Source organism: Eublepharis macularius, chromosome 19, assembly GCF_028583425.1.
Source record: "Eublepharis macularius isolate TG4126 chromosome 19, MPM_Emac_v1.0, whole genome shotgun sequence".
Lineage (NCBI taxonomy): Eukaryota > Metazoa > Chordata > Lepidosauria > Squamata > Eublepharidae > Eublepharis > Eublepharis macularius.
Genome location: NC_072808.1, coordinates 15,724,608 through 15,834,480, shown reverse-complemented (window position 1 = coordinate 15,834,480; position 109,873 = coordinate 15,724,608). Strand labels below are relative to the sequence as shown.

Sequence of the window (109,873 nt, the reverse complement as noted above, 5' to 3'; positions counted from 1 at the left end):
AGGTGTCAGAATTTGGGGTGCGTGCACGAATTTCTGCGGCAGAGTCCCACCCAAATGCATTTGTTCCTTTTGCCGACAACAGATGTGTGGAGATGCCCTCTGCATGTGATGTTGCACAGGTATGCATTAACTGTACAATGGTGTGTTTTGAACGCACCTAGCTTTGCTGTTGTTCTGCACAGTGGGTGTGTACCTGCTAGAGAGTTTTGTAGCTCTTTTGGATTGCTGTTTACATGTTGTGCTCTGAGGCATGCCAGCGGCTTTGCAAGTGCGATCCATCAGTGACTGCATTATGGTAACTCTCAAAAGGCCCTCTGTGGGTGGCAGCCCAGAGACCCTGTCTCCTGGGATAAGGTTCCCGTAATCATTGCTGCCTATTGTCAAGGCAAATCCCCTCCAAACTCAGGAACCAACCGGCCCATGCTGAATCCATAGACCTGATGGCAGTCCCACCAATTCTTTCAGCACACTTCGAATCCAGAGACGCCCCCCTCGCTATGTTATCCAAGCCCCTGAGGGTCATGCTTGGCCACTGGCTGTTTTCCTGGGGGTCCCTTATTGGAGCTACAATTGTGGAGCTTAAGAGTAAATCCAGAGGGACAAAAGAGAAAGTAGGCTGCAAACAGGTCTGGCAGGTGGAAGGGATTCTACAGCTAGCCTGGCATTGGTTATAGAATCATAGGGTTGGAAGGGACCTCTATGGTCATCTAGTCCAACCCCCGGCACAATGCAGGAAATTCACAAATACCGCCCCCCAACACCCAGTAATCCTTACTCCATGTGCCCAGAAGATGGCAAAACACCGCCAAGATCTCTACCCAAACTGGCCTGGAGAAAATTGCTACCTGACCTCAAGGCGGCAATTGGCCTTACCCTGGGCAAGTAAGAAGGGGCCATGAGAACTAAGCACTGCTGTAACCCTTATGGAGGGGGCATTCAAGATATTTTGTCATGGAAGCAGGGGCTCCATGCTGAAACTGGCCCGTTTTTGAGGCGCTGCAGAGCGCAGGAGCACTTCTGCGCGCCGCAGCTCCTCAAAATGGGCCCGTTCTGCCACGGATTGGACCCGTTTTGAGGCAGAGCACAGGAGCACGCTCCTGCGCTCCGAAATGCCTCAAAATGGGCCCAATCCACAGCATGGATCAGGCCTGTTTTTGAGGCGCTGCGGAGCGCAGGAGCACTCCTGCGCGCCGCAGTGCCCAAAAACGGGCCCGATTCATGCTGAAACAGGCCCGTTTGGGGGCTCTGCGGAGCACACGAGCTTTCCTGCGCTCTGCAGCACCTGAAAACAAGCCCATTTTGCCACTGATCAGGCCCGTTTTCAGGCGCTGTGGAGCGCAGGAGCACTTCCGTGATCCGCAGCAGCCCCGATCCGGGCCAAAACGGGCTCGTCCCCGGTGGCTGCTGCGCATGGGAGCGCACCACACCATGGGGGAGCGCACAGGGAAGGTGCACGCCCCCCTGCCGGTTAGGTAAGTGGGGCAGGGTGGGGAGCGTGGGGGCGGGGGATCCCCCGCCTGTCACTGGGGGGACTGGGATCTCTATATTGGAGCTGTTTCTGGCCGCTTCTTGCCGTCCTTTAAGAGTCACAGGTGCATTGTGGGTTCTTTTCCATTCCTGTGTGGAACTGCATGGAGAAGGGGCATCAGTTCCCCCACCCTGCACCATTTTCCTGACCCAAGACAGCCCTGGAGGCTCTTTGGCCTGTTGGGGAAACCCGCAAGGTATGGGTTCCCTCGTTGGGCCAACAGCACAGCCCCGGGACTATTGCAGGTCAGGAAAACAGTGTGAGGTAGCTGTAAGATGCAACCCCTTCTTTATGCATGCCACAGTCACACAACCCAAATTGGACGCTGTGCGCTTGGGAATTAAGGAAAAGCCACTGTTGCGAAATTGCAAACATTTTTACCCTCTCTTGGACCATGAGGATTTAAGGTCGCCAGTAGAATTGTGGAAGGACTTCCTCACAGAAAAAAAATACATCATAACAAACTAAGAGAAAGAAGTATTTCACAGCAAACTAACAGAATAGAATCCACTGGAACCAAATGTGACATTTGGTGTCACTTATACTGCAGTCCTGAGGTAGTAAAATGGATTATATCACATCAAGCAGGGGAAGGGGAGATTACATTTTCCTCAACTCCCCTAATTCTCAGTTAAATGTGAAACTTTCACAGCATGCAAAGCTAGAATCTCTGATGTGCTAAGTTTATTTTTTTCAGGGAGCTTTCCATGGGGGAATATTTAAAATGTGCCTGCCCTCACCTACATTCTGAAGTGGGACAACTCTTGCTACCATCTTGAGATCTGACTGCCTCATTTTGCTGCATGCATTGACCAGGACTTAAATCTTTCTACACGAGACATCTTACATGAGAACGCTCAAGTGTAGGGAGATGCAATGTTAGCTGGGAGGTGAAATTGGCAGAGCCTTCAGGGAGGCAAAGACGAAATTAACAAATCCTCTGAGGAGTGATCTCTGCCAGCTCTGTCTTTTTAAACTACGCTTCCCAGCTAACATTGCATCTGCCTACACTTGAGCGTTCTCATGTAATATGTCTCATATGGAGAGAATCAAGACAGCTTTAAAAAAAGGATTAGACGAATTCAGGGAGGACAGATCTGATCAATGGCTATTTGCCGTGATAGTTAAAGATAACCTACAAGTTCAGAGGCTGTATACCTGTGAAAATGGGATGCTGGGGACTGTTGGTAGTTTGTCTTGGGCAATACTTCCACTCACAGCCTGTGATGTCCCATCCCCCCCATATTTCAGCTGCTGAGAAACTAGTAGACGGGAGAGCAGAGGAACTCAAAATTGTCCATCGATTGGGCTGCTATGGTGATTGCCGTTCGATCGTTCTTAATGCGATTAAGGCCCCTGTGATTGCTAAGAATTCCTTGGGGTCCTGGCGGGCAGTCGTGCTCATTATTATTAATTGGGAATGGTATGGGCAGAGGGGAAGTTGTGCCTCCAGGACATGGCATTAGGTATTTGTGGGGGTAGCAGATGGCAGCCAAGGAAGTCCCTCTCGGCCTCCTTGGGCGGCACATGTCAATAAGCTTTTAAAAGCCATAGTTAAGCCTTGACCACCCTATCGATTCTGGATCTAAACTCAATGAATCCACCCGGTCAAAGGGCTCCAGTCCGTTTGTACAGCTCAGAGAAGAATCCAAGAGTTCTGACTGCAAACCTCCTTCTCTTTTAGTGAGGTGCTGGTTATGACCCTTAAAGCCCTTCATGGCCTACGAGCCGTGTATCTAAAGGAGTGTCTCTCCGCACATAGAATCATAGGGTTGGAAGGGACCTCCAAGGTCATCTAATCCAACCCCCTGCACAATGCAGGAAATTCACAACTACCTTCCCCCACCCCCCACACACCCAGTGACCCTTGCTCCATGCCCAGAAGATAGCAAAACACCAGGGCCGTCATCACACGAGCCCTTATTTCATCAGTTTTGCACTAGAAATTGTTTCTTCTGTTATCGTTATTAGAATGAATTCTCCCATCTTTTGACGACTGCTTGTGCTTCCAGTCAGTCACATTAAAAGGGAAAAGCACAATTCGACGGTCAAAGTGCCTCCGGAAACGGGGCCCTAAAAATCCCACCCCTTTAAAAAAATTTTTTCGCATATTTGCGCGATGTCATTCTTCTATTATACCAATGTTGTGCTGGGCCAACCCAAAAGCCAACCGTGATAGGTAGCAGAGGTTTCCCGCCCATGGTAGAATAGCGCTATAGCGCTATAAGGCTGACTTTTTAAAAAAAATTACTTTGAGGCTTAATTGCGGGTCGTGCTGGGGCTTGTGGGAGTGTAGGACAGGAGAATCAGTGTTAGGTGAGACAGATGATCAGGGAGAGTGAGCGTTTTGGTGTTGCAAAGCGTTCATAGTCAATCCAGGGCATTCACATGGAAGTGGATAAAGACGACATAAAGAGTCACAAAGCGTGAATTGGGGAGAATGGCGAAATCGCAAGAGAGCCAGAATAAGGTGAGCATTCAGTGGGAGATGGCGCTAGTTTGGCGCTAAATTTATGGCCATGTGACGACAGCCCAGCAGGATTCCTAGCCAAACTGACCTGGGGAAATTGCTACCTGGCCCCAAAGTGGCAATCGGCCTTACCCTGGGCATGTAAGAAGGGGCTACGAGAACTAAGCACTGATGTAACCCTTCCTGTCCTCCCTCTCATAATTTGCCTAGATTCACAGAATCAGTGTTACTGACATGCATTGTTGACATGCCCCGCTTGCCCCCATGTGCCAGCTACGATCTTCAGTTTGCCACCCTCTGGGTGTTGCCCCATTAAAGGGAGGCTGGCTGGCATTGGCAAGGGTCAGCTGCTCCCACTTTACAGAACGGGCTGTCTGAGGAGGTGCCGTCCTTGGAAACTTTCGAGAAGCTCTGTAAGGCTATTTTACTGGCCAGAGTTTTTAATAGAGTAAACGTTGCAGGCATTTTATTAAATTGGGGGTGAATTGGGGTTTTTTGTTACTCGGATACTCTTAATTATGCATCGTAAGCTGTCTTGAGCCATGGGAAAAGGTGGGGCATTAATGTTTTAATAAATAAATAAAGTACTAAGGGTGCTGTTGTGGGAGGAGCATTTCAGCTGTCCGTAAACATTTGTGTTTGGATTTCAGTGTGTGGAGGAGAAGGGAGATTCCCAGCATTAAAATGTAAAAAATCTGAAACTGTTTTGGTGGCTCCCTAGAAAGATTTTTAAGAGTGCATCTTGAGTCTTTGTTGCAGTTACCATTTTTTATGCTTCAGAATAAGCATAGCGTAGCATAAGCGTAGTAATGTTTGCCCTCTTAGTGGCATTCCCGTTTTCAGTCTCTGTAAAGTAGGAAAGCTGCCTATAGACTGTACTTGTTTGATTCCTTTGAGCAACATCTGAGTTAAATATTTTGTTCACAGCCCACTGTTGATTGTGTTTCCTAAGCCAGCTTCCTGTCGCCGATGCCATCTCCTTAGGAATTATTTATTTAGATATTATTCAGATTTATTTAGATACTAGATATTTGATACTTCATATAATTACGGCAGCAAGAATAGTATACACCAGGCATTGGAAGAACACAGATATACCAACATAGAAAATTTTTTTGGAGACTGCAGAATTGGATACACTAACTGAATTAATAAAAGAAAAAAAACAGACACGATTGGAAACAAAGATGGATCCCCTTTTATAGGTGGATTGAATTAAAATACAAAATAAGAATTTAATTATAGTCCAGGAAGATAGGACACAAAATAGCGAGAAAAGAAAATGATTATCAAAATTAAACAAAGTAGACTTACAGCCCAATCCTAAGAAGGGCACGGAAAGTGAACAGGAACCGAACTAAGGCTTGCGAGGGCGCATCTAGCCCGTACGCCCGCGTAAGTGGCCCTCCGCCCGCGCTGGGACGCGGCGCTGGCCCGCCGGCAGGCCAGCACTGGTGCAAGCCACAGGCGCCCGGGCGGCGGCGCAGGAGTGGCGTAGAGCCCTACGCCGACGCAGGGGGGGCGGGGAGCAAGGCGGGGTCGGAGTTAGTCCGCTCCCTAAGCTCCTCCAGAAGCGGGAATGCCCACAGCGGCGCAAAAAAGCTACGCCACGGAAAAAGAAGGCGTAGCCCATAGGCGTCCATGGAACGGCGAAAAATCAGCCCCCTCTCTGAGCGCCCCGCCCCGCCCCTATGGCCCGAAGGAGCATAGGATGAGAACTATCCCGGGGACCAATCAGCGTGCGCGCCCGGCGTGGACGAGCCCCCCTCTCTGCACCCAATCACCTGCGACCGCGCCCTACAAAACATCCGGCCAGCGCCGCCCAAACCCCCAGGTAAGTGAGCACTCGGCCGGAGGCTCTGCCCGTCTGCTGAGTGGCATTGCCCCTTTGAAAACCGAAACGGGCTGAGGGCATTCACATTGGCAGGCGCAGAATGCACTCGGGGGACTTTGCGAAAAACTGGGGGAACTTCGCATAAAGGGGAAGAGGTGCAAATGTCTGCCTAACTCTCTTTCTACCGTGATAGAAAGAATGACTCAACAGCTAACTGGACTCATGCATGCTAGTTGCTTCTAACTAAGCACAAACAAACTAACCCTTCCGTGGCAGAAGGGAATGACACTTTGCAAATTAACCGCATGCTCTCCCGTTTCCTTGCAGGTGCCCTGACTCTGGCGCTCCCACCTGGTGATGACCGACGGAGCGCTGACAGGTAAGGAGGAGGTGGGGGGGGGCATTCCGCAGATTAGTGCAAACCGCCCATTCACCTGAACCCACCCGCTCACTTGCCGCTTTGGGTGAGGCCCAGCAGGGGTGGGGGGCAACCATGGCCGCCCCTGGCTGCCTCAGAGGCAGGCGCCTCGAAAACCACATGTGGCCAGGTGTTTGTTGTGACCAGCTCATTCCCTCCCATAAAGGTAAAGGCTTCCCAAGGCTGAGTGCATCCTCGCCAGACCGTCAGGCATCAGCTGCTGCCCTCGACCATGTGCAACCCCCCCCCAGATGGCGGAGTGTGGGGCTTGCCTTGCCAGTGGAACGAGGCAAAGCCCACACGTGTCTTTTTCCCCCACAGGCACGTCCAGGGCATGGCTGCTCCCCCGCGCCCCGCCCTCCCCAAACATCTCTGACGGACGGTTGGCTGCAGCCCAGGAAGCACCGTCGCGCCGCGGCCTGCATCCCAGCCCCGCCCCTCCGAGCGGGAAGGAGGGCTGTGTGGAATGCTCCGGCTCCCTCGCCAGCCTAAACGCAAGCCCGCTCTTTCCAGTGCAATAAAACGAGATGTACAACTGTCTTCTGTGTCTGCGAGTCTGACTTCGTCCTCCGCCCCTCCCCCAACACTCCCGTCACATCTCCCCACCTGCACATTGCCACAAATGTATCCGACACACCCCGTCTTGCCTCCCCGCCCCCTCCCTCCCTCCTCCTCCCCCCCTCCTCCTCTGTATTTGACCAGTGTCTGTACCACCCATCTGCCGAAGAGAACTTGATTCTCAGAAGCCTATGCCACAATAAAACTGGATAGTTGTAAAGGTGCTACGGGACCCTTTTTGAATTCGCTACCACAGGCTAACACGGCTAACCCCCCTGCATCTATGGCCAGGTAGAGGGTTGGGGCGGGGCATGTGAGCGGGGAGGGGGATCAATCCCCGGTGGGGAGAGTAGCTGGCACCCGATAAGCCAGGGAGAGGGTGGTGCGAGCTGCCGCTGCAAGGGGGCGGGAGATGGCAGGGGAAACGGTCCGCTCGCTGGAACCCTAGCCCCCACCAATGGAGAATCCAGGGTGGTGGCAGGCGGATGCCATATCCCGGGCAGGAGGTCTCGCGCGCCTGGGGAGGGTCGCCCCCATCGCAGCCGCAGCCCCAGCAACACAGTCCCATGAGCGGCCGCCTCCTAGAGTGGGTCCAGCCCCTCGGGCGTCTGCAGCAGCCCCATTGGTCATTCCAACACCTTCCACCCCAGGGCGTCCTGCCTCGCATCCAATCCCGTGGAGCAGTTGCCAGCCTCCCACGCCAACAGGCCATGGTTGTTGGGAGGGGTGGGGTGTGTCCGAGGCTGCGCGTGGCTCCGCCCTGGCTCGGCGCCGTCTCCTGCGTTCAGCAATTGTGGCCACTCGCGTTGCCCTGCCGGGGGGGAACCACTCCGAGGCTGCCAGCCCCGCCAATCCTGCAGGGAAGGCCGCTGGCCCCGCCCACAGGGGCAGTGGAAGAGCGCATCAGCTGCGCAAAGTGGCTAAAATGCGGGAGCCCGAGGCCCCCCGGCTGGCTGCCACAGCGTGCCCCTTCCCCGGCCGGGCCATGCAGGCTGGGTGGCCACCCCAGGCCCGGGAGGGCCCCGCGATGGCAGGTTGCGTGACTGCCCCAGCTCAGGGCGGCATGCCAGGCAGGGCAGGTGCGTTAGGGCAATATGGAAGACATGCCAGAGCGGCCCCTGGCCAGTCCTTGTGCATCCTAAGCCCCCCCCCCTGGAAGGGAAGCGCTGTCACCGCGGGCCTTGTCATGCGCTCATGGTGCCAGGGCAGGATATAGCTGGCAGTTCACCAAAGTATCGCAGGCAGACACGGGTCCATGTGTAGATGAGCTTTATTCCCAGTCCCACGGCGCAACGTACAGCCAGGCCCAAGGGTTCACGTCCCGCAAGGATGCACTTGAGCAGCACAGCATCCCCGCAAGGGAAGAGGGCCCTGGGGCCATAGGAAGCCAACCACCACGGCCCCCTCCCCTCCAACCCACAGGTCTGAGACGGGGGGGGGGGCCTGTGCTGAACCTATCCATGAACTATGCAGCTGCCAGACAGAAGATAGGGAATTGTTACATCTCAGACCCTCCAAGGTCATGCCGGCGGGCGGTGTAGTTCGGTGGGCAGCACAGAAACACTATACCCACAGCGGTCCCAGCTGCATGGAGGGCGACGGGTGGTGGGAGCAGTGGGCGGCCAGGCTCGGGGCCCAGCTCATTGCCAAGGCAGCCGGGAATGACCTCCTGGCAGATGAGGGTGCGATGACTGCGCGGCCAGTTTACCTGGAGGAGCTCTTCCCTGGCCGTGCGGAGGAGGCCCACCTCATACGAGCGTGGCTAGACACGGCGCTGTGCGAGGTGGAGCATGACCTCCTGGAAGAGGAGGTGGCTGCGGGCCCCGCGCGCAGTAAGTCGGGGTCCTCGGCGCCATCCAGGGAGCCTCCTCCGCTGCCACAGAGGGCAGGCCGTAAGGGCCCGGAGGCATCCCAGCCACTTCCGTCGAGGCGCAGGTTGCAGGTGCTTGCAGCAGATGCCGGGCTGCCACCAACGGGTGCCCCCCTCCCTCTCTCCCCCCTCTGCAGGGACCATCAATGACAGGTGGATGGCTGCCATGGACCGGGTTCACGGGGCATTCCAGCAGACGCGGGCAGCGGCACCATGTGAGTCTCGCCAACAGGAGGGGCACGGGCATGTGGGGTGGGGCGGCCTGCGGCCGCGACAAAAACCCCAGAGCCCACAGGGGCCCTGACGCTCCCATCCCCCACCTCTTGCCCCCACAGCGGCGCCCGCCCGGAGCCCCTCGCCAGATGAGGAGGAACTTGGGAGGGGCTTCACCGCCTGGTCTCCACCCCGCTACCCGCCACCCGCTGAAGACCCAGAGGGTGACCCAGTGGAGGGGCCTGGCAGGAAGCGGCCGAAGCTGGAGCCCGTCCCCGCAGACGGCCGGGCAGCTGCCGATATGCCATCCCAGGCACAGGCATCTTGGACCCCAGCCGGGCCCCTGCTCTGTAACGGGGATGCCGTGGCGGGGCCGCTGGCCTCCCCCTGCTCCAACGCGCTACCTAGCCCTCACCCTCCTGGCTGCTGAGGCCAGGGTTCTGGGTTGGCAAGCTGCTCTCTGGGCGCCTGATGCGGCCCTGGAATCGATTGGGAATAAAGCCAAGTTCGTTAACCGCTTTTCCCGTGCAGCCCGTCCATGGGGGGCGGTGGCTGCTGGCCGGGGCGGCTTTCCCATGCTCTCTACATGCAGGGGTTGAGGGAGCGGGGACTCGGAGGGGCCGCCTGGGACACCATAGGGGCGTAAAGGGCGAGTGTTTGGCCGGCCGAGCCCCCCATGGCCAGGCATGGCCCTCAGCGCGCAGCATGCCACAGGTGCTCCGCGACCCTGTCTCGCACAGCTCGGTCATGCTCCTGGGGCTCTGCAGGGGCGTCAGGAGAAAGGCGACCGGCGGGCAGCAGCCAGGGGTCCTCGCCTGGGCCCTCTGTGGCTGGCAAGGGGAGCTGCTGGCGCACGGCAATATTGTGCAGCATGACACAGGCAGCCACGAGCTTGGCGACGGTGAACGGCTGCATGGCCAGGCGGCCGCCCGTGTGATGGAGGCATCTGAAGCGCATTTTCAGCTGACCGAAAGCACGTTCGATCACCATCCTCGTGCGCCGGTGGGCCTGGTTGTAGTTGGCTCTGTTGGCGGGCTCATCCGCAGGGTATGGCGTCAGGAGGTAAGGCAGCAATGGATAGCCACGGTCACCTGCAAGGGGAGGCGGAGTTAGGATCTCCCTTCCCATCCCCGTCCCCTCACAGCTCCCCCACCAACTCCTGACCTAGGAGCCAGCCTCTCCCCTCAGGCCATGATGACAGGAGCCTGTTCAGGCCGGAGGTGGTGAAGATCTGTGCGTCGTGGACGCTTCCCGGGAACTTGGCAACGAGGTCCGTGAAGATCCCCTGGTGGTCACAGGCTGCCTGGACGTTGATACTGTAGAACCGGTGCCGATTCCTGTAGACCTGCGGTTCCTCTCTGGGAGCGCATATGGCCACATGCGTGCAGTCGACTGCTCCAATCACATTGGGGAAGCCTGCAAAGGAGGAGAAGCCAGCCCGGATGGGTGCCAACTCTGCCTCCGAGGTGGGAAAGTGGATGTGCTCGCGGATCCGACCAACTAGGGCGTCCAGGAAGGCATGCAGGCAGCGGCTGGCGGATGACTGGGAGACCTCCAAGGCCTCAGCCATGACTCCCTGGAAGGAGCCGGTCGCAAGGTAGCGGAGGGACAGCAGGACCCTCTGGAGGACGGGGATGCCCCGGGGAGCCGCAGCTTGCCCCTGAAGGGCGGGCGCGAGCTCCTCGCACAGAGCCTGTATGGCTGCCCTGTCCAGGCGGAAGCGGTCCAGGCAAGTCATGTCGCCCAGGAGCAGGGATGGCACCCTGGCCTGGAACCGGCGGCGGCGTCTGAGGTGGCGCCGCCTGAGGGCCGCTCGGACAAACACGGCTGGCAGGAGGTGGCTGGTCCGGATGGCTGGGAGCCGCGGCGGCAGTGGCGGGCACCAGGCGGGGATGATCAAGGTCCTGCCTGGAAGGAACGCAGGTTGAGTTCCAGCACCCTGAACCCCCCCCCACGCACCTGGAAGCAGCAGGCCTACCGGTCTCAGCGGCCCGTTGCAAGTGGTGCTCAGGAGCAGGTCCTCTGTCCGCTGCATGGGCCGTCCCAGCCACCCTTCCCGGTCCTGCACCCCCTGTGCCCTCCTCCATCTTGCCGAGGGGATGGGTGAGCACATGACTAGGTGGCTGGTTCCCACCACTTATCTCGGGGACCGGACATTCCAGCGGGCACTACCCCCATGTCTGCTGAGAGCACTAGTGGCGGCAGAAGCCAGCGCCAGGCAAACTGGACAGAGGCCGAGAGAGTGCTGCTTTTTGGGCTCGTGGTGGAGAATGCGGAGGTCGCCCTGAGCACGCACAGGGGCGCCTCGTCCCGGTCTCGACGACGGGCATTCTGGCAGATGGCAGCTGACAGGGTCTCGGCTGTGGGCAACGCGCCCCGCACTGCTCACTCGGCAATGAAGCGCTGGAATGATTCTTTCGGGCCCGCGCGCAAACGAGTGCGCCTTCTCATGTCTCAGGGGGTTCCTTATGAGCGGGCCGTTGACGAGGGGCTCCCAGGCCCAGAGGCGGTCATGCGAGCGGTCATCCCGGAGGCGGTGGTGGGCGGCCTGGGCGTTGAGGTCCTGCCCGGTTAGTATTTGTGGATTCAGGGAGGCAAGGGGGGGGACGTATGGATCGTGGCACATGTGTGACAGGGCCTCTCCCGTGAGTAGGCACGGCCCCTGAGGGTCCAGACCCAAGCCAGGCGGAGGCAGAGGCAGCGGAGTCTGTGCCCCCCCTGGCAGAGAGCGGGGCCCAGGAACCGGCAGCCCTTCCACTGCCACAGCAAGCCCCTGCTGCCAGCGACGAGGAGCCTCAACCGGGCCCGTCGGGGGGCATGGATCCGGAGCATGGTATGTATCTGTGGCCCTGCTGCTGGTGGGGCCAGGGACCGGCTCGGCCGCCGGCCTCGGCCACACATCCAAGGCCACTCATGGCGCCGACCGGTCTCAAGACGAGGGGCTGCGGCCGCAGTTGGAATGGGTGTGCTTGGCCCGGCTCGGTGGCCTGTGGCAGCCCATGTTGGGCCGCTGCTCTTCCCTCCCTGGGGCCTCTTCCCACCCATGTCTCGCTCCAGCAGGGACCATGCGCCTGGAGATAGGCGGGGAGGTGATTGCCCAGCTGCGCGAGCTGCCACCCTCCCGGAGGACCTCTGCTGCCGGAGCGGCTCTCCTGCAGTCGCTCGGCTTCCCTGTGTCGGTGGAGGGTGAAGGTGGCCCTGGGACTCCGCCGGTTCAGGACACCTCATCGACAGAGCCGCTCGAGGAGCTGTCCCAGCCTGCAGCACCATCCCCTCCAGCCCCCCCGCCCCCGGGTGCCATGGGCCGTGTGCGGGAAGGACCTGGCTCCGCCTCTGAGGGGGAGGGGCCCATGGAGGGGATCCTTCCAGGCGCACGGGCTCGCGGCCCCCGCCCTGCCCAGCGGCTTCCCCCGACACTAGCCGCAATGTGGGCGGCGATCGAGAGGGAGCGGCTAGAGGTGCACGCTGCATGGGAGGAGGCGAACAACCGCGGCCGGGAGTTCATGGCTGCGGTACTGGAAGTGGGGGAAGGGGTCCGTGCCTCTCAAGTCCGTGCCGAAGCCCTGCTCGGGCGGCTCGTCGCCATCCTCGACCCTCCGGCCCCACCCGCTGCAGCAGCTCCACCCGCCCCAGAGGCACCCCTCCCTCGGGCCCAGTTGCGTGCGAGAGGCCGGGCCCGTGGACGGCCAAGGGGGTCCGGCCGCCGGCCTCGCCGGTGACCGCCGCTGCCGCCTTGGGGGTGGGGTGGGGTGTTTTGCTGCACAGACGGCTCTCCTACACGCCTCCCCTTCCTCACGTCTGCTGGGGGAGGTGGGATGATATAATAATAAAGGCTGATTTCTGTGCAATGGGTGTCTGTGTTCTTTGCCTTGGGATGGGGACGAGGGGGCAGGCCCGCTGTGTCTGCCTCTTGGTGGCGGCCTCAGGCCAGCCCTCCCCTTCGGCGCCACTTGGGGGCTGTCCCCTGCTGCCAGAGACTGGCTGCTGCCCTGGATTCCTCATGGCAGGGCGCCTGCCAGTCCCCTGCCAACCTCTCTGGACGCGGCCGCCACGGACTTGGTGCTACATTGGGCAAACGGGGGAAAGGCTTCTCAGACTACGCCCACCCCTCTCCTTCCCGACTGCGAGCCCCGCCCGACACACGAGCCGAGGCAGTCTGCCGGCATGGGCGCGGTTTGCCTGCTGCTCTGGGGCCTGGCCGGGATCGCGTGCTGCCCATAGGCTGCGCCTTTCCTGGCCCCTCCCCCTGACGCTTGTCAGGAACAGCGCCCTTTGGCTGCGCCTGGCGGCGGCCGTGCATCAGACCCGCCCACAACACTTTCTGGTTCTCCAAAATTGCATCTCTGCGCCGCTGCGGGCGCCGCTGCGGCCACACTTTGCTGGCACAGGATCCGGCCCGGCGGCACCGCCACACCACCAGTGCAGCCGCGTCGGCGTTGGGGCCGGCCATAGGATTGCGCTGTCAAAGAAATAATAGGCTAACAGTAATGAAAAGACTACACAAATACAATTGAACTGTAGAGATGGAGTGTAATATATTGTGTAAATATGTATTAATCCTGTAAGATTTGGTTTGATCTGTTTGTAGGTTGATTTCCCAAATTAAAACTAATAAAGCATGTTATTTTAAAAAGAATTATTTATTTATTTTGTTTATTTAAATATCTATACCCCGCTTCAGTTCCCGATGGGAACACAAAGCAGCTTATGACACCATTCTCCCATCCTCAGTTTTATCCTCACAACAACAACCCTGTGAGGTAGGTTAGGCTTGAGAGGGTGTGAGTGGCCCAAAGTCACCTAACAAGCTCTGGGCGGAGACGGGATTCAAACCTGGTTCTCCCAGATACTAGTCCAGCACTAAGATCTCTTCCTCTCCGCATTCACAGCTGTGCCATGTGGTGGGATTCCAGTCACGGTGTAAGTACATATAGTAGATTGAGACTGCTTGAGTGTCCACGGTGGGGCCAACGCTTTCCATCTGAAATGGGGAATCGACAATCCCTTTGCTTCAAAGTGAGATTGAATTAAGTGGCTGTCCTTGTACAATTCATTGAACAAAGAGCACCAAGTCAGACTGCCCATGTTCGTGAAGGCCTTCCATCAGCTTGGCCATCTCTGCAAGGTAATGGTAGCACAGATTGGACCTGAATCACTCACAGGCTGTGATGTCACAGGACGACCTCAGAGTTGAAGTTCTAGAATCCAGAAGAACTGTCACCGCTGGGTTTGTTTGATAGGTGTGGCTTGAGCTGATTAAGAACTTTCTGTGGCCCCTGGAGAAGTTCCAGCAGACCTGGGGGCAAAGGTAGGAGCCACGCGCTGTTAGTCCCTGCTACAAGTCTTTGTAGATGGCAACTCAGCACCATGAATGAAAAGACGAGTCCCAAGTCATGTCTACATTATGAGTTTACTATGCTGAATTGAAATTGGTTTGGGCTGCACCCACCCAAGGCAAACTGGTAGGCCAAGACAGCCAGTTCTAGCACTTTGTGCTGAGGGACACAGCTGTGCATTGAGAAATTAACTACCATGAGGCTCTGAATCTCTACACGTTACTAAGTCCTTAGGGACGCTCAAGTGAACCTCATTTCATGTGTCCCCCCTCCAACTTTCCATGCACTTGCTCACACAGTCACACTTCAATTTGCTCCACATCACATGTTTGATCAGTTCCTCCTGAACTGCTAAAAATATCCTAGTTTTCGCCACTTCCATTCATTGAAATGCAGATTCTCACATCTTAAAGAAATGCAAATTGGCTGTTCAAAGGAGCCTACAGTACTTGTTCTCACGGGGAAAACAGAATTGAATTGGCTCTTTGCCCTCCGGAATCAATTGCAGATGCAATCACACAAAGGGAGCTCCTGTGAAAGCGGCATTCACGTGCATTGAGCAAGAACAGCCTGCACGTGAATTGACAACGAGACATACAATCGTGCACTTGAGTGTCCCTTAGTACTTAGGGTCTCACCACACGAGACAAAACACACTTGAATTACTCAGGTAATTTGAGTGTATTTTGTAATTCAAGTGTATTTGAGTGTAATTCGAGTGTAATTCAAGTGTATTTTGTCTCGTACGGTTTAACCCTTAGTAACGTGCGGAGAAGTGCTAGCACCACTCGCCTTCGGAAGACCTCACACATTATGAATCTTGACTGAGGGCAAGATATCAATCTCCAAACACAGCAGAGGCAACTCAGGCCCTCTGGAATTGGGCCACCCAAAGAAATGTGATCCCCACATAGTCCCCAGGGAGCAGGCAGAAAACTCCATTAGTGCCACTCTGGGTGGAAATGCACATTATGAAGTGCCTAGGGACGCTCAATTGAACCTCATTTCACATGTTCCATTCCAACTTCCCATGCACTCGCTCTCACAGCCACACTTCAATTTACTCCGCATGAGTACATTCATGTGTTTGATATCAGTTCCTCTTCAACTGCTTAAAGTATCCCAGTTTTCCCCACCTCCACCTCCATTCACTGGAATGCAGACCTTGACACTTTCTCACACCTTAAAGAAATGCAAATTGGCAAGTCAAAGGAGCCTACAGTGCTTGTTCTCACAGTGAAGGACTCACTTGCAGATGCACTCATACAAAAGGAACTCCCATGAAAGCGGCACACATGTGCACTGAGCAAGAAAAGCCTGCACATGAATTGACGACCACACAAAAAATCCTGCACTTGAGCATCCCCAGGTAATTTGCAATGTGTATTTCCACTCTCTGTGAAGTATCATGCTAGAACAACATGTTCTTTCCTTGGGAGCTCTCCCAGGTCCTGAAGAGCTTGACGTGCACAACCATGCTCTTTTCCCATAAACTTCAGGATGTGGCAGATCTGTAGGCAGACCGCCAACACCAAATGAATGGCCAACAGAATGAGAGTGTGAGAAAGGGTGTAGGCTAGTCTTGTCTACTGCACCCTCTACCTCACCCAATTTTTTGTAGGCAGAGACTGTGAACTGACTCTGAAGGTCACTCACACAACTGACCACTGAGGTCCCAAGTGGGAAGCCCCCGATTGCCCTACTTTGTTTGTTTTTGTTCTACCTTATTGCAGGAAGCTTCCACACCCTGCTCTCCTTTGTGAGTTTGCAACCTTCATCTTTCTGGTGCTGCAGGGCTGGCAGTACATGCCAGAATGCTGAATGTTCCGTTTGGACAAGTCAGCTGAGCAGTGACCAAGGCATATTTTGCAATTTCTTGAGTGTGCCACAAAGCAGTGGGTGGTGCAGCTCTTGTCCTGCTGGTTAGCCACCTGGTGCTGTCTCGTGTTGCATAAACTGTACAGGCTCAACCGGCCTCTCGCAACTACAACTCCCTCTTGTCTGTGGCCTGCCCTCTGCTTGCTTATTTATTTATTTACTTTATTTGTACCCCACCTTTCTCCCCAATGGGGACTCAAACTGGCTCACATTGATCTCCTCTCCTCCATTTTATTCTCACAACAACCTTGTGAGGTAGGTTAGGATGAGTGTGTGTGACTGACTGATTGATAGGTTTATTGTTGTAGCCGTAGGCCGTAACATCCCCACATCTACACCAACATAAATCAGTGTACCACAGCAAAAGTTTAAAACATATTTACATAACGGAATAAAACGTAAAAGTTTAAAACTAAGATGATAAAAGAGATAAATACAAAAACCATGAAATGACATGGAATTACAATTTAGCTAACGTTCTTACAGGATTAACAGGTATTAACTTCTTCCTTATATTTATAGACAGGGCTCATTTTGAGGGGGAACGCACAGGAACGCAGTTCCGGCAGTTCCCCAAAGAGGTCACATGTCAGGTGGCCCCACCCACCTGACTCTCTGCCATTTTGGGCCCATTTTGACCTGGATTGGGGACGAAATGGCGCAGTTCAGGCCTCTGACAGGTGGTGGATCACTCTCCCACTCAGCAGTGGCCTGATCCTGACCATTTTGGGCCCCTTTTCAGCCATTTTCAGCCCCTTTTTTGTCATTTTGGGCCCAATTCTGGCACTGTATGGCCAGGATTGGGTCTAAAACAGCCAGGATAGGTGATGTCAGGGGGTGTGGCATATGCAAACCAGGCATGCTAATGACACACTTCTGGTGATGGCAAGGGGCATGGCATATGCTAATGAGTTATGCTAATGAGTTATGCTAATGAGTTCCTCTCGCTCTTTTTCTACGAGATGACCCCTGTTTATAGATGATAAAAAAACAGCCACTTTGAGAGTAACAGGAGGAAAAATATCAGCTAATAGAAATTGAATACTTTCCTCATCTGAGCCAGAAAAATGTGCACGAAATTGTTTCAGGAATTTATTATGAATGGACCCATAAAAAGGACAGTGTAAAACATAGTGTCCTATGTCTTCTACCTGATTAAGACCACAAGGACAGACATGCTGTTCAAGTGTGTGACTGGCTAAGATCACCCAGCGAGCTTCCATGGCAAAGTGGAGATTTGAATTTGGGCCTCCCAGGTCCTTAGTCCAGTACTCTGACCACCACACCGTGCCGGCTCTCTCACGAGTTGCTGGTCCAGAATGGCAGCTCTGCACTCTTCACCGCCCCCCCATCACATGCCCTTCCACTGGCCGTGGCACCTTTTGACTCCATGTTCTTCTAAAACAACTTTCTCACAACAAAATGTGCTTTTCAATCTCTGACTGGCCTCTGGATGCTCCCTCCCCAACCTTGCAGGACTAATCAACCTGAAAAGATCTTCTCTTCCCCTTCCTCTGCAACAGGGATTGCAAGATCGGGCCTAGGGGGCAGAGATGAAGGTGCTTCTTTTGCTGTCCACGATTGCCTGTCTTCTTGTTAAAGCTCAAGGCAAGACCTTTAGTCGCTGTGAGCTGCTCTTGATGCTGCAACATTCGGGATTGGAAGGGTTCGAGGGCTACAGCTTGGCTGACTGTGAGTGGCAGACATCTGGGCGGAGGGTGTCGATTTGTTTATTTGTGGGTAGGAAACCGTTCGGCTTCATTTCCAACTGGCCTGAGCAGCCTTTATGAGGCTTGCACAAAGCAAGAGGTGGTGAAAGCAGAAATGAATGATGCAAAAATAAGAAGATAAAACACAGGGAAATGATTAATTAAAAGAGTTGGTATTAGAGTATGTATGTAAGTTAAGTTTTGCTATTATACATTCCGATTGTTTCTTTCTAATCTAATTTTAAATGTAGTGATTGGAAAAGCTTTTATACACTTTCTATGGCTATATCTTTTCTTTTTAAATAACATTTCTATACTAAAAAAATAAATAAATGAGACTCCAGATGACAAGCGTTTCATGTATCCATGTTCTGTGTGGAAAACTGTGTTTCATGCATACATGCTGTACTTGAGAGGCTGTACAGCCTAGTGGCCAATGGCTATCACTACACATTATTTGATTTTTAATTTAATTTATTTTATTTATACCCCACCTGTCTCCCCAATGGGGACCCAAGGTGGCTTACATAATTCTCCTCTCCCATGATGATTTCTTCTGTGTATCTTTTAAATGACAATCAAGGCTTTTTTTCTGGGGAAAGAGGTGGTGGAACTCAGTGGGTTGCCCTCGGAGAAAATGGTCACATGGCCGGTGGCCCCACCCCCTGATCTCCAGACAGAGGGGAGTTTAGATCGCCCTCCGCGCTGCTGAGCAATCTAAACTCCCCTCTGTCTGGAGATCAGGGGGCGGGGCCACCGGCCATGAGACCATTTTCAAGAGGTTCCGGAACGCCGTTCCACCGTGTTCCAGCTGAAAAAAAGCCCTGATGACAATTATTTCTTCTGCAAATTTAGAAGTCAAGATTTCTTATCAAGGAGAATGTTTTCCTTCTTTGCCATTTTCCTGGTGGGAAAAACCTCTCCTGAACTGCTTTTACAAGAGACCCGTACATTTCCCCCTTGGAGCTCTGAATTTCGAAAGCTTACACTCTGAAAATCTTGTTGGTCTCTATGGTGACACTGGACTCAAATCCTGCTGTTCTACTGCAGACCAACACAGCTACCCACCTAAACTGCCCTCTGTATATTGGAGATTCTCTTCAGTCATCTTCAGGCACCATTAGTGAATCTCTCCTCCATGAATTGCCTAACCCCCTTTTCTATGCATGGGGCTATTGCTACCTGTACTGGCACTGTTTAGGGTTGTCTGGGTTGGGATACGTTTGGAGATTTAGCAGTGACACTTGGAAGGGTGGGTTTTGGGGAGGGGAGAGACCTTAGCAGGGCATAACCCACCTCCCAAACCAGCCATTTTCTCCAGTGGAATTGATCTTTATAGCCTGGAGGTCAGTTGCAACTCCGGGAGATCTCCAGGCTGCATCTGGAGGTTGGCTACCTGAACTGGCAGTAAATTCCTCCGCTTAATAACTGAGTAAAGAAGTACTTCCTTTGTCTGTCCTGAACCTATTTGCCGAACAAGTTCTAATATCGGAAAGGGAGAAAAAGCTCCCTTTATCTACTTTCTCCACCCTGTGAATATACGATCATGTCTGCCCTTAGCTGTCTTTTTTTCCGCTAGAGGTATCATTGCAAAATGTAATTTAAATTTATTTAAACAATAAACATAAAAGAAAGAAAAAAAGCAATAGTCTAAGAAAATATAGAAGAAGCTGAAGGTGGTGTTTGCATAACACAATGCTCAGTTCAAGCTCTAACAACATCAGTGCAACCTGTGGAGGGTTACTTACTACAGGAGGGTACTTTTTTGGAAGGAATTAGAGCGTCTTGCAGTAAAGACCCCCCCACAAACCAAAGGAAAGCTGGGAAGAGTTGCTGTTGGTTATGCAGGCTAGGAGTTGCGTGCTATTTCTTACTTTCTATATTTGCTGTTCAACAATACCATCCAAACTCCAGGCAGAGGAGTTTGGGAACAGCCAATGTTTTTATTTAATTTTATGATCATTTATTCCCCTAGGCAATGAATAGGGTGGAAGCTTGTTATCAGACAGAAATTAAGAATCGCAGGATTCCAGATCTTCCCTCCTCCTTTCTGCGTGAAAGATCCCCCCCCCATCGTGCTCCCCATTCTGCTTTAGAATGGTGAATCTGGAACAGAACTCCCTGATCTACCGGACAGAATCCAACCCCAAATTCCAATCCCGCTCTGTCGTTTGTACTATATACTTCAATCCTATTCTCCTGATTTTTTAAAAAGACTCAGCTGGCCAATTGCAAACCCTCAACAATCAGGGCTCATTTCAAGGGGAATGTGCAGGAACGCAGTTCCAGCAGTTCCCCAAAAAGGTCACATGTCAGGTGGCCCCGCCCACGTGACTCTTGGCCATTTTGGGCCCGTTTCAGCCTGGATTGGGGCTAAAACGGCCCAGATCAGGCCTCTGACGGCTGGTGGATCACTCTCTCACTCAGCAGCAGCCTGATCCTGACCATTTTGGGCTCCTTTTCGGCCATTTTCAGCCCCCTTTTGCCATTTTGGGCCCAATTTCAGCCCTGAATTTCCAGGATTGGGTCCAAAACAGCCAGGATAGGTGATGTCAGGGTGTGTGGCATATGCAAATCAGTTATGCCAATGACACACTTTTGGTGATGGCAAGGGGTGTGGCATATGCTAATGAGCTATGCTAATGAGTTCCTCCAGCTCTTTTTCTACGAAATGACTCCTGAAATCTGGCCTTGGGTGACTGGATGAATGGAAGATACATCAATCGAGTTTTATGCAAGAGACATCTCACAGTTGACACATTCTAAATTCCCTTATTAACTCGAGCACGTACAATTCATTAATCTGTGGGAATGCTCTCTCCCTTTAGGGGTCTGCCTGGCATACTTTGCGAGCGGCTTCAACACGGCCAAAGTGACTCAGAATTCAGACGGCAGTTCCGAATATGGCATTTTCCAGATCAACAGTCGTCTCTGGTGTTCTGACCAGCACAGTACCACAAAGGACCTATGCGATATAGCATGCAGCGGTACGAGTTTCTGCCAACAGACAACTGCAATGATGTGCAGCCTTCCACAGGGCACGGCAATCTTCTAGTCTAGCCTGGCAATCTAATAATAGACGATTGACTGGGCCAGCCTATTTGGGTGGGCCTTCATTCTCCATAAGATGACTCTAAGACTGACCAATCAAAGTCCAAGTGTCTTGTTCCCTCCATTCAGTGCAAATTGCAACCTCAAATTGCCCCGGGGCTGTGCAGAGAAGAGAAAGGAGGTTTAATTCTTCAACTTCCACTCGGTTTTACTATCTGAAACGTGGCTCTTTGCTTTGCTAGCAAACTCAAGGGGAAGAAAAGGACACGTCTTTTCTTCTTTAAAATGCTAATAACAAAGTTTTGCATAGTGGATGGAAGTGGAGAGTAAAGGGATAAGCGCCTTCTCCCATCCTTGCAAACTGAGGTAGACAGCAACTCTGTTTGAACACTCTCCTGGTAACTGGTTAGAATGACCCCACGGAAGGACATCGGGGTGAGAGTCTGCAGCAGGAAGGGGGAACTGGTGGAAATCACAAATTCATTCGTTCGTTCATTCATTCATTCATTCATTCATTCATTCATTCATTCATTCATTCATTCATTCATTCATTTGCTTTGTTTATTGCCCACCTTTCTCTTGACACTCAAGGTAGATTTGTGGTGGGAAGTGCTGTCAAGTTGCAGTTGACTTATTGTGACCCCTCAGGGGGTTTTCAAGGCAAGAGATATTCAGAGGTGGTTTGCCATGGCCTGCCTCTATGCAGTGACCTCGTACTTTCTTGGAGGGCTCCCAACTAAGTACTAACTAGGGCTGACCCTCCTTAGCTTCCAAGAGCTGCTGAGATTGGGCTAGCCCGGGCCATCCAGGTCAACGCTAAGGTGGATTATGAAATATTAAAAACAATACAATCGGACAGCCTAAGACATCCAATAAGCAATGCAATAGGACCAGGACTGCAGAGTTAGAAAGCAAAGGAAACAAACAAAAACTGTCTAGCAAATAACAAAGAAGAAAGGGGATTACAAAGGTGGAAACCAATGCAGTAATAGCGAGGTGATACAAGAAACACTGCAGTAGACTACAATAATTTATAGTGAAATGCTAAGCAGAGTTACTCCAGTCCAAGCCCATTGATTTCAGTGGACTTAGACTGGAGTAACTTTGCTTAGGATTTCACTGTTAGTCTGGATCTAACCCATTGTCAGCGCCGGATCCAGGGTTGCCCATGCCCGGGGCAACCCTTGGCTTACTGCCTCGCGTGCACTCCCTGCACTGCATGATGACGTCACTTTGGTGACATCATCACACAGAGCGGACGGAGGCAGCGTGTGGGGCTGAGAAGCCGCCCGCCCCATTCGCCTCCCGCAGGACAGGGGGCGGCCGGCTTGCCGGGCACCCCCTGCCCTCCAAGGCAGGCAAAAGGCAGCGCAGAGGTTGCGAGGCTGCCCGCATTGGCGCCTGCACACTCCGGCAGCTGGGAGCTGCTACCGGCGCCCCCTACCTGGCGGCACCGGGGGCAGACTACCCCCCTCCCCCCGTAGATCCTGCCCTGCCCATTGTAACATGTAACAAGCAACAGTGCAGCTACCGGCAGCCAGTAGCAGGAACACTCAGCCAATCACAAGCAGTCTGCCCTCTTGTGACATTAGGGCAGCTCAGCCAATCTTTGCCAGAGGATTCGTCATTACCGCCACCAAGTCATTTTAGTTCATGACCGTGCATTGTTTCAAAGAAGTAGCTATATTGTTTGGTAGCCAAGAAAACAAACAAGAAGAGTCTTGTGGCATGAAAGCAGACTCTATGTTTTTGCACCATTATATTCGGAGAAGCCTCTTCACAGTTTGGAAGAAACATAAAGATTACCTACAGGGAGGAACTCCCTCATGGGTGGTTCCATATGAAGCAATTGATCCAAGAACGGTTGATAATGAACAACAGTGTTTAACGTATAAGGAGATAACTCAAATAGAATTCTCTAAAATAAGAATAAGGACACAACAAGAGTTGTCCCCAAACTACAATTGGTTTCAATACAGACAAATTAGAGATCTTTATTATTCGGACTGTGCGAGGGGAGGAATAAGAATGGAGAATTCAGAATTAGAGAAAGTAATTTTACAAGAAGATAAAAAGGAAATCTCAAAGGTTTATAAAGTACTGTTAAAATGGTATACTGAAGATGAGGTAGTTAAAGTGCAAATGGTGAAGTGGGCTATAAACTTTAATAAAGAAATAACAATGGAGGCATGGGAATACTTGTGGAAAAATACCTTGAAGATTACGACATGTACTAATATTAAAGAGAATGTCTATAAAATGATCTATCGTTGGTATCTGACACCAAAGAAAATTGCGCTAGGGAATTTGAATATGTCTAATAAATGCTGGAAGTGTAGAAAGCATGAGGGATCTTTGTATCATATGTGGTGGACGTGTGAGGTAGCTGGGCAGTACTGGGGGGAAATAACAAAAGTAATGAGTGAGATTTTAAAATTTCAAGTTAATAAGAACCCAGAACTCCTGCTACTGAACTTGGGAATGGAGGATATCCCAGCACAATATAGGACATTGTTATTTTATATGACAGCAACAGCTAGACTTTTGTATGCGCAGAAGTGGAAAGTACAAGAAGTGCCAACTATCGAGGACTGGACCTACAAATTGCTGTACATGGCGGAGATGGATAAAATGACAAGAAAACAGAGAGACCTTGACCCAGGGCAGTTTAACAAGAACTGGGAGAAGCTGAAACAATATCTGGTGAAAAAATGGGAGGTGGGAGGAGAACTGTGGCAGTTTGAAAATTACTGAAATATAATATAAGAAGAGGGAAGTGACTATACCGGGGTGGAGAGTTAACAGAATAATTCTAAGCAAATATCATATTTAATTATTATATAGAGTATTAGTAGTGCTATTAATATAAGAATTATAAGGGTAACAGACTAGCATACGGAATGTGGATTTAATAGACTGACTTATGTTAAATGGATATATATTGACTATTTTTGTTAGATAGCTTTATAATGGTGAAATAAGATAATTAAGATAGCTAGGATATGTAAAAGGAAGTAAAGAGCAATATATAGAATATAAGTCAAATTGATTGATTTATCATGAATGTATGCAATGTTTATAGAAGTATTAGAAGATATGTATAACGAGGGGCAAATTGTTTGTCCCGTACTGAAGAGACTAGAAAGAAGAAGATAGAGCATAGATTATTAAAATGAATATTATTAGTATCATTGAAGAAGATAGGTTAAGAGAGTATTATTCATTTGTAAGGGAAGGAATTAGAAATAGCACAATTATGATAGATAAGCTTAGAAGAATTTGAAAGTATATTTTAACAAATGTATCAAAGTTGATATGAGTAAAGGGAAAATAGAATGAGGGGTTGGAAAACTGTTGGAAGTCAATAAAAAGGGGGGGGGAAGGGAGGGGGTTAGAATTGGAAAATTTTAGGGAATGTGATTGTAAATGATATGGACTGTTTCTAATCCAATAAAAAATTTTTACAAAAAAAAAAAAAGAAGAGTCTTGTGGCATCTGAAAGGCTACATACTCGAGCATAAACTTTCCCCCGGAATAATAATAAAATATATATATTAATCTTTAAGTTACCACGAGACCCTCATTTATTTATTATATTTTGCTGTATTGTGCAGTTCTCAACATTGCTTTTTTCTTCGTCCTGGCTAGATTTGCTCACTGATGAGATTGTGGATGACATTGATTGTATCAAGAAAGCTGTGGTGGACTCAGAAGGCTTGGATGCCTGGTAAGGGGGCATAATGCCGTACAGCCCACCTCCAAAGCAGCCATTTTCTCCAGGGAAATTGATCTCTATGGCCTGGACATCAGTTGTAATTCTGGGAGATCTCCAGCCACCACCTGGAGGCTAACAAAAATAAACCTACAACGGAATAGGTTGACAAGACCAACAATTCCTTAATGAGCACCAATTAGCAAACAGAGAGTTTATGAGCGATTTATATGAACAATACCGTTACTTTTAAAGTGCTAGGTGCTTTACAGTCAACACAAGTTTCCAAGATAACACAACCAAAGGCAAAAGTCCAACCGTTCGTGAACACAAAGTCTTTCAGTCGGTGTAGAATACTCTTTACTTCTTCTCCTGCAGAGGTCCTCGTCAGGTGCATACTGGAGAGACCACCTAGCACTTTAAACGTACGGTATTGTTCATACAAATCGCTCATAAACTCTCTGTTTGCTAATTGGTGCTCATTAAGGAATTGTTGGTCTTGTAGACCTATTCCGTTGTAGGGTTATTTTTGTTAACCTGATTACTACACGGGGTGCCCATTTATATTTGATTTTGTCTTTTTGGGACCACCTGGAGGCTGGCAACACACGTTGAATAATGCACTTTCAATGCACTTTAGCAATCCTTTGGAAGTGGATTTTTGTTCCACACATGGGCTGCTTCCACACACGTTGGATAATCCACTTTCAATACTCTTTAGTGAACATTTGGAACTGCTTTTCCATGTGTGGGACAAAAAATCCACTTCCAAAGGATTGCTAAAGTGCATTGAAAGTGGATTATCCAACGTGTGTGGAAGCAGCCACTATTTAGTACTGCCCTTTGCTTACGTTTTTATATGGCTCTCCAATGATAGTACAGTGTGTATTTCTTTTTCCTCTTCTCAGGATGGGCTGGAGAGATCATTGCCGAGGGAGAAATCTGAATTACTGGATAAATGCCTGTAACTGACCCCATGGAATCACCAATGAAATTTATCTCCTCATACCTGGCCCCAAACCTGGAACTGCCTGCTTCTTCTATACCAGACAGTAAAACCTGACGGAAGCCGCAAAATGATTTCAATAAATACATTTCTTAGAAAGACTCTTTTAAAAACATGCTTTGTTAGGCCTCTGATGGGGATTAGGAGACAGCGGGATTGTCCTGGAGGGGGAATTGGCCTGACTGACGTTTACGGCTGTTGGCAATGTGTGCTTCATTTTTCTGCGTTTCATACCACGTTGAAGCAAGTGACCCCACTGTGAAAGGATTGAAATAAAGGAGAATGTGTAAATACCATCTGTTTTAAGGCTTTTTCAGTAGCACCAGAGTCCAGTAGCACCTTTAAGACTAACCAACTTTATTGTAGCATAAGCTTTCGAGAACTACAGCTCTCTTCGTCGGAGAGCTGATAACTCCAGAGTCATCAAAACATGCAGAAAAAGAAGAACCCTTCGAGGGGCAGGAAAAGGAGCAGGGCAGGGCAGAGGTTACTGAATTGTGGTTTCTTCTTGGGACAAAACAACAGAACCGGACATGTTCCCCTGGATGAACTCTGGGTACTCATTGGGTTTAGGGCTGTGCTTCTGCTTGCTGACTTAGGCTCTGTCCTGGTCTCTGCTTCTGTGCATTAAATGATGTCACAGACCCTCATGTGCAGGTTCTAGAATCCTATGGAAGAGACGGGGCCAGAACCTCATAGAAGCAGCCTCCATCCACGTGGCACGGTGGCCTTAGAGTCTCCAGTGGTACTTTCCCTTTTAAACAAGTCCATCTTGCTGTGCTGACCGGCCTGGCAGGATCTCACCCTCTAGTTGCCAGACTGTGATCCACTTTTGTCTTCTGGAGGTCACCCTGGGCAACCTAGTCTAAAGGCAAGGGGCCGTTTGGGGTGGGCATTGTGTTGATGGCTTTGATGTAGACTCAAAGGGTATTTGAAAAGGTCAATGATCAGAAGAACGAGAGTTGCCAGCCTCCAGGGGGTGGCTGGAGATCTCCCAGAATTACAACTGATCTCCGGACCACAGAGATCAGTTCACCTGGAGAAAATGGCTGATTTGGTGTGGGGGGGTGTACTTTATGGAATTATACCATGCCGAGGTCCTTTCCCTCCCCGAACCCTGCTTTCTCTAGGCTTCACCCACCAGATCTCCAGGAATTTCCCAGGGGCTTAAGAAGAACAGACACCTTTAGATGCTCTGCTGGGGTGGGAGGGTTGCCAACTCTACTTTGGGAAATTCCCGGGGATTTGGGGGTGGAGCTTGGAAAGGGACTTGGGCGAGGTATAATGCCATAGATTCAGCTCTCCAAAGCAGCCGTCTTTTCCAGAACTGCTATCTGTCATCTGGGGATCAATTGTAAGGCCAGAAGATGTCCGGGCCTACAAACCTATGGGAAGGAACAAATTTTAATCTTGAGTATATAAAATGCTGGACTTTTTAAAACCTTGTGGTGGAGTGTGCCATTCCTTGAGCGTTCTTTCCCTCTGCTCCCATGAGCTAGCTGCAGAATTTGGGGGTTCCTTGGGCAAAGTGCTTCGTGCTTCCCCTTTAATTTGCAAGAGATGATTTTTTTTTATTTGTTAAGGACAATGTCAGAGCCAAGCTACAAGTGACGCCTTACCCAGGTTGGACACTTGTCAGCTTCCCTCAAGTTTTGATGGGAAATGTAGGCGTCCTGGTTTTACAGCTTGGCTCTCCATTACAGCTGCAAGACCAGGACACCTACATTTCCCATCAAAACTTGAGGGAAGCTGACAAGTGTCCAACCTGTGTCAGGCGTCACTTGTAGCTTGGCTCTCAGTTGCTTTCTGAACAGGAGCTGGGTAAGAAGGGGAGAGCTTCTTCAGATTTTCCCAAGTGCCTTCCCTGGATGCTCATCTTCAGCCCTTTTCCTTATGAGCTCGTACAATAACAATTGTATCACAACAATGTATAACAATTGTATAACAATTTTCAGCTAAATATTAAGAAGAACTTCTTGACAGATAGAGTGGTCCCTCAGTGGAACAGGCTTCCTTGGGAGGTGGTGGGCTCTCCTTCTTTGGAGGTTTTTAAGCAGAGGCTAGATGGCCACCTGACAGCAATGCTGATCCTGTGAACCTAGGCAGATCGTGAGAGGGAGGGCAGGAAGGGTTACATCAGTGCTTAGTTCTCGCAGCCCCTTCTTACATGCCCAGGGCAAGGCTGATCGTCTTAGTAATTTACCCCAGGACAGAGATCCTGGCAGCGTTTTGCCATCTTCTGAGCATGCAGTAAGGGTCACTGGGTGTGTGTGTTGGGTGGGGGAGGTAACTGTGAATTTCTTGCATTATGCAGAGGGTTGGACTAGATGACCCTAGAGGTCCCTTCCAACCCTATGATTCTATGAAATGTATAACAACAGTGAAGGCAACATTGCTTGGAACTTGAGTTGCCAGCACCGAGTTGGGAAGTCGCTGGAGAAGGTGGCGTTTAGGGAAGGTGGAGCTGGGGGAAGGGAAGGAGCTCAGCAGAGACGTGACACCATAGAATCCGTTCTCTGAAGCATCCATTTCCTTCAGATAAACTGATCTGTCACCTGGAGATTTGTTGTAAATGAATTCTAGAAGAACTCCAGGCCTCGCTTGGAGGTTAGTAAAGTGAGCTAGAACCTATTGGATAGCGTTCATCAGAGGCAAGGGTGTTGTTGGCTTGGAGAGGTGGCAGCCAAAGGTGTTTATACGGTTCTTCTGAGTCCATTTCTCCTGCAAACCTTTATCCCTCCTGCTGCCTCTTTTAATTCAGCTGGGGAAAGGAGAGATTCGCAGGGCAAAAACAGTGGGCGAAGGGAAAGGGTTGACGTCCTCTTTCCTCGTTATTGCTCATCATTTTTAAAATTATTATTTTATTAGCGCAAACAAAGAAAAAGAAAACAGCGCGGGCTACAAAGACACTATTGGCAAAACTATACATAAGTATCTTTAAAAGGTTTCAAAAGATCTCAAAATAAGTCCATATGCAGTTGCCACCGATATGCGATACGTTCAAATGTTGATAAATTTATAAGGTCCTCAGTTCAGTGAATTACAAGAGGTGGGCTTTTGTCTTTCCCATGTTGAAGCGTAAGTCTTGTAGCAACTGTAAGGGCATGGTTGATCATCAGTTAGATTCCAAGAGACAGTCAAGTAGTTTAACAGTGCATTAACATCCTTAAAAATAAATGAGTTTTCTAATACAAAATTAATACGAGTAATGATGACTTCCTCCCAAAAGTGCTGAGTGACTGAACATATCCAAAGCATACACTTAAGAGATGCATTTTGTGAATCACTTTGCTAACAATGAGAGAGTGTGCTTAAACTTTTATTAAAAAGGCACTGTGGTGTCCAATATGCCCTAAACACAGGGTTTTTTACTGAATAAGCCACTGCTTAAGATCCATAGCAACAACAGATATATGGCTTAAGGCCTTATCCCATTGCTTTAGCAAAATTGGGCACTTCCATTTATCTCTTAAGATTCTGTGTATCATGTTTATTAACCAACCTCAAATATTTATATACAAATATTGGAGATTTCGCTTTGTGTATTGATTCAATAAGATTCTGGAGCACTCAAAGCTGCCGGACCACGTTTGGACACCAACAAAAGTTGCAATTGTAAATAATGCCATTTGGCAATTGGCAAATAATAGACCTCAGCTGAAAAAATTACAAGAACTTGTCATCATTGTAATAATATAGGAGGGAGCTGATTAAGGCTGATTTCACATATATTGGATAATGCACTTTCAACGCCCTTTAATTCCAATGTGTGAAAGCAACCAAAAACGGACTCCAGCCAAAATCATCAAAAACTCTGTATTTACTGAATTCAAAACAGCAGTGAAATGCCCTTCTAAATAAAAGTGCAGTTTGGAGTTCTTTCCTGGAAAGTGCTAGAGGTGGTGACCTCCTCACCTCCTGAGGTAGGTCACGAAATTCATGAACCTGTGACCACATTTGAGAAGGTCCAAGTTTTGGCCAAAGAAGATTGTACCACATTGGGCAGCCTTATAACCAGCACATGCTAGCCAGATGGTTCTTTATGAGCGTGGGTCCCTGTCATGAATGGCTTGATAGGTAAGGGATAGCATCTTAGCTGGACTATCATGGATTGGTTCCAGCCACCTTTGTCACTCGGTCTCACCTAATTCCCTTCCTAACTACGGCCCCCATCCCACATAGCTTTTGTCCAGGCAGGGCCCAGCATAGCCTTTTTGGTGGTCAAAGAGCCCCCTCCTCCTTATTCTACCACTGGCTGGAATCAACCTGTGCAGGCAACCCAAGAAGTTGTTTTAAGACCTGTGGTCATATAGCCTTGTTCTACTCAATAAACTACAACAAAATAGAGCAACACGGTAATGTAATTGTCACAACAGAGAATCTCCCGTGTGGTATTATGTCTTCACAATTGTTTTAATAAAGGATATATTAATTGAGTACTGTTTCACAAATTTGTTTATACAGAGTAAGGGATGTAATAAACAATTTGTATATTCTTTTGTTTCTCTTGACACAACCATATACTACACCATATATTGCAACCTCCCTAGACCTCAATTATACAGGCATCTTATGCGTTCTAAAAACAATTCATTAAAGTGTCCCGTGCTCAAAGTGCTTCCATTTGTGGAAGTAATTGACAAATCAAAGAGGGATATGGAAGGTTAACTATGATGAATCTTTGACATCTGTGCTCTTTGAGAAAGAAGCTTGGAAACGGACCTTACAAGGATCTGGACCGTCCGTTAGAGAATGCAGTCACAGAACCAACTACGTGTACCTATGATTATAGGTCTTTTTGATCTGTGACATTCACAGTGTCTGGAATTACCCTTATACTGTACCTGTATTGTACCTGTATGCAAGGCAAATCGAGTTCTATATGAGAAATAGTGTCATAAGATGCCAAAAGCAATTGCACTTTAATAACATCCATGATAGCACTTTGAGCACGGGACACTTTAATGAATTGTTTTTAGAACGCATAAGATGCCTGTATAATTGAGGTCTAGGGAGGTTGCAATATATGGTGTAGTATATGGTTGTGTCAAGAGAAACAAAAGAATATACAAATTGTTTATTACATCCCTTACTCTGTATAAACAAATTTGTGAAACAGTACTCAATTAATATATCCTTTATTAAAACAATTGTGAAGACATAATACCACACGGGAGATTCTCTGTTGTGACAACTACTCAACAAACTGGCAGACATATTCATCGCTATCTGAAGTTCCCAAATTGTCTTCAAGGGCAGCCCCATGCAGAGTGTGCTACAGTAGTCCAACCTCAAGGTTACAGCAAGCACATCTGGCTTTTTTGTCAAAAGACCTTGTAGAACCAGGGCTTTTATAAACAGCTTGTTCCCGGGCAGAAAAATGTTATGCATTAGAAAAGCAATAAAAGTACTTTTAATCACTTCCATCCTTAAAGTGTTACATCCAACTTGATCGTTGGTGGAGCCATCCTACCTGTTTCTCTGCTTCTTTCTACATCAGGGAGGCCACCCGCTAGCTTTGGTCCAAACTTCCAACTCCTCGTCACATGCCCAGTTGCAGGGATGAAGGCTATCTTCTGCCAGCCCCTCCTCCTCCTCGTCTACTTTGTGTTTGCCATCCATGCCAAGATCTATGAGCGCTGTGAGTTGGCTAAGCAGCTGGATAACCATGGGATGGACGGCTACCAGGGTTACAGCCTGGCTAATTGTGAGTGTGGCTCCTTAATGAGGATTTTGTTTCCAAATGTGGTTTGATGCTGGGCTTTGGACAATAGCCTATACTTGAATAGCCTCTAGCTTGGCTACGTGATCCCCCAATGCTCTATTCCCTTCTCCTAGCATTCATGGTTGGTTCCAGGTAGGAGAGCAACTCCAGGTGAGTCTGGCCTATCTAGTTATTTGAATGTAAAAGCTGGGCCCAGCCTACCTGGGTATTATCATCTTAATTCTCATGATGGGCCTAAATACACCTTATATTTTCCCCGGGGACATCCCCAGTTTGGGTGGAGAGAAATGTTCTGAGCCTCCATGCTTCTCAACGGTGTGCGGGGCTGATTTGGATCGGAACCCTGACAAATGGAGAGAGAGGGCTTTAATCAGGTAGGAGGCAGAAGTATAGCACAAACTTTGGGAGGAAAGGAAGCCTCCAAGATGGGCTCTGCAGTTTCTAGCAGTGCCAGACAAATCTGTTGCTGGCTACCCATTTACCCCATCATCCATTTTTCCCATTTTTGTCTGTCTTCTCCAGTTCAGCTCCCTTCATGCCTGATTCCTTTCTTCTTTCCTTCCTTTCACCCATCCTTCTCATCAGGTATCTCAGTTTCTGATTATAGCCTGTATGTTTAAATAAAAAAACGCAGTGGTTAAACAGTCAGGACAGATAAAACGTTTAAAGAGAAGTTACTGGAAGGACTGTACATCTCTGCCCATTGGTTACCTATTCAAAGTTCCATTATGTTAACCCCATCCCCATACAGAGAAACGTTTCAAACAAAATTGCCAAACTGCTCCGGAGATTAGAGGAGGAAGGGTGTCCGTGACATTACAGGTATTTACCAATCGATGCTGACAACAGCTGGGTTTTTCTCTTGCAAACATGCAAAACCACTGGAGGATTAAAGTTAAACTTCAGCTGGTTGGGGGAGGGGAATTTCCAAACTGGCTCCACTGTTCTTATGGATATGACATCTATATTTTAAAAAGCCACGCTCACCTATAGCCTAGGTTACATTTATGGAAATGCACATGAGTTAGTGGATTTGACTTGTTGTGTGTGTCTTGGCTTCATCTCAAGTTTAGACTCTTTTGGCAAGGTTTTTTAGATGCAGTCAGAATCTGATAACTTCTGCCTTTTTAATCCTCAAGGAATTTTGCTTGGTTATTTGATTTTATCTCTGATTTTGAATGAGTGATTAATTTGCCTGCGCCACTAAAATATGTATTGCCTTTCTTTAGGGGGAGGTTCAGAAGATGAGCTTCTTGCAATAAATGTTAGTCTTTTAAGGTGCCTTTTGCTATGAGAAGAGTTTGGTCAGCTGCTTTTCTGTCTAAAATTACCTATTTTAAAAAGACTGGGGAAATGAATCAGCTGGCAATCTTTTAGAAAATGGATTCTTATTTATTAATTGAGTTACTAGATTTCAGGACAATTTTCAACTCTGTTGGTTGATGATGTCAAATGCACTATATTAGAAACAAACCAACTCAACATCATAGCAATCACAAGCATTATTTAAAAAAAAGATAGGGTGTAACATTGGTCAACATTTATTGATTTTTATCACCCTGTTTAGTTTGTATTTATAATAAGAAGCTCCATGGCGCAGAGTGGTAAGCTGCAGTACTGCAGTCCAAGCCCTGCTCATGACCTGAATTCGATCCTGGTGGAAGCCGGGTTCAGGTAGCCGGCTCAAGGTTGACTCAGCCTTCCAACGTTGGCAAAATGAGTACCCAGTTTCCTGGGGGTAAAGTGTAGATGACTGGGGAAGGCAATGGCAAACCACCCCGTAACAAAAGTCTGCCAAGAAAATGTCGTGATGCGACGTCCCCCCATGGGTCAGTAATGACTCGGTGCTTGCACAGGGGACTTTATAATTAAAAAGGAGGAGGAAAACTATATTAATTGATATCACTCTTCAAATACTTCGTTTTCTGGAAAACTCTGGATGTCAGAGGTGGCAAGGCCAGCCGACTAGAAAGATGGATTGAAATATTCTCACTATGTTCAAGGTCTCTTGAAATGTAGGACTGCTGTGTCCTAGTCCGTGGCTCTGCCCTCTAGGCTCGGAACACCAAATTTGGCAGTGACCACAGTCAGAGATCTTCCATTTCTCTCCCAATAGGGGTCTGTATGGCCTTTTTTGAGAGTGGCTTTGACACAGAAGCTGTGAGCCAGAACAAGGACGGAACCAGCGACTTTGGCATCTTTCAAATCAACAGCGGTTGGTGGTGTGCGGTGGAAGATTCTGTCTCTGAAAACTTGTGCAGAATAGATTGCAAAGGTCAGTACCTCTTCCCAAATCAGGACTAGGGGTGCTGTGCCCGAGGCAACAGGGGGAAAGAAAGGACCTGGTACAGGGCGTTTTATTTATTCATTTCATTCATACTCTACTTTTCTCCCCAACGGGCCCCAAAGCTGCTTATGTCATTCTCCTGTCCTGCATTTTATCCCTGCAGTAACCCTGTGAGGTAGGTTAGGCCGAGAGGGTGTGACTGGCCCAAGGTCACCCAGCATGTTTCTGTGGGCAGAGGTGGGATTCGAACCTGGGTCTTGCAGATCCTCATCTGACACCTTAATTACGACACATGTTGGCTCTAGGAACGAATCTGGGAGTGTTTGATCCACAGAAAGTTGATCATAACTAGGCCACTTGCTGGCTTCTAAAATCATAGCGGCTGTAAGAAGATTCCTTTCCTCCAACTTTCCTCCAACTGAGGGCCAAGCTACAAGTGACGCTTGACACAGGTTGGACACTTGTCAGCTTCCCTCAAGTTTTGATGGGAAATGTAGGCGTCCTGGTTTTACAGCTTGGCTCTCCATTATGGCTGCAAGACCAGGACACCTACATTTCCCATCAAAACTTGAGGGAAGCTGACAAGTGTCCAACCTGTGTCAAGCGTCACTTGTAGCTTGGCTCTGTGTTTACTCTGATGTTTACTTGGATGGGAGACCACCGGGGAAGTCCAAGGCCACTACAAAGAGGCAGGCAGTGGTAAGCCACCTCTGAATGTCTCTTGCCTTGAACATCTCTTATGGGGTTGCTGTAGGCTGACCGTGACTTGATGGCACTTTTCTCCATCAGCTGAAACGGCCTTTTGGTTCATACCCACACTTGACCCAATGGCTGCCTCTACCTTCTGTGCTCTCTCATGTGCTCTCTCCTAGATTTGCTCAATGCTGACATTGAAAATAATATCCTTTGCGCCAAGCGGATTGTCAGAGATCCCCAAGGCATGGCAGCCTGGTAAGGGAACATCCAACGTTTGCCAGTCCAAACCCGTCGATTCTCCCAGCGCCGTACTTCCAACACTTTCTACCTCACGGTGCTCTTTGTGCCTGTGTTTCTCTTCCCCCACTTCAGCAAAGTTGCTGATGTTTTCCCCGCACGGCCAGTTCAAACAAAGCACACCCACAGATCCCCCCTCTGCTGCTGCGTCTGAGCTGCCAAGAGAGAATGCAGCTTGGCAGGGCCGGATCTAGGGTTGCCGGCGCCCAGGACAACCCAAGTCCGCCCCCCCCATGCGCGTGCATGCTCTTGGCGCTGCGCGATGACATCATTTCTATGACATCATCATGCAGGGGCGGAGCGTGCCACCAGCGCGGCAAGCCAGCTGCCCTGGCGCATGGGGCGCCATGGAGCTGGCAGTGGCAGCGTGGGTGGCTGGGAGGCCGCCCATGCCATTCGTCTGCCCCACTGAGGGGGCAACCGGCTTGCCGCACGCTCCCTGTCCTGCAGGACAGGCGAATGGTGCAGGCAGCCTCCCCCTCTTCGCTCAGCTGTCCGCGCTGCCACCGGCGTGCTCCCAGCGGCTGGCAGCTGAGCCCAGCGCCCCCTCTTTGGAGGCGCCAGGGGCAGACTTCCCCTCGCCCCCCCCCCCCCGTTGATCCGGCCCTGCAGCTTGGTTCTGTACTACAATCTCTGTGCCCACATAGTGTGAAAAGTTTCTACATATGCAGATAAACTAAATAACATAGGCACATGTAGTGACCCATTTCCCTTCTTCTTTAGCTCTGTTCACATTACCATGAATTCATGTACCCAGGGCTCATTTCGAGGGGTAACACGCAGGAATGCAGTTCCAGTAGTTCTCCAAAGAGGTCACATGTCAGGTGGCCCCACCCACCTGGTTTTGGGCCATTTGGGGCCCATTTTGGCCTGGATTGGGCCCAAAATGGCCAGGATTGGTCCCAAAACAGCCAGGGTCGGGCCTCTTACGGGTGGTGGATCACTCTCCCACTCAGCAGCGGCCTGATCCTGACCATTTTGGGCCCCTATTCAGACATTTTCAGCCCCTTTTTGCCATTTTGGGCCCCTGAATGGCCAGGATTGGGTCCAAAACAGCCAGGATAGGTGAGGTCAGGGGGTGTGGCATATGCAAATCAGTTATGCTAACGACACAGTTCCGGTGATGACAAGAGGGCGTGGCATACGCTAATGAGTTATGCTAATGAGTTCCTCCAGCTCTTTTTCTACGAAATGACCCCTGCATGTACCTATTTGTTGTACGATAGAGCCTACACAACATTCACTTTACAAATGGAACAGGGGAGGGACCCATATCTGGATGAGCGCGGCTTTCAATCCCACATTGAGCTGTACAGATATTGGATGTGACCTGAGAATTGCTCAACACATATATAAAGAAAATTCAAGGGTACATCGTACAAGGACTGTAGGTGCGTTCACTGTCATGTGTGAACAGGGTTTACGGCTCTGATTTGCTTTCTGTAGGAATGAGTGGAAAACACACTGTGAAGGCAAAAACCTGTCGGAATGGGTGAAGGGGTGTTGACTTTGAAACGGTCGCGGGTCACCGTTTTGCCTGTCCTCTTCAATGAAATATAGAAGCTATAAAGATATTTTTAAAGATTAAATTTTAATTTAAAAAAAGGTATGGTATTTCTCCCTGTTTATTGGGGGCGGGGAATCCTACAGGTAAAATGAAGATGCAGCCTAATTCTTCCACCTAATTCTTCCTAATTCTTCCACAGTATACCCTTTCCACCTGCACAGGTTTCCATCTGTACACCGGGTGAGGGGACATGATGATCCACAAACAGGGCCGGTGTCAGGGTTTCTGGCGCCTGAGGCGAGATACCTACTTGCGCCCCTGCCCCCACTAACCGATTTTTAAAAACAGAAGAAATGTAGGAAAAATGAAAATCACAAAACTTGAATCACAAACGGATCTTCCCAATGTCCAATGCCCACCAAATTTGCAGGAGACCTAGTCTGCACTGTCCTCTAAAGACCCCCCAAGTTTCAGAGAGATTGAACCCCGGGAAAGGCATGAGCCATGGGTCCCTCTCTTTCCTGTCCTTTTCTCTTCACAGTGGCAAAAACGGGAGTGTCTGCTGGCAGCTACTTTGAGGGGCTGCAAACTGACTTTCCCAATGTCCAATACCCACCAAGCGCACAAAGCAATAGGCACAGCCTGATTGCTTCTGTACCGCGCGTCCCACGGCACTGGTGCCGCGGGGTTGAGCCGGGGGCGCAAGTGCACAAAGCAACAGGCACAGCCTGGTTGCCTCTGTGCTGCACAGCCCGTGGCACTGGTGCCGGATTGGGCCAGGGGGTCATTGGGGGCCAGCATGGCCACAGCACCTCCTTCAGAGAGCTGCACTCAAGGCAGCTGCCGGCTCCGCCTCAATGAACGCGCCAGCCCTGTCCATAAAGGAGTAGAAACTGTTAAGGTGCAGATTTCTTCCAGTGATTGCCAACTATCAAGAAAAAAAGCAGCTCTTGTGTGACTTTTACAACAACCTCAATATGCATATTTAGGTAGGGTGAAGCTTTTCTCTGCATGCTGAGAGATGTGCTCCATTGGCGATTACTGCTGATCTAGCCCCTATTTAAAAGTACAACAAGAGAGGCCGGCTCCAAAGCTAGCTAGTTCTTCTGCATGCTGCTGCGATTAGGTGCTCAACACGCCAGTCTTATAGGGCTGATGCCTGCAGCTGTTTTTACTATTTTACTATTTTGCAACTACAGTCTAACACGGCTAACTCCTCTGGATCTATGACCATGAAATATTAACGGTGTCCTGAAGCAGCAAATGCTGGCAGGGGAAGCATTTTTTACCCAGAAAGCAGAGATCACGGTTTTTACAAGCAGATGCAAGAGAGAACGCCACTGGCCGCGTTAGAGAGCAAAGCAGGTAAATAAGAGACTCCAGGAGAAAGAGGACCAATGTGACAGCCCACAGCTGCCACCTTGTGGTCATCTGCTGGAATTAATTGCCCAGGCTGGTAGAAAAAAGGGCTAGAAAGAGAGACACAGCCTGAACTTCTGGTTAAAAACCCTATAATTTTCTGTGAGCTCTGGGCAGTGTCACTCTATCCTTTGGGACCTCAGTGGTGAAAATCCTATATATCTGGCATTACATGAACTCAGCTTTAGTCTGGTAGTTTCAGTAAGGGCCAAGCTACACATGACGAATGACACTTGAACAGCAAGTGTATTTCTCCCTGTTCACTTGCCCTCCACTCAATCCACTTGCCGTTCAAGTGTCATTCATCATGTGTAGCTTGGCCCTCTGTTGGTTAGTCTTAAAGGTGCTACTGGACTCTTTACTATTTTGCAACTACAGACTAACACAGCTAACTCCTCTGGATCTATGGAAAGCATCACATTCAGCCGAATGGAGAGGACATCCATCAACCTCACGAAGAAATTAGCACAGATACGGTATAACTCTGGCCAGTTTCTTCATACCCTCCATGCATCTGACGAAGAGAGCTGTGGTTCTCGAAAGCTTGTGCTACAAATAAGTTGGTTAAAGGTGCTACTGGATTCTTTACTATTATTCAATAAGGACTATGACAGCAGACGTGCTCCTGGAACAAAAATTCCTTCTTCCCCACCCCAGCCACACCACTCAGACATGGTATGAAAAAAAAAATCACATGCGTTGTTTTTAGCGTGAATAGGCTAACCATTGTTCCCCCCCCATTCGATTCCTCATGTTTATATCTTATCTTGCCTCCAAGAAGTTAAGGGCAGTATTCCTGATTTCCCCCTCCGTCCTTTTATCCTTTCAACAACCTTGTGAGGTAGGTTAGACAGAAAGATTATGTGAGCATGTGCATGAGAGAGAGAGAGAAGAACTACTGTAAAGTTTCATTCCCTTTTCTCTCCAGCAGGCCTCTTGGTGACCAGACCCCCCAAAAACTTTGTCCTAGCCCCCTCTTCCCAGAAGTCCTGTGTAAACTATGTATCAACTCAAACCATTTGGCATCACAGGTTTTGAGAGTTATGTAGCAAGTAGTGGACTAGAGTTGGTTCTTCTGGATACCTACTCTCCAAACCATCATTTGTTCATTGCCCTGAAATGGTGGCGATTTTCCCTCTAGCTAGTGGCTATGGTGGTGCAGTAGAGCCTGATCCCATCAGATCTCGGAAGCTAAGCAGGGTCGGCTCTGGTTAGTTATTGGATGGGAGACCTCTAAGGAAGATCAGGGTTGCAGAGGCAGGCAATGGCAAACCACCTCTGTTCATCTCTTGCCATGAAAACCCTGCCAGGGGTCGCCATAAGTCAGCCATGATTTGAGGGCACTCGCCACCAGTGCAGGATAAAGGGACAACAATGTGTGCTTTCGCTTCTAGTGCCAATTGTGGGAATACGCAAGCTTCAGGGTGACACGGGGCTCTTCATTACATACTGCATTAGCACAATCAGGTCATCTACGATCAACGCTAAGTGATTTCAGGTTAGACGATGTGGCTTAGAGGCAGGATGGAACATCTGTGCTGTTCTGTTGAGGAACCCAAGATGCTAAATTAGATGGGATCGCCCATCTTCCTTAAATGTAACAACGTGACCTGGAGAGGCTTTGGGGTAGATTCAATAATGGTCAAACATTGCAGGGATATCAGTGCAGATTTATTGGGCTTCATGGAAGGAGCAGGGCTGTTTTCTGCATATGGAAGCAGCAAGCGGGAGACGCAAATCTGTAACCTCCGAGTGGCTCTAGCACGGCTGCTCCAGGCTCCTCTCTACCTTGGCGCCGGAAGAATAATGGTGCACCGAGCACTTGATAGAGGCGTTACTGCTAAGGAGGTTGCGGGGGACACACAGGATACTGGTGGTGCTATAGGAACCATTGTCGTTCAAGACCACCGCTCCAGGCGTCACCCCTTCCGAGACGGCATTCCCGGCTGCGCTCCATTTGATCTCCACAAAGCCTGGGTAGAATTGCTTGGCCAGGCACAAGGCATGGAGCATGGGGGAGTCGGGCATTGGGGCAGCGGCATCGGACAAGAGGGTGACCGAGGCTGGTGCTTTGGCTGATTTTCCTAGGAAGAAAGAGATTTCGTTAACTCTCATTGAAAACGTTTCTAGCCCTCTTGACTGCCTCGGATGCAAGGTGGCGGGTCATAGAATCCACAAGTCAAGAGGGACATAGCATCCACAAGTGGTGTTGACTTCAAATAAAATGGTGTCATCGTTGCTTAAAATGACAAGGGAGGACGGGGTTGAGGGAGAGAAAGGACCTCAGTGAGGTATAACGCCGTAGAGTCAACCCTCCCAAGCAGCCATTTTCTCTTGGTGAACTGATGTTAGTCTGGACAGCAATTGTAATTCTGAGAGAAACATCAGCCTCATCTGGGGGATGGGAACCTTAAGTCCCCTCTCCAGCCACCAACCAGTCTGAGTGCCAAGCTACAAGTGATGCCTTACACGGATTGGACACTTGTCAGCTTCCCTCAAGTTTTGATGGGAAATGTAGGCGTCCGGGTTTTACAGCTTGGCTCTCCATTACAGCTGCAAGACCAGGATGCCTACATTTCCCATCAAAACTTGAGGGAAGCTGACAAGTGTCCAACCCGTCTAAGGCGTCACTTGTAGCTTGGCTCTGAGTTAAGCATATCATTTTGGTCTAGTTCGTTTAAAGGAATATATTCTTGCAAATACAGTTACTCTGACTGCTTTTCCACAAGGGAGAACAGCAGGGGCAAAGGGGAACTGTAACCCTTTCTTCCTATATAATTTTCTTTCCAGAAAATGCTCTCCCTGAGCTTCACCCTCCCCTTTCACACACACATTGGAGACAAAGTACAGGTTCCTGCATGTTTTACCCAATGGGGAATAAAACCGTCTTGGGATGGCTTTTTCACCAAGAAAATGCCACTTTCCTCTTTGAAACAGCAGTCTAGCTAAGCAGCATTTGCAAGAGGAAAACAGCCATTTCAAATAAACACCCAAGAAACCATAATGTCTACTTGAGCCATTAGGTAAAAAGTAAAGGTAGTCCCCTGTGCAAGCACTGAGTCATTACTGACCCATGGGGGAACATCGCATCATGTTTTCTTGGCAGACTTTTTACGGGGTGGTTTGCCATTGCCTTCCCCAGTCATCTACACTTTAGCCCCAGGAAACTGGGTACTCCCTTTACCGACCTCAGATGGATGGAAGGCTGAGTCAACCTTGAGCCAGCTATCTGAACCCTTCTTCCGCCAGGATCGAACTCAGGTCATGAGCAGAGCTTGGGCTGCAGTACTGCTGCTTACCACTCTGTGCCACGGGGTTCTAGTGGCTCTACTTGAGCCATTAGGCAGCACTTCTTTAAAAGTCCAAAGCGCTTCACTGTCCATGACACTCCTTAGCAATCATGTTAACCGCTCTATAAAGAAAGCCTTTACTTTTATCCACATTTGATCCAGAGCCTAGAGCCCATAGGCTGAGGCAGAACGGCTTCCTCAATTTAACCCTCCTGCCCCTAATTAGTTCAGGACAGGGGCAAGATTGGAAACTTGATTTTCCTGGGACCCACTGAGCCATTGTCCCCTGGGCTGCACTGTTCTAACCTGTCAAATATTTCTCAGATGCATTTCATCCCCTTGTCCTAGTCATACAGCAGACCAAATTTATCCCCCTCTGTTGTGTGTTATTCTCACTCACCTCCTGTGACGCTGAGCTGTGTTCCAGCCCCTGAGGCGAAAGTGTTGAAGTGATTTATCTCTGCCACGCACCAATAAGTGGCGCTGTCCTCTGTGCGTACGGCCTGGATCTGCAGCGCATAGGCATTGGCTCCAGCATCCCGGACGGGCACAAATCTTTCATTGAATGCATTGGTTCGCTCTATTTGACCGTCTATATGATGCTTCAGAATATGGGCTGGCCGGTCGCCTGGCTTCTGCCGGAACCAGAAGGCATGATAGTCCTGGATCTCGCCCCTCTCCAGGGGGCATCTCAGGACAGCCGTGGTCCCCTCGGCAAACGAAACCTGTGGAGGCTGGACCGGAAGAGGTTGGAATGCTCCACCTGGAAGTAAAGATGTACACATGGAAATGCAAGAATCAAAAATAATTTTGTTTATGTCATTTATAGTCCACATTTCTCACCGAGACTTAAGGTGGATTACACAGTGTGAGATTCGTACCTTCAATATCAAGGACATTTCCATACATGATGCCATAGGGTAAACAGATACAAGTTCACAAAGACATAGCATTCGTAGGAATTAGGGTTGCCAGCCTCCAGGTGGTGGCTGGAGATCTCCCAAAATTCCACCTGATCTCCAGGTGACAGAGATCAGTTCCCCTGAAGAAAATGGCTGCTGTGGAGGGTGGACTCTATGGCATTATACCATTCTGAGACCCCTTCCCTTCCCAAACCCCGCCCTTTCCAGGCTCCACCCCCCAAATCTCCAGGAGTTTCCCTACCTGGATCTGGCAACCCTAGTAGGAATCCAATACAACATCGTCTATGGTGCCTCACTCATTAGCGGATTAGAGGATTCTTTTCTCAGTGTAACCCCCCCTCCTCCTTTTACTAAGATTAGAAGAAAAAGGCTTCACTATGGCGTGAAGGTACTTGATATAGCAACTTTGCCAAACCTAAGGAAGATGGCGCCTGGGAGAGAGGCCAACAACTCCATGTTGTAAGCCCCTAATGGAAGAAAGGTGGAATCAGAGGTTTGTGTGCCCATTACACAGACCTAGACAATTGCCTGGGGCATAGGGTGGGCGTAGGGATGCCAGTCACCAGCTGGGGCCTGGAAATCTCCTGGAATCCCAACTGATTTCCAGACTACAAAGTTCAGTTCCCCCGGAAAAATGGCAGCTTTGAAATCTGGACTCAGTGGTATCCAATCCCCTCTGAGCTCCTTCTCGTCCCCAAACTCTGCCCTCCTTAGATACCATCTCCACTCTCCAGGATTTTACCAAGATGGGGGAGACACAAAAGAGGGCCACATCAGTTGTAGCAATTGGTAGTGCCAACACCCAGATGCATTGGAAGCTCAGGTGTGCTGCTCACCTGGCATGCCTTCCTCTTCCTCTGGCCCTGTCCCCTCCAAAGCCCCTGGCCTCTGGCTTCATGATGCCCCTGATTCAACACCGTGGGAAGCCATATTAGAAAAAAAGTAGTAAATTTCAGGGCCCTCTGCTCATCAGAATATTCGGGGGTAATTTCTGGTCTCCATGGACTATCAGCATGCTCAGGTTATTATGATATGCAGACCTGGCACACCGGAGGTCTGAAAAAAATTATCCTATGCAAGCGTACCTTAAAGACTACATATGTTATATTTAGGACCTTCTCTCTATAAATGCTGCAACTTGTTGTCTGATAAAGAGTTCTGCATAACTTGAAAACCTGCACACTCTTCCGCCAAGAGAAACGGATCTGGCAAAAGCAATTATTTTACCTATTTAGTGTTGCTTATTCTGTAAATCCATCATTTCTCTCGAGTCAAAATTAAGCACAGACTCAGGCGGGAAAGGGAGGGAAGGGTAGGCAGATGGACAAATGAACAAACGTATAGGTAGACTTTTCCTCCCAACCCTTTGACAGCCCAATGTCCTTTGTGGTAATTTCCTAAAATCTATCCCCCTTTCCTTGTTCTCTTTGAACATAAATAATAAGATATTAGGGCAAGTTCATCAGCCCATCCCCCTTATTCTCTCTAAACACACGGCAGTTCTTCCCTTTTTCATGGCTCGTTGCAACTTCATAGACCGTGTAGGCTGGTTCCATAAACTCACCATGGAGGGAGAGAGCCAGTGAGAGGCACAGGTGCAGAACCCAAGAGCTCATCTTTCTCAGCTTGGAGAGGAATCTCTGATGAAACTGCTTCTTCATGCAATGCACACACACCATAGGCACATTCTTCTATGTGTACTGCGCTCATTTGCATGTATTTGCATACCAGTCGCTAGCTTTCCCAAGGTTAGACAATCTGCCTCCGTGATTGGTTGGAGGCAAACATCTGCTTAATTGTGGAAAATTCATACTACTAAGGGGGCTGGCTGAAGAGAGCAAGGGTACCTTGCTCCTCATGGGATCTTGCCCAAATGTTGTCACTTTTTCAGCTATTTCCAAAAGAAAGTCGGGCTCCGTCAGCTAGGATTACTCAGCATTGCCATAATAAGGTATTTTATTTCATTGCAAATTCAAAGAGAAAAAAGCTTAAGCTTTCTCGGTAGATTCCATTCGTTATCATGATCTTTATTGTATTTATAACCTGCTTTGCCTCTAAGGAAGTTGGGGCAGCACACACGGTACCCCAACCCAACTTTATCCAAATCTTCCACCCTACAGCCCTGCAAGGTAGGTTGAGTAAGACATAGTGACTGACCCAAGGTCAACCAATGACCTTGATAGCAAAGTGGAGAGTTTGAGGCAGGTCACCTTGTGTTCTGCTCCGGAGCTTCCCAGAAACATCTAAACGAAAAACAGAATTTTGGACTAGACGGACCTTTTGTGAAATCACACAAGGAGATGCTTCTCTCTGCTTATATATCATGAATTAGTTCTTATTTCATAATGTATTATATCCCTAATGAATTAGACCCTTTTTTGGCTTCACTCAACGTTTTAGCTTAATCTGCATTAAGAATTTGTAGGAGCTTTAGTGATTGCTCTCTGACTTGGGTGAATGACGGACGTTGGCTTCGTTCACCACAGATGGATTAACTCCCCGGGGTGTAAAGAGTTCCTTCCTCCCTTCACTTGGGTGCCTCAGCTGTTATCGACTCGTTTCATGGCTTAAGTATGGAAGTGAAGAGTGTCATAAGAACCGACAACAAGAGGGACTCGAGCACAGCCCTTAATGGGTACAGTCCTTGGCCCTTGAAGTTTGGATGGCTGAAATGTTGGGATTTTAGCAAATGTCTCACGTTCAGTCGTGAAAGGGTTAAAATTGTTATTCTGTTATTTAGTTAGTCAACTAGTTTGCATAGGGCCCCTTAGCTGTCGAGTTAAGTTTCCCGCCATAGAAACGGGAGTCTTTATGCTTAATGAAAAAGATCTGGGATTCGCTATTGGGCAACCAGGTGGGGGGTGTTTATGGCTCTTTGTTCAGACAGTGTGCATTGAAGTGTGACAGTATAATTCTCTCTGAATTTCTCTGAGGGCCAAGCTACACATGACGAATGACACTTGAACGGCAAGTGTATTTTTCCCTGTTCACTTGCCCTCCACTCAATCCACTTGCCGTTCAAGTGTCATTTGTCATGTGTAGCTTGGCCCTCAGTCTCTCTACACAAGACACCTTACACAGGGATGCTCAAGGGAAAGATCTTACTCTTGTTCTCCCAGTGTGGATATACATGCACTGCTAGGGAGACAGAGTACACTTGAATATAAGACCACACAGAAAGTAAGGGCCAAGCTAGAAGTGACGAATTACACTTGAATGGCAAGGGAACAGACTCAGGGCCAAGCTACAAGTGACGAATGACACTTGAACGGCAAGTGGATTGAGTGGAGGGCAAGTGAACAGGGAGAAATATACTTGCCGTTCAAGTGTCATTCGTCACTTGTAGCTTGGCCCTAGGTCTCACCATCAAGATGTAGTAGCCAGTTAGTTAGCTATTTTTTATTTTCTCACCAATGGAACCTTTCCCCCTAATATGTAGTAAAATATTTTTCTGGAGCTAAACACTGGCGTCTGTTCTTACTATATTCTAATGTGCAATAATCTACTCTGCTGATTAAAACCCTACATAAAGGAAAGCAAGCAGCCAGCCCAGGAGAAGCCATCTCATTGAGTCCAGGGCCAGCCCTCCTTTTATTAACGTTACCTTTTTGCCCATCTTAGGGCCCCCAACGTGGTGAACAAACAAAAACATCGAAATCAGCTTTCAACACGCACACGCAAACAAAGCAATTAAAACAAAAATAGTTTCATTGCCCCTACACAAAGCCATTGCAGGGACGGAACATCTTGCACTTGGGAGAGAATGAATGAAGCTTGCCACGTTCAGTGCAAGACAAATGGTAGCACCACGTGAGCAAGTGAATGGCAAGTGGACAGGGAGGAATACACGTGAGCAGGGCTTTTTTTCAGCGGGAATGCGGTGGAATGGAGTTCCGGCACCTCTTGAAAATACTCGGCAATAGTGCATGAAAATAATATGATTTCAAAGAATCCCGTGTGTTTCTTCTTCATTTCCCTCTTGAGAGTTCTGCCATCTCTTTTCCCAGAAAAAAACCCTCTATGGGCCAAGCTACAAGTGACGGATGACACTTGAATGGCAAGTGGATTGAGTGGAGGGCAAGTGAACAGGGAGAAATAAACTTGCCGTTCAAGTGTCATTCGTCACTTGTAGCTTGGCCCTATGTGAGTCTGTTCACTTGCCAGGAAAGTGTAATTCGTCACTTGTACGAATGACGAATGACACTTGACGAATGACACTTGAACAGCAAGTGTATTTCTCCATGTTCACTTGCCCTCCACTCAATCCACTTGCTGTTCAAGTGTCATTCGTCATGTGTAGCTTGGCCCTCAGGCTCTGGATTTATAGCCTTGTGCCGTGTATTAATATATTAAATATGAAAGGTCTTCTCCTGTGACCTCTTGACTTCAGTCTGACCTAAACTCTGACGTTTCTCATCTTGCTTGCTGGGAGACTTAACAGGATGCTGGTAGTTTCTGCCGAGCGCACAAGTTCTATTGTCTTCTTGAATCAAAGTTTGCTTTAAGTTGAGCGCACAAGTTCTATTGTCTTCTTGAATCAAAGTTTGCTTTAAGTTGGAGACAGGGGCTGTTCAAAGAGATGGCTTATCTTGACCGGAGATGGTGAAACTCCTGTTTGACAAACTTAGGTATTAACTGTCCTGAAGAAAAATGTCCTGACCCTTTAATAGAAGCTTAACATGTGGAAATGGGCAGTTGAAGTTTTCCACGGCTCGAAGGGAAGTAACACCACATTTGTTGCACATCAGATTTTATTTATTTACTTTATTTATAGTCCATCCAGCTCACTGAGAGACTCGAGGCAGATTACAAAATTTAGCTATGCAATGGGAACAACATAAAATGTATACTAAACATTATGGAAAACTGGTTTACAAGTTAGAAAACAATGCAAATGGAAACAGTATCTGACATGATATAAGAAACAGGAAAAAAAAGGTTTACAGAAATTAGAATACAATGCAAGAAAAACAAGAAATGCATACAACAAGTAGTGCCATAAACGACAGCCCTTATTTCTTTGTTAAAGCGTCCTCCTGACAGATTTTATTACACCCTTATTCTATTTATAAAAATGCCTCCTTGAACAATTTTGTTTTACTAATTCTGTGGAATGATAGAAGTGCAAGATCCTTTCTGACCTCCACAATATGGAAGCCATAACACACAATGTTGAAGGGGAACAGTTAGCTGACAATTCTACCTATTTGCAATGTGGGAACTTCTGTAGATTTTGCTCAAACTGATATTAAAGAGACAGCTAGAGGGGCCTGTTTAAAAGTTGGTAACCTTTGTAGTACCTGAGAAAACTACTGAACTTAGATGCTACTCCTCCTGATTAATTAGGAAAATACTTAACTTTTAAACCGTGTTTTAATTTAATAGGTATTTAGTCAACTCACACTGTGCAGTTCTGTTCACTAACTGCAGTTCACTCTTTCTTTCCTGGCTGTAAGATGCTTAATTGCAGTTGTGAGATATCATTAAAAAAGAAAAGAAAGCAGAAGAAAGTAAATTTGGTTAAACGTAGTCAAAAGATTCATCTCAGTGAACTTGAAAGAGAATCAATATTATTTTTAAAATGTGTTTTCAGGGATACTTTGTTCCATATAAACTGAACTGAATGTATAAAGTGTCACAAGAGCACAAACTATTTTTTATTAAAATTTGTTGGAAATATAGCAAGATAAAAAGATTAGGAAAGTTTCCGGTGGGTAGATGTGTTGGGCCGTTCCCACACGGCTTACCTGAACATGGAACGCTGTGCAGCATGCCGAAAAAAACCGCGGAAGATCGCGTTTTCTCATGCAAGAGAAAACGTGATCTTCCGCGTTTTTTTCGGCATGCTGCACAGCGTTCCGTGTTCAGGTAAGCCATGTGGGAACGGCCTCTGCCTGCTGTCGAAGAGCAAGATTTGGGTCCAGTAGCACCTTAAAGACCAACTAGATTACCAAGATATGAGCTTTCAAGAGTCAAAGCTTCCTTGAGTTGCAGGATTCCAACAGATCCCTTTGCAAGATTTTGTTTAACTGTTAACACAAACAGGTAATAGATAGTGATCTGGAAATGAATATAAACTTATTCCTTCTGCTATGATCTCAGAGTCACTACAGCACATTAATAGAACAACTTAATTGCCCGTCTCTGTTCATTTTTTTAGGGTTATGAGATCATGAAGGGTTACCAAATCCGGGTTGGGAAATTCCTGGAGATTTGGCAACTGTTTGTGGCTATCACGATTAAGATATTTGTTGGGAATTATGGATAACAAATTGGAAAAAGAGTATGGTATTTTAATTTTATATATGGTAACAGCCGCACGGCTCTTGTACGCTCAAAAATGGAAGTACAAGGATCTATCTACCTTCACTGGAAGATTGGACTGGAAAGATGATGGACTTAGCTGAGATGGCCAAACTTACAGCGTTAATTAGAGATAAAACACATTATATTCATGGCAAATTGGAAACCCTTTATGGACTATCTGTGAGAGATGAAGAAAATGAATTAATGATTTGTGGTTTTGATTTTTAAGAATAAGGATCTGGGATATCAAGAAGATGAGACACAGAAAAAAGATATTAATTAGACCACAAGCTGGTTGATAATAAAGGAGGAAGTGTTGTAGGTGAAAAACTGTAATGGATTAATAATAAGTTTATTATGCTTTTTATTGGTTTTTTTTTTTACTTTGGAGATTGATATGTAGGCCATTGTAGGCTCTTTGTAGTTGTGTTTTTCTTGTTTTACTTCCTTTCTTTTGCTCTGTCTTTTAACTTTTCCAGAATAAAAATAAATAATTTTTTAACAATGACTAAAATAATGTATGAAAGAAATCACACGAAACTATCCCTCATTAAAAATGGAAGGATACACTCAGAAATTGTTAACAAACTTGTTTTTTTCCTTTGTTTGTTTAAATTATAATTTTGTGTTTCTTTGTTAGCCACTTTGAATCTCCCGTGGGGAGAAAAGTAGGGTAGAAAGACTTTAATAGATACCTCAATTAATAGGAGGTGTCACAATATTAGCTTACTAATAGCAAACGTCTAGCCTTGTAGAATTATTCTCTCAATAGTTTCACTTTATTTTGAGATATATGTTTGTTCATTTGGAACCCCCTTTTTAAAATGTAACTAGTTGAAATATATGTTTAATGTCTGACTAGCTGGCTTGTTGCTTCTTCCTTTTTATTAAAATCAAAAAGAGTCCAGTAGCACCTTTAAGACTAACCAACTTTATTGTAGCATAAGCTTTCAAGAATCACAGTTCTCTTCGTCAGATGCATCTGGGAGAATCTGTGATTCTTGAAAGCTTATGCTACAATAAAGTTGGTTAGTCTTAAAGGTGCTACTGGACTCTTTTTGATTTTGCTACTACAGACTAACACAGCTAACCCCTCTGCATCTATTTCCTTTTTATTGTCTCCAAATTATGATTCTTTTTGTGCCTCCCATCATTTTTAAATTTTATAATGAAACAGAGTTTTCTTCTTACACAGTTTTTAAACAATATACAAATGAGGTTTGTATTTTCCTTCTTTTTTGATAATATAATTGGGTTCTAGCATTGCTCTTGACTGTAAAGTAAAACTAATTTTTGAAGATAGATATAATTGTTAAGTTTATTTGTTCAAACCATTGTCTGTCTTAATATTCTTGAAGAGAATCCTTTCAGATCGAGATGCACAGGGCTAGAATAAACTTGTTTTTGGTGCACACCCCTTGAGGGTTTTTTGTCCATTTTCTGGTTGCGTGTCTCATAGATCCTGTTTTTCTAGTGATGATCTATACTAGTTATTATTTGATCCATTCCAGAAAAGTAAGTGACCATATGCACTCTCCTTTTCCTTCCCAATTTGAACGTGTCTTTTCGCAATTGAAAAGTGACTTACAACTTCAGAGGGGCTATTTAAATTGTGGAAGAAACGTGAGAACAAAGGCTTAATTTCCACCTTAGATGGAAAATTAATTTGTTAAAAATGTCAGAAGGTCAAGGATCAAGGATCTTTTGTGCATTGTCTAGATCTGATTGGTACCTTCCTTCTATATAATTTTTCTTCTGATATGTTTATTATTTATGACAGTTTGGAATTATTGGAGTATCATTTTCTATACTATATGAAGGTAAATTTTTGCAAAGGTTTACAGTGCAATCCAAAGCAGAGTTCACTCCAGTCTCAGTCCATTGATTTTGATTGGTTTAGAATGGAGTAACTCTGCTTAGACTTCCATTGTTATTTTTTTTTAAAAATACGGGCTTGGATCTAGCCTGCTTTTTCATTTAAACTTGCCCAGTTCCCCTCCATATAAAACTCACCTTTTGTACATGAAGATCTCACGATCCCCAGCATAGTATTTTTGCTGATCAAAGATGACCCCTCTTTTTTCACTAGCAGAAGAAGTAGCTAGATCCAACCCAGAACTCCGCAATGTTCCATAGAGGTCATATTTCTAACATGGGACATAGAATGTGTGTTCTTGGCAGCTTCATCGTGGCCATTTTTCTCAGCCTTTTCTTCCAAATTGGAGTGCTTTATTTTTGAGAATCTATATGGAATTGTCCTTTAATAGTCCACTTCCCAATTTTTCTGGGCCCTCACAATTCTCTTTCCCAAACCTCGTTTACAATGATCTTTCTTGAAAGAATGCAGCTCGAGTGCATTTACATACTGGACAGGAAGGAGTGTATTTTTAATGATCCTGCCTACACCAGTTCCATATCGGCACCTTAAGGCTGCCATTTTCCCTGCTGTGACACTGGACAGCTTTTTAACAGCTCCAAGGCAGGGCGGGGGTACCCCAAACCATAACTGCTAGATTGCAATAATATTATAATAATCTCTTGCCATGATCTTCTGAATCTCCAGCTTTCATTTTGTAAAAGTAAGGCTGCAATCCTTTTTATTGTGTCTAAACAAGGGGAAAGGTGCAGGCAGGTTTTGTCCAGATTGCATGGAAAGGAACAGGGAAGGAAAGCTGTAATATGGCTGGAGTAGGCTTGCCAGCTCCAAGTTGGGAAACAAGAAACAAATTGAAAGACAGAGCGACTGAATTCCTATGTTTCCTCGGGCTTGCCAGGTTGCCCGCCCTGACCCCTGGGCTCCTGTTGCTGCTCAAGAGAGCAGTGGGAGCAGAACAAGATGAGGCTACATAGAAGTGATGGCTCAGTATCATGCTACGCTCTAGGAATTTCCCAGATCTCTATGGGAAAAGCCATAGAGATTTGATACATTCCTAGAGCATCAGGCAATGCCATGGAGTCTCTTCCATGTATGAACCTGGAAGTGAAATTGCAGCCCAGTATGATACTGATTTCTGCAGTTTCCACCCTCAATGCTTTGGGGCGGGGGGGGGGGTCAGGGCTTAGCAACTCTGTGCTTCCATCTTGTATACTTTACAAAGGAGACTTGAGGCCACATTGTGCAAAGTGTGACATTTTCAACCTCCAAGGGCAGCCCTATGCAGAGTATGTTACAGTAATCTAATCTGGATGTGCATTGAAAATAATTTACTCCAGGCATTGGCCTAGCTTCTCAGAAGCAATACCTCAGAAGTTATTGTTTTTGGCTGTGGGTTTTTTTCAGGTTCCATCAGCTTCAAATTTAAATGTAAACTGAAGACACTGTGGCTCACTAGTCAGGGCTGTCACTTCCCTCAGTTGTTACAGCGGAGATAAACAACCTCCTAATACTTTGGTACTTGCCGGGCATTGAAAGAGAGCAGGCTAATGCACAGGTCTGCAGCTGTTGCAATGACTGGCAATTTTCTCCTCATTCTCCTGAGCTTTGTCTCCTCCCTGAAATGTCAACATTTTACCACAAACTCACAACGATAACTTGAGGGAAAGGAAAGCAACCTCTTTGGTGACCATTTGAGCGTGACAGGATGAAATGTGAGTTTAAGGATTTTTCATACAAGCAGAATCTGAAGATTTTTCAGAGGTCAGGCCTCAAAAAAGAGGACTTTGAAAAGGAGGACATATGGCCACCACAACAGAGACAGCATACTTCGGGGCCATTTATGTCAGGGTGACATGATGCTCAATGTGCTTAGAGTGTTCGAAGCACTTCACAAATATTATCTTGTGATCATACTTATTAACAGGTGTTGAGGAGAGTAACAGTTTAAACTGTTTATCCGTGCAGCATTTCCTGAACACTACAGAAATAGGTCCTCTCAGACGACTATGAGCCTCGAGCTGAGAGGGGCGGAACACATTGGAAACCCAACTTTTTTCCTCTTGGGGAAAAGCCACAGGAGAGATTTCTTGCCAAAGCATGAAAAAGCTGAAGAAGCATGAAAAAGATGAAAGCATGAAAGCATGAAAAAGATGAAAGGGTTAATAGTCCTCTCTCATGGTTGCGGTCCCAGTTAAAATCCCTCCCCTTTTCAAAGTTAATTAAAGACATCAGAAGAATTGATCATAGATTTTTCTTGCATTTCCCTGAGGGAGACAGTAGTTTATGGCCAAGTAGAGATTTGAACTTTCTACTTCCTACTTAATTGAGGGCCAAGCTACAAGGGACGAAAGACACTTGAACAGCAAGTGAACAAACTCAGGGCCAAGCTACAAGTGACAAATGACACTTGAACAGCAAGTGGATTGATTGGAGGGCAAGTGAACAGGGAGAAATACACTTGCTGTTCAAGTGTCATTTGTTACTTGTAGCTTGGCCCTCACATGTATTCCTCCCTGTTCACTTGCGCTCCACTTGCCGTGGAGTGAGTTTGTTCACTTGCCGCTCAAGTGTCATTTGTCACTTGTAGCTTGGCCCTTAGGGTTGCGCTAACTCTGGGTTGGGAATTCCTGGAGATTTTGGGGGGTTGGTGGGGTTGCCAGCCTCCAGGTGGTGGCTGGAGATCTCCCGGAATTACAACTGATCTCCAGGCCACAGAGATCAGTTCCCCTGGAGAAAATGGCTGCTTTGGAGGGTGAACTCTATGGCATTATACCATTCTTAGGCCTCTCCCCTCCCCAAACCCTGCCCTTTCCAGGCTCCACCCCCCAAATCTCCAGGAATTTCCCAACCCGTAGCTGGCAACCATAGGTTGCAGCCTGAGAGAGGGAGGGGTTGGGTGAGGGGATGATCCTCAGCAGGGTATAATGCCATAGAGTCCACCCTCCAAAGCCACCATTTTCTCTAGGGGAACTGATCTCAGTAGTAATTGCCTGGAGGTTGGCAACCCTAACTCAGCCCAACTTAGTCACAAATCTTGCTGAGTTACCCTGGGCTAGCCATTGACTCTAAGTCCACCTCACAAGGTTGTTGTGAAGAATTAAGGAAGAACCAAGTACAACATTTGAGCTCTTTCAAGAAAGAGAGAGTTAAATGTATATTCTAGGATTTCCCCTCCCCCCATTATTAAATTCCATTTATACTAACAAGCATTTCTAGGGTCTTTCAATCTCATTATTTCCAGGACACCATAAATGAAAAGAACCTTTATCACAGAATAGTTACTTCTTAGAATCCTCCATCAGAGTTGTAAAGAATGATTGGTAGCTAGAGTGACGGATTAGGATCTGGGCGACCCATGTTCGGTTCCCCGCTCTGCCACAGAAGCTCGCTAGATGACCTTGGGCCTGTCACACTCTCTCAGTCTAACCTACCTCACAAGGTCTGTTGTGAGGGAAACATGGAGCAGAGGAGAATGGTGTAAGCTGCTTGGGGAGAAAGGTGGTGTATAAATGAAAATCGAAAACTCTTATCATATATTGTGAATATAACAGTTGTTCCAGAGATTAATTCCACAGAGTACAAGGTTGTAGAGTGATCTCTTGTGAGTTGGCTAATGGAATTGTGTGCTTCATCCCACAGAGATAACAACCCTGCAATTTTACATGTACACTTACTTCAGGGGAGGAATCGAGAGCCCTAATTTTTTGACTGGGGTTGAGGAATCAATTCCCACCAGCCTTTGAATTAGCCCTTGCATCTGGAAAGGGAGTTAGCCCCATAGACAATTACAAGGGGTTGTCTACTGAGCAGTGGGCCTCATATTGAAGGAAACATGGGAGATGATTAATTTAGGTGGCTGTTGTCGAGCTAAGAGAAGTCTGTCCCAAAGCTCGTGAGATGAAAGTAATGGGGCAAGAAGCAGATATTCCCAGGTGAATTAATTCCAGTTCTTCGGAAGAGGAATTTGCTCTCCAGTTTTGTCTGCCCAACATGTTTGGGATCCACTTGGGTTAGAGTTGCCGGATCAAACAGCGGGATGGAAGTACGTGGGGGTGTTGCGTGGGGGGACTTATCTTGCACGTATGCAACGTGTGTGCATGTGCCAAAGCTCCCTGTGGCATGCCAGGAATGACTCAGAAGTAGTGGGTCATGCCAGGGGGCCAACTGATTGAAATTGGGGGCTGATTTTCACTCAATCGGCACCCGGCGCAACCCATTATTTAGGAAGCATGACATAATTCCTAGCACAACATTGTCATGTGCGAGGGCGCTCCAGAGCATATGAGAGCATGCTTTGCCCCCCATCACTGCATTTCCGCACCTTTCTCTACCCTGCTGGCTAGGTAAGAGGTGTGTGTGTGTGTGGGGGGGGGGCTGGCAAGCCTAAACAGTTAATTAAAATTGTCTGCGTATGATCGGTTTCGCATTGCAGTCTAGTACATGCGCAGGATGGTATAAACGGTTCTCCCTTCCTCTGTTTTATCTTCACAATAAACCTGCGAAGTAGTTGAGGTTGGCTGTTTCTCTTTCAAAGTGCTCCTATCTTGGGAAAGAAAGCACAGTACCTCTAAGGGCTGAAACAAGATTGTAAAACTGAAGACTAAGGGCCAAGCTACAAGTGACAAATGACACTTGCCTGGCACTATGTGATCAAGTGGAGTGCAAGTGAATGGCAAGTGAACAGGGAGGAATACACGCGAGTCTGTTCACTTGCCAGGCAAGTGTCATTCGTCACTTGTAGCTTGGCCCTAAAATGGCTTACTATTTATTTCTGGGCATGAGCAGAGACACATCTTGCTTGGCAGCAGGAGAGAAGCGGGTCTGTTTCCTTGGATCTCCAACAGCTCCATGGGGTGTTTCTTTACAGGTAACAGCCTTCTAAATACTGAGACAGATCCCGACCTTGACAATATGCCCTCCATGCCACCCTGAGGGAGAAAGAAAACAGATAAGAACACAGAACTTTTCACCGTTACTGGTTTTTGTTTCTGCCTACTGCTAGGGTTGCCAACCTCCAGATGGAGCTTGGAGTTCTCCCAGAATTACAACTGATCTCCAGACTACAGAGATGAGCTGTCCTGGAGGAAATGCAGGATTAGAGTCCGGGGACACCCTAGAGGCCAACAAGATTTTCAGAGTGTAAACATTTGCGAGTTAGAGCTCCCTTCTACAGACTTTCAAAAGCTTACACTCTGGAAATCTTGTTGGTCTCTAGGGTGCCACTGGACTCTAATCCTGCTGTTCTACTGTGGACCAACAACCTAAAACTATCCTGGAGTTTTAGGGCCAAGCTACAAGTGATGAATGACACTGGTTGGACACTTGTTAGCTTCCCTCAAGTTTTCATGGGAAATGTAGGCAGCTTGGCTCTCCGACTGCTATCCAATGGACTTTTCAACTGTCACTTGTCCAACATTCTGCCAAGCTGCCTACATTTCCCATCAAAACTTGAGGGAAGCTGACACGTGTCCAACCTGTGTCATTTGTCACTTGTAGTTTGGCCCTCAGAGGACAGACTGTACCTGTTAGATATGTCTGCCAACATATCTGCCCTGAGTGTATTCTGTATTCTGTACTAATCCTCTGAGAATATGTGAAGAATACATTTAATGCTTGGCTAGTAGCTGATTATCTTGCAGGTGTCTACTTTTGGTTTTGCAGCCGGCTTGAGAAAGTTCTGCACTGATCTTTTGTCTATTACACACTGGTTAGAAGGTTAGATTAGGATCTGAGAGACCCAAGTTTGAATGCACACACTGCCATGAAGCTCAATGAGTGACCTTGGTCCAGTTACGCTCTCTAGGAGCCAAGTTACAAGAGATGCCGGACACAGGTTGGACACTTGTCAGCTTCCCTCAAGTTTTGATGGGAATTGTAGGCGTCCTGGTCTTGCAGCTGTAATGGAGAGCCAAGCTGTAAAACCAGGATGCCTACATTTCCCATCAAAACTTGAGGGAAGCTGACAAGTGTCCAACCTGCGTAAGGCGTCACCTGTAGCTTGGCTCTCAGTCTAGCCATACACCCCGTTCTCCCCAGGCTCCACCTCCCAAATCTCCAGAAATTTCCCAATCTGGAGTTGCAAACTTACTTTGGAGGTTGGCTTGGGGGTTGAACCTCCCACCCCTCCCTTTCCGGCTGATTCTTAGGCTAGCTGCCCAAAGACTCCGCTCTTTATCACACAATCTAGAAAAGGATGAAAAGATTCTCTAGTTCCAGGATATATGCTGGGCATAGATGGTGTTGCGCTTGCCCAAATTCCAATGGAAGTTCTTAACTCTGCTCATAAACACCTGAAACGGGTTGTTTTTAAAGTGCAGAACAGTCAGAATTAAGAGCCCAGCTCCCGTGTTTCTGTATGAATCACTGATCTGGATCAGTAGGCTTTCTGACTGGAAGGAGGCAAGCCCAGAGTGGTGACTCATAAAGAGACACGAAGAGGCCACCTCCTCTGAGGAGGGTAATGGGTCTGCCAGGCTGTCTAGTAGCGATGGTCCAACAAATGTAGAAATGTGGCAGAAGCACATGCTTCTTGGAAAGAGGTCAGGCCAAGGCAGTAAATCAAGCAGAGATGCAGCAGGTACCCTCTTCTATAAATTTGATAATTAAAGACACCTGTGAACCTCAATGCTTTCTCAAGGCATCCGAATGGCCCCTTTACGGCATGCCACTCTGCTCCATTACCCTGTGCTATGTTACTGTCTTAGTCTTGCCTTCTGTTGCTGACAGGGACTGTTTGGAGTGCCACCTAGCCCCCTTTCAGTGCCCCCTTACCAGGCTCCCATTCCATCTGCAGAGTCAGTGACCACAATCTTAGCGCAAGCCACATCTGCGGAGATGTCATTTGTCAGCAGTTCTGCAGGGAGAGAAAAAAGAAGGTGAGGGTCGCACTGGACTCAAACCCCAGGGTTCTGCACTGGAATCTGATGGGACTAGAACAGCTTCAGGAGTCTGGTAGGCACAATCCCTGGGCCTCTCCTGGTCGCTGCCATTTTTTTTTCCTGGAATGGCTCCTCTGCCTTTAAGACCTGTGTGGCAAGCACAAATACTAATAGGAGAAGTTCTGCACTGAACTTTTGGCTATTACACGCTGGTTAGAAGGTTAGATTAGGATCTGAGAGACCCAAGTTTGAATGCACACACTGCCATGAAGCTCAATGAGTGACCTTGGTCCAGTTACGCTCTCTAGGAGCCAAGCTACAAGTGATGCCGGACACAGGTTGGACACTTGTCAGCTTCCCTCAAGTTTTGATGGGAATTGTAGGCGTCCTGGTCTTGCAGCTGTAATGGAGAGCCAAGCCGTAAAACCAGGACGCCTACATTTCCCATCAAAACTTCCCAGGATCCACCTCCCAAATCTCCAGAAATTTCCCAACCTGGAGTTGCAACCTTACTTTGGAGGTTGGGTTAGGGGTTGAACCTCCCACCCCTCCCTTTCTGCCCAAAGACTCCACTGTTTATCACACAATCTAGAAAAGGATGAAAAGATTCTCTGGTTCTAGGATATATGCTGGGCATAGATGGTGCCCAAATTCCAATGGAAGTTCTTAACTCTGCTCATAAACAACGGACAACAATCTCTCGCTGTATATCTCCCCAGGACGGGAATCTTATTTTATGATGATAATATAATAATAACATTCGATTTATATACCGCCCTTCAGGACAATGCCCACTCAGAGCGGTTTACAAAGAATGTTATTATTATCCTCACGACAATCATAGAAAATGAGCTGGAGGAACTCATAACATAACTCATTTGCATATGCCATGCCCCTTGCCATCAACGGAAGTGTGTCATTAGCATAACTGATTTGCATATGCCACACCCCCTGACATCACCTATCTTGGCTGTTTTGGACCGAAATTGGGCTCAAAATGGCAAAAAGGGGCTGAAAATGGCCACAAAGGGGCTCAAAATGGTCAGGATTGGGCTGCTGCTGAGCGGGAGAGTGATCCACCACCCATCAGAGGCCCGATCTGGGCAGTTTCAGCCCCAATCGAGGCCGAAATTGGGAACTGCCGGAACTGCATTCCTGCATTTCCCCCCTTGAAATGAGCCCTGCTAACCGTGACTATCTAAATACTAAGCACAGAGCTCATCGTGTTTGCTCGTCCCAATTTTTTGGTATTCCACCTCCCATCTTATTTATTATTTATTATTTTATTGATTTATTAAGTGTAGATGACTGGGGAAGGCAATGGCAAACCATCCCGTAAAAAAGTCTGCCAAGAAAACGTCGTGATTTGACGTCCCCCCATGGGTCAGTAATGACTCGGTGCTTGCACAGGGGACTACCTTTGCCTTTTACTTTACCTTTTACCTATTTTATTTATTATTTTGATTTATAAACCACCCATCCTCAGGAGCTCTGGGTGGTGAACAACAGTTAAAATCAATAAAAACAAGAAAACAATAATTCTAAAATCAACATACAATAAGCAATAATAAAATAAATTAACCAAGTACATTAAAATAAATTAACCAAGTTCATCTTCCTTCTTATGCATATTGTTTGACTATCCCTCGATATGCAAGGGCTTTCTGCCTGGCTAGACTCAACATTAATCTTTCTCAAGTTTGCCAGGGCAGATTTATGAATATTCCATATTCTGATCATCTTCGTCTATGCCCGATTGACAAGATTGAAACCTCTTTTCATATTCTTTTTGAGTGCCCACTTTATGAGGATCTTAGAGCTCTTTTTATTCCTCCTATTTTAGCTTGTCTTTCTGAATTTTCAATGTTAGATGTACCAACCATCCAGATAGGAAAAAGGAAAGGAAATTACGAATTATTAACACTCCTATTCAATTTCTCTTCAAAGAGTAACATTGGGTGGATGTTTCATATAATGTCTGAACAAGAATGGACTGGCACATCTGCTAGCTAGAAGAATTCTAATCTCCTGTTTAGAACCTCCCTCATTCTTCACATTACTAAGGATTATATGTGTAGCCCTCAATTCACGTGCTGGCTGTCTCTTGCTTGGCGCACGTGAATGCTGCTTTCACAGGAGCTCCCTTTGTGTGACTGCATCTGCAAGTGATTCCGGAGGACAGAGCTCCAGTTCCCCTCTGTTTTTGCTACAAGAACAAGTACTGTAGGCTCCTTTGACAGGCAAATTTGCATTTCTTTAAGGTGTGAGAAAGTGTCAAGATCTACATTTTAATGAATAGATGTGGGGGAAACTGGGATACTTTTAGTAGTGGAGGAGAAATTGATATAGAACATGTGAAATATTAGGTCACCCTGATGCTATGATGTCACTTTTAGATTTGCACCAGAAATGACATCACACCATCACAGCACATGTGCTTATCCTGGCATTTCCTCGCCATCACCCTACTGAGTCATTGGGAGGTGCTGGAGGTTATCAGCGAGAGATCTCTCTCTACAGCAAGAGACCTGGCAGCCCACCAGAGACACAAGTTCAAATCCCTGCTCTGAAATGGAAGCTCATTAAGGCAGTCACTCTTTCTCAGCTTCACCTAATTCACGTCTGTTGTTATGAGGATAAAATAGAAGACAGGAGAATGATGCCACAAGCCACTCTGGGTCCCCATTGCAGAGAAAAGTGGAATAGAAATCCCCAAATAAATAAATTCTCACCAGTGCATTGAATCCCACAGATGTTGGAACTTCGTTCAGAGCCAAATTGGCACCAGTAACGGCTGTTGATCTGAAAGATGCCGAAGTCCGTGCTGCCGTCACTGTCGTAGTGTGTGGCATCAGTGTTGAAGCTGCTCTCATGGAAAGCCATGCACACCCCTGTGGCATGAAGCAACATGACAGATAAGCACTGACCTATGGGCGCACTGAAGAGAAGCACTGGCCTTTGGGTGCATATGTGTGAATGTTGGTTTAAAGCAGGCATTGTGAGCCATGTTGGAACATCAACATACTGTGAGAAAAGCCAAGCTGGAATTACGTTCTGGCAGATGTCCAACTCTGTGCAAAAACTGTACTTCATACAGAATCACTCAACTGTTCCATCTTTAAGAAATCGTCCCTTGCTTTCCCACCCTGACCCAAAGCTACAGCCTCATTATGAAACCATTCAGCTCTCTGTGGGCAGACACAGGAGCCCCTCTAACTGTGCGCGGCAGTGCCCTCGTACTACCAAGTCTTCAGCATACTCTGCCAATCATGGCTAGTACCACCCACCATACTGTGTCATGTTTTTTCTTTTGCTGGTGGGAGCAGGGTTTACCTCACAGGCATAGCAACGGAATTCCCACATCAGATGAGAAAACAATCGTATCTGTGTGTGTGTGTTACTCTAGTATTTCAGCCTTTATGCTCATTCTGCTTCCAAACCTCAAAGATAGCTCTTATGGATGGTAGCCAAGTTATTAGGCATAGAAACTGGCCCCACTTCTTCCAAAGCCATGACTCATGATGCAGTAGAAACCTTTTTGGGACAGCATCGACTTAAGACTTAAGTCCTACAGGACCACCTCTCCCCCTATGTTGCTTCATGGCAGCTTCGTTCACCTGAACAGGGTCTCCTGCAGGTGCCAATCTCCATATGGGTGAAGTCAACAGCTGCCTGTACATGGGCTTTCTCTGTGGTGGCCCCTACCTTGTGGAATGGCCTGCCTAAGGTGGTCAGGAGAACCCCCCACTGTCCTGGCTGTCTGCAAACGATGAAAAACTGAATTATTCAAAAGGGCTTTTTACTCAGATAGGGAGAGGTGGTCTCGGATGCTTCACTAGTGAGTTAGGGACCATAAGACTTCACCACTGTTGCTTTAAGTATTTGCTCCTATGTCCCACCTGTGCTTCAAGTATGATCCTACTGGGTAGTTCTAGTGTTGTCTAATCACACATATAGACTACTTGAGTCATTGGGCTCTTTGTCCCTATTTGTTAATTCATCAAAGCACACCTTCTGTCCCACTCCCTTACAGTCCCCATACATGTGCCGATATACATGTTTGCCCTGACATGCATAGCCCAAGTGAGCCTGATCTTGTCAGATCTCAGAAGCTAAGCAGGGTTGGCCTTGGTTAGTAATTGGATGGGAGACCTCCTATGAAGACCAGAGCTACAGAGGCAGCCAATGGCAAACCACCACTGACAGTCTCTTGCCATGAAAACCTCGCCAGGGGTTACCATAAGTGAGCTATGACTTGAAGGCACCACACACACATACAAGTGACAAAAACTGTGACATAAAAAGCTCTGGATAAATATAGAGGGGCAAGCCGAAGATCCGATCCCACCACCCTTGTTGTTGAGCACCATTTTGTCCCCTAGCTAAGACTGTCTACTCATCTCATAATAAGCTAACACAATTTCACTCCATGGACTCACAGTTGGCCAGGCCGTAGCCAGCGTAGCCGTCTAATCCCTTTTCCTGGAGCACTCGAGCCAGCTCACAGCGCTGATAAATCATGCCCTGTCCTGTGTGGAGGACGCAGGCAAGGAGGGGCAGCAGGAAAAAAGCCTTCATCTTTGCAGCCGAGGGTGATCCAAAGTGGAAGACAGAGGCATTGTATCCACTTTTATATGGGTCTGGATCACCTCTGGAAAGCAGCCGAGGTCAGCATATCTTTGAAAGTTTACCTTGCTCGGTTATCAGGGCCCCTGTCAACAGAAAGATTCTTACACGCCAGTTCCTATGCAGGGCTGTGTAAGCCCTAGCTTGACATTTACCATGTGTTATTATGTTACGATCCTAAAAGCAAGGATTGCCAACTTTTTCTTTAACGATAGGCATTTCTGAGCAATGGAAAATATCCTGAGTTACTCCTGCCGATCTTGCATGTTATCTTATCACACAGAAAAGTCCTATGGCATGGAAGTTTTTTTCTTTAAAAAGGAGGAATGAAGGTGTGATGTTGACGTAACACCACTTCTTGGTAACTGACAGAAGTGATGTTGATGTAGAGTTGTCAGCTCCTGGTATGGAAATTTCTGGAGTTTTTTGGGGGGGGGGGGGAGAACTTGAAGAGGGAAGAGTTTGCAGTGGGGTATAATGCCACAGAGCCCACCCTCCAAAGCAGCCATTTTCTCCAGGGGAACTGATCCCTGTGGCCTGAAGATCAGTTGTAACTCCAGGAGATCTCCAGTCAGCACCTGGAGGTTGGCAACCCAAGCATGATGCCACTTCTAGCACCCTTCCCATGCGAACATTGGCAGTTTGTGGGCCAAGCAAAAACCAAAAAACAAACAGAAGCTCCCTTAGTACTAAGCTTTACTGCTCGTTTAGTCCTTTAGGTGTGGTTTTCCACTGTTACTTTGGGCAGTTTGTGGGCCAGCAGGCAATAGAGAAGGAAGCCAGGAGGCCTCCCGCTGAAGTAGGAGATCTGATCTTCCCCTACTGAGGAGTGGAGTGGCCTGTAGACCTCCAAAGAGGTCCCTCTCAAGCTGAGGAGGATTGGACTGGGGGAAATCGAGGGGGAAACAGGCGCCAATCACTGTTAAGGAGGCAGAGTGCTGAGGTGTTAATTCATAGGTTGCCAACTCTGGCTTGGAACATTCCTGGAAATTTGGGGGTGGAACCTGGGGAAAGTGGATTTTGGGGAGGGAAGGGACCTGTCAGCAGCATATACTTCCATAGACTCCTCACCAAAACAGCCATTTTCTCTGGGGGATCTCATCTCTGTAGTCTAGAAATCAGTTGAAATTCTAGCTATAATAACATCCTTTGATATTACTCCATCTGTGACGACTCCCAGGGTGTCCCGGCTGCTGGCTTTAACATTCGGGAATGGGTGTTGCACTGTGACGCCATCATAGATAGGCAGGAGATCTCCTATTCCAAATTCTCCCAGAGGTTTAAGCTATTCAAAACGGATCATGTTAGAGCTCCCTATCCAGTTATCCTTCCTCACAACCTTAGAACAGCCTTTACTTCAATTCAGTTTCAAACTATGCCCAAAGCGCTGTTAGCTGGTCGCTAGTACACCAAAATACCTCAAGCTCTTCGCTACCGTATTTCTGGAGCCCAAGTTGTAGAGGATTTACCACACTACCTATTATCCTGTTCACTCTATGCAGAACCAAGGACTAAATTCCTAGCACAGTTTTTAATGGGTCTAAACCAATATTCCCTCTAAGCGGTGCAGTGTTGTGAGCCAGAAATCCAATTTGTGAGCAGCAACTTGCAAGTTGTGAGTGCGCCTTTTCGAAAACCAGAATCCATTTGATTAAAAGACTTTTGATTTAGGTTGTCTGAGGCATTGGTATTGGGTGCCATCAATATGTTGATGACACCCACTTAGGCATGTGGTTCTCAAAAGCTTACACCTCAATAAAGTTGGTTAGTCTTAAAGATGCTACTGGACTCTTTACTATTTTGCAACTACAGACTAACACGGCTAACTCCTCTGGATCTACGGAGAAGAAGAATTGTGCATCATCCAGCCCCGCAATGCACTCACTCTCTGGCTATTCCCTTCTATGTTTTATATAAAAAGGTGTTTTGAAGCATGCCTGCAAATGGCTGAGGGCCAAGCTACAAGTGACAAATGACACTTGAACAGCAAGTGGATTGAGTGGAGGGCAAGTGAACAGGGAGAAATACACTTGCCGTTCAAGTGTCATTTGTCACTTGTAGCTTGGCCTTCAGACACCATTTCTTTCCACAGGCATCAGTGTATTGCCAGAGTTTTCTTTGCATTTTGGGCAACATCAGGCAGATGAGCTTCAGTAAGGGTTCCTCTTTGCCCACAAGCAAATCCTAAACAGAATGTGATGTGCAGTCATCCCTCCCTCCACCTCTGCTCTGTCGATTGGCATTTCCTGTCTCTTCTGTGGCCAGGTTTGCAGAAAGAAGAAGGAAGCTGGCTGAAGTTGCAGGGGGAGCACCTATTTAGCTTCCAGCTGAGAGCTGCTCATTGGAACAGCCTAGAACGGGCCTTTAGTCACCGCAGAGGCTTCATGGCTTTAAAACTCTTTCCTTTTCTCTTTGTGAATTCTGGTCATGGAATCTTTGAAATGAAATCAAGTCATAAAGCGTAAAGTCAGCACTGAAGTCCTGCCTTCTCCTTGCTTGCCATTCTGTTTTATTACACTGTATTGCAATGATCTATTCTCCCCTGAAGATATAAGCAGAATGCCATTGATGTACAAAAGTACTGGTAAAACTGAGGCCGCAGCTCCCCACTCCCCATGGAGTAATTTAACTAGAGGACAGCCTGTCTTACCAGCAGAATTTACACACACACAAAAAGAGTATTTCCCTACCTGGAGCTGGCAACCCTAGGAGTGTGAGACACCACCGCCATCTCCTCCTCCTCCTCCTCCAGCACCTGCGCTGGGCCAGAGATGCTGCTCGGTGGGCTGGTGAGAAATAGCAAGGGTGCCTGCCGCTGTCACCTTTTCCTTCAGCACTGGGCCAGAGAGGATGCTTGGCGGGCTGGCGAAAGGCCTTGGGGATGCCCACCGTGGCTCCTCTTCCATACCCGGCAACGGGCCTAGGTAAGGTTGCGCAGATGCCTGTCGCAGCTCTTTCCTCCAAGGGGCCGGGGAAAAGCCATGTGGGCGGCTGCCGCAGCGCCTCCTCCAGAGCCCAACAAGGGGCCTGGGAAAGGCCGCGTGGGCGCCTGCCTTGGCTCTTCCCCTAGAGCCCAACAAGGGGCTGGGGAGAGGCCGCGCAGGTGCCTGCCGTGGCTCCTCTTCCAGAGCCCAGCGAGGGGCCAGGGAAAGGCCATGTGGGCACCTGCTGTGGCTCATTCCCCCAAGCCTGGCGAGGGGCTGGGGAAAGGCGCCTGCCACGGCTCTTTCCCCTGAGCCTGGCGAGGGTGGAAAGGCCATGCGGGTGCCTGCTGTGGCTCATTCCCCCAAGCCTGGCGAGGGGCTGGGGAAAGGCTGTGCGGGCGCCTGCTGCGGTGCCTCCTCCAGAGCCTGGGGGAAAGGCTGCCTGGGGGCCTGCTGCGGCTCTTCCACCCCCCCAGCCTGGCGGGGGGCCAGCGAAAGGCCATGCGGGCGGCTGCTGCGGTGCTTCCTCCAGAGCCCAGCGAGGGGCTGGGGAAAGGCTGTGCAGGCACCTGCCGCGGATCCTCTTCCAGAGCCCAGCGAGGGGCCAGGGAAAGGTCGTGCAGGCGCCTGCCATGGATCTTCCCGCCCCCCCCCCCGAGCCTGGCGAGGGGCTGGGGAAAGGCTGCCTGAGTGCCTGCTGCGGCTCTTCCCCCCCCCCCAAGCCTGGCGAGGGGCTGGAGAAAGGCTGTGCGGGCGGCTGCTGCGGTGCCTCCTCCAGAGCCCAGCGAGGGAAAGGCTACACCGGCGCCTGCCGCAGCTCTTCCCACAGAGCCGCAGCTCCTCCTCCAGCGCCTTCCGTGCGCTGGGGCTTCTCAGCTCTGCGCTGAGTTGTGACAATTCCTGCGCCGTCGCGCAGGAACTCACGTTCGCAGGAACCCTGGACTCCTCTTCAGACTCCAAGAAGCTGTTTTTTCTCCTGTCTGATACTGCTGCATTTGTTTCTTACAGAGTCTGTCTTTTCGCTTTAGCAGCCAAGAAAATTCAGGCTAGATCTTGTTATGCACAAACTTGTGCCTTAGGTGTCCCTCTCACTAATCACAATAAGAGACACACACACCACGGAGTCCTGTAGAATAAAGCAATATATGATTGTTTAAACAATGGAGGGGCCCTTTTACACAGGAGTAGGTGGTCTTCTTGTGTCTGGAGCTCATCAAAATTACAATAGAAGCACAGGCAATTAATACTTTCAGATAATCATAACAATATTACAATATTCTAATATTTGAAATCTTATTGGCTCGTAACATATCTAGGGTCAGTTCTGATTTGAAGATGCAATTCTGGGCTGGCCCCTCTATTTGGGGGAATTCCAGTCTTCACAGTTTTTTTTTCCTCTGCCCTCATTTTGGAAGGACACTGTCTAACCTTTTACCTACTTTCTTCTTGGCATAATACTTTCAAGGGCGCCAATGAGTCTCAATCTGGTGGATAGGAAGGGATGTTTTCCTATTCGTGCCCTTTTCCCCAGTTTCTTCTCAGCTTTAAGGAAGATAATACCACAGGTGGCCAAAACCAGCTTGCTGCGTCAAATCAGTTTTCTACAAAAGGCTCTCTGGTACTGATTTCTATTGGAATCTATAGAATAATATAACATATAATATAAGTGCAGCCCTAAAAGCAGTACATCAGTTCTTACAGAGTTTCACGTCTTCTTGTTTCAAGTGTCAAATTCTTACAGGTTGCATTACAAGTACTACTTTGGCTCTGAGTCCTGAGCATAGAAAAAGTGCAAAGCATGTAATACTGAAAAAGCATAGGTTTAGTATATAAAAACAAGTATATAAAAAACCTCCAAATCTATATCCATTAAGCTTGTTCCAGTGATAGTAATGCTTTTATTTGATTGGTATTTTCTGCCTAGATGATTTTAATTTGTCAGTACCTGTACATATGTTTAATCCAGGGGTCATTTTGTAGAAAAAGAGCTGGAGAAACTCATTAGCATATGCCACACCCCTTTCCATCACTGTAAGTGGGTCATTAGTATAACTGATTTGCATATGCCACACCCCCTGGCATCACCTATCCTGGCTGTTTTGGACCCAATCCTGGCCATTCAGGGCTGAAATTGGGCCCAAAATGGCAAAAAGGAGCTGAAAATGGCCAAAAAGGGGCCCAAAATGGTCAGGATTGGGCCGCTGCTGAGTGGGAGAGTGATCCATCACCCATCAGAGGCCCGATCTGGGCTGTTTCAGCCCCAATTCAGGCTGAAATGAGCCCAAAATGGCCGAGAGTCAGGTGGGCGGTGCCACCTGACATGTGACCTCTTTGGGGAACTGCCGGAACTGCGTTCCTGCGCATTCCCCCTCGAAATGAGCCCTGGTTTAATTGTTGATTTGTACATACAACTCTTTTATATATGTTGGATTGTTTTATGTGTCTGGACTGTAACGGTCTTTGGCCACAAACAATAAACTTTACTATTACTACTAGTTGTAATTCCAGGAGATCTCAAGGCCCCACCTGGAGGTTAGCAACCCTATTAACTGAGTAGCTGAGTAGCAGCGAGGCTGCTTTTGGGGAGAGCTGATCCTTCACGCCAAGATGGATCAGTTATTGATCAGGTATTGAAGCAAGGTTAGATAGAAGTTCATTAAAGTCAGTGGTGTTAGGGCAATTTGATTTCCCCCCCGCAGCTGCCTTCTGTACCCTGTATTAATTCTGCTTAATACTTCCAACTGTTCTGTTTGTTTATATTGTAGGGAGAGGCTCTCAGATGCTTCGCTAATGAGTTAAGGGCCATAGACTTCACCACTGTGTTGCCTCACGTACTACCTTTTGTCTTAAATATGTGCTCCTATGAGCTACCTGTGCTCATGTGGTCTAATGTCAGCCCTCAAATTGCTTATGTTCTGTTTCAGCATTTCTTCAATTCTGTATTGGATTCTTACTGATGTTACATCTTTGTGAACTTGTGTTTATTTACCCTATGGCAATGTTTATGGAAATATCTGTGTAATCCGCCTTGAGTCTCAGTGAGAAAGGGGGACTACAAATGACATACATACATACATACATACATACATAATTTTTTTCTGTTCATCCTGCCTGGGTCCTTTATGCCTAGGGTCTGATACAGTGGACCATGCCGTCTTGTTGAGGCAGTAGGAGGCAGAAGTGTGTTAAACTGTTTGTGTTAAACTAGTTTGAATCACTCCTTGAGGGTCAAACTCAAAGGGTTGCCATTTAAGACCAGTTATCATCGGTGTGGGACCTATCCTGTGGGGTGCCACAGGGGGCAATCACTTTTCAATCTCTATGTAAAGAATGAACAAATTGAAAAGACCGAGGTAATGCTGGCTGGGAAGGCGTATGGTTGAAGCCAGCCTGGTTTCCTTCTGACAAGCTTCCCTACTGGTCTCCTGTTAAGAGAGGATTGTACAGTTTCTTCACACACACACCCTCTCATGAGAAGAACTGATCAGAACAACTGAAACCCCCTCTTCTGCACATTTTTTGGCAGGGACTATTAGAATGTGCTGCAAATTTGGGAGTAGAGATGGGCACGAACCAGAAAAAAAATGAACCATGTGGTTTGTGGTTCATCAAATTTCATGAATCATGAACCACGAACTTTCACGAAACTGCCCCCGGTTCGCGAACTGGTTCATTTGGTTCGTGAAAACGTCACATCCAGGTCAGAAAACCGTCACTTCCAGGTCAGCAGAAGATCACTTCCGGGCCAGTAGAAGGTCGCTTCCAGTTCAGCAGAAGGTCTGCAGGAAGTCCATCCGCTGCTGCCTAGGAAACTGATTGATTGGCACTAGGCTGTCTGCAGTGACGAACCAAAAAATGAACCAGACGAACCAGCCTAAAGTTCGTGGCGGTTCGTCAGATATGGGATCTGACGAACCGCTGGTTCGTGAACCACAAACTGGCCTGGTTCGTCACAAATTTTGGTTCGTATTTTGTTTCATGCCCATCTCTATTTGGGAGTACTGTAGCTGTGATTTTATTGGTTTTATTGTTGAAAATATATTTATATTTGTATTTATTGTTTTATCCTCGTTGTTACCTGCCCTGAGCCCGCTTGCAGGGAAGGGTGGCTAAAAGTCGAATAAATAAATAAATAAAATAAAATAAATTCAGCAGATCCTTGCTGACTCTATTTAGAGCCTTGGAGTTATCCTGGATCCAAACACGAGAGGTATTCAGTACCAGAGGTCACAAAGAAAAAAGAAACAAAAGGCCTAAATTAAGTATAATTGCATGATATAGACTTCACCACTATGTTGTATTCAAAGTCAAAAGAGTTTATTGTCTATAGCCATAGGCCGTCACAATTCACCAAACATTGACTAATAAACAATTGTCCCTTATCACAGTTTATGTAGGTTACTAAAATTAATTAAAACAATACAGTATGCCAAACGATCCCAGGGGTCAGCCTCATTCAGTGCCACCTTAGATATTATCTTTTTGGCTGCGAGTGCAAACTGAGAGACTCTATAGGACACATGATTATCAGTGTCAGATAACAAAAACACAATCTTCTCGATTTCAGAGTATGTGTTTGTCACTGATAGGATTTTGGCCAAAATTTAGCTCTGGGTACACTATATAATGGACAATGAAGTAGGTAGTGGGAAAGGTTCTCCACTGTAGGTAATCCACAAATGCAGGTGCGATGTTCCATGGGGGTGCGAGAATAACGCCCTGCCGAAAGAGCTGTGTGCATCATCTGAAAGTGCAGAGCAGTGAAAGACACTCTGAGGTTGTAATGGCTAGATACTGGCTAGGTAGGGAGATGCTATGTTGTACTGGATTCCTCCTAATGCTATGTCTTTGTAAACTTGTATTTATTTACCCTATGACATTGTTTATGGAAATGTCCTTGATAGTGACTGTACTAATCTCATACTGTAATCTGCCTTGAGTCTCAGGGCCAAGCTACACATGACGAATGACACTTGAACAGCAAGTGTATTTCTCCCTGTTCACTTGCCCTCCACTCAATCCACTTGCCGTTCAAGTGTCATTCGTCATGTGTAGCTTGGCCCTCAGTGAGAAGGGCATACTATAAATGACGTAAATAAATAATAAAAATAAACGAATCCCAGGGAATGATTAAAAGTGTGGAACAGACAATACATTTACATTGGAAGTATATAAATATCATTCAATGTGCATAATGATTGCACTGAACAAAACAAATGGCTAATTATTTCCCATTTTGATATCTTCTTCAGAATTGCTTAATCATTTGCAGTCTGGCCTTGTGCTAGTGTTCTAGTAAGTCTGTGAAAAACAAAAGTCAGAACATCTATTTGCGCAATGGCGCCCCAGTGTACAAATCCCTTCATGGCCTCGGTCCCTCATATCTGCGGGACTGCCTCTGCCCCTATGCTCCACCACAACACCTTCACTCACCTGAGTGGGGCCTTCTGCAGGTGCCACCCTGCAGATGTGCAAAAGAATGTACATGAGCATCCTTTGTATTGGCTTCTAACATATGCCTGAAGAGGTTATTAAAGCTCTCATTCTCTTGGCTTTCTGCAAACTATGGGCCAAGCTACAAGTGACGAATGACACTTGAATGGCAAGTGTATTTCTCCTTGTTCACTTGCCCTCCACTCAATCCACTTGCCGTTCAAGTGTCATTCGTCACTTGTAGCTTGGCCCTATGAAAGAGGGCTTTTCTGCACAGATTATATGGTTTTATTGGACAGATTGGTTTTGAAAGGTTTACAGACTACAGTTTGTGCTATTACATATAGCTTGTGCTGCCTGTTGCCGTAAGTAGACTCTGCTATGCAATTTTTGCATTGTTTAAATGCATAATGTTAAGACTTGTGCTTTGCTTCAGTTATGTTTTCCGATTTCTGGCTGATTGCAGATTTCTACAATCCAGATCCTATTCCCTTGTTTATTGGATGTCCCATCCTGTTGATTGTATTAATTTACTCTGTGTAATCCACCATGAGTCTTAGGGCCAAGCTACACATGACGAATGGCACTTGAACGGCAAGTGTATTTCTCCCTGTTCACTTGCCCTCCACTCAATCCACTTGCCGTTCAAGTGTCATTCGTCATGTGTAGCTTGGCCCTTAGTGAGAAAAGTGGACTATAAATAATGTAAACAAAGAAACAGGCAAATAGATAGTCAAGGGCTGGCCACTACCAGGACCTTTTGGGCGTGGGACCAGCATCCCATGGAAAATGTCACTTCTGGTCATGTAACTGGAAGTGATATCATGGCATTTCTGTGAGAATATAGCAACCCTATATAACTCTATGGTTTTACCAAAGCGTTTTGGAGGGTTCCTAGAGCATCATGGCATCATGTGATATCACTTCCAATTTCTCTCTCTGCTGTATTCCCTGAACCAGCTGTCCTGGTTGCCACATAGCTAAGACTAGGGCTCCCAGGTCTCCCAGTGGGGGGTGGAGGACCTCACATGCCCACTCTCTGGCCCACTCCACCATTCACCTGGCCGGTGGGGGGAAAAGGCAAGGGAACAGGCTTCCTGGGTGTGCTTTAGGCGTGGCACGACAACATCACTCCCGGAAGTGATGTCATTGCACCGCATCGGGAGTGCACATGCACAAAGCGCATGCGTAAGGGGAGAAGAAAGGTGAGTACCAGGTCCTCCCCATCCTGCCGGAAGGCTAAGGAAACCTGTCAATCCTAAGACTGCCAGTGAAGACGGGAGGGAGATCTGTGGGAATGGGATGCCACACAGTCTGCCCTCCAAAGCTGCCATTTTCTCCAGGGGAACTGATTGCTGTAGTCTGGAGATCAGTTCCAATGCCAGGAGAACTCCAGGCCCCATCTAGAGGTTGGCAACTCTACTCCTGGAGGTAGGGTTGTCAAGAGGCCTGGAGAAAAACATCCTGTCCATTCAACAGGGAAATGGGCAGATAAATAACTTTATTTGGTAAATAACTCCCCATTGGTGGTGGAGAGTGCTGTTAAATTATAGTTGACTTATGGCACCCCTGGTGGAGTTTTCATGGCAAGAAACTAACAAAGGAGGTTTGCCATTGCCTGCCTCTGCAACTCTAGTCTTCATTGGAGGTCTCCCATCCAATTACTAACCAAGGTTGACCCTGCTTAGCTTCTGAGATCTGACGAGATAGGGCTTGCGGCGGCTACCACACTATTAAGCCTCTGTTAAGAGGATGTTTTTCTTCAGGCTGACTGGCAATCCTGTTAAGTGCTGAAAGAGAGCTTTGAGACTTCAGCCTGCAAAGTCCTAGCTAGGGCTTTGTCAAATTTGTAATTAGAGCAACCAACCTTATGTCGGGGCTTGGAGTTCCCCTGGAATTACAAGCGATCTTCTGATACAGAGATCAGTTTCCTTGGAGGAAATGGTAACTTTAGAGGGTGGATCTATGGTATTGCATTACCGCCGAGGTCCCTTCCTACCCCAAACTCTGCCCTTCCTAGGAGATGCCCCCAAATCTCCAGAAATTTCTCAAGCTAGAGTTGTTGGGCGAAGGGATGATCCTCAGCAGGGTATAATACCATAGAGTCCTCCCTCCAAAGCTGCCATTTTCTCCAGGAAAACTGATCTCAGTAGTAATTGCCTGGAGGTTGGCAACCTTCACTCAGTTAGCCCCAATGGGTCACAAAGCTTGCTAGGTGACCTTGGGCCAGCCATTGACTCCTAGTCTACCTCACAAGGTTGTTGTGAAGATAAAATTAAGGAAGAACCAAGTACAACATTCTGAGCTTTTTCAAGAAAGAGAGAGTTAAATGTGGACCAGCATATTCTAGGATTTCCCCTCCCCCCATTATTAAATTCCATTTATACTAACAAGCATTTCTAGGGTCTTTCAATCTCGTTATTTCCAGGACACCATGAATGAAAAGAACCTTTATCACAGAATAGTTACTTCTCCATCAGAGTTGTAAAGAATGATTAATAGCTAGAGTGACAGACTAGGATCTGAGTGACCCAGGTTCGATTCCCCGCTCTGCCATGGAAGCTCGCTAGATGACCTTGGGCCTGTCACACTCTCTCAGTCTAACCTACCTCACAAGGTCTGTTGTGAGGGAAACATGGAGCAGAGGAGAATGGTGTAAGCTGCTTGGGGAGAAAGGTGGGGTATAAATGAAAATGGAAAACTCTTATCATATATTGCGAATATAACAGTTGTTCCAGAGATTAATTCCACAGAGTACAAGGTTGTAGAGTGATCTCTTGTGAGTTGGCTAATGGAATTGTGTGCTTCATCCCACATAGTTAACAACCCAGCAATTTTACATGTACACTTACTTGAGGGGAGGAATCAAGAGCCCTAATTTTTTGACCGGGGTTGAGAAATCAATTCCCACCAGCCTTTGAATTAGCCCTTGCATCTGGAAAGGGAGTTAGCCCCATAGACAATTACAAGGGGTTGTCTACTGAGCAGTGGGCCTCATATTGAAGGAAACATGGGAGATGATTAATTTAGGTGGCTGTTGTTGAGCTAAGAGAAGTCTGTCCCAAAGCTTGTGAGATGAAAGTAATGGGGCAAGAAGCAGATATTCCCAGATTAATTAATTCCAGTTCTTCGGAAGGGGAATTTGCTCTCCAGTTTTGTCTGCCCAACATGTTTGGGATCCACTTGGGTTAGAGTTGCCGGATCAAACAGTGAGATGGGGGTATGTGGGGGGTGTTGCGTGGGGGGACTTATCTTGCACATGTGCAAAGTGTGTGCATGCACCAGAGCTCCCTGTGGCATGCCAGGAATGACTCAGAAGTGGAAGTGGGCGGGGACTGCATAACGGACCTAATTTCCCCACGAATGTACCTAGTTCGTCGTTCGCGAACATGCAGGCCGTGGGCGCGTGTTCTTTTCATGAAAGCGCCGAACTTTGGGGCGTTCTGTCTGTCTGTCCGTTGGCCCGTTATGCCAGGATTCCCGCCATCCCCACTCAAACAATTTCCTAGACAACGGTGTGAAGCCACCTTCCCTGTTTGGAACACACCAATCTCAGCCCAGGAAACCTTGATTGGCAGCTCTGTCAGCCAAACAGAGAGCGCCTAGCGTTTCTGCATAAAAGACAAAGTGCGTGAAGCCCCACTGCATTTTGCTTGCGCGGGGACGCGAGTTAGTTTAGCAACTGCTTGCTGCAGGGAAGTTTTTCTTTTTGCAAGAGCGCGGCTTGTGCCTTAGGAAGGGCTTTGGGGCTTCGGTTGCAAGAGAACTTACTCTGTTCTCCATTCCTGTTTAATTTTTTTCGCCTTTCAATTCCGGCTTTCTTGAGAGCACTTTTAAAAAAAATCCTTTTACCGTACTATCGGGTTACTCTGATTTCTTTCCGCTTTCAAATCCTTGGGTTCTGGGGCTCAATTCCCCTCCCCTAAACTCTTCCTTATTTCTGGGTTGCCGGTGGGTTCTATTGTGCTCTGACCCCACCCACTCGCAGACCCACAGTGGGTGCAAGGCAGCTTTGGGCCCTGTCTGCTTGAGTTCTTTCCTTCTTTCCCCCACTTTCTTTCCTGGCTGCTGATGAGGTGCGAGGGGAGACTGCTATTGAGATCTGTGAAACACCTGCTCTCTGGCGACCGGCAGCTCGCTTTGGGGGCTCTCTCTGCTTCACTTCTTTCAAAGCCTTTCTCTCCCTAAATAGTGGGTGACTTTGGGGGAGTTTTTCTGCCTGGCTTTTGAGGTGCAAGGGGGGCTCTCAGCTTGACTTCTTTCAATGCCTCTCTAGAGTGTCTTTTGTGGTGCATTCTTCCCTCTCTTCTGGGGTCCAGCTGGGTGCCACTTGGCTCTGCCCTACCCTGCTCCAAGCTTTTGGGGCTCTGTGCTTCATTTAAAATTCTTACTTGTTTATAGAGATCTTTTCTCATAGCACCATGAGGGTTGGAAAGAGAAATAAGAGTGGTTGTGGTGGGAAGAATTGCAAAGGTTGTCCTGGGTGCCCATTGGTGCCCAGTACCAGAGGTACCAGGGACAGGGAGACCTCAGAGGCAGCACCTCATTCTACAGATTTGCTTTTGGGGATCGAGGAGCAGGCAGGAGAGCTCTTAGCGTTGCCCGTGGAAGATCAGCTGCTAACACTCTCTGTGGAGCAATCTCAGGGGGCACCGGAGGGTCCGGCAGAAACATACAGCTCCTTCCCATCCCAATCTCCTGTGGCTTCCCCTGCCTACACTCCACCCGCCCGGCCCAGCCGCACACTTCAACCATTAAGGCTTTGTCCTCCTCCCAAGCCACAGATTCCTCGTGTCCGTTTTAACCCCACGCTTTGGCGGCTCTTCCAGACCATCCCAAACAACCCATGTTCGGTGCGTTGCCAGGTCTGCAATGCCATGGTGCGTAGGGGTGTGGACCCCAAACACCTGTCATCCAGTGTCCTCTGCAGGCATCTGCAGAGACATCACCCAAGCCTGCTGTCTCAAGAAAAACCATCAAGCAGTGGGGTGAAGAGGGCTGCTGAGCAGGGAGAAGGGCAAGTGGAACGGGAGTCCACCCCTAGTCAGAAGGCTCACACCCCTGAGAGAGCTGCGGGTGGGAGTGGAACTTCTAGGCAGGCTACCCTTCAGGAACTTGTTCCCTCGGGCTCGTCCCTGCCAAGCAAAAGATTCAGGGGGAAAGCTCAGGAGGTAGGAACTCGTGCACTGGCTGAGATGATAGCCTTGGATGGACTCCCTTTGTCTGTGTTGGAGGGTGTGGGCTTTCGACGGGCACTGCATCGTTTTGCACCCTGGTTCAAAATCTCCCTCCTTCCACCAAGGGCGGGTAAGGGTCAGTCAGAACAGGGGAGGGTAAGTTGTTGTTTGTCTAAGTCTTTGGAAAAGTGATAATTGAGGAGTGTTACCTGAGAACCTTTGGTGGGGAAAGTCTACTCAAGTGAAAATCTGTGGGGAAAACAAGGCGTTTCTGAACCGGGCCGGTCCGTTTAAAAAGTCCGTGGTCCGTGAAAGTCCACGGACCACAAGCCGGCGGTCCGTGGCCGCCTCCCGGTCCGTGCCCACCTCTACTCAGAAGTAATGGGTCATGCTGGGGGGCCAACTGATTGAAATTGGGGGCTGATTTTCACTCAATTGTCCCCTGGTGTGACCTATTATTTAGGCGGCATGCCAGGAATTACGTCATTCCTGGCGCAACATAAGCATGTGTGAGGGCGCTCCAGAGCATATGGGAGCATGCTTTGCCCCCCATCACTGCATTTCTGCACCTTTCTCTACCCTGCTGGCTAGGTAAGAGGTGTGTGTGTGTGGGGGGGGGGGGGCTGGCAAGCCTAAACAGTTAATTAAAATTGTCTGCGTATGATCGGTTTCGCATTGCAGTCTAGTACATGCGCAGGATGGTATAAACGGTTCTCCCTTCCTCTGTTTTATCTTCACAATAAACCTGCGAAGTAGTTGAGGTTGGCTGTTTCTCTTTCAAAGTGCTCCTATCTTGGGAAAGAAAGTACAGTACCTCTAAGGGCTGAAACAAGATTGTAAAACTGAAGACTAAGGGCCAAGCTACAAGTGAGGAATGACACTTGCCTGGCACTACATGATCAACTGGAGCGCAAGTGAATGGCAAGTGAACAGGGAGGAATACACGCGAGTCTGTTCACTTGCCAGGCAAGTGTCATTCGTCACTTGTAGCTTGGCCCTAAAATGGCTTACTATTAATTTCTGGGCATGAGCAGAGACACATCTTGCTTGGCAGCAGGAGAGAAGCGGGTCTGTTTCCTTGGATCTCCAACAGCTCCACGGGGTGTTTCTTTACAGGTTGCAGCCTTCTAAATACTGAGACAGGTCCCGACCTTGACAATATGCCCTCCATGCCACCCTGAGGGAGAAAGAAAACAAATAAGAACACAGAATATTTCACCATTACTGGTTTTTGTTTCTGCCTACTGCTAGGGTTGCCAACCTCCAGATGGAGCTTGGAGTTCTCCTAGAATTACAACTCATCTCCAGACTATAGAGATGAGCTGTCCTGGAGGAAATGCAGGATTAGAGTCCAGTGGCACCCCAGAGGCCAACAAGATTTCCAGAGTGTAAGCATTTGAGAGTTAGGGCCAAGCTACAAGTGACGACTGACACTTGAACGGCAAGTGAACAGACTCACATGTGTTCCTCCCTGTTCACTTACACTCCACTTGGACTCCACTCAATCGAGTGGAGTGCAAGTGGAGTGCAAGTGAACAGCGAGGAACACACGTGAGTCTGTTCACTTGTCATTCAAGTGCCATTCGTCACTTGTAGCTTGGCTCTTAGAGATCCCTTCTGCAGACTTTTTTTTTTTTTTTGAAAAATTTTTATTGGGTTAGAATCCATTATTTTTTACATTACATTCAATTATCCCCAATTTTTCATTTCTAACCCCCTCCCTTTCCCCCCCTTTATTGACTTCCAACAGCTTTCCAACCCCTTGTCCCTTTTCCCTTACTTCAATTTAATTTCTCTATCTAAAACAAATATATATTCTCCTTTATTCTAAGCAGTACATCCTTAACTATTTTTAATATTCTATGCCTAAACTTCTTCTGCAGACTTTTGAAAGCTTACACTCTGAAAATCTTGTTGGACTCAAGGATGCCACTGGACTCTAATCCTGTTGTACTACTGTGGACCAACAACCTAAAACTATCTTGGAGTTTTAGAGGACAGACTGTACCACATCATATCCCTCTCTGAGCTCTCTCTTCTTGCCAAATTCCACCTTCTCCAGGCACTGCTCCCAAACTAGATTTGGCGAACCTACTACCTACATCAAACGTCAATATTTAAACTGGACATTTTCAAAAATGTGTCTAAAGAGAGTCAACAGTTTATGGACAACATACACAAAATGAAACGTGAAACACTTTCACAGGCCAAAATGGAAAAACTGTATCTACCACATTCTTGTATATATTTAAACTAGACTCGATTAACCACTGTTAACATCCTTTCTTTTAACAATTCCAGTTAAATGACAGCACAAAATTTCCCAGGCACATTATGACATTAAAAATAACACCTCCTTACACAGGGTGGCATTTGATTTGGGGGGGAAAACCTCATACTAATCAAAAGCCTTCAAAATGAATTCTCTTTTTATCTTTGGGTGGAAATATACTTTATGTCAAACTTAAGTCTTTTTTACAGGTTCCAGCCATCTAATCAACCTAGGCATAGCTGACAGTAAGAGGCGTCCCTCAGTGGAACAGGCTTCCTTGGGAGGTGGTGGGCTCACCTTCTTTGGAGGTTTTTAAGCAGAGGCTAGATGGCCACCTGACAGCAATGCTGATTCTGTGAACCTAGGCAGATCATGAGAGGGAGGGCAGGAAGGGGTACATCAGTGCTTAGTTCTCGTGGCCCCTTCTTACATGCCCAGGGTAATGCTGATCACCACTTTGGGGTCAGGAAGCAATTTTCCCAGGCCAGTTTGGCTAGGGATCCTGATGGTCTTTTGCTATCTTCTGGGCATGGAGCAGGGGTCACTGAAGGTGTGTGTGGGGGGGAGGTAGTTGTGAATTTCCTGCATTGCGCAGGGGGTTGGACTAGATGACCCTGGAGATCCCTTCCAACTCTATGATTCTATGTGTTGCCTTACCGAAGTTAAAATGTGTGCTGTCAGTTATGGCTAGACCTATCCACCATATTGCCCCCACCCCGTCAGAAGAGGCAGAGATCAGTGAATATCCAAATTCCAACTGAAATCCAAAGGGCTCTCTAGGATTTGGGTTTCTATGTTTGTCTCCCCCACTCTGTGTTCAAACAGTGCTCTGGACCCTGAAGCCTCTATGATTGGTGATGGCCAAGTCAGCAGGTGTACACACCACCCCTTCTGCCTAAGAAACCACACATCCCATATTGACTTGTTTTTGAGCCACAATGGCATTATCAAAACATTTCTGGCACACCAACAACTTCAAGAGTCACCCTGTGCCGATGGGGAGCCCTTTGCTTTTAGGAAAAAATTGTAAAATTGGGGATGTGTCCTGGAATCAAAAGCCACATTGAGATTAGAGAGCTTGACAGTTCTGTCCAGAATGAATGACATATCCCAACAGAGAACCGGTCCACCCGTCAGATGGTCTGTCTTGATTGGGCAACAATTCTGTGCCCTCCACAGCACCTTTGAACTGTACACTATATCGGACTTCCTATGGACTCAGCACTTTGGTACATTATTTTTGAATGGTAACAACTGGCAATTTGCCCTGGTGAAATGATAATTATTTGCTGTGAATGATGCATGTTTATTGCACCTTAGTTGGGTTACTGTAATGCTGAAAGTTGGAACTTTCCAAATCGTTTATTGAACTAATGCACTAACACATTTGTGCAGTCTTGGGTGTTATTTTTTGTTTGTTTAGGTTTCAGAGGCAGTTGATGTATATGAATATATATTTCTTTAAATGACAAAATTACATGCTTAAAACAATTTCTAATAAGTAAATATATGAATGTATGAGTTTATTATTTTTTTCTCAGAATGAATGACGGGCTGATTGCAGGTCATGATAAGGGTGAGAAAGTAGGGCAAAGCAACCAGGTCAGGTTACGAGACAGGATGCTTGTAGGGAATCAGCTGAGGCTGGTTAACAACAGCTACCAGCTCTTGTCCCAGGAGCAAATTTAACTTGCAGCCAGTCAGAGAGAGTTTGAAGGCAGGCATAAAGACTTATTGGCTTATAATGATTTTATAGAGCCAGCAATCTGGGTCCAACTTCTGCCTGGGAAATCTTGGCTCAAGGCTCCCTACAGACACGATTCCTTCAACGCCTTGAGTTATTCTCTTCTGTCATGTTAGTAGTTCCCAAACTTCTGACTGCCAAGCCAGGCATGCTGCTTTAAAAATTAAAGATGGAGACACACTTCAACATTAAACAACTGAACTGGTTTTTTTTTAAGTGCAGAAGAGTAAGAATTAAGAGCTCAGCTCCTGTGTTTCTGTATGACTCACTGATCTGGATCAAAATAGAAAAGAGTCCAGTAGCACCTTTAAGACTAACCAAGCATAAGCTTTCGATGAAGAGAACTGTGGTTCTCGAAAGCTTATGCTACAGTAAAGTTGGTTAGTCTTAAAGGTGCTACTGGACTCTTTTCTATTTTGCTACTATAGACTAACACGGCTAACTCCTCTGGATGTATGATCTGGATCAGTAGGCTTTCTGATTGGAAGGAGGCAAGTCCAGAACAGGGACTCATAAAGAGACACAGAGAGGCCACCTCCTCTGAGGAGGGTAATCAGTCTGCTGAATCTGTATAGATGATCCAACAAATGTAGAAATGTGGCAGAAGCACACACAACTTGGAAAGACATCAGGCCGAGGCAGTAAACCAAGCAGAGATGCAGCAGGTGCCCTCTTCTATAAGTTTGATAATTAAAGACACCTGTGAACTTCATTTCTTTCTCAAGGCACCGATGCGGCCCCTTCACGGCGCACTTAGTCTTGCCTTCTATTGCTGACGGGGACTGTTTGGTCAAGATGGGTTAGCTGTGTTCGTCTGTCTGTAGCTGTGGAAAAGAGCAAGAGTCCAGTAGCACCTATAAGTAGCACCCAGATACTTCAGTATCTGAAGAAGTGAGCTGTGGCTCACGAAAGCTCATACTCTACCACTAATTTTGTTGGTCTTATAGGTGCTACTGGACTCTTGCTCTTTTCCACAGGGACCCTTTGGACTTCCATGAGCTTAAATTGTTGATGGGGATATCAGGAAGAGCACCTAGCCCCTTTTTTCTTCTTTCCCCCCACAACCAGTGTCCCTTACCAGGCTCCCATTCCATCTGCAGATTCAGTGACGACAATTTTAGCGCAAGCCACATCTGGGCAGATGTCATCTGTCAGTAGTTCTGCAGGGAGAAAAAAAAATCCAGTGCGATTATTGCCTATGAAAAAAAAGAGGACGAAGGTCCCACTGGACTCAGATCCCAAGATTTTGCACTTGGAACCTGATGGGACTGGAACAACTTCAGGAGTCTGGTAGGCACAACCTCTGGGCCTCTCCTGGTTGCTGCCAATTTTTTTTCCTGGAATGGCTCCTCTGCCTTTAAGACCTGCATGGCAAACACAAATACTAATAGGAGACGTTCTGCACTGAACTTTTGGCTATTACACACTGGTTAGAGGGTTAGATTCGGATCTGAGAAACCCAGGCTTGCATGCACACACTGCCGTGAAGCTCAGAGCCAAGCTACAAGTGACGCCTGACACAGGTTGGACACTTGTCAGCTTCCCTCAAGTTTTGATGGGAAACGTAGGCGTCCTGGTCTTGCAGCTGTAATGGAGAGCCAAGCTGTAAAACCAGGACGCCTACGTTTCCCATCAAAACTTGAGGTAAGCTGACAAGTGTCCAACCTGTGTTGGACTTGTAGCTTGGCTCTGACTGTGACCCTGGGCCGGTTACACTCTCTCAGCCTAGCCGTAAACCCCGCTCTCCCCAGGATCCACCTCTCAAATCTCCAGAAATTTCCCAGCCTGGAGTTGCAACTTTACTTTGGAGATTGGGTTAGGGGTTGAACCTCCCACCCCTCCCTTTCTGCCCAAAGACTCCGCTCTTTATCACACAATCTAGAAAACGATGAAAAGATTCTCTGGTTCCAGGATATATGCTGGGAATAGCTGCTGTTGCGCTTGCCCAAATTCCAATGGAATTTGGTTCTTAACTCTGCTCATAAACAACGGACAACAATCTCTCGCTGTATATCTCCCCAGGTATGAGAGCCCACAGGAGACAAAAGTTCAAATCCCCGCTCTGAAATGGAAGCTTACTAGTCCAGTCACTCTGTCTCAACCTTGCCTACCTCACACGTCTGTTGTTATGAGGATAAAATGGAAGACAGGAGACTGATTCCACAAGCCACTCTGGGTCCCCATTGCAGAGAAAAGTGGGATAGAAATACCCAAATAAATAAATTCTCACCAGTGCATTGAATCCCGCAGATGTTGGAACTTTGTTCAGAGCCGTACTGGCACCAGTAACGGCTGTTGATCTGAAAGATGCCGAAGTCCGTGCTGCCGTCGTAGTCGTTGTAGTGTGTGGCGGCCGTGTTGTAGCTGCTCTCGTGGAAAGCCATGCACACCCCTGTGGCATGAAGCAACATGACAGATAAGCACTGTCCTTTGGGTGCATATGTGTGAGTGTTGGTTTAAAGCACGCATTGTGAGCCATGTTGGAGCATCAACATACTGTGAGGAAAGCCAAGTTTGGATTATGTTCTGTCAGATTTCCAAGCCTGTATTTCATACAGAATCACTCAACTGTCCCATCTTTAAGAAACCGCCCCTCGCTTTCCCACTCCGACCCAAAGCTACAGCCCCATTACTAAACCCTTCGGCTCTCTGTGGGCGGACACAGGAGCCCCTCTAACTGTGCCACCATATTGCGTCACGTTTTTTCTTTTGCCGGTGGGAGCAGGGTTTACCCCAGAGGCATAGCAATGGAATTCCCACATCAAATGGGAAAGCAATGGTATCTCTGCGTGTGTTACTCTAGTATTTTATCCTTTATGCTCACTCTGCTTCCATTCCTCAAAGATGGCTCTCATAGATGGTAGCCAAGTTGTTAGGCATGGAAACTGGCCCCTATTCTTCCAAACTTATGATGCAGTAGAAACCTTTCTGGGGCAGCAGTGACTTAAGTATGCCCTATGCCCATTTATTCACACAAAGAAGTCAGGGATCAACCGAACGATTGGCATGACATGAGTTTGTTCGGGGGTCCTCTGTCACATGTAACATCAGGGAACTAATGTTCTCAAGCGCTACAGGGCCAGACTCAGATTCTCACGAGACGTCTGACATGTGAAGAACACGTTGGAAGATGCAATGTTAGCCGGAAAGGGTAGTTTAAAAAGACAAGAGTCGGCAGCAGGGCAAAGGCTTTGCTATATACTGGAGCTGTGTGAAAGGGCTGTGGAATGCCAGAAGGGAAACTTCAGCCCATTATAACCGCTCTAGATCCAAGCTTGGCTCTGGAAGGCAGCTCCAGCCCATTTCCATTCCTTGTTGCCCTCTAGTTGTGATTCTGCACAGTTTTAGACTGGAGAGGTGAAACTGACAGCCTGTCAGAGGCGAAGATGAAATTAACCTCTGAGAAGCAAGATCCGCTGGCTCTGTCTTTTAAAACTAGGATCCTAACATTGTGTCTCCCTACATTTGACGAACACACGCCAAGGCGTCTTGTGTAGAGAGACTCTCAGCTCAGAAGTGTAGTCGGGGGGCGGAGGGGCTTCAGCCAGCCCTCCTGTGTGGTTTTCCCAAGCCAAAGCAGACTTCATTTGCCCCGCTGTGGGGCTCCACACATACTGGCAGGATGTAGTGTCCCACACAGCAAGCCAAAGCGAAAAAGCACACACGTGTCAAACATATAGTCTAGTTGAGTCATTGAGCTCTTTGTCCCTATTTTTAATTCATCAAAGCATAACCTTTTCCCCACCCCCTTGTGTGTGTGGTGCCCTCAAGTCACAGCTGACCTATGGCAGTGTCTATCAGAGGTGGTTTGCCACTGCCTGCCTCTGCAGCCCTGGTCTTCGCTGGAGGTCTCCCATCCAGTTGCTAACCAAGGCTGACCCTGCTTAGCTTCCAAGATCTGATGAGATCAGGCTCACCTGGGCTGGCCAGGTCAGGGCCCCCACTCCCTTACAGTCCCCTTACACAACACAGAATGACAGCTTCCCCCATAAACATATCATTTGTATAGATACAGTGCTTATTTATTTAAAAAAGTAAAGGTGCAGGTATTCATGTTTAAGGTTGCAATGATCTCCACCAATTCTCACCCCCCCCCCCGTTAGGACTTAGGAGACCATGTCCCCAAACATGCCAGTGCTAAGTACTAGTAAGTAGTGTGACATAAAAAGCCCTGGATAAATATATGGGAGCAAGCTGAAGATTTGATCCCACAACCCATCTTGATGCTGAGCACCAATTTGTCCCCTTGCTAAGACTGTCTACTCTTTTCATAGTTAAAAAGCCCAGTAGCACCTTTAAGACGAACCAACTTTGAGTGATTCCACACACGTTGGATAATGCACTTCCAATCCTCTTTATAGATCATTTGGAACGGATTATTTTGTGTGCGGAACAAAAATTCCACCTCAAACAGTTGATAAAGTGCATTATCCAACGTGTGGGGAATCAGCCTTTATTATAGCATAAGCTTTTGAGAGCCACAGCTCTCTTCGTCAGACGCATCATACTCTTTTCATAATAAGCTAACACTATTTCACCCCATGGACTCACAGTTCGCCAGGCCATAGCCAGCGTAGCCGTCTAATCCCTTTTCTTTGAGCACTCGAGCCAGCTCACAGCGCTGATAAATCATGCCCTGTCCTGTGTGGAGGACACAGGCAAGAAGGGGCAGCAGGAAAAAAATCTTCATCTTTGCAGCCAAGGGCGACCCAAAGTGGAAGACAGGGGCATCATATCCACTTTTATATGCGTTCTGGATCACCTCTGGAATGCAGCCGAGGTCAGCATACCTTAGAAAGTTTACCTTTCCCTTGCTCGGTTATCAGGGCCCCGTTAACAGAAAGATTCCGTGTAAGCCATAGCTCGACATTTACCATGCATTATCATGTTACAATCCTAAAAATAAGGGTTGCTAACCTTTTCTTTAACGATAGGCATTTCTGAGCAATGGAAAAATATCCTGAGTTACTCCCGCCAATCTTTCGTGTTATCAGATTTTGTTGTCTTGGAAACAGAATGTGGACCAGAAACAAAGCTGTCAGCGAAGAAGCACGGAGAAAAATCCTATGGAATGGAAGCTTTTTTCTTTAAAAAGGAGGAATGAAGGTGCGATGCTGATGTAACATCACTTCCTGGTAACTGACGGAAGTGATGTTTGCTATTGGCATGATGTAGGGTCATCAGCTCCAGGTAGGGAAATTCCTGGAGATTTGGGCCGAATCCACACTTCCCTACCTTCCGCTTTTCATATGCAATAATTGCACTGGATTCTATCCCGCACTGTCCCAGTCTGTGTTCACATCCCCTCTCTTACTGAGGCAGCATTGTGCTCTATGTTGTCCACATCCCTTGGAGAATCGCGCATTAGGGGGCAGGTTTAGATCCGCCGTAGCTGATGACGACATCGCGTTTTTTAAATTTTATTTTACAGTAGATTTCCGCTATAGCGATTTTTTGCTAAATTGCTATGGTGAGGTCACATACCCCTCCCAGTGATAAACCACACAATGAAGCATCGCACATTCAGGCCAAGAGAAGCAGTGTTTTCTGATAGTCATAGAGTCCCAGGAGAGAACAATGGGCCACTGGGAAAGATTGCGGGAGGTTGGTGCTGGCCACTTAGCACAGACTATGCAGCCAAAGATATTACCTAAGCAGTCCTTTGGCAGTAAAAAATGACACAAATGAAAATGACGCCCCCCTCCCCATGTTTCCACGGGCATTTTTGAGAGCCTGGTATTCTGGAAGAGCTATCAACAAGGAAGTGGGGTGGTTAAAAGGGGGCGGTCTCTTTGTGAACCGCTTCTGTTTGTTCACATCCATGGTGTGAACTGTGCAAGAGAAACGTTTGAAAGCATGACAACCTCGTCTGAGGCACAACGCAACAGATGCGAAAGAACGGCGGGATTGAGTTAAGAGTATGTGAACAGCCCTCTGAGAAGTGCATAAATGGCGGGGGGGGAAGCGGCAAACTTGAGACGTGTGGATTCGGCCTTGGGGAATGAAGAGAGCAGTTTGCAGTGGGGTATAATGCCATAGAGCCGACCCTCCAAAGCAGCCATTTTCTCCGGGGGAACTGATCCCTGTGGCCTGAAGATCAGTTGTAATTCAAGGAGATCTCCAGTCAGCACCTGGAGGTTGGCAACCCAAGCATGATGCCACTTTTAACAAACACACACACACCCTCCCATGTGTATGCTGGCACTTTGTAGGCTGGCAGGCAACAGAGAAGGAAGCTGGGGTGGGGGGGGGGCATGGAAGAGACCTGGTCTTCCCCTACTGAGAAGTGGAGTGGTGTTTAGGCCTCCAAAGAGGCCCCCCTCAAGCCTCAAGACTGGACTGGGGGAAATGGAGGGAAAAACAGGAGCCAATAGCTGTTCAGGAAGCAGAATGCCGAGGTGTTAATTTTAAGGTTGCCAACTCTGGTTTACAAAATTCCTGGAGTTTTGGGATTGGAACCTGGGGAGAGTGGATTTGGGGGAGGGAAGGAACCCCTCAGAAGCATATAATTCCATAGACTCCACACTCTAAAACAGCCATTTTCTCATCTCTGTAGTCTGGAAATCAGCTGTAATTCCCAATCTCTGCCCTTCCTAGGCACTGCCCCCAAATCTCTAGCAATTTCTCAAGCTAGAGTTGTCGACTCTAACTGCAACTTAATAAGATTCCTCTTTGAAGCCCTGTCCAACCACACTCTTGGTTGGGAATCTAATAAATTGAGCTCCATCAGAGAATAGCCATGTTGGGGAATGAGAAATCTGTTACTTTAAGGAGGGTTAAAAATTCTTTGTTATTTACACAGAATTCAAAGGAACACCCAAATGTCCTTCAAAAGTCAGGTGGAATGGAATTTCTTATCTAGGGCAGGTTGGCATAATGCACTGGGCTGTGAGCAGTAGAGTACATGAGCGGTCTGTCCTTTGCCCTGGTGTGCTTGTGTGCCTTGCGACAACTCTCCCTCACCCAGAATACATCACTCCTCGAAAGGGATAAAGGTGGTGCTGATTACAGCATGGCGGTAGCACCGATTAGAGCACGACATAATGGGTTTTGTAGGGCGAGGGCTTGTGCAAGAAGTGGAAACAGAGAATATTCTAGAAGCAGGGTTGAGATGATGTCACAGGTACCTGCTAGATTCCAGAAGCTCCTGTGCCATAGATGCCTACAGCTCCAGAGGGATCTCTGATTTGCTCAGAGCTTGCTCAGTAAGTGGATCTCTGGGAGGGCAGTGGGGGAATCTAGGTTGGGTGGGAATACCTCAGATGGAGGTCTTGAGGACTTTGGATGCTGCTTCGGGATGGAAATGTGGTCCGCTGAGAGAACTGAAGTAGGGCAAGCGTGTGAGGTCAGATTCTGATGTCCTAGCCGATCTGGGACCGAAGTGGGGCCTGCTGGTTTTTGCATGTCTCAGAGCCAAGCTACAAGTGACGCCTTACACAGGTTGGACACTTGTCAGCTTCCCTCAAGTTTTGATGGGAAATGTAGGCGCCCTGGTTTTACAGCTTGGCTCTCCATTACAGCTGCAAGACCAGGATGCCTACATTTCCCATCAAAACTTGAGGGAAGCTGACAAGTGTCCAACTTGTGTCAGGCGTCACTTGTAGCTTGGCTCTCTGTCTCTCTCTGTCGAGGAGGAAAATTCAGTTGAGTACATTAGATCCAAACTTTTGATAATCGGGTAAGCTTCGTTTTTTTCTGAATTAAAATTTGGGGCATGCAGCCTTCACTGGTCAAGCTCAAGAGGCTGACGTTAGAAAAGCTGTCCCCCAACATGGTGCCTGTTTATGTGTTTCCAGACACCGGCTGTTTTCACACTGCTTGCTGGCCAAGGAACATTGTGCTGAGCTCCTGGAACGACAGCGTCTTCCTGGCGCAATTTCGCGCGAGAACAGTAGTTTTTGCGCAAAATTGTGCCAGGAAGACGCTGTCGTTCCAGGAGTTCAGCACAATGTTCTGCAGCCGGTAAGTGGTATGAAAACAGCCACCATCTTGAATATTAGGGATAGAATTCCACAGAAAAACCCAGGAAGCTTCAGGCTGCTCCCTACCAGCCAGTTCTTGGCTTGGCTTGCTTATGTCTCTGAGCTTGGAAGCACAGAAGGAGCAAATCCTCCCCTTTAGTTGGCAACTGAAAGAGGGTCTCTTCTCCAAAGAGAAGAGCCTGTCCCAGCTTTCCTCTGCCTCCTTGGTGCACAAAGTGTTTCAAAAAGACCTGGGAGGCATCGCCTTGCCGTCTCCAGGAAGCAAGCAGTTAGAAGCGTCTGTCTGTTTTAAGACCACACTTGGCACTAAGAGCTAAGCTACAAGTGACGCCTGACACAGTTTGGATACTTGCCAGCTTCCCTCATGTTTTGTTGGGAAATGTGGGCGTCCTGGTCTTGCAGCTGTAATGGAGAGCCAAGCTGTAAAACCAGGACGCCTACATTTCCCATCAAAACTTGAGGGAAGCTGACAAGTGTCCAACCTGTGTAAGGCGTCACTTGTAGCTTGGCTCTAACTCAGAACCTCCTAACATTGGATGATTGGCTGAGTCTCTCCAAGGCACTTTGTAATTGGCTCCTATCCTGTAGCCGCCATTTTGTGACGTTACCGGCTAGCCTTTCTCCAAACTCCAAAAGTGCCTCGCTGACATTGGGGATCCTTGCTTTAGAATGGGTTAAGATACGGATGGTCCATTTTTGGAACATCTCACCCCTTCTGTGTTTCTTTCAAGTCTTAGGTTCGATCAAGAACTAAAGAAACAAGACTGGGATGGGATTTTTCTTGAGGTAGCTCAATTTGAGGAATGACTAAAAGTAAGCGAGGCTTGAGCCTTATGACTGTATACTTTGTTACTTCAGCAGTTCTCTCATACCTCTCACATAAAAGGCTCGTTACGCTCCGAGATCTGGCAAGAACGGGCTAGACTGAGCCATCCAGATCAGAACAGGGCTGTGGTTATACGATACCAAATAATCTCTAGTGAGAAGAAATAACAGGCAGAATGAATGTTTGCCAGGCACAGGGAGATGACCTGACGAATCAATCCGTTCGCCCAATAACTTTGACCACCAAATGATCCCGTGACGTTTCTCTGTTCCCTTGCAGGGCATCTTGGAATCTCCCGTCCAGTCTGCCCCTCCCCTGTTGTTGCTTCTTCCTGTATCTTCCAATGCTTTTTCAGGGATGAGTCGTCTCTTCCTGCTGCCTCTCCTCACATTCCTGACATCTGTAGTTGAGGGGAAGATATATGGACGTTGTGAACTGGCCCAAAACTTGAAGGCAGCTGGTTTGGACGGATACCGTGGCTACAGCCTGGCTAACTGTGAGTGCTTCACCTTCCCCTCTCCTCTCCATTCTTATGCGCCAGCACAGTCAAGAGCGCATGGAACTGGCTCCCAGTGTTCTCCTATTTAAACCATAGATATTAGGATGTTCTAGCAAGACTTGGGCCGTTTTCACACTGCTTACCGGCCACAGAACATCGCGCCAAGCTCCCGGAACGATAGCGTCTTCCTGGCACGATTTAGCATGAGAGCAAAAGTTCTCACGCAAAATCACACCAGGAAAATGCTGTTGTTCTGGGAGCTTGGTGCGATGTTCTGTGGCCCGTAAGCAGTGTGAAAATGGCCTTGGTCATCTCCAGGGCTTTTTTTCTGGGAAAAGAGGTGGTGGAACTCAGTGGGTTGCCCTCGGAGAAAATGGTCACATGGCTGGTGGCCCCGCCCCCTGATCTCCAGACAGAGGGGAGTGTAGATTGCCCAGGGGGCGGGGCCACCAGCCATGTGACCATTTTCAAGAGGTTCCGGAACTCTGTTCCACTACGTTCCAGCTGAAAAAAAGCCCTGGTCATCTCACAGCCAGACTTCCTTCTACTTTTTCCCCAAGGCAAGCTACCATCCCACACTGTAACTTGCTCTGCAAGGGCAAATAGACCTCTACGTTTGTCTCTGGAAGATGCCAAGAGCGGCTTTGATGCAGGTGGAAAGAGTCGATAGGAGGCTCCTTTCCTGTCCAGAGCAAGGGGGAGTGCATGCATGTCTGAAGGAGGAGAGGTGGATGGGAAGGGTGCTAGGGCTGGCATTTTCTCATGGGGTTGCCAACCTCCAGGTGCGAACAGCAAACCAACAAAAGGAACCCCCTGGCTATACAGACAACACAAGTACAACAACCAGGGTCACAAAAATTAATCATGCAAGGTTGATATAAATTTTTGTATTAAATCCAAAGTGCAACAGTGCAGAGGTGTAATATATCTCAAACAAGATTTAAAGTGCATATATATACAAGAAGAGGTAGTCTATCGGGTAGACAATAAATATATTTCTATATACAATGAATATTCTGGTGGTGGGAGAGTGTAGACAGATGGAAGGATGCACACAGGAAATGTCCATATGTCCAAGAGTGGAAAAAGGACGTGTCCAGAGACACCTAGCCGACGGGCTACAGCTTGCTATTTCCAATTCCCGTTTCGGTCTTTCTTCATCCTGGGCTAGACTCTATGGATGTCCACTGGCATCTCCCCTCACTCCACACACCATTGCAGTTCCAAGTACACCGATAGTTACCAAGTACACCGATAGTTGCGGCCTGGAGATCTTCCGACATTATCACTGATCTCCAGAGGACAGAAATGAGTTCCCCTGGGCAAGATGGCTGCTTTGGAGGGAGAACTCTATGGCGATGAACCCTGCTGAGGCCCCTCCTCTCTTCAAATCCAGTCCTCCCCAGTCTCTGCCCCCAAATCTCGAGTAATTTCTTCAGTGTGGAGCTGATTATTCAAAAAGGCTTTTTACTCGGGAGGGCTGTATTGTAGAGAGGGGGTCTCAGATGCTTCACAAATGAGTTAGGGACCATAGACTTCACCGCTATGTTGCCTCACATACTATCTGTTGTCTTAAATATGTGCTCCTGTGAGCTACCTCATGCTGTCTAATGTCAGCCCTAGAATTGCTTATGTTCTGTTTCAGCATTTCTTCAACTCTGTATTGGATTCTTGCTAATACTATGTCTCTGTAAACTTGTATTTATTAACCCTATGTTTATGGAAATGTCCTTGATATTGTCTGTACTAATCTCACACTGAGTGATCCGCCTTGAGCCTCAGTGAGAAAGGGGGACTGTAAATGACATAAGTAAATAAAATAAATAGATAAAATAAACCCCATCCAGAGCAAAGGGACATGCATTTGTGTGCCTCCTCTTTTGCACAAAAGAGAAAGGGGAGAGAAGTTGCTGTACTGGCTTTAAAGGGGAAGACGAGAAAGGGACAACAGTGGTAGAGGTGCCTTGAGTGTCCTGCCAAGTCCCTTGCCCTTCCTGGTAACAGGCAGAAGGAAAATGAACTATGCAAAATAAGCATGCCCACACACACATTTATATGCAAATAGACTTCATTTACATAATATATTCAGGGGGCAGAATTCGCTTCTCCAGGAGCAGAATTCTCAGCTCTCAGGGCCAAGCTGCACATGACGAATGACACTTGAACGGCAAGTGGATTGAGTGGAGGGCAAGTGTACAGGGAGAAATACACTTGCTGTTCAAGTGTCATTCATCACTTGTAGCTTGGCCCTTAGAGTCTCACCATCAAGATGTAGTAGCCAGTTAGTTAGCTATTTTTTATTTTCTCACCAATGGAACCTTTCCCCCTAATATGTAGTAAAATATTTTTCTAGAGCTAAACACTGGAGTCTGTTCTTACTATATTCTAATGTGCAATAATCTACTCTGCTGATTAAAACCCTACATAAAGGAAAGCAAGCAGCCAGCCCAGGAGAAGCCATCTCATTGAGTCCAGGGCCAGCCCTCCTTTTATTAACGTTCCCTTTTTGCCCATCTTAGGGCCAAGCTACACATGACGAATGACACTTGAATGGCAAGTGGATTGAGTGGAGGGCAAGTGAACAGGGAGAAATACACTTGCCGTTCACGTGTCATTCGTCATGTGTAGCTTGGCCCTCATTCTCTCTCTCCCCTTCCCTATTTATAGGGGTCTGCTTGGCCTTCTATGAGAGCCACTTTGACACCGGACTCGTGGACCACGAAGCTGACGGCAGCACCAGCAATGGCATCTTTCAGATCAACAGCCATCTCTGGTGTGATGACCTCACGCATCCCTCTCCAAACATCTGCGATCTGCACTGTTCGGGTGAGCCTTGGAGTTCTGCATTTTGTCAGCAGAGGGAGCTTCGTTTCAGCCGTATGGGTTTCTTGAAGCAATGCAGCTGCCCGTGGGCGCAAGTGAAGCCCGCCAGCCCTTCTGGCCTGCGTGAGTCTCTGATCTGGGCATACCTCCTCACTGCAAGGAGGGAAGCCTAGAACTTAATACAGGGACACAAAGGCAGCCTCCTCTGAGGGCAGATAAATCAGCTGCAATAGAATTATCCCACTGCACTCGGCAGATTCACCCATCCCAGAACAGTGAATCATACAGAGACACAGCCCACAACTGCGTCAGTAAGAGGTACTTTAAATGTCTCCTAAAATCTTCTTGGGCATACTGACCATTCCATCTTGGTGCACTAGGAAACCATGGTATATTGCTGTTGGATATTATAATAGGGGTATGTGCCGATCTGAGGACAGAAGGCTTGCTAAGCAAGGTTGTTCCTAGCTGGAAAGGAAGAGGCATAGATGGCCGGTTGGGGCCGGGGGACCTTATGCATGTGATGAAACTATCAAGCAATTACATGTTTTCTCCCATCCTTGTGGCAAGGAGCTCGGGGAGGCATGTATGGTTCTCTCCTCTTCCGTTTTATCCGTGCGACAACCCTGCAGAGTAAGTTTAGGGTTGCCAACTCTGGATTGGGAAGTTCCTGGAGATTTGGGGATGGAGACTGGGGAGGGTGAGTTTTGGGGAAGGAAGGGACTTCAGCAGGGTATAATACAATAGAGTCCTCCTTCCAAAACAGCCATTTCCGCCAGGGGAACGGGTGTTTGTCTCCTGGGGATCAGTTGTGATTCAGGCTCCACCTGGAGGTTGGCAACCCTGAGTAATCTAAGAGTGTGTGTAGTTGTGTGTGAGAGAGAGAGAGGGAAGGAAGATGGTCACCCAGTAATCTGGGAGGCTGAGGATATGAACCCAGGACTACCCCTCTCCCCTCTCCTAGTTGAGTCTTCTAATCACTACACCTCACTGGTTGTCTAAATTATAACAACAACAACGTTCAATTTATATACCGCCCTTCAGGACAACTTAACGCCCACTCAGAGCAGTTTACAGTGTGTTATTATTATCCCCATGACAATCTCCCTGTGAGGTGGGTGGGGCTGAGAGAGCTCTGAGAGAGCCGTGACTGACCCAAGGTCACCCAGTTGGCCTCAAGCAGAGGAGTGGGGAATCAAACCTGCCTTTCCAGATTAGAGTCCTGCCACTCTTAACCACTACACCAAACTGGCTTGTGGGTTATCTCTTTTGGAAGGCAGCCCTGGTTTCTTCCTTGGCCCTTCACACCCTCTTTTTCTCTCTCCCCATAGATCTCTTGACCAGTAGTCTCAACGATGACATTACCTGTGCCATGAGGATCGTGCAAACCCCAAGAGGAATGGGCACCTGGTAAGGGCTCTGTTGGGGCTAGGGGAAAGGCTAACTGAAATTTCTTAACTGAAGTTTCTTCCTGGCACTGGCTTTGGGTCCCACTGAGAACTTCCATGGGCGCACAGGGGGCTGTTTTCGCTTATTCCAGCCATCGTGTAATACTTTTCATCTAATACTTTTCATTTAATACCAGCAGTCATGTGATACTTTTCATTAGGACAATCCCACCAAGTAATGAAAAAAGTCTATTCCTCTGCCCAGCAACTCTGCCTCTGAAACGCACTGCCATCTAGTGTCTACTTTCTAGAAAGACTTTAGTAGACGGACGCAACTCGGCTTGGAATTATTGCACCATTACACACCAACAGAATTAGCATCCCAGCTGCGCCGGCATTTGGAAATGCTACAAAAGTTTGAGAAATGTCAATAATTTTTCACATTTGAAAATACGAATTTCGAAATGTGATCCGATTGACGTTCAGTGGCAATTGTCTTAAAATTGCCAAACTCTTCGGATTTTGGCTATAAAATTCATATCGGAACACATTATTTTTCTACTGTACCCCGTCTTTTCTCGGGGGATCTCAGAGCACTGCAAATTGTGGGAGATAATGAGAGCTGGTTCCCTTTTATTTTCACCACAGCCCTGTGGGGTAGGTGGGGCTGAAAGAGAATGAAGTCATGTTCAGCTATTACATTTTATCTTACCTTTTCTACAAGAAGAGGAGCTTATGAGGTTGTTGCCTCCCCGACTTCATCCTCACAACAACAACAACTCTGTGAGGTAAACTAGGCTGAGAGAGATCTGCCAGTGAGTTTCATGGCAGAGCACGGATTTTTATTTGTATTGATTTGTTTATACTCTGCTTTTCTCTTTGAGACTCAGTGCGGATTGCAGGTTTTTTTAATGCAATATAATACGAAGATCAAAAATATAATCAAACTGGAATTACGAAGTCCTCGTGTTTGTTGAGAAATGAATGAGGACTTTGAAGCCACCATTCAGTGGGAGTTTAGCACCTCCCGGACTCTCATGAGCTGTTTCGCTCTCATGTCTGCAGTGTATCGGCTGAAGCGGTGGCTTGCCTTCCCCACAGGGCTGTTTTCTCCTCTTCACATTAGCCAGGGATGGTGCTATTGGCTGTGTTTGTGAAATCATGTTACTTATGTGGCTTCAGTTTTGCAATACAGTCAGTCAAGGGCCTATGATTCAAGGGGAAGAAAACAGGGGAAAGGGGACGGCAGCTGGGATTTCTGCCTGCGCACTGTGGTTGATCATGAGGGTGATGCTTCTGGGATGCGTGAAAAGCCCATTGGAGTTTAGTTTCAAGTTCTTGTGCCTTGGTTCAACAGACACAAGGACTTTATCATGTGTAAGCTGTTTACCCCTTGCAAAGCCCTTGGTGGACCAGTTTGATGTTGTGGTTAAGGGCAGCAGGACTCTAATCTGGAAAGGCAGGTTTGATTCCCCACTCCTCTGCCTGAAGCCAGCTGGGTGACCTTGGGTCAGTCACAGCTCTCTCAGAGCTCTCAGCCCCACCCACCTCACAGGGTGATTGTCATGGGGATAATAATAACACACTTTGTAAACCACTCTGTGTGGGCATCCTGAAGGGCGGTATATAAATTGAATGTTATTATTATTATTGACGAGTGACACGTTCTGGGACTAAGGTGCCTGGAGATCTCCTGGAATTACAACTCGTCTCCAGATAACAGGGATCAGTTCCGGTAGAGAAAATGGCTGCTTTGGAGGGTGGACTCCATGGAATTCTACCCTGGTTCAGCCCCTCTCCAAACCCCGCCCTCCCCAGTCTCCACTCCCCCAAATCTTCAGCTATTTCCCAACCTAGTGCTGGTAACCCTATAGGCTACTAGAAGAGGCAGGGAAAGATCCACTCTGTTAACTACTCCCATGAACATTTCTGCTGGATCCAGCCCTATCGTTCCATATTGATTGAGGTGGCATCTACTGATAATCTTTTCGTTGTGGGCTCATGCGTTCTGATTCTTTCCTCTCAGGTTGGCTTGGAAGAGTAATTGTGAAGGTCTTGATTTGTCTGACTGGCTGAAAGGATGTAAGCTGTGAGACTGGTGATGTGGGAAAAAGAAGTCTCTGGAAATGCTTGGCATGAGTCGCACTGCTGACGCCCAGGAGCCAACCAGTCAGTCATGTGCAGATAAATGTGTTTCAAGCGATGCGCAGGTCATTTTGCCAGGGAAAAGGATTGCCTCTCAGGAAGCAAGAATCAAACCTTGTAGTATAAAAATATTTACTGAGATTTCTGCGCTTGAGTTGTGGTGTATTACAACTTCTGCAAATGTATGCTGGGAATTTGCAATGCCTCAGTTCTTCTTTATATTTATTTATCTGTTTCATGGATTTATATGTTGCTTTTCTGGGCAGAATGTGTGCTGAAGGAAGCTCACAAATAAAACAGCAGAAAATGTGGCAGAAAATCACTATAAAACTTAACACAGTGAGTTTAGTGCAGTCATTTTCAAACTGTGTTCCAAAGGGGGGGGCAGCTAGGGTTGCCAACTCTGGGTTAGGAAACTCCTGGAGATTTGGGGTGGACCCTGGGGAGATCAAGGTTTGGGGAGGGACCTCAGTAGGGTATTATATCATAGAACCCACCCTCGGAGGCAACAATTTTCTCCAGGGTATTCATCTCTGTCATCTGGAGATCAATTGAAATTCTGGAGAGATATCCAGGCACCACCTGGAAGTTGGCAACCCTAGGAATTCTCGAGGATTAATGTAAACATATCAGGAGCTCCTCGCAACCTGAAAAACAGGTTGCTGAGGGAAACCAACCGTCCCCTGCTTCTACACCCTCAAGGGGCAGGCCAGGAATTTTTTATGGTCCCCTTTTGATTTACACACGACAATAGCGAAGCTTAGCAAGCTTGCCTAATGTTCTGTGTGAAGCGAGTGCGAATCTTAATCTATGGTCCAGAAACTTTAGTGGTATGCTGGGGTTCGGTGATAGATGCTTAGGGTTCCTCATCCAAGGGCGCTCTGGAAATCTGAACATGTTGATTCTAATAATCACTGTGGGTATCATGGGTGTATACTGAAGATGGGCTCCTGACAGCAGGACCCGTTGTTTTCCTGCTGAGTAGCTTTCCTAACAACTGATCCCTGCTGGATCAGATCGAAAGATCGTCTAGAACTCCAGCATTTTGTTTCCAGGCAACAGACTTCCCCTATTGTTTGCCCACCAGCAACTGGTATTAAAAGGTACACTGCCTCTGAATACGGAAGTTCCATTTATAGGTAATAGCCATTGATAGACTCGCAGTATAATCCTACAGCCAGAGGATTTAGCCGTGCAAAATAGGAAAGAGTCCAGTAGCACCTTTAAGACTAACCAACTTTACTGTAGCATAAGCTTTCGAGAACCACAGGTCTCTTTGTCAGATGCATCATGTATAATCCTAAGCACTGTTATGCCTGATAAAGTAAATTGAAGTCACCAGGCTTAGAAGGTTGTAAGTCTGTTTAACATGGCACCGTTAATCCTCCATGAATGGGTCTAATTTCTCTTTAAAGCATCTAAGCCAGTGGCCTGCATCACACTTTGTGGCGGTGACCCTGTTAATGATCTCTGTGATATTTCATAAAAACTTCATAGAACCATAAGGTTGGAAGGGACCTCTAGGGTCATCTAGTCCAACCCCCTGCACAATGCAGGAAATGCACAACTACCACCCCAACTGCCCCAGTGATGCCTCCTCCATGCCCAGGAGATGGCAAAACACCTCCAGCCAAGCACTTTCTTTTGTCTCTTCTGAATCTGCAGTGAGTTAAAGTAATTTTGGGACTCTGAGTTGTATAAATCTAATGACGCTTTCCCTTTAGTAGCTGGCTTCGGAATTGCTTTACCCAAATCTTTCTGTAATGTTTCCTCTTCCTGCTTCACTTTGCGATTAGACAAACACACACATACACCCTGCCCCAACTGGTTCACACATGAGACTTTTCATTCATCAGGAGAATGGTTTAGATCCTGCCGAAACTTTCCCTGGACGGAAGGGATTTCCATTTGCAGAGCAAGACTTCCTTGTGTGGCTCTTCTGGCTGCAATGCAAAATGCACCCTGTACTGTTTCTCGGGAATGGGAGTCTCAGGAGGGGGAAGCGGTTGGAAGTGTGTCAGGGGAAGGGCACAAACCACCCCCTTCTTTGCATGGAAAATTTAAGTGGGATCCAATGCAATACCTTGTATGATCCAGATGCTTTATGGACCATAGGATAGGACAATTGCACTTCCTGTGATACAGCACATGTCTTGCATAAGACCTTGAGTTCAACCCCTGGGATCTGCCCCTAAAAAGGGGATTTCTGATACCTGAGCTACGGTTACCAACTTAGAATCATAGGGTTGGGACCTCTAGGGTCATCTAGTCCAACCCCCTGCACAATGCAGGAAATTCACAACTACCCCCTCCCACACACACACAGTGACCCTTGCTCCATGCCCAGAAGATGGCAGAACACCGTCAGGATCCCCAGTCAAACTGGCCTGGGGAAAATTGCTACCTGAAGTCCACCTTCAAGGTTGAACTTCTCCCAGAATCAGAGCTGATCTCCAGATTACAACAATCAGCTCCCATAGAGGAAGTGGAAACTTCATAGGCTCTATGGCACTTCATCCCCAGCAGGCCTGGAGAAGCATGCCTTGTGCCTTGAATAGAAAGACAATTTACTAGGTGCACCTTTAAGACTAACCAATTTTATTGTAGCATCAGATGCATCTGAAGAAGAGAGCTGTGGTTCTCAGAAGCTTATGCTACAATAAAGTTGGTTAGTCTTAAAGGTGCTAGTGGACTCTTTACTATTTTGCAACTACAGACCTACATGGCTAACTCCTCTGGATCTATTTACTAGGTGATTTCTTTGCCTCTGTTTCATGAAAAAGCACCACCTGCCCGTTTCCAAACATCAAACATTAATGGGGAAGGATGTTTTTCTCCTGGTTGTTGGCAACTCTGCTTCCCAAGCACCACAGCATTTCCCAAGCCACAACTGGTAACACTAGTTTGAGAGGGTAAAGCTGTCCACTTGAGTAATTAGAGAATTGTTGCTGGTCAGAATAAACTGGGCTTTCTCCAAGATACAGAGTTTTCAAGCTCTGTATCTCTTGGGAACTTTTGACCCTTTTGAGAATCTTAGTGTGCAAAACACTGGTGTTTTGCCAAGCATTTTGGGAGCACACAACTTGTTTGACAGACAACAACGGGCACATGGATTGGGCCTCATTGTTGCCCTGGATGAACTGCGGATAAACACCCAGGGGTGCCCATTGCAGGACAAGATTGGTGCTGGCAGTTAATTATGCTGTCCTGCAGGGATTCTCACTTCTCCGACCCACAAAGGAAAATAACCCACTGCAATTCATACTCATTTAATGTGTTGACTTCCTTTTCCATTCTACTTGAAAAGCACTTGGTCTGCCAGGGTTTGTAAACCCCATCCTTTTCAACAGGAGCAGTACCAAGAATGACAGCCCCAAACCACCCTGAAGCGCTGAACAAGAAATGCACCACACAAGCAAACTCTTTTTCATGCACAGCACCGGAGTTGTGATCTGTGCAGGCTTTTAAAACTTGGTGTTTGCACTCCTGTTTGGGAAACGCAAGCAGACATTTGTCCAGAGCTAGACATGCCCAGGTCCTCAAAGTATACAGGTCCCCCAAATACAAAATACCGTTGCTGAAAAATACATATTTTTGGTAATGTTACAGGGCCTCTTTAACTTGCCATGTCATGCAAGTCAGGTAAACCTTGATGTGCGATTATAGAAAGCAGGTGAGAATCAAAACCCATTGATAAGAATCAGGATTGCAGTATGGCTGACAACACTGGATCATAAAATGAACTGCTTCCCTCCCAGCTTTTGGCTTCAACAAGTGGACCCCCATTTCTCAAGTTTGGAACTCCATGCCACCAACATATTTCATTCTGTAATTAGGTATATACTCATAGATCCAGGAGTTAGTTGTGTTAGTCTGTAGTAGCAAAATCAAAAAGAGTCCAGTAGCACCTTTAAGACTAACCAACTTTATTGTAGCATAAGCGTTTGAGAATCACCGTCAGATGCGCTTGAGAATCACATAAGCGTTTGAGAATCACAGTTCTCTTCGTGCATCTGAAGAAGAAAACTGTGATTCTCAAACGCTTATGCTACAATAAAGTTGGTTAGTCTTAAAAGGTGCTACTGGACTCTTTTTGATTTAGGTATATACTGAAAGCATTTTTGTGGTTGTGTATAGGCAATATAAAACAGAAGCAATTATGGAGCAAATAGTACAATTTAAGATGCAATCCCAAGAACTGATTTCTGTAGCAGTGTGTTAGATGGCATAATTCTGTTTAGCACTACACCAGCCAGGGAAGTTGTAGAAGAGTTAATTCCAGTCCCAATAATTTAAAGAGTATCTTTGTAGCACTTTAAAGACTAGCAGGAAGGCTTTTGCTACTGCGTGAATAAAGCTGTCAAAATCCCATTTCCGTGGTTTAGGTTAGAAACTGTTGCATGAGTTGTGTTAGAGGCAGCTGAAGACCTAATATGTTTACTGCAGTATAAAGTAACAGGACTTTGGTTTTTTAATGTGGACCCCCACCCCCCAGCACACATATCTAGCTGATCACCCCCAAGCATTTCTAAATTTTGTTAACTTCTGCATGTGGAGACTGTTCAGGTTTTGAACTTTGTAACATACTCCCCTATTTGAATAGAAGGGGCAGCAAGAAGGCCCCCCCCCAAGACAGACAAACTTGTTACCACAACAAAGGAAAGTTTGATCAACTAGCACCATTTTATTTTTCCACATTGCAACTGACAATAAAAACCTTAAAATGCAATCTTGTATTTCTACAAGACATCTTTAAGATAAACATATTTACACAGTTTTGTGGGGTTTGCAAATTATTTTGTACAGAGCGAAAAATGTTTACACTTGTGTCTTAAAATTAAAATAAGCAGAGTAGAGATTTGAAACAGGCAAAAATAAATTTGGTTTCAGGTGCAGAGGAACAGTGTGAGATTATTACAGATTTGAAGTTCAAACCATGACACCTGGATTTCCCTTCTTTGGGAAAAACTTGAGAAAGACTAGTTTAGACACACAAAACGAGACAGTGAAGACAAATTCCCACAACACCACTGTCATGCATCCAATCCAACTAGGGTATTTTAGGATTACTAGAATTGTAGGCTATTGCACAAATTTAAGAACTGTAACAGGAAATCAATGGAAGGCCTCGAAAGGGTGTTGAAAACCCTGGCTCGAAACTACCCAAACAATGTAGCACTTTCCAAAGTCCAGAAGAGGAATAGTGCTAATGTTTGAGCAATTCAGGGCCAGGAAAGACCTGTGGGTTTGTGGGGAGAGCAAGGAGGCTGTGGGCCCCCTAGAAGCCACTTCATCACAGAGCACTTAGGAGAGAGTATGAGACACCAAGGTGCTCTCATGGTGAAGTCAACTTCACGGGGAAGACATCTGTCCTGCAAGAAAGGGGGCAAAAAGGGAAGTCTCGAAGCAAACCTGATGCACAGCCTCACCCAAACAATAAAGCACTTTCCTGATTAGATACACAGTAGAAAGTGCCAATGTCTGGGCAGGGCTGAGTCAGAGAATTAAGACCCTAGGCTTTTTCCTTGAGAGCAAATGACAAATCTACAATTACAACCAAAATTCCATGTCTGGTCCAAGCTGTTGATCTACGTTACTGGCTTCCTTTTTTCCAAATCCCGCCTTGCTTCCTTGGCTCTCTAGACAAAAAGACAAAACGAAAAATTGAGCAAAATGACAAGCATGAAGAAACGCACACAAAGCAGCACAGGTTAGCAAGACCCAAGGCTGGACCGCCTGCACTGGTTCCCAACGCTTGGGAGGACGAACTCCTTCCTGTCGCAGCAGCTCAGCCAGGCTGGAAGGCCACACAAACAATATAGCACTTAATTGAATGTATTATAACAAGCAAGTGCCAATGTCTGCGTGGCCTTCCAGAGGCCATGTCGTGGGAGAGAGACGGCTTCCAAGGTTTGCAGACCTGAAAGGGAGAAAGCTTTTATGTTTCTAGAGGGCAATTCCCTGTTGCAAGAGTGCCTTCCCACGTGGGCTTGCACAGCTCAGGTCCAAGGGGGGAAAAAAAGATACAAATATTTCTAGGAAACGGAAGCGCGAGAAAGCATTTTTCAAAACACCCTGCGCTTTGTTGCATTATCCTCTAGCAGCCTCCCTGGGAAGCTGAGGTCCCGCTGCATTTAATGGGACTTAATCTGGACTGTCACGTTTATTTAAAGTGCGCGCGCGTCGAGAAGTCCAATGCCTTTCCCGGGCGCTGAATTCCTCCCCAGATCGGCTGCTTGCGGTTGCGATCGCGTGCAAATAGCCCGCTCGGGGTTGAGCTCAGCGCTCATCCGTCCGCCTGCGAAAGTTCTGCTTGAGTTTTTTAAAAAAGGAGAAACTCACAACGCCGTGGAGGATAAGGCTTACAGAGACCATAAAGGCGCACCATAAATGGGAGGCGGAACAGTGCAATCCTAAAAAGTGACTCCGCTCTAAACCCATTGAAATCAACGGGGTTAGACCGGAGCAGCTCGAGATCCCGCACGACTTAAGCGCCGCGTAAAACCGCCCCTCTTATTTCTACCGCTAGAGGCGCTGTTGCGAAACCTAACCTGTTCGCGCAGCGCCTCTAGGGGACGTACTGCGAATGACAGGCAATATACTTGGTAAAGGGGTGCGAACTTTAATCCGGATCGACTCCCACCCCCTTTTCTCCCCACTACCCAGTACAGATCGGATAAGTTTTCATTTGGGGGCGCCTCCCCTTCCCCGCACAAGGAACAGCCTGGCCAAGACGACGCCAATACAAGAAAGCACTTTCTCCAGGTTTGCAACACACAAGACAGTGCCTTCGTATTGGTGGCATCCCGCCAGTTAGGGGTGCAAGCCCTTTCCCTTCCCGAATCTTGCCCCATGAAGCGTTACTCCTAGAATCCCATTCGTGCGAATGCCAGACAACCCCAAAGCGTCCACGTGGAGCGCTTCCAGTCCAGGATGGATTTCACCACCCTGGCCACGTGGTCTTCCCATGACCCTAGAGAATCGCCTCTCTTCTGAGCCCCCCACCCCTCCGCCGAAGTACCCTTCCCAGATCACATCTCTATACACACCCCGAATGCCCGCATCCTTCCAAACCCGACAGCCATTTGACACCAGTACTTCCATCTAGGTTTGGAAGGAGTCGAGGGAGGTTTTGCCGGGGGGCACTGAAAAACTCGACCCACACCGATCCCCCCGCCCAAAAAACCCTGACACGGTTGTTGACCTGTTGGACGAGTGGTGGAGAATTGCTGCCCTAGAAAGTGAGGTTGTCGGAGAGGAGGGCTGACACTTGAGGGAGGGGGTTACATTCTCTCCTGGAAGAAAAATGGAGAAGACTCTCCCCTCCCCATGCCATGCCAGCATCTCCTAGACCTTCGCTGGGGCGCAATTCTCCCCTTCCCTCCTCTCCTTCAGATCCCAGAAATAGTCCAAGAAGGTCCAGCGACGGGAAACCTGGAAGGACTCACATGCCTTGGGCGAGATCGCAGATCGAAAGGTTGTCCGCCCCAGCTACACCAGGAGCCCTCAAGAATCCCAAGAATTTAAACCTCCCGGGTAGATCAAGAGATCTCCACGTGGGCCTTCCAAGATCCAATGCATCCGCTTCCATTGGCAGCGACTCCCCCTCCCACCGTCCAAAGCCCACCCAACCAGAGCTCAAAGAGACCTCCCCCATACTTACCAGCTGGTGCCACAGTGCCACGGAGGTGCTTCTCTGTGTCCCTTGCCATCCAAGGATGTAGCTGTCCCCTCTCCGGACACTGGCTTATAAAGCCTGTGGCCTCTGGGGTGCCATTGGCTCACACCTTCCCTCCACTGGCTTCCTTCCTCCAATCAAGTTCAAGAGCTGGGGGGCTTCCCCTCCCACCTTTCCCCCTCCCCTGACCAAGCCCTTGAGTGGATCAAGGAGCCCGGTGGGGTGGGGCCATTGAACAATCAAGGGATTGAGGGCAGATAGCTCAAGCCAGGGACGGAGACAATGGCCAAGCCCACCCACCCCCCATCCGGGAAGGTGAGAGGTTTCAGGCATGCAGATGTGGGCCCATTCCATTCCAGTGGGCCAATCGGCCGGGAGCCCTGGCGGATGAGAAATCTCTTTGTTTTGCGGGAGGTAGACTGATTGTGTCAACCCCAAAGATATTGTATCAGCCAAGCAGGCTAGAATGGGGGGAGGCTCACAAACGATGCAAAATATGAGATTGCTGTGTGAACTTCTATTTCTGATGCATTTAGTTATGCATCTAGTGAAATAGGCCTATCATATATATATTCACTAGATTTTATATATATATAAAATGCATCTCTAAGATACCTCTTAACTGTCAGAATTATATATATATAATTTTTATATATATATAAAATGCATTATAATGAATTTATATATATGTAATGAATTTATATTTTATATAATTTGTAGAATTATATAATTTATAGAATAAAATTTATAGAATTTATATATTTATAATGAATTTTATATATATATATAAAATGCATCTCTAAGATACCTCTTAAATGTCAGAATTATCACATATATCTTCTCCTAGTCAGAAATGTTTACAAACTCTGTGTTGTTTCCACCCTGTCCTTGGACTAACCAACTGATTCCAAATCATTGGCACACAAAATGGATTCAAGTGAACTTTATCAAGGAAGGTTACACAGATGTAATTTTCTTTAGAGGTCCAGAAGTTCTCCCCCTTCCTTGCTAGCTAGGGCAAAATGGTTCCAATGAACAAGAGCTAAAACATTGGGAGCTTTTTAGTTTAGAAAAAAGTTGGCTAAGGGGAGGGAGGCATGGTAGAAGTTTGGAGTTTAGGAAGCATGCGCAGAGAAAATTTTCTCGCTTCCCAGAAAGTTAGAAAACACAGGCTGGGGACATCCAATGAAATTGATCCGCAGTAGGTGCAGAACATAACACGCTTGTTCATACAATGCATAATTGGAACTCACTGCGACTAGACATAGAAATCGCTGTTATCTAAGATGACTTGGAAAGGGGACTAGACAAAATTCATGAAGGATATAAGAGTCAATAGCGGTTAGCTTCAAGGTTACAGGGAACTTTCCTGTTCAGATGCAGTGTGCCACTGTGACAGTTGCTGCCGGGGCGCGGGGGCAATAATGTAAGAATCATTGCCCTGTTGGGCCACTTTGATCTGATTCAGCAGGGATCCAAGTCCCTCCCATCAAAATTTCCTGAAGAATATCAACAGAATCCAGAGCAGTTGTGTTGGGCAATGCTGCTTGCTTTCAAGACTACACAGAACGCTTCTTCAAGTAGGCTGTTTTGGTGCAACCCAAAAGCTTCCTCATAGATTAGCTTAGATGGTCTAAGGAAAACATCTATTTGCGGGGCTTACCTGCTCAAACACTCTCCAACCTTTCGTGCAACTGCAGAGTACAATCTTAGGCACAGTTGCAGGAGGATAAACCCCCTGCATGAAGACAGACTTGACTTCTGTGTAAATACTCAGAAGATGAGAATACACAACACTGCAGGGGCAGTTGCTTGTTCTGGGCATGATTCGCACCTGGACCATGGGATTCTATAAAGCATTTGGTGGCGGAGATTTCAAACCACTGGTCTGCTTTCATGAGCTTATTTATTTTCCATTTTACAAAATTAAATAGAGTTAGGAAGGTTTCCGTTTTTTCTCTTCTTTATGGAGCTCAGGAGTTCTGAGCAATGGAACTCAGGGATCGCCTGTTTTGTTGAGTCCAGAACTCTACATGGTTCCTCACTGGAGTTGTGAACTCCTGAGTGATCTCATGTATGGAGCTGGGGCTGGTGAGACGTGGGTTTCGTGAGCTCTGGCCTCAGTGGTCCCTGATTCTTTCTACAAAAGGCTTTTGGGGGGGGGTCACCGCCTGATTTTCTTCATTTAATAAGAAACCCTCACAGCTTACAACAAGGCAATGGTTGGGGTCTCTTATCTCCCTAATCCAAAGTGCATGGCTCCGGAAGGTTTTGTTCTCTGGCAGTAAAAAGAACTGGAAACGTCCCGATTTTCTCCCTGTGGCAGTCAAAATAAGGAGAGGCTGAAACAGGGTAGAGGAACTCTTTTGGTTTGCTTGGGATGGAGAAATATGGAGTGCTACGACATCAGGAACGTGAACCTCTTTATTGCAAAATGATTCCCCAGTACAAAAATTACACTGAGAAGAATATTAGGGAAATTTTATGGTAATACCTCTCCATGCATCTCTTCTGATAATCAATCAACTCCTTATATTTTTTAGAGTGCACACATGTTGTGGCATCTGACCTAGTTTATTACTCCGTTCCTCTAAACAAGCGTTCAGAGAATTATGCTAAATTAGGAATGTTTGCAAACTTGCTTCGCGTGAGTCAATTTCTCTGGTTGCCGGGTTGTGCTTTTTATATGTGTGTTTATGTGCTTTGTTTAATTGTTTTAAATATGAGCAGGTTTGTTAATGATAGGATGTTTCGGAGGTCTTTCATTCATAGGGTTGCCACAGGTTGGAGGCAGCACGTAACACACACATGCACGTGTATGTGTGAGTATGTATTGTAAATGCTGTTTTACACATTTGAAATTTTTTAATGTTTGCTGCCTTGGGGACGCTGAGTTGGGTTGAAAGGCAGCATTGAAATACTTTAGATCAATCCATCGATCAATCGTGATGTTTGCTGCATGCTAAATTTTAATTAGACGATTGTCCTGACACTGTCCTAAATTTCTAGTGTCTGACATATGTTACTGTAAGTGTTAATATTTTTTAAATTAATGATATTTGTATGAGTTTTTCCAGGTACACAGCCATGAAAACTGATTGTCCAGTCAATTCCTTAACAAGCCAGCATGGTGTAGTGATTAGAAAGTCAGATTCTCTGATCTTAGGTGAAACTTGATAGGTAACCATGGACCACTCATGTTTTCTTAGCTTACCTGGGCTGATTCCAGACAACTAACCTGAAGGCGCTGCATGCCGCCATGTTCCGATCGCGACGGGGAAAACGTGAAATATCGCGTTTTCCCCGTCGCGATCTGGAACATGGCGGCATGCAGCGCCTTCAGGTTAGTCGTCTGGAATCGGCCCTTGTCTCATAGCATTGTTGTGACAGTAAATGAAGGGGAGAACCACATGTGCTTTTCTGATCCAGAGGACTTAGCCGTGTTAGTCTGTAGTAGCAAAATCAAAGAGTCCAGTAGCACCTTTAAGACTAACCAATTTTATTTTAGCATAAGCTTTCGAGAATCACAGTTCTCTTTAAGACTAACTCATCTGACAAAGAGAACTGTGATTCTCGAAAGTTTATGCTACAATAAAATTGGTTAGTCTTAAAGGTGCTACTAGACTCTTTTTGAATGTGCTTTTCTGAGCTCCTTTGAGGAAAAGCAGAACAAATATATGCTAGATAGATTTGTTGGTTGTATTTGATTTCTGCCCTGATCTTGGCGAAACGTTGTGGTTAGTTTGTCAGACTCGAATCTGGGAGACCTGGATTTAAATTCCACTGGAAGTTCTCTGGTTCACCTTGAGCCAGACTCTGCCTCTCAGCTTAGCCTACCTCACAGGGTTGTGATTGTGTGGATAAAATGGAAGGGGGAGAGCCAAGCTGTAAGCCATGGTGCTTTTTAGATCGTATTCGACTTGCACTGTGTAATCTGCCTTGAGTCTCAGGGCCAAGCTACAAGTGACGAATGACACTTGAACAGCAAGTGGATCGAGTGGAGGGCAAGTGAACAGGGAGAAGTACACTTGCCGTTCAAGTGTCATTCGTCATGTGTAGCTTGGCCCTACCATCGCACAATCACAGGACTTTGAGATCTCCATCCTCCAGGGCTATTAGGGCATGCAGCTACATACCCACCCATCCCCTTTGCCCACCACTCCCACCCATACTCTTTCCTTCCACAGCCAGGAGCAGTGGCAGTGCTGTGCTACAAGTTTCACGGGTCATTTCGTTCCCCAGAGAAGCTTGGACACTGTTCCGGGAGGGAGCTGTGATCTCAATGTGTGGCTGGCGTACTCTCTGCTCCAAAGTGGCACTTCTCAATGATCACTCTCTGCTCCATCAGCCATTCATGGTCCTACCACCCAAGGTCCTAAAATAAACCATTGCTCGGCTCACCCATGTCCTCCCATGATACTGATTGTGTCAGTACTCTGATAAAACGATACCTGGTGTACCCCCCTGAAATAGCTAGGAATACAAGACTCAGGGCCAAGCTACAAGTGATGAATGACACTTGAACAGCAAGTGGATTGAGTGGAGGGCAAGTGAACAGGGAGAAATACACTTGCCGTTCAAGTGTCATTCGTCACTTGTAGCTTGGCCCTCAGTGAAAATATAGACTATAAATAAAGTAAATATCTAAATGAATAAATGAATCTAGCTTGGTGATTTAAAAAATGGAACTCAAAGAACGGCCAATGAAAAGTTAAGTTTTATTTTTTTATTTATAGTCTGCCTTTCTTGCACGGGCTCAAGGCAGATAGATATAATGCTTGTAAAAGCCACCTCCCCTTGAACTTACCCAGTGCCTTTAAAAAACAAGGGTAGCCAGGAGGGAGCAGCCCTCATTGCGTGGCTAGGAGAGAGCGCTTGTGAGTTTGTGGATTCGAATCTCCCACCAGCTCACGGAACGAGCGGCTCCTACTTAGCTTCTGCCCTCTTTCATGTGACAATATTATTAACCTGCCTTTCAGCGGCATTGTAAGGTTTATTTATTTTATTTATTTATATATGTCATTTATAGTCCCCCTTTCTCTCTGAGACTCAAGGCGGATTACACCGTGTGAGATTAGTACAATCAGTAGCAAGGACCTTTCCATACAGTGTCAAGGACATTCCCATAAACAATGCCATAGGGTAAATAAATACAAGTTTACAAAGACATAGCATTAGCAAGAATCCAACACGGTGTTGAAGAAATGCTGAAAACAGAACATAATCAATTCTAGGATTGACATTAGACAACATGAAGCACAGGTAGTACATAGGAGTATGTATTTAAGGCAGCATTTAATATGTAAGGCAACATAGTGGAGAAGTCTATGGTCCCAAACTCATTAGTGAAACATCTCTTTGAGACCACCTCCCTACGATACGGTACGGTACAGTACGGTACAATACGATACAATATTATTTTTTTATAGCCATCCTTTGTGGTTTAAAATTGTAGGGGAAGGGAAGCAAGAGATGACTGCATGTTCCTTTCGGCAACATGTATTTAGGCTTAGTATAGGGGAAGAGGATTACGGGGTTATGCCAAAAGTGGTTTTTGAGAAGAATGTACATACAGGAGGCATTTAAAAGCTTAAGGGCCTCTTAAATTATTGCTAGTAATAGTCCTGGAACAATCCCCCTCAAAGCTCCAGCATGAAGCTGCTGGGTGATATTCACTGTTGCCTTTTGGGGATTTTTATGGTGCATTGGGCAGGATGGCATATGTGGGGCAACAAAGTTCATTGAACTTGGCCTCTCAGGGCTCATTCAAGAGAGAACTTTTCACTATACTGATTGGTCAGAAGAGTGTTTCAAGTGGGTAGCTGTGTTGGTCTGTAGTAGAAGAGCAAGATTTGGGTCCAGTAGCACCAACTACATTCTCAGGGAACGAGCTTTCAAGAGTTCCCTTCCCTACTCCCCGTCCTGTCTTCAGGTGTCTGAGGGTGGAGGGCACGGCTGTGAGAAAAGGCACTTAGAGGAGGGCACAGAACGGAGGGAGTTTTGAACAATTCACGCACTGGAAGGATGAAAAGTAGACCTGGGAAAGGATCGGTGTGGAGGCAGCAGGAAAAAAAATACCATCCAGAACAATTTACAGGCATGAAAGGGGTCGAGGCCAACATGAAATTTCAGATTAATTGAACCGAACTTTGTTTTGCATCTTTGGGTGCTTTAGTAACACTTGGTAAAGCACACTTCCAAGTTTGTAAGGCGCATTGTGGGCCGTGTTCGCCCGGCAATGGACCTGCAAGGCAAGCCACAGCTATAAAACAGGCTTGCTTGGAGCACTTTTGAGGTCAATTCTGAGGCAGGGATTTCATAGCTTTTTGGTGCTTTCCCACCCTTGTCCTGCCATCCTCACAAATGGCCCCATAATGTTACAATTAACTCTGGAAGCCACAACCCACTGGGAGACTTCTTGTGCAAGCGCCGTTGAAGTGCATGGAAAGCCGCTTTGCTTCAGCAAATATTGTGTAAGTGGACTTTCTGGCAGAACGTGCTTTCTCTGCGCTCCATATGCAGCCTCTGTGTTCTGTTTCTCTTGCACTTGCCACCTCTGTAAATTGATTGAAACAGAGGGCCAAGCTACACATGACGAATGACACTTGAACGGCAAGTGTATTTCTCCCTGTTCACTTGCCCTCCACTCAATCCACTTGCCGTTCAAGTGTCATTCGTCATGTGTAGCTTGGCCCAGAGAGACAGTGTAGTGTAGTGGTTAGAGTGTCTGACTAGGATCTTGGAGAGCCAGGTTCAAATCCCCACCCTGCCTGCGGAAGCTTGCTGGGTGACCTTGGGCCAGTCACGTACTCTCAGCCTAACCTACCTCACAGGGTTGTTGAGAGGATAAAATGGAGAAGATAATGATGTAAGCCTTTTCGGGTTCCCGTTGGGGAGAAAGGTGGGATATAAATAAAGCAAATAAAAATAATTCGATCCCGTTACTGAAGGGAAGGAAGGCAAATTGGAGGGGAGGGAACTGTCCTGGGAGCTCACACTTGGAAGGGCCAACATTGAAAAGATTGCTTCAGCGTTTGAAATGATCATATCCTTTTCTTCCCAAAACAGAAGCAACGAGAGTAAACATAACTTTGGAATCAAGAGCACTTTCAGCTCTTTAGAAAAGAGCAAGAGTCCAGTAGCACCTATAAGACTAACAAAAATTGTGGGAGGGTGTGAGTTTTTGTGAGCCACAACTCACTTCTCAGATCTGAAGAAGTGAGCTGTGTGACACATGAAAGCTCATGCCCTACCACAAATTTTGTCAATCTTATAGGTGCTATTGGACTCTTGCTCTTTTCTACTGCTACAGGCAGACTAACACGGCTACCCATCCGGATCTGTAGAAGTGAGCTGTGACTCCTTACAAATTGTGTTGGTCTTAAAGGTGCCACTGAACTCTTGCTCTTTTCCACTGCTACAGACAGACTAACAGATCCGTCTGGATCTGAAGAAGTGAGCTGTGACTCCTAAAAGCTCACACCCTACCACATTTTTTTAGTTTTACAGGTACTACTGGACTCTTGCTCTTTTCTACTGCTACAGACAGACTAGCATGGCTACCCATCT

The 109,873-nt window shown here is 47.1% G+C and overlaps 6 protein-coding genes across 6 annotated transcripts; 3 read left to right on the top strand and 3 right to left on the bottom strand.

Moving 5' to 3' along the window:
- The first annotated feature begins 17,658 nt into the window (after positions 1–17,658).
- Positions 17,659–25,701, top strand: LOC129346595 (sperm acrosome membrane-associated protein 3-like). The gene is made up of 4 exons (XM_055003937.1): positions 17,659–17,797; positions 20,643–20,801; positions 24,514–24,592; positions 25,486–25,701. Exons 1-4 carry the CDS (start codon positions 17,659–17,661, stop codon positions 25,547–25,549), a joined length of 441 nt encoding a protein of 146 aa, XP_054859912.1. The 3' UTR covers positions 25,550–25,701.
- A 5,444-nt stretch (positions 25,702–31,145) lies between these two features.
- LOC129346515 (lysozyme C, milk isozyme-like) lies at positions 31,146–36,095 on the top strand. Its single transcript, XM_055003859.1, has 4 exons — positions 31,146–31,290; positions 33,425–33,583; positions 34,468–34,546; positions 36,035–36,095. The coding sequence occupies exons 1-4, from the start codon at positions 31,146–31,148 to the stop codon at positions 36,093–36,095; spliced, it is 444 nt and encodes a 147-aa protein (XP_054859834.1).
- A 3,177-nt stretch (positions 36,096–39,272) lies between these two features.
- On the bottom strand, positions 39,273–43,343 carry LOC129346514 (Ig heavy chain Mem5-like). Its single transcript, XM_055003858.1, has 3 exons — positions 43,292–43,343; positions 41,205–41,567; positions 39,273–39,598 (listed from the first exon to the last, which is right to left on the bottom strand). Exons 1-3 carry the CDS (start codon positions 43,341–43,343, stop codon positions 39,273–39,275), a joined length of 741 nt encoding a protein of 246 aa, XP_054859833.1.
- A 5,722-nt stretch (positions 43,344–49,065) lies between these two features.
- On the bottom strand, positions 49,066–61,372 carry LOC129345895 (lysozyme C-like). Its single transcript, XM_055003123.1, has 4 exons — positions 61,227–61,372; positions 59,520–59,678; positions 56,681–56,762; positions 49,066–54,837 (listed from the first exon to the last, which is right to left on the bottom strand). The coding sequence occupies exons 1-4, from the start codon at positions 61,363–61,365 to the stop codon at positions 54,771–54,773; spliced, it is 447 nt and encodes a 148-aa protein (XP_054859098.1). The 5' UTR covers positions 61,366–61,372; the 3' UTR covers positions 49,066–54,770.
- A 14,685-nt stretch (positions 61,373–76,057) lies between these two features.
- On the bottom strand, positions 76,058–83,653 carry LOC129346365 (lysozyme C-like). The gene is made up of 4 exons (XM_055003713.1): positions 83,515–83,653; positions 81,194–81,355; positions 80,042–80,123; positions 76,058–76,124 (listed from the first exon to the last, which is right to left on the bottom strand). The coding sequence occupies exons 1-4, from the start codon at positions 83,651–83,653 to the stop codon at positions 76,058–76,060; spliced, it is 450 nt and encodes a 149-aa protein (XP_054859688.1).
- Positions 83,654–86,677: 3,024 nt separating this feature from the next.
- On the top strand, positions 86,678–94,811 carry LOC129346513 (sperm acrosome membrane-associated protein 3-like). The gene is made up of 5 exons (XM_055003857.1): positions 86,678–86,737; positions 88,051–88,267; positions 90,938–91,096; positions 92,425–92,503; positions 94,508–94,811. The coding sequence occupies exons 1-5, from the start codon at positions 86,678–86,680 to the stop codon at positions 94,572–94,574; spliced, it is 582 nt and encodes a 193-aa protein (XP_054859832.1). The 3' UTR covers positions 94,575–94,811.
- Positions 94,812–109,873: the final 15,062 nt, after the last annotated feature.

Coding starts and splice junctions, on each gene's coding strand:
- LOC129346595 (XM_055003937.1), top strand. CDS start 17,659: ATGAAGGTGCTTCTTTTGCTGTCCACGATTGCCTGTCTTCTTGTTAAA. Junction 20,802..24,513: donor ATGCGATATAGCATGCAGCG/GTACGAGTTTCT, acceptor CGTCCTGGCTAG/ATTTGCTCACTGATGAGATT. Junction 24,593..25,485: donor TCAGAAGGCTTGGATGCCTG/GTAAGGGGGCAT, acceptor TCCTCTTCTCAG/GATGGGCTGGAGAGATCATT.
- LOC129346515 (XM_055003859.1), top strand. CDS start 31,146: ATGAAGGCTATCTTCTGCCAGCCCCTCCTCCTCCTCGTCTACTTTGTG. Junction 33,584..34,467: donor GTGCAGAATAGATTGCAAAG/GTCAGTACCTCT, acceptor GCTCTCTCCTAG/ATTTGCTCAATGCTGACATT. Junction 34,547..36,034: donor CCCCAAGGCATGGCAGCCTG/GTAAGGGAACAT, acceptor TGCTTTCTGTAG/GAATGAGTGGAAAACACACT.
- LOC129346514 (XM_055003858.1), bottom strand. CDS start 43,343: ATGAGCTCTTGGGTTCTGCACCTGTGCCTCTCACTGGCTCTCTCCCTC. Junction 41,568..43,291: donor ACTGGCTCTCTCCCTCCATG/GTGAGTTTATGG, acceptor CTTTACTTCCAG/GTGGAGCATTCCAACCTCTT. Junction 39,599..41,204: donor ACAGCTCAGCGTCACAGGAG/GTGAGTGAGAAT, acceptor CTTTCTTCCTAG/GAAAATCAGCCAAAGCACCA.
- LOC129345895 (XM_055003123.1), bottom strand. CDS start 61,365: ATGAAGGCTTTTTTCCTGCTGCCCCTCCTTGCCTGCGTCCTCCACACA. Junction 59,679..61,226: donor TGGCTACGGCCTGGCCAACT/GTGAGTCCATGG, acceptor TTCATGCCACAG/GGGTGTGCATGGCTTTCCAT. Junction 54,838..56,680: donor GCAGATGGAATGGGAGCCTG/GTAAGGGGGCAC, acceptor TTTCTCCCTCAG/GGTGGCATGGAGGGCATATT.
- LOC129346365 (XM_055003713.1), bottom strand. CDS start 83,653: ATGAAGATTTTTTTCCTGCTGCCCCTTCTTGCCTGTGTCCTCCACACA. Junction 81,356..83,514: donor TGGCTATGGCCTGGCGAACT/GTGAGTCCATGG, acceptor TTCATGCCACAG/GGGTGTGCATGGCTTTCCAC. Junction 76,125..80,041: donor GCAGATGGAATGGGAGCCTG/GTAAGGGACACT, acceptor TTTCTCCCTCAG/GGTGGCATGGAGGGCATATT.
- LOC129346513 (XM_055003857.1), top strand. CDS start 86,678: ATGCAGCCTTCACTGGTCAAGCTCAAGAGGCTGACGTTAGAAAAGCTG. Junction 86,738..88,050: donor AAAAGCTGTCCCCCAACATG/GTGCCTGTTTAT, acceptor GTTCCCTTGCAG/GGCATCTTGGAATCTCCCGT. Junction 91,097..92,424: donor CTGCGATCTGCACTGTTCGG/GTGAGCCTTGGA, acceptor CTCTCCCCATAG/ATCTCTTGACCAGTAGTCTC.